Source organism: Hemitrygon akajei, chromosome 3, assembly GCF_048418815.1.
Source record: "Hemitrygon akajei chromosome 3, sHemAka1.3, whole genome shotgun sequence".
NCBI lineage: Eukaryota > Metazoa > Chordata > Chondrichthyes > Myliobatiformes > Dasyatidae > Hemitrygon > Hemitrygon akajei.
In genome coordinates, this window is record NC_133126.1 from 90,354,108 (window position 1) to 90,498,286 (window position 144,179).

A 144,179-nucleotide genomic window follows, 5' to 3' on the forward strand; every position below is an offset into this window, starting at 1 on the left:
ACCGACTGACCCATATGTCTTTGGAAACCGGAGCTCATGGAGGAAACCCTAATGGTCACGGGGAGGACGTACAAACTCCTTGCAGGCAGCGGCAGATCTGAACGCGGGTCGTGGGCCTTACACTAACCGCCATGCTACCCTGCCGTATTTGTACCATGTTCCTGGTGCAGCATTGCACAAGGGGGAATACAAAGGAGTTTATGACCCAGATCCAAGAACAAATCAACACTGGGTGCAGTACTAAGCAGGTACTATGTAAATACCCTCTGGGACTTCCTCAATAGGTCACTCAGCTTGACCCTTTTGATCAGACTCCAGACTGTAGCCCTCTCCAAGGTGATTACTGGTCCACCTCTAATCCTCACTTGAAAGCCTGATTTGAATAGGAGTAACAATGGTGTTACCAGGGCTGCACTAAACAAACAACAGAACTCAGTTCCAATCCTATGATGATCGCTGTTGAAATCAAATTCATTTTAATAAATGAGGTGAACAAATACACTTCCTCCCTGCCCTCGCTCTCCCCACAGCACAGTCGCCGAGTTCCTCCAGCAGGTTGCCTGCTGGTCTGGATTCAGTGTCTCCTCTTGTTCGTGGCGGCGGCAGTGACCAGGAAAGCCGGGGCCCCATTAAATACTCATCTGGGGCCCTCAGAAAAAAAGTCAACCTGCCGCCCTGACCCGGTTGGGCAAACACGTTGACTCCGGACCCGCCGACAACGTGGTTGCCTCTGGTAAACCCAGCCAGACACCCAGTTGCCATGGGCGAAAAATGCAGGACTTGATTGTGATGATCACAGGCTGCAGAAGCGTATTAATTATATCCGAGCTTTCAGCGCATTAAAGGATATCTATTATTCAATATAGAATCAATTTTGAACTATTTTAATAAGATTCCAGTCTATTACTCACGCTAGCTGTCCATTATTCTATAAATAAATCGCCTGAATCCTTCGATGAGATTCCAGCCCTTAACTCACTCCTATTATTCTGTAAAACATTTGGAGCTTTGATTGGATCCGGTCTGTAACAAGGTCCTGGGTACGCTTTAGTCACGTTCTCTAGAGGCAATCGGCGTGCACCCGGAGCCCCTCCTTGACTGAGCTGGCTCTGTGAAGACCCTGGCTGCAGAGAGGGAGGATTCTGCACCCCGAGTCTGAGGGGCTTCAGGCTTTAGCGTGCAGGAGCTGGATTGACTTCTTCCTAGAGGGCGAGACTCCTCCTCGCTTCCTGGCCCGGGATCCATAGAGGAAGGCGATGGGAGGTCCCTCGTTCTCCTCCTCCTCCTCCTCCTCCTCCTGCCCAGTGTTAGGTCGCTGGCAACGCAGATGTGCCGGGTAGACGAGCTGCCGAAAGGAGTGATGAAGGTTTTTTTCCGCTCCGGGCTAGGACTCACGCCGCGGTCGGAGTGTAGAACGGCTTCGGAGACACATCCAGCCAACCGGCTACCCCCGTCCCCAGCTGAAGCCGGGCTGAAGTAGCTGGATGATTGTGGTATCGTGCCTGATCATCGCCTCCCTGCTCCGCCTCACCTGGGGTAAGCCTGCCAGAAGGGAGGGGAGGGGTGCGGTTGTGTAGGGGAGAAAGTTCGGAGCAAGAGGTGCGAAGTTTTCCAAACTCTTAACTTGGGACAGTGACTGGTCAGTGTTTTAATGTTTGTGGTTCGTACTTCCCTGTTCCCGTTCAGCGTACAGTAATTTCGTGCTTGTGCGTTTGCTGGGATCTTGTTGGCTGGAAGTTCTTCGGCAACCCCCCTCCCCTCCCCTCCCCTCCCCGCAGTCACTCCAGCTCAGGACAGAGGAAAGCCGGCAGGTCCGCGGGCAAGAATGAACGGTCCCGGGTATTGGCGTTAGACATCGGAGAGAGGGAGGTAAACGCCAGGGGCAGAGAGAGGTCACCCGGGTGGAATTTATAAAGCACCTTAGAAAGTCACTGAAGGGTTTTTTGTATGATTTTGTGCATAAGTCATCTTGCTAAAGTACAGTGACATCAGAGGGAGGTGACATCACACCCAGAATGTCATATTTCAATGGGATTACATTTAAAGTGACATCACAGTGCAGTGAATTCACGTAGTGATATGCCACCACACTGTTATGTCACGTGACATCACATTGTGCAATATCAGGCCACAGTGACAAGTGACTTCACACCACCACAGGTGTTGTGTAACAGTGATGTCACTACACAGCAACAACACCACAGTGACCTCGTGTCACTGCGCTGTGACATCACACCTACTGACAATGCATTATGACTGTGACCTCGTGTCCCGGAGCAATCACACAACGCACATTGCGTGAAATTGCACACTCAGCAATGAGATCACAACACAGTGATGTCATATTGCTAGCACATCACACTGCCCTCATCTCACATCACAGTGATGTCACAGTCACACTTGGGGACCCTTTGCTAGCTCTTTGTATCACACCGCATCCTAGTGAGATCACACTCCATGGGTCTTGGGAATGGGTGGCGGGGGATCTGACCAGGCAGACTGCCTGGCAATGTTTAGGGAGTATGTTCGTGCACAGGTAAATTTTGAGAAGGAACACATGCCGTCCACAGTGACCATAGAGACGTTCTGGGAACGATGGGCTCTGTGGGTGGTTAGTGCCATCATTGACAGAGATGGAAACATTTTAGTTTAATATCATTTGTCTATTCGTAGTGTAGTAATTATGTTAGTCACTGGTTTGTATATATTGTGGCACTGAATTTGCAGTATTTTGTTAAAAAAAAGTGACATCACATTGCACAAATGACATCATAATGTATCATGCAAGAATGACCACAGACCTCGTGGGAATAAGATGAAGTATTTTTTGTGATTTTAAAGAGGAAAAAAAATCCTTCTCACTTCAGCACAATTCTCGTCTCTGAGGCACTGCGTAGCTGCCTCAGGGTCTTGTGAAGATGTGTAAAGTCGACTTTTGGCCATAGAGCAGCACAGCATGAGAGTAAGCTCTTCAGCCAACGCTGTCTGTGCCATCGTGACACTGTCCACACGTGCGTGGATATATGGTAAATGTAGGAGACCTGTGCCTCCCCCTCCCCCCCCCATACTAGCAACATTCCCCAAATGAGCACATTCATCAGGTTTGCGAGGCCTGCCGCAGCAACAGAGCTTGTCCGAACTCCTCTGCTACTTCCATTGACTTGTGGAGCTGTTGTCCACATGTAGAATCCAGACCGTGTGCTTTCCTCGCTGCTGCCGTCAGGCAGGAGGGGCCGAACACCACCAGGCTGAGTAACACCTACTTTCCAACAGGCAGCTGTTCTTGAACTGACCTGCCTCAGCAATGCAGCATTCGAGCTGCCATGGACTTGTCTCCGAGTGTGTCTTTGTTTTGTTTGCACTAAGATCTTGTTTTTGCATGTTCAGTCAGTATGGTATATTTTTATGTATAGTTTATATATAATTCATGTTCTGTGTGTTCCTGTAGAGCTGCTGAAAGCGTGTTTCAATGTACCATTTCACCGTGCGCTTGACAACAAACTTGACTCTGACCCACTTCTCCCTCTGTCTAGAAACCAGTTCTCCACCCCCCCCCCCCCTCGCTTTGATGGATTTCTGCCCTGGTACACTTGCTATCCAACCCCATTCTGATCCCCAGTCCTAACCCCCCTCCCCCACGGCAACACCCTGGCTCTGATCCACTCCCCATCCTTTTCATACTCTGTCTTCATTTGCTCCATGTTTCCCTTCCTGCCTGTCCCCTGTCCAGCCCGCTGCCTCCGAGCTGCCCTCTCTAGACTACACTCTGTAGCGTGCAGCTGATTGCCAATGCAGTGTCCATGCACCTTTCTGGTGCTGAGAATGCTTGTTGCAGGTTGCACTCTGACAAGCTGCTGCGGGACTGTTATTTTCAGCCAGTGTCTTCTCGTAACGACACGTCAAGGTGTGCAGACTCTTATTTTAAGTTCAGATTCAGACTTATTTGTCAGATTTACACGTTAACGTATTGTGAAATGTGCCGTTTGTGTTAACAACCAACACACCCGAGGGTGTGCTGGGGGCAGCCAGAAAGTGTCGCCACATGTTCCAGTGTCAGCATAGCATGCTGTCAATGCTCGGCAAAACTACACAGAACACAACAAGCAACAACAGTCAAACAAATCCCTTTCCTCCCTCCCGCCCACTGCCATACACAGACAGACCTCCCACTCCTGCACACACCTCCAGTCTCCAGGCTTCACACCTCAGGCTCTGACTTCCGATCAGCCTGACAACCCAGATCTCCTGACGTCTTACAACATAGAAACAGGCCATTCAGCCCACTGGGTCCATCCTGACCATCAAACACCAATCCTACATGAACCCTATTTTGTTCATCTTACCGTCTTGCCCAAGCTTCTACCACTCACTGGAGCTAATTTACAGTGGCTGACTAATACGCCTCTTTGGATGTGGGAGGACAATGGAGCACCAAGAGGAAGCCTGTGTGGTTGAGGGAATGTGCAAAGTCCAGGTTTTAAATAAAATGCCAAACCTGATGTAGATCATTAGAGTTGTAGACAATTTAATTACTGCAAAATCACTTCCACCTTGAGCCAGCAACTGCGTGCTTGTGCATCATGTTACCTAATCTGGTCCAGAAAGTTTAATTTTAAGCAGGACCTTAATTTGGAAATCATACAGTGATTTGCCGTTACAGTCTCTCTCTGGATTAAGAAATTGACCTGTAGATACTTATTTCAGAATGCTGCTTCTGGATTTCATTTTGGCATTCGGCACTATTGACCCACAGACCTTGGTGAACAAACTCCTGCTGCTTAGTCTAAACACACCATTGTTGGACTTCCTAACAAATAGATCTCAGATTGTCAGGATGCACAACTGCATCTCCCTCCCCATCATCCTTAACACGGGTGCCTCCCAGGGCTGGGTGCTGATCCCATTGCTGTACACTCTACTCGCACGCCACTGCACGGCCGAACGCCCAGGCAGTCACACCGTCAGGTTCTCTGATGACATGACGGTGACGGGGCTGGTCACGGACAATGATGAGACAGCCTACAGAGAGGAGGTGGAAGAGCTTGAGGCAAACAACCTCTTCCTTAATGTCAACAAGATGGATGAGATGGTAATCAACTTCAGGAGAAATTGCATCACTCATATCCCCCTTTACGTTGGTGGCACTACTTGCAGTTTCAGCCCCCTGGGAGTGCACAACCTCTCACGGTCCCAGAACACATCCTCCACAGTTAAGAAAGCTCACCAATGCCCCTACTTTCCGAGGAGGCTGAAGAGAGCCGGACTTCGCTCTTCCGCACTCACGTCATTCTACAGCTGTACCACTGTTTGGTGCAGAAACTGTACTGCAGCGGACAGGAAGCTACAACAGGCAGTCAAAACTGCCTAATGAATCATTGACCCCAGTCTACCCACCATCAACGACACATGTACAGAAAGGTGCCTGAAAAGGGCCAGTAACATCATGAAGGATCCCACACACCCTGCTCATGGACTGTCTGTCCCACTCCCATTGAGGAGGAGGCTACGTAGCATTCACACCAGGAACACCAGACTCAAGAACAGTTACCTTTCTCAAGCAGTAAGTCTCCACCCACTAACTCCACCACTACTTTATTACTTTCTGACAGACACCTTATGTACAGCCTAACGTCACTTTATGGGCATACAATCAATCGATGTACATCAGCTGTCTTATGCATTTGTATTTATTGTGTTTTTTCTAATATTATTATTGTGTTTTTTTTTATCTCCTGTGGTTTTTTTTGTGCTGCATTGGATCCAGAGTAACAATTAGTTTCTTCTATTTTACACTTGTGTACTGGAAATGACGTTAAACGATCTTGAGTCTTTCTGAATGTTTCATTCCTTCATCCAAACAGGAAGAGCAAGCTATGGGATGGGTGTGTTGCAAACAATTATGTTGTTGGTAGCAGCAGGCAGTCCCCTGTTGTTCTATCTGGTGAATCATGGAACTAGGTGCTGGAGCAGGTTCAGCACTTCCTTAACCCAGGGGACAACTGGACTGGCAAGCATTGTTTCATTTCCAAACTAAGGTCGTGCTTGAAGTTAGAAGTGTCCTTTGTGCTGCGTTGCATAGGATAACATTCAGGTTTGATTGCCAAGTCTGCTTGGTGTTGTCCAGGAGGCTTCATTGCGTGGGTTTGCTTGCCAACCTGTTGTATCTCCACTCTCCCACACTAGTTGCCCAAGACATCAAACTCTTTGCAAAGTATCCTTATTCACCAGTTGGGAAGCAGACTGATTTCCCTTAGTTCACTGGGGTACTCTCCACTTCCTGGTCTACAAGTTCCAATGTCATGGTGCTTATTTCTTTGACACCATGGGTTGAATTGCAGTGTGAAATCAATTGTGACTTCCACTGGTAGCTCTTATATCAGCTTTCACCCCCCCCCCCCCGAAAGGATTTCACAGCTGCAGAATCAGTGTGAACATTTTAAATCAAATTGGGTTTATGAGGTGTACAGGTACTATGAAGGACAGGTAGAATGAACAACTTGCTCGCAGCAGCATCACAGACCCTTACGGGCAGACAACAGCAGAATATAAATTATATATCAATGATGCACAAATTATACAAGGTGGCAAAGAGGGGAAAAAAAGATTGTGGAATGCAAGATATTAGTGCAAAAGTAAAACCAGACTGTGAGACAAACACTTTTTAGTGCAAGAGGAGGTCCGTAGTTTTCCATTGCTGGGTGGATTAGGGTTGTTCAGGGCAGTTCAGGAACTTGGCGACTGGAGGAAAGCAGCTGTTCTCGAGCCTGGTTGTGTGGGACCTCAGATTTCTGTACCTCCTACCCAATGGTATCAGCAAAAATAGGGCATGACCTGGATGGTGGGGCTCCTTCAATAATCTCTCATCCGCATCCTCAACCTGAACTGTTATCTCTTTCTCTCTCCATTGATGCTGCTTGACTTGCTGGGTATCTCAGCGCTTTCCATTTTCACTCCAGATAGCCAGAATTTGTCGCATTTTGCTTCTCAAAGGCGAACTTGCATTATCCTGTGTGCATTATGCCCACATGCTTGAAGCAAGTAGGGCTGATGCCAGCCCACATTTGACAACTCTTCCATCTGGTTGATTCACCTAAGTGCCTTTAACAGGCAGCGTGGGCCAGACGCAGGAAATCAGGTCTGAGCGCTGGGATCACACCAGCATCTGCACTGCATAGAGTGATCATCAATTAGTTGCAGCTTTCCATCGACATTCAAGTCATTTATGAAAATTAGAAACTGAATTGATTCCAAAACCAATCCCTGGTGCACCCCACTCAGTACTTTCCCCTCCCACTCTGATGCAGTTCCGCAAATAAATAGCAATCATTGCCTCCTCTTTGTAGAATGAGGCAACGGAGAAGGAGGCCCATCATTCTTATGCCCACTATATTGAAGATGTCAATTACTTTGCAAATTACCTTCAATCACTTGATTACAACCCTTCTTGGAAATAGTTTCTCTTTACTTGATATGAAATCCTTTCAGGATTTTGAATAGATCTCTTCATATCTCCCCTTTACCTTCTCTATTCTAAAGGGAACAATCCTAGATTATTCTACAATAACACACACAAAATGTTGGAGGATCTCAGCAGGCCAGGCAGCATCTATGAAAATGGATAAACAGTCGAAGTTTCAGGCTGAGACCCTTCTTTACGGCTGAAAAGGAAGGGGGAGAAGGGGGATTGCTAGAAGGTGATAGGTGAAGCAATGTGAGTGGGAAAGGTAGAGGGCTGGAGAAGAAGGAATCTGATAGGAAAGAAGAGTGGATCATGGGAGAAAGGGAAGGAGGAAGGAACCTAGGGGCAGGTGAGAAGACGTAAGGGGCCAGAGTGGGGAATACAAGAAGAGGGGAGGGGGAGGGATTTTTTTTAACGGGAAGGAGAAATCAATACTCATGCCATCAGGTTGGAGGCTATCCAGATGGAATATAACTTGTTGCTCCTCCACCCTCAGGGTGGCCTCATTGTGCACAAAAGAAGGCCATCTCACCTCTCTTCCATTACTGGTGGTACTATGAGGTGGCCAGAAATGGATCGAATATCCAGGTGTAATTGCTTTTGAACTGACTGTTTGCTTTTCGCTGGCCTTGAAGAATCTGGATTACGTACATAAATCCATGAATCTCTGTAAATGCACGCTATCGTAAACCAGATCATTTGTCATTTTTTTCTCTCTTCTTATTCCACTGTTGTACAGTTTTTGTGTCAGATTTCATCCATCATGTGTATTACTAATGTATGCTCTTTATTAGCTGCCTCCGGTCTCCTTCCTGTCAGCTTTGACCAGTCTGGCCATTCTCCTTTGACCTCTCTCATTAGCAAGGTATTTTTGTCCACAGAACTGCTGCTCACTGGAATTGTTTTTGTTGTTTAGATCATTCTCAATAAACTCTAGAGACTGTTGTGCATGAAAATCCCGGGAGATCAGCCGTATCTGAGATACTCAAATCACCTCATCTTTCGCCAACAATCATTCCATGGTCAAAGTCACTTAGATCACATTTCTTCCCCTCTCTGATGTTTTGTCTGAACAACAACTGAACTTCTTGACCATGTCTATATGCTTTTATGCAATGTGTGTTGCTGTCACATGATTGGCTGATTAGATATTTGCATTAACAAGCAGGTGTACGGGTGTACCTAATAAAGTGGCCACTGAACATATGGTGACAGAAGTATATTCTGAAGTTACGATTGTGTACCTTTTCCAAGTTTCATTACATGCGTTAACCTCAAAGTTGCAAACTATATCCCCAAATCCAGATTATGAATATATATCAAAAGATGCAATGATCTCAAAATTAGTCCCTAGGAAATGCCACTATTAATTGTCCTCTTGTTAGAAAAACATTCATACACTGCTGTTCTCTGCTTTCCAAATTTCTATCCAGATGGTCACCACACACCTTTACTTTAGTTCAGTTTTGCTAAGGAGTCTGCGATAATTAGTTTTCCCAAACATCTTTTGAAAATTCATATACATAACATCAACCACATCATTATCATCCATCCCCTTCTGCTATTAACAATTTCATGACCTTTCCTTGACTAGCCTACATATCTCCAGTAGGTTTCCTCGCCTCATCACTGATGACAGATCATTTTCATATTAGAGGAATGATCACAATTGAACACTCGGGGACCAAAGGCAGAATCTGCTTCATTGAGTTGTTTATGTGCTCTTTGATAGGCACAGAATGGGAGGATATGGGCCAAGTGCAGACTGAAGAGATCAGTTTAATTAGCCGTCATAAACTTAATTAGTTTAGCACAACATTATATTCCCCATACTGTAATTTGTTTTAATGTGCTATATTCTATGCTGTAAATATTTAGCAGATCAGACCTCGTGAGCTTCTCCACAGATGCCGTTTGACCTGCTGACTATTTCCCATTTTTAATTCAGATTTTCAGTAGCTTTTTGCTATTGTGACTATTCTGGATTTGCTAATCTCCGTGATATATATTGTTGAGCTTATCCCTCTTCCCATTTTGAACAGTATTTTAGTTTCAGAAAATACTCTGAAGTTGATGGGCATGAAATCTGCTTTGTTCATCCTAATTTCTGAAAGAGTCAGCCTCTGTGTGGCTGATTGTTGTCTAGCAGAATCAACATCACTTGATAGGTATTGTTTTGGAACTATGAGTTATTTCTATGGAGGTGGAGTTCTTAACTGTTCGAAATGTGTTGATATGCTCTAATCTTAATGGGATATACTTTGTGAGCCCATTCTGATTCCTCCTTTTCACTTTCAGGGCTGGACTTTGTGGTTGGCCCTGCCAACCTCACCACCTCAGTGGGTCTGAATGCCCAGATGCGATGTCAGTTGAAGGGTGTCTCCAGATGGCCCAACATCCATTGGCTAAAAGATGGCGAGCAGCTGTACAACGCTGATTTCACCAGCGTGCCCCTCGACGAGGATGAGGTGCTGAGTGTCATCAGGTAATCCTGTGCACTAGGAATCCCGTAGCTGTTTGAATCTCGCTGCAGGGATGTGGGTCTAAATCTCAGGCTGATGATCAAAAAAAGTGCCCTGACCAGAGGCATTGACTTTGAGATAAGATGTTTAAACTCGGGTGGTTTCTGCTGTCTAGCATGAACATGAAAGGTCCCATGGTATTATTGTGAAAAGAGGTCACGTAATTCTCACTAGTTCTCTGGTTATCATTCCATGAACAACTCAGAAGCTGTTGTTAATTGCATTGCTGTTGGTCGGATTTTGTTGTTTGGAGTGTTTCCTCTCTAGAAACACTGACGATGCTCTTCTGAAAATGCTGAGGTTGTGAAACATTATGTAAATCTTATTACGTTGTCTTACAAGCACAGTGAGGGATATTATAGCGGGAAGACATCGTACACAGCTGAGCTGAGTGCTCCTGAGTTTATTGTGAGAGGGTATGGATGAAACGACTGAAGCTGTACTGCAGTGTCAGATGATTGAAATTATGTGCGAACTTTCGACTTTAATCCATAGTGAATTCTCAAACAGTTAGGCTGTTGAGATGTGTGCTAAACAGAGGTGTCATGCTGATTCCAGGGGAAATAATGCTTCCTGAGTTGTTTCCAGCACCTGATGGAGGATAATTTGTTTCCGCCTTTTTCCCTTACTTGACTGAAGGCAGTAAATGATGGCGCTACTCAGTAGAGGTAATACTCAATCTTATTGTTGTGTCAAAGCTCAGTTAGTAGCCGTACCTAAATCTCAACATTCTGGATTGAGACCCACCTTGGGGGTTAAAGTATGAGCCCTGTAAGCCTCACAGAATTGGAATATATAGTCTGGTTCCTCAGAACAGCAGTCAGCATTAAGGACTCCGCCACATAGCTGAGAGGAAGAGGTTTGAAAATCATTGAAGTTCTCCATCTCAGAGAGTTCCAGAGTTTATTGAAGGCTAGAAGTGATGGACTTTGGCTCCCTAAGAGATCAGGGCATTTGCAGTGGGCTGGAAAGTGATTGAGTTCCCAAGCCCCAGTCCCTCTCTCCAAGAGAAGTTCTCGGTGGAAGAGGCTGCGGGACAATGTGGTGAAAATGATAGTAAAACCTCTGATAGTAAAAATAACGGGAAGAGAGAGCATGGTAACAGACAGATACCATCAACTCCTCTTTGTTGAAGGACAAAGCCAATACAGGAAACAGATGACACAGGCAAACAGCTCATCAAAATGGATGTGACAGGAGGAGAGACACAGACATACACCGACAAGGAAAGAAACGAGCTTCTGGAGATTGGATTCAGTATAGAGTCCAACGTGCCCCAGCTCCAGGAGCTAGAGGGTAAAAACAGTTAGACTAAGGGGTCCAGGGTCAAGTGAAGTCATGGGAGCAGGTGGTGGATAGTCATATGGGCAGTTAGTGCATATCACAAGTCCTGGTTATGTGACCACTGATACCAGGCAATCTCTGAAGGGTATTGATAATTGTTGCAGGGGATGGGAACCAGGGTGCCAGAGCAGATAGTGGAGAGGTTGTAGAGACAGATGTTGTTAAGACCTTAGACAAAGTCAGGAATTAACAGTTGAGCATGATACGACGAGCGTCCTGTGCTGCAAATATTTCAAAGCAAAAAGTATCGTAAGAAAGATGGGTGAGCTCAGGCCATGGATCAACATATGGAATTATGACATTGTAGCTCCATTAGTGAGACTTCGTTGCAAGAGGAGCAGGTCTAGCAGTTCGATATTCTGGGATTCCACTGTTTTAGATGCAATAGAGTGGGAGATATTAAAGGGTGGTGTTACTAGTCAGGGAAAATCTCACAGCATTGCTCAGTCAGGATGGGCTGGAGAACTTGTCTGAGGAATACAAAATCTATGCCACGTTAACAAGGCTATGTTACAGACCACCCAACAGTCTGATGGAGTTAGAGGAACAAATTTGTAGAGGGATCACAAACTGTTTCAAGAAGCATGAGGTTGTTATAATAGGTGATTTTAACTTTCTACATATTGACTTGGATCTGTCTTCACTAGGGAAGACACAAACAATCTCCCAGATGTAATAGTGGTCAAAGGAACTAGGGTAAAGGATGGACTGAAGGAAATCTATATTAGGCAAGAAACGGTGTTGGATAGACTGTTGAGTCTGAAGGCTGAAAAGTCCCTGGGACCTGATGGTCTGCATCCCAGGGTACTTAAAGAGGTGGCTCTAGAAATCGTGGACGCATTGGTAATCATTTTCCAATGGTCTATAGATTCAGGAACAGTTCCTGCTGATTGGAGGGTGGCTAATGTTGTCCCACTTTTCAAGAAAGGAGGGAGAGAGAAACAAAGAATTATAGACCGGTTAGCCTGACATCAGTGGTGGGAAAGATGCTGGAGTCAATTATAGAAGAGGAAATTACAACACATTTGGATAGCAGTAGAAGGATCAGTCCGAGTCAGCATGGATTTATGAAGGGAAAATCATGCTTGACTAATCTTCTGGAGTTTTTTGAGGATGTAACTATGAAAATGGACAAGGGAGAGCCAGTGGATGTAGTGTACCTGGACTTCCAGAAAGCTTTTGATAAAGTCCCACATAGGAGATTAGTGGGCAAAATTAGGGCACATGGTATTGGGGGCAGAGTACTGACATGGATTGAAAATTGGCTGGCTGACAGGAAACAAAGAGTAGTGATTAACGGGTCACTTTCGGAATGGCAGGCTGTGACCAGTGGGGTACCGCAAGGTTCGGTGCTGGGACCGCAGCTGTTTACAATATACATTAATGATTTAGATGAAGGGATTAAAAGTAACATTAGCAAATTTGCCGATGACACAAAGCTGGGTGGCAGTGTGTAATGTCAGGAGGATGTTATGAGAATGCAGGGTGACTTGGACAGGTTGGGTGAGTGGGCAAATGTATGGCAGATGCAGTTTAATGTGGATAAATGTGAGGTTATCCACTTTGGTGGCAAGAACAGGAAGGCAGATTACTATCTAAATGGAGTCAAGTTAGGAAAAGGGGAAGTACAACGAGATCTAGGTGTTCTTGTACATCAGTCAACGAAAGCAAGCATGCAGGTACAGCAGGCAGTGAAGAAAGATAATGGCATTCTGGCTTTTATAACAAGAGGAATTGAGTATAGGAGTAAAGAGGTCCTTCTGCAGCTGTACAGGGCCCTGGTGAGACCCCACCTGGAGTATTGTGTGCAGTTTTGGTCTCCAAATTTGAGGAAGGACATTCTTGTGTAACACTTACCCAACAGGCTGGTATATGTCTAGGGGAAAAAGAAATCCAGCCACACACCAACCCACCTCCCGTTCACGCAGGTGCTGTGAGAATCGAGTTTATGCCTCGCGCCCCGCCGGTAGTATCAAACTCACAACAAATACCGGTATGACATACACTTTAAAGAGTTTACTAAAATTAAAAGAGTATTAGGCAGTACAATATATATATATATATATATATATACAAGAAAAAACAAAAGGCGCCAACTTATCAAAATTCAGTCAGTTTAGTTCACTTCGGTGGAGCTCATCCAGCGAACCATTCGACTCCTAGGTGGTCGTCCTCCCGAAACTCCCACTTCGGACTCCCCGGTGGTCTCCCGAGCGCACGTCCTCCTTCCTCGGCGTCTCCCTCCGGACTCCTCAAGCCCGCGCAACCCCTCCCCCAAGGTCCCAGCCTCACAAAACACAATAACATTCCCCATTGATTAACAAGTGAATACAATTACCATATCAGCCATTCTAAAGTGAAACAACGGCGAGAGAAACTTTTAACAGACAAAGAAGCATTCCTACTCGTAACAAACCAAAGAAGCCCTTTTTAGTAACATACACAGGACATTGTACATTCTCTCCCCACCAGCAAATGTCATGCCCTCATGGCATTACTAGAGTTCCCCAAAGCTTCTTGCAACACCCAAAACCCAACCCAGGTGCAGAAAGCAGTGACATAACTACCCAGAGCAGTAGAAATCACACTCGGTTCTCCTGGTACCACATATGTCAACCTCTCTGGGGGGCGCCTAATCCTCTGAGATCTCCATACCCCTTCTGCCCCCCTGGGCTCCCTCTCCACCTGCGAACCCACTGTCTCGGACACCCCAGGTCTTCCTGACAGACCCTCACCCCCTTCCTCACGGGGGTCCTCCCTCACCTGAGATCTCTCCGGCTCACGCTCAGGCTCCACCCTCTCTCCCACCACTATTGGCTGCCTCTCCATCTGACCCTCAAGACCTTCCCTCCTCTCACCCACTTCAGTATGGGAAGGGCCAGGAGCCTCCTCTCCGGGTACTGGAACACCAGCGAATGGGAACAGGGGCCACTCATCTGAGTCGTCCTCTTCCGAATCAGTAGCCATTTCCGGGCGAGGGACCCGTCCCCGCTCTTCAGCAGCGGTCTCTTCCCTCTCTCTGCACCCGCGCAGAGTCCTTGTACTGGGCGTAACCTCCCACTCTGGCTCCGTATCCACCTGCACTGCTTGACCCAGCGGCAGCAGGTGATTCCGATGGAGTACCTTGATAGGCCCTTTCCCATCCTCAGGTTTCACCCGGTAAACTGGCAGGTTCGGCATCTGGCTCTCTATTACATAGGGGCTGGCCGCCCATCGGTCTGCCAACTTGTGCTTACCAGGGAGTCCCAAATTCCGTAAAAGGACCCGGTCGCCCGGCAATAATTGAACAAACTTCACCTTTCGATCATACCGCATCTTATTCCTCTGGTTTTGTTTGGTAGCCGCCGCCTCGGCCAACTCGTACGCCCGCTGTAACTCCCTCTTCATGTCAGACACATACTTTAGATGGGACTTCCCGGGTAATTCACCCACTTCACCCCCAAAACACAAGTCAATGGGCAACCTCGCTTCCCGCCCGAACATTAGATAATAGGGCGAATATCCTGTAGCATCATTGCGAGTACAATTGTAACAGTGAACCAATTGTCCAATATGACGACTCCACCTGCTTTTCTGCCCAATCTCCAGCGTCCCGAGCATATCCAACAGGGTCCGGTTGAACCTCTCTGGCTGCGGATCTCCCTGTGGGTGATACGGGGTAGTCCTGGATTTCTCAACCCCAAGCATAGTCAGTAATTCATGGATAAGGCGGCTCTCAAAGTCCCGCCCCTGATCGCTATGGATTCGCCTGGGAAGGCCGTAATGAACAAAATACTTCTCCCATAACACCTTCGCCACTGTCGTCGCCTTCTGATCCTTAGTGGGAAATGCCTGAGCATAGCGAGTGTAATGATCGGTGATGACTAAGACATTCGCGGTGTTGCTGGTGTCAGGTTCAATCGACAGAAAATCCATACATACCAGGTCCAGAGGTCACGCATTCTGCAAGTGCGACAGTGGAGCCGCCAACGCGGGCAGGGTCTTCCTCCGGATGCAACGACTGCAGCCCCTACAGTATTCTTCGACTTCCCCCCTCATCCGGGGCCAGTAGAACCAGTCTTTGAGTAATCCATAGGTCTTTTCCACCCCCAAGTGTCCAGAATCATCATGTAGGGCCTGGAGTACAGCCTGCCGATACTCCTCCGGCAGAACCAGTTGCCAACAGTGGGGTTGGTCCGGAGGCGCCGTTACCCGGTACAAGATTTTATTCTTTAACTTCAACCGAGACCACTCCTTCAACAACAGGGGCACGAATGGGTGTTTCGCCTTCTCAGCCAACGCCCCATCCCCCCTCTCGACTGCTCTCCACACTGTGCCAATGCCCGGGTCATTTTGCTGAGCAGCTGCCACTTCCCCCGGACTCAGTTCCGGCAACTGTTTAGTCCGTAGTGCGGTCAGGTCACAGTAAGCTAGGGGTATGGCGTCGTCAAAACCCCCCAAATGGTCCACGGCTCGTTCCAGCCTCCCTCTTCCCTCGGCCTTCACGGTGATAGCAAACTGGCACATCGCCTTCACTCCAGGGGCAGGGACACTCTCCCACTCCTCATCCCTCTCCTGTTCCCCCGGCTCCCGACGAGACAAAGCATCCGCATCGACATTCTTGCTTCCGGGCCGGTACCTCAGGCTGAAATCATATACCGACAAGGCCGCCAGCCACCGATGTCCTGTGGCATCCAGCTTTGCCGAAGTCAAAATATAAGTGAGCGGATTGTTATCCGTTCGCACCTCAAACTTGGCTCCGTACAGGTAATCGCCCAACTTGTCCACCACCGCCCACTTCAGCGCCAGGAACTCCAACTTGTGAGTGGGATAGTTTCTCTCCGATGGCGACAAGCTTCGGCTGACAAAGGCTATCGGTCTCAATGCTTTGCCATGCTCCTGGTACAGAACAGCCCCGAGACCCTCTCGACTGGCATCCGTGTGCAGCACATATGGCTTCTGGGGATCGGCAAAAGCCAACACCGGGGCCTGGGTCAGTGCCCTTTTCAAAGATTGGAACGCCTCTTCACATTGATCATCCCATCTCGAGCCAAAAGGTTCCGCCGGGTTCCAGTATCCTCCAGCGTCCTGCCTCTGGTCCCCCGTCCGTTTCTTTCCCACAGGGGGATAGCCACACAACAGCTGAGTCAACGGATGACACACTTTGGCGTATCCTTTCACAAATCGCCGGTAATACCCACAGAACCCCAAAAATGAGCGCAGAGCACCCACTTTCTGGGGTCTCGGCCAGGTGGTCACGGCCTCTATCTTGGTTGGATCAGTAGCCACTCCCTCTCGCGAAATGATATGACCAACGTAGTTAACCGACGACTTGCAGAACTGGCATTTGTCCAGGGAAAGCTTCAACCCTTCTTCATTAAGCCGGCCCAACACCTTCAACAGCCTCTCCTCATGTTCCTCCAGAGTCGATCCAAACACTATCAAATCATCCAGGTACACCAGCACCTCTAACAGATTCATATCCCCCACAGTTCTCTCCATGAGCCTCTGGAAGGTGGCTGGGGCTCCCGATATGCCTTGGGGCATTCGTTCGAACTGAAAGAACCCCAGCGGGCAGATAAAAGCGGTCTTCTCTTTATCGGCCGCACTCATTGGGATCTGGTAATACCCACTTCTTAAATCCAGCACACTGAACCACTTCGCACCGCTCAGGCAGGCCAGCGCATCCTCCACTCTTGGGACGGTATATTGATCAGGGACAGTTCGCCGATTCAACGTCCTGTAGTCAACACACATGCGCACTCGCCCATTCTTCTTCCGTGCCACCACTATTGGGGACGCATAAGGACTTCGGGACTCAGCTATGATTCCGGCCTCCTGCAACTTGCGCAGGTGCTGCCGCATGTCCTCAACATCTGCCGGAGCCAGCCGCCGGGATCTCTCTCTGAATGGGGTGTCCTCCGTCACCCGGATGGTGTGGCGAGTGCTTTTGGAGCAGCCAACATCAAACTCGCCCTGAGAAAAAACAGCTTCCATCTTCAGCATCTTCTCCACTAGTCTGTGTTTCCACTCCGGCGACACAGGGGAATCCCCGAAGTTAAAGTCTTCAGCGGTCAGCTTCCTTCGATGCTCCGATCCCTCCACGTTAGGGGTCCTCACCGGTGCGCTAGACATTACCGTCACCGGGAACAGATGTGCCAGCGGCATTCCCCTCTTAAAGGTGATTTCTCTTGCCGTGGTGTTCCTGACACTTATAGCTATACGCCTCGCATGTACCACCCCTGGTCTCTGCACTTCGGGCTTCACCAGCGCCCCCGCCGGAAATCGTGTCTCCCCTTCAAGATCGTCCGGGGCGTCTACTAACAGGGCTTCGCCCGTCGGCACTCCTGGGAATCTGGGGGTCCCCATCACTAGTGCTACCTCCCCGGGTCGGATCACCTTGGGTCTCGCCTGCGTACACCACACCGTCCCGCGTTTACACTCCGGGTCCAGTCCTAGTGAGGCAACCCCTTCTTCGAACACTGCTCGAAACACTGGATGCACCGAGAGGGTCTCCAGAAAGTCTTCCCCCGCTTTCTCCTTACAAGCTCCCAGGAGCCGTCGCACAACGGGGGAATTAGTCCCCACCAGGAGGGCAGCACCACCAGTTTCCACCGGGTCAGGACACACCAACACCAACGTCTCAATAGCTTCGGACACTCCCACATCGCCCTCCGAGAACTCCAATCTCACCGATAGGTACCCATCGTACGGGTAGTCACCCTCGCTCACACCCCAAATCTGCAGGGCGTCAAATGGGGTTATGGGCAAATGCTTTAGATATTGGTTGTAGAAAGACCGGTACAATAAGGTCACCTGCGATCCCGTATCCAGAACGGCTTTTGCGTAAACTCCCTCTATCCGTAGACCCACACTGGCACGGGGTCCTACCAGCCCATCTGGAATAGAGGGGTGGGCACCCGGTGGTCCCCTGGCTGATCTCTGGGAACGTGTTCCTCCAGAGGCTCCAGTCCGTTCCCTCACTGAGCCTCTCCTAAGTTTCCCGACAATCCAATCCGGGACGAGCACCCCACAAATGTAACACTTACCCAACAGGCTGGTATATGTCTAGGGGAAAAAGAAATCCAGCCACACACCAACCCACCTCCCGTTCACGCAGGTGCTGTGAGAATCGAGTTTATGCCTCGCGCCCCGCCGGTAGTATCAAACTCACAACAAATACCGGTATGACATACACTTTAAAGAGTTTACTAAAATTAAAAGAGTATTAGGCAGTACAATATATATATATATATATATATACAAGAAAAAACAAAAGGCGCCAACTTATCAAAATTCAGTCAGTTTAGTTCACTTCGGTGGAGCTCATCCAGCGAACCATTCGACTCCTAGGTGGTCGTCCTCCCGAAACTCCCACTTCGGACTCCCCGGTGGTCTCCCGAGCGCACGTCCTCCTTCCTCGGCGTCTCCCTCCGGACTCCTCAAGCCCGCGCAACCCCTCCCCCAAGGTCCCAGCCTCACAAAACACAATAACATTCCCCATTGATTAACAAGTGAATACAATTACCATATCAGCCATTCTAAAGTGAAACAACGGCGAGAGAAACTTTTAACAGACAAAGAAGCATTCCTACTCGTAACAAACCAAAGAAGCCCTTTTTAGTAACATACACAGGACATTGTACACTTGCTATTGAGGGAGTGCAGTGTAGGTTCACAAGGTTAATTCCCGGAATGGTGGGACTGTCATATGTTGAAAGATTGGAGCGACTGGGCTTGTATACACTGGAATTTAGAAGGATAAGAGGGAATCTGATTGAAACATATAAGATTATTAAGAGATTGGACACACTGGAGGCAGGAAGCATGTTCCCGCTGATGGGTGAGTCCAGAACTAGAGGCCACAGTTTAAGAATAAGGGGTAGGCCATTTAGAACAGAGATGCGGAAAAACTTTTTCACCCAGAGAGTGGTAGATATGTGGAATGCTCTGCCCCAGAAGGCAGTGGAGGCCAAGTCTCTGGATGCATTCAAGAGAGAGTTAGATAGAGCTCTTATAGATAACGGGGTCAAGGGATATAGGGAGAGAGTAGGAACGGGGTACTGATTGTGTATGATCAGCCATGATCACAGTGAATGGCGGTGCTGGCTAGAAGGGCCGAATGGCCCACTCCTGCACCTACTGTCTATTGTCTATTATCCCATACTGTAAAAGGACTAGGTTGGATGAGCTTGTCCAATGTGTTCAGGAAAGTTTCCTTAATCGGTACGTAGAAGTCCCAATGACAGATTGTGCGATACTGAATCTGCTATTAACGAACAAGACAGGGCAGGTGACAGAAGTTTCTGTAGGGGAACACTTTGCATCTAGCGATCATAATGCCATTAGTTTCAAGGTAAATATAGAAGATGGTAGGTTTGGTCCATGGGCTGAAATTCTACATGAGAGAAAGGTAATTTTGATGCTATCAGAAAGGATCTGGCAAGTGTCGATTGAGACAGGCTGTTCTCTGGCAAAGATGTACTTGGTAAGTCGAAAGCCTTCAAAAGTAAAATTTTGAGATGTACAAAGCTTGTATGTACCTTTCAGAATAAAAGGTAAAGATAACAGATTTAGGGTACCTTAATTTTCAAGAGATATTGGGGTCCTGGTTAAGGAAAAAGAGGAGGTAGCAGGGATATGTAAGCAGGAACAAATGAGGTGCTTGAGGAGTGTAAGAAGTGCAAGAGAACACCAAACAAAGAAATCAGGAGGGCGAAAAGAAGGCATGAAGTTACTCCGGAAGCAAGGTGAAGGAGAATCCTCAGGGATTCTACAGATACGTTAAGAGCAAGAGGATTACAAGAGACAAAATTGGTCCTCTGGAAGACCAGAATGGTAGTCCTTGCATGGAGCCAAAAAAGATGAGGGAGATCTTGAATGAATGTATTAAGACAGGAGACAGACACATAGTCAATTGAAGTGAGGCAAAACTGAAGCGAGGTCATGGACCCTATACAGACTATAGAGGAGGAAGAGTAGGTGATTTGTCTTGAGGCAAATCAGGGTGAGCAAACCCCCAGGGCCTGACGATGTGTTCCCTCGACCCCTGTGGGAGGCAAATGCAGAAAATGCAGAGATATTTAAATCATCCTTAGCCATGTGTGCAGTGCCAAAGGTTTTGACGATGGCTGATATTGTTCCGCTGTTTAAGAAAGGCTCTAAAAATAAAGCAGGAAATTATAGGCTGATGCCCTTGACATCAGCAGTGGGAAAGTCATTGGAAGGTGTTCTAAGGGACTGGGTACATGAGCATTTGGGTAGACAGGGACTGATTAGGGATGGACAGCATGGCTTCATGTTCAACCAGTCTATTCCCATTTCTTGAGGAAGTTACCAGCAATGACACAAAGGTTGGGGGTGTTGTGGATAGTGTGGAAGGCTGTCAGGGGCTACAACAAAACATCGATAGGGTGCAAAACTGAGTTGAGAAGTGGCAGATGGAGTTCAACCCAGATAAGTGTGAAATGGTTCATTTTGGTCGGTGAAATATGATGGCAGAATATAGTATTAATGGTAAGACTCTTGGCAGTGTGGAGGATCAGAGGGATCTTGGGGTCCGAGTCCATAGGACACTCAAAGCTGCTACGCAGGTTGACTCTGTGGTTAAGAAGGCATACGGTGCATTGGCCTTCATCAATCGTGGGATTGAGTTTAGGAGCCGAGAGGTAATGTTGCAGCTATATAGGACCCTGGTCAGTCCCCACTTGGAGTACTGTGCTCAGTTCTGGTCGCCTCACTACAGGAAGGATGTGGAAACCATAGAAAGGGTGCAGAGGAGATTTACAAGGATGTTGCCTGGATTGGGGAGCATGCCTTATGAGAATAGGTTGAATGAACTTGGCCTTTTTTCCTTGGAGCAATGGAGGATGAGAGGTAACCTGACAGAGTGTATAAGATGATGAGAGGCATTGATCGTGTGGATAGTCAGAGGCTTTTTCCCAGGGCTGAAATGGCTAACACGAGTGGGCACAGTTTTAAGGTGCTTGGAAGTAGGTATAGAGGAGACGTCAGGGGTAAGTTTTTTATGCAGAGAGTGGTGAGTGCATGCAATGCCGGCAATGGTGGTGGAGACAGATACAATAGGGTCTTTTAAGAGACTCCTGGATAGGTACATGGAACTTAGAAAAGAGAGGGCTATGTGTAACCCTAGGTAATTTCTAAGGTAAGGACATGTTTGGCACAGCTTTGTGGGCTGAAGGGCCTGTATTGTGCTGTAGGTTTTCCATGTTTCTATGGAAGTTGATGAAGGCTAGGCAGTGGAATTTGTCTGTATGGATTTTAGCGAGGCATTTGACAAGGTCTCGCATGGGAGGTAGGTCAAGAAGGTTCAGTCACCCGACATTCAACGTGATGTAATAATTTGGTTAAGACATTTGCGAGAGAAGCCAGAGAGTGGTAGTAGAGAGCTGCCTCTTTGAATGTAGGCCTGTGACTAGTGGAGTGCCGCAGGGATAGGTGCTGTGTCCGTTGTGTTTGTCATCTATATCAATGATTCGGATGATAATGTGGTTAACTGGATCAGCAAATTTGCAGGTGACACCACGATTGGGGGTATAGTGGACCATGAGGAAGACTATCAGAGCTTGCAGTGGGATCTGGACCAGCTGGAAAAATGGGCTGATAAATGGCAGATGGAATTTAATGTAGACAATGTGAGGTGCTGCTCTTCAGTAGGGCCAACCAGGGTGGATTTTACACAGTACACTGAGGAGTGTGGTAGAACAAAGGGATCTGGGAAAACATGTCCATAATACTTTGAAAGTGGTGTCACAGGTCATATAGAAAGCTTTTGGCCAATTAGCCGTCATAAATCAACGTTTTGAGAAGAGGAGATGGGATGTTATGTTGATGTTGTATAAGATATTGGTGAAACCAAATTGTGTGCAGTTTTGGTTACCTACCCACAGGAATGATGTAAGTAAAGTTGAAAAAGTCCAGAAAAAATTTACAAGGATGTTGCTGGGACTGGAGGACCTAAGTTATAAGGAAAGATTGAATATGTTAGGAGCTTATTCCTTAGAACATAGAAGATTGAGAGGAGATTAGATAGAGATATTCAAAATTATGAGGGGTATAGAAAAGGTAAATGCAAGCAGGCTTTTTCCACTGGGGTTGGGTGAGACTACAACTGGAGGTTGTGAGGCAAGGGTCAAAGGTGAAAATTTTAAAGGGACTATGAGGGGATCTTCTTCACTCAGATGACAGTGAGAGTGTGGAACGAGCTGCCAGCACAAGTGGTGCATGCAAGCTCGATTTCAATGTTTAAGAGAAATTTGGAAAGGTCCATGGATGGTAGGGGTATGGAAGGCTATGGACCCAGTGCACACTGGTGGGAGTAGGCTGTTTTAAATGGTTCAGCACAAATTAGATGGACTGATGGGCCTGTTTCTGTGCTGTGCTTTTCAATGACTGTAGTGGCTGGGGTTCCCCCCTCTCGTAAAGACACTGGACTGAAGGAGACAATGGTAACCATGTCTGTAGAATTTGCCAAGGACAGTCATGGTCAGAAGACCACAATTCGCACGTCGTATAACACAGCACACAATGATGATGACTCTAGTATGCATCTTGTTTAATGAATAAAGTCTATATTTGAAATATAAAAATAATATGAAGCCTCAGAAGGGGTTTTGCATAAACGGTCTTCCTTGATGCAGCTGTCCTGAAATCCCATGCGATTCCTGGTCCTTAAGCAGACCATAAGTGAACCTGCTTGCACCCTCCCAACAACCTCCCTTTTTGGTCCTTGCCCTGTTTCAAGGGAGTTCACCTTGCAAGCTGTTTGTTTACTAACATTGTAAAACATTACTTTCAGTATCATTTTTCTTATCCTTGGACTTTATTGCCCTTTTTCCTAAGAAGCATCTCCGCCATCATGTAAAGTGAAGGTGTAGATGCTTCTCGCAGCATGTCAGCAATCTCGGTTAAGCAGAAAGATCTCACAATTTGCCTGTGGCACTTTGCAACAAAAACAGAAAATGCTGGACGCACTCAGCAGGTCAAGCGATATCGGTGGAAAGAAGCGTAGAGTGACAAGCTCGAAATGTTAACTCTGTTTCCTGTATTTTATTTCAGATTTCACTTTTGTTTTTGATTTTCACTTTGATGCTAATCATGTTGCCCTCAGTGCCCTGGCCGAGATTCATTTAGAAAGATCTCTGTAAAATGTTAACCCTTATTCTGTCCTCATCGGAACTACAGCCCCAATATGCTGTTTTCACATCATCTTACACCAGATTAAACTTTGACCTCTGCGGTTCCATGCGGCCCAGGGCTAGATCACAAAATCCATTTGAGTGCCGCCACATTGGGATAACTGAAAATTTCAAGTGTTAGGTGCTTGCACTCTCTCTTTGAACTAAATGAATGGCTTTACTTTAATACCAGTGCAAAAGTCACTTGGTTACCTCAAGTTCTCTATGTTTTACTAGAGCCCCTGTGTTTCTGCTTCTGTTGCAGGTTGAGGGGAGTACAACAGACGGACGTGGGGTGGTACTGGTGCACGGCCAATGTGAAAGGAGCTAACATTAATTCAAAGAAGGCCTTTCTAACAGTAGAAGGTAGGAAGGCCAGTCGTCAGGTTACCCTGAGCAAGGGAGGCTTGGTGTTCAGGCTTTACTGAAGTGAACAAAGTGAGAAGACAGGATAACGTCAATGGTTTAATGGCCTAGATGCTGAGCTGTTGAATAAAGTTCAGGATAATAGGAATTAAACCCAGTGTCTCCATGTTCCTGGTACAAGGAATCCTTAACAGGGAAGATTGATACTACTTTGGATAACAATTATGGTAGGGTCTTTTTCAGAGATGTTGGGCTATTGGGTAGCAGCTGTGCCCGTATTAAGGGCTATTGTATTGAGCAAAATTGGAGATTATAGGTTTATATTGAGAACTTTTCATGGGATTTAGGATAATAGTGGAAAAATGGGACTGGCTTGGGAGGGAATCTTGTTCGTCTTGGACCGGTTGGGCCGAAGGGCATGTTTCTATGCTTTACGACTCTGTCACTCAAACAGAAGATGCAGGGTTTGTATATTTGGGATTTAGGGATATCATACATTTCATAAATTATGAAGGAATTCTAATTGTGTGGGTTTAGGGTGAGTTTTAGTTTGTGGGTTGCAGGGTCAGTGTTGATCAGTGATAAAAGTTTGGTAGAACTAATCTGCTAACAGCATCTGATTGGTAACTCTACTCTGGGTAACAAGCTATCTCAATGTAGGGGCAAATAATGGGGACTTATGCAGGTGGGAGAAGAGGATATGGTTGGGATTTGAATATTTGACATGGTTTTGTAACAATATGTATGTTTTCTTGACTAGGCTTGCCATATTTCACAATCCAGCCGCAGGATATATACGTATTTAAAGATGCACCCTTTAATTTAACGTGTGCTGCGAATGGTCGGCCAGAGCCAATGGGGATTTTATGGAAGAACAGTGGGGTCTTAGTTGAAGAAAGATGGAACGAATCCTTTTCAATACTCACTGTTAAAGGTAAAGCCTATGTAAAATCGAGTTGGATTATTTCATAACACTTAGTCATCTTGACACTTAACAACACATTGCTCTGCGACGTAGTGCCCTTCCCTTGGGCAAAAAATTCCACAGATTCACCACTCTCTGGTGAAATTAATTCCTCATCTCTGTTCTCTTGTGTTGGCACGTGGCCTAGTGAGTAAGGCATCGGTCTAGTAATCTGAAGGTCACTGGTTCGAGCCTCAGCTGAGGCAGCGTGTTGTGTCCTTGAGCAAGGCACTTAACAACACATTGCTCTGCGACGTCACCGGTGCCAAGCTGCTTGGGTCCTAGTGCCCTTCCCTTGGACAACATCGGTGGCGTGGAGAGGGGAAGGCCTGCAGCTTGGGCAACTGCCGGTCTCCCATACAACCCTGCCCAGGCCTGCGCCCTGGAAACTCCAGGCGCAGATCCACGGTCTCTCGAGACCGACGGATGCCACCACCAGTCATCTTGATATCATCAATGGGTGTTAAAAGGTCAAGCAAACCATCTGCTGATATTGGGCAATGAGCTCAAACACAAATCGTTTTATAGCATCAAACCTTGGACCCTGATTACACCGGAGAGAATGCTGACAAGATTCACCACCTTGGTGCCTGAGGTTGAGTGTTGAGGTGAGATGTGTTTGCTCTTCTTGGAGGGGAGGAAGTTGAAGGGGTGATTGGTACGTAAATTTATGAAGTGTTTACACAGAGTAGATAATAGTATATACTGTACAATTATGAAGGGTTTATATAGAGTGGACAATGATATATACAATTATGAAGGGTTTATATAGAGTGGATAATAGTATATACAATTATGAAGGGTTTACACAGGGTGGGCGATGGGAAATTTATCCTCATAATGCAGTTGACTAAAACCAGAGGGAATAGTTCGATAGTTCAATAGTTCGATTTAATGTCAGAGAAATATATACACTATACACCCTGAAATTCTTGTTCTTTGCAGATATCCACAAAAACCGAAGAACGAGTGACAGTTAAAATGTTAGAACCCCAAAGCCCCCCCACCACCACTACCATCCCCACCCACAAGCAGCAGCAAAACAACAAATAGTTTGAGTCTTTTTGATAGCAAGACAACGGCATGGTGTTACTATCTCAGGATTCATAATCTGGAATCATAAACTTCTGGGGATCTTGCGTTCAAGTTCCACCATAGCAGATAGCAATAAATTTGAATTCAAATTCTGGAATTAAAAATTCTAACAATGATTATGAAGGCCATTGTTGATTGTTGTAAAGACCATTTGGTTCACCGTTACTCTGAGAAGGGACCTACCTTGGCTGGCCTACAATGGTATGTAAGATTATGAAGGGTTTACACAGGGTGGCCTACAAGTGACTCTGGATCCAAGAAATGTGGTTGACTCATAACTGCTCCCTGAGGTGGCCTAGCAAGCCATTCAGTTGTAATAAACCACTACAAGCTGGTAAATGGGAATGTCATGGTCAGCATGGACATGATAGGCTGAAGGGCCTGTTTCTATGCTGTATGACTCTACAGCCAATAAGTGACGGCTCTTATGGGAAAGCCATGTTCTATTGCTCCTGTTACTCAGCCATCTGAATTAGTTTCATTATAGTGCTGTGGATAGCTGTGAAATCCAAATGTGGAGCTGCTTGGCCAGGTCGGCTGTCATGTTCCTGAAATGGGATCCATTCCTAAGAGGCTGGCGGTCTCCAATCTTTTACTTCCTGAAATCACATCAGTGCCTCATCTTGTTATCCCGGACAAGCATAGTGTTAGGACTCTGGTCTATTCTGGGGCTGGCCAGCAGGGGCAGACATTGTTCCCGAAGGGTTTTCCCCAGAACTGATTGGAGTCTTGTCACTGATCATTGACTGCACATATTCCCAATTAACATCTGTGTATTTAAACACTGCTTCCTATACCTTAATTTGCTCACTCCTGAAGTGTGATCTCATAAGTAGCAAGTGTCTCAGGTATTTTTGTTTTAGTTCTTTTGGTGAGTTTTTGATGTCTGTCTACTGCCTGTCATCTCTGGATCTTATTTGTGTGTCAAGATCTTGGATTACTGAATTTTTGTTTGGATTACAGCATTTTTGAGTTGGGCTGGTTGTCTGTTTCTTGCCCATCTTGGGTAAAACTTGCTTTTGAATCTGCACATCAACTGCTGTCTGCATTGCGGTTTCCGCAGTTGGGTTCACCCTCAATTCTCAGTGCTAGAGGTAAAGTGCTGGACTTTCAACCCAGTGAGCAGGGTTTGATTCCTGATCAGGCCATTTCCCTTGCGTATAGAGTGTAAAGAAGGTGGAAGGCACACACACTGTCATTGGCTGAGGCAATGAGAATTAGAGTAAAGAAATTATGTTGCTGCTTAGGGCTCACAGGTAATATCATGTACAATTCTGGTCACCCATTACAGGGGGATGTGGAGGCTTTGGAGGTTTGTCAGGATGCGGCCTAGATTAGAGTGTATGAGCTACAGGACAGACAGACCTGGGTTGTTTTTTCTGGAGTGTTGGAGGCTAAGTGGAGACCTTTAGCAGTATAATTGTTATGAGATGCTTAGTTTGGCTAGACAGTCAAAATCTTTTTTCCCAGCAAAGAAATGCTAAATACTAGAGGGCAAGAATTTAGCGTGAGGAAGGGTAAGTTTAAGGAAGATGTGCATGCAAGGTTCTTTACACAGTGGTGGGTGTCCGGAACTGACTGTCAGGGTGGAAGCAGCTATGATAGAACCATTGAACATTACAGCACAGAAACAGGCCTTTTGGCCCTTCTTGGCTGTGCCGAACCATTTTTCTGCCTAGTCCCACTGACCTGCACCTGACCCATATCCCTCCATACACCTCTCATCCATGTACCTGTCCAAGTTTTTCTTAAATGTTAAAAGTGAGTCCGCATTTACCACTTCATCTGGCAGCTCATTCCACACTCCCATCACTCTGTGTGAAGAGGCTCCCCCCCCAATGTTCCCTTTAAACTTTTCCCCTTCACCCTTAACCCATGACCTCTGTTTTTTTTTCACCTCTATTAAATCTCCCCTCATTCTCCTACGCTCCAGGGAATAAAGTCCTAACCTATTCAACCTTTCTCTGTAACTCAGTTTCTCAAGTCCCGGCAACATCCTTCTCTGCACTCTTTCAACCTTATTAATATCCTTCCTGTAATTAGGTGACCAAAACTGCTCACAGTACTCCAAATTCGGTCTCACCAATGTCTTATACAACCTCACCATTACATTCCAACTCTTATACTCAATACTTTGATTTATAAAGGCCAATGTACGAAAAGCTTTCTTTACAACCCTATCTACTTGTGACGCCACTTTTAGGGAATTATGTATCTACTTTTAGATAAATACATGGATATGTGAGGAATGGTGGGATATGGACGTGCAGATAGAAGAGATTTCATTTAATTTGGCAACCGGTACAGCACAGGCATTCGGGCCAAAGGGCCTGTCCCAGTCCTATATTAATCAATGGTTTGTTGTACTCCATTTGACTTGCAGCTGCCTTGCTGGTTATGTTGTCACTGAGTAATGCCCAGTGTTATTGCCAGTGCCCAGTCAGAGTGGCGACAGGCCGTGGCAGCACCAGCTTGCCTGGAGAAGCACTGCTGTGTCTGAGGGCACCAGCTTCATTTGAACTGCCAATTCCACCCAGGTGACACATTTTACATTCTGTTGCTGTTTCCGATGGCAACAGGGAGTCTTGTTCTTGTAACTGCTTCAGTCAGAACACATCAGCGTAACATCCTCACTCAGCTCTCTATAGAAGACGTCCACACTAGTGGGATGGGGTATGCCTCACTGCTGGCACATAAGTGGGTTTCTGAATTAATTTGTCCATCAGCTTTTCATTGGGAGAGCAATGACTATCGATTTCCTTGTTTTCTCCCCCCCACCCCCTGCCACCTCTCTGGTGCAGAGGCAGATGGATGAGTGTGCTTTGAGCTTCTCTGCAATCTGACAGCACATCCACCACCCTGCCCCCCCAGGTTTGTTGGGGATTTTGGTAGCGACCTGCTCTCCATCCATCAGTCACGTCAGCCCACGTGCCAGGACACCTGTTCCTCCACTTGTCAACAGCATACAGCATGAACGGACAGGCACTACACACCACCGTGGTGCATCCCCGCCGAGTCGTACAGCACAGAAACGGGCCCTTTGGCCCAACTTGTCCATACCAGCCAGAGTGCCCTCCTAAGCTAGTTCCATTTGTCTGTGTTTGGCCCAGATCCCTCCAAACATTTCCTATTCGTATACCTATCCAAATGTCTTTTAAATGTCTGTAATGTTCCTGTCTTATCTGCTTCCCCAGCAGCTCATTCCACATACTGTATGCACCATACTCAGTATGAAGAAGTTGCTCCTCATGTCCATTGTAAATCTTTCCTCTTTCACCTTTAACCTATGCCTTCCAGTTTGCTTTGCCTTCCCTGAGGGGAAAAAAGGCAGGGTACATTATCTCTGTCCCATATGATTTTGTACACCCCAGTGTTTAATTAAAGCATTTCACCCATTGAAATAGAGAGTTGGACACAGGCTGACATCTCATCTAAGGCAGTGGACAATTTAAACTTAGAATGATGGATACCCCGGAATGATCTGCAATATAAAGGTAACTGAGAAGTAGGTATGGTTTCATAGAAGAGATTTCTAACTATTTTTGTTCTGCTTTACCTCAGAACCACCTGTTTTATCTGTCCAACCCCCATTCTCCACTTTTATTTGTAAACTTTGAATAAAATCCTTCTAGCTCAAAAGGGGTGGTGAAAGGGAAAGATGGTGGGGAGATTGATTGGAGACAGCTCCCCTGCTAGGGACCCCAGGCTTCACAAATTTCTCGATTCTATGAGTTACATACTCACACCAAGTTGGCGTGCGCCTGTTCAATCATAGAATAATACAGGCCTTTCAGTCCATCTTGTCTGAGGTGCCCTCTTAAGCTTGTTCCATTTGGCTGTGCTTGGCCTGTATTCCTCTAAACCTTGTATATACTTATTTATAAACATCCAAATGTCTTTTAAATGTCATCAGTGCATCTGCCTCATCTACTTCCTCTGTAATCTAATTGAGGGGTTCAGATGATAAGAACAGAATAATGATTTTCCATGAATAGATTACAGGCTGAAATCTAATTGAGGGATTTGCAAGAGTCACAAGGAAAATGTGTCGGAGCAAGAGGAAACCACCGTTCCCAGCCTTCCCGGTAATGCTCCCCAACTCTTCCTGCACTCATGCTGAGCTCATCAATTTCACCAACTTTGTCCAACTTCCACCCTGACCTTAAGTTCACTTGATCCATCTCTGAACCCCCCTCCTGTTTCTAAATCTCTCTGTCTTCATCTCTGAAGACAAACTGTCTACTGACATCTTTCATTAACCTACTGATTCCCATGGCTATATGGACTATACCTCTTCCTGCCCTGTCTCCTGTTGAAATGCCATTTACCTCTTCTCAGTTCCTTCACCTCTGCTGCATCTGTTCCAGGATGAGGCTTTCCTTTCCATGACATCAGAGATGTCCTCCTTCTTCAAAGAAAGGGATTTCCTTTCCTTCCCTATTGATGCTGCCCTCACCTGCATCTCCTCCATTTCCATAGACATGGACATCTGCACTCACCCCATCTTTCCATTGCTTTAAAAAGGATGGAGCTTCTCTTCTCACCTACCACCCCAGGAACCTCCATGTCCAATACATCATTCTCCACAATGTCCACCATCTTCAACAGTACCCTACCGCAAAACATATCTTTACTGTGATTCCCTTGTCCGTTTGACCCTCTCCACTAATCTCCCTCCTGACACACATCCCTCCAAACGACAGAAATGCTACACTAGCCTGTTCATCTCCTCTCTTGCCTCTGTTCAAGGCCCCAGGCAGTCCTTTCAGGTGAGGCAACACATCGCATTCAAATCTGTTGGGGTAGTCTCTTGTATCCAGTGGTCCTAATGTGGCCTCCTCTACATTGGTGAGACCTGACACGAATTGGGGAACTGCTTTGTCGAGCATTTCTGCTCCATCTACCAAAAGCAGAATTTCCATATTTCCAATTTAATATGGTCATCCATTTTAATTCCTACCGCCATTCCTGTTTCAACATGTCGTTCCATGGCTTGCTGTTCTGCCACAATGAAACCACTCTTAAGGTGGAGGAGCAACACCTTATATTCTGTCTGGGTAGCCTCCGACTTGATTGCATGAAGATTGATTACTCCTTCCAGTAAATAAAATTTTCCTCCCCCTCCCCTCTTGTTCTATTCCCCATTCTGGCCTCTTACCTCTTCTCCTCACCTGCCCCAGTGCCTCTCCTTCACTTTCTACCATGGCCCATTCTCCTCTCCTATCAGATTCCTTCTCCTCCAGCACTTTACCTTTCCCGCTCACCTATCATCTTCTCGCTTATTGTCCTCCTCCTCATTTCCACCTTTTTATTCTGGCTTCTTCCCCCTTCCTTTCCAGTCCTGATGAAGGGTCTCAGCCTGAAAAGTCGGCTGTTTATTCATTTCCATAGTTGCTGCCTGACCTGCTAAGTTCCTTGAGGAATAACAAGGTAGTGTTTCTGGACTGTTCAGGAATCTAATGGTGGAGAGGAAGAAGCTATTCCTAGAATGTTGAATGTAGGTGTTCAGCTTCCTCCGTCTCATCCTCGATGCTGCTAATGAGACGGTAGCATATCATAGATGTTGAGGGTCTGAGTGATGGATGCCGCTGCCTTTTGGAGATGTCCTCGATGCTGGGGAGAGTTGTTCCCGTGATGAAGCAGGTTGAGTCTACAGCTCTCTTGCAGCCTCTTGTTATTCTGTACGTTCATCATAATCGTTATGTGCTGTTTCATATAACATGGGTGATCATAATCTTTCCACGGCCACGATTGTTCATGGCAAATTTTCCTACAGATGTGGTTTGCCATTGCCTTCTTCTTGGCAGTGTCTTTGCAAGACGGGTGACCCAGACATTATCAAATTTTCTAGTCTTTGATGACATTTCAAATCTCAAATTCCCAACCTCGGGTGCTGTTCTGTGTGGAGTTTGCACATTGTCTATGTGCTCCAGTTTCCTCCCATGTGCCAAAGACATTGATTTGTAAGTTAATTGGTTCATGTAAATTGCCCTGATTTGCGTGTTTGTATATTGGGGACCCAGTCAGGCCCTATATTCACATTTGCCCTGGGGTGGAAGGGACCCTTGATTATGCTGGCTTCTTTCCTAGGGCAGCAGGAAGTGAAGAGTCCATGTAGGCTGGTTTTCATGCTGGGCTAAGCTGTGTCCACAATTCTACTGTTTCTTGCAGTCTTTGTCACGATGTGCACTGGCAATATTGGAGCCCAAGTACAGAGGAAAGACAGACTGTATGTAGAGATGGCAATGAGAGTTTATTCACAATAATTCCAAAATAAACATCAATGGTTCGGTCGAGCGACACAGTGAGAAGTAACATTCTCAAAGCTAGGACCCTGTGATTAGCACTTATTGGGTATCCACTTAAATAATACAAATAACATGGAATCTCCAAGTCTATCAAAATAAAGTTAACAAGCTTAAACAGAAGACCGCATTACAAAGAAAAGCACAAGAAACTCTAAATGATTAACCAATTCAGGATGTCTAAAAAGTTTGGAGCCCAACACTGTCTGGCACCCAGCACAGGCCCAAAGAACTCATTGCAGTGTTGGGCAGAGCAATTGTGATACCAAGCTGTGAGGCATCCAGATAGGGTGCTTTTTGTATGGCATCTATAAAAACTAATGAGAATCAACAGAGACATGTTAAATTTCCTTGGCCTTCTGAGGAAGTAGAAGTGCAGATGTGCTCCATTGGCCTTGGCTTGTACGTGGTTAGACCAGGACAAACTACTGGTGCTACTTACTGGAGACGAAAGGTAACTCTCGGAGATGGGAATGACAGGCAAGGAAGGTCTGGTTGTCTGCTCCTAATTTTGATGTCCTGCTCTCAGATTTCATAAACCTCTCTGCTTCTTTCAGCTGTGTGAATGGGATGGGGAGCTGGCTACTTTGAGATGGTGGAGGGTAACACATTGTCTCTCTGTTATCAGGAATTAAAAGCCAGACAACCTTCACATGTGAAGCACATAACGCAAGGGGAGTTGCCGTCTCCAGGACAGCGAGCGCCTATGTCAAAGGTAAGTTTAGAGTCACACTTAATCCACTGCAGTTCAGCCCCACTACTCAACCCATAATCCTGTTCTTCACTTGACCACTCTAATGTTCTCCTCGTCTGACTTCCATAAACCAGCCTTCCCTCCATGGACTGTCTACACTTCTCACAGCCAACATAAACAACTGTCACAATGTGCAGTGATGGACAACTGAACCTGCGTCCGGAGGAACGACTAGACTCCCATGTTGAGTTTATTCATAGGAATTCCAACACTACATCAGTGGCTCGACTGAGCAGCATAGCCAGCCAAATCCTTCTCAAAACACACAAGGGTGATTTCCAACATTCTCTTTAATTTTACATTTAAGCTCTTCCTCTACTAGATTACCTTTCAATATTCGATCTCCTATTAGGGAACAAGACAGAGAAGGTGACAGATGATGGTGTAATGAACACTTTGCACCTAGTGATCATAATGCTATTAACTTCAAGATTATTGTGGAGATGGATAGGTCTGGTACTTGGGTTGAGATTCGAAATTGGAGAAAGGCCAATTTTGATGGTATCAGAAAGGGTCTGGCAAGTGTGGACTGGGACAGGCTGTTTTCTGGCAAAAGTGTTCTTGGTAAGTGGGAAGCCTTCTTTCTTTTTCTTCTTTTTCAATATTTGTATTAATTTTCACATAGAAGAATACAGAGTACATGAGGATATATATTATGAATCAAAAAAAAAGAATAGTACCGAATACATTATATTTAAATCACACTTGCAATCGCAGTACCCTATATTCATAATCAAACACGTACATTAATTAAATCATAATAATTTTATTGTAAAAAAGGAATCTAAACCCACTACAAAGCTGTAAGGTAAAGAAAGAAAGACAGAAAAAAATCCTTATCACATATTGATTTATGTTATTAGCCAACATCTGTACTTTAACACCAAATCAAAAGTTTTGAAAGTAGTTCAAGAATGGTCTCCACAATGTTTGAAAGTCTTGGTTAGAATCAGAAATTGAACAATGGATCTTCTCTAAATTTAAGCATGACATAACATCATGTACCCATTGAGCGTGAGTAGGTGGAGTAACATCCTTCCATTTAAGCATCGCCGCCCTCCTAGCTACAAGAGAAATAAAAGCCAATATATGCAAGTCAGATGTCTCCAAAGTTACCCCTTTTTCTCCAACAATACCAAACAAGGCAGTCAAAGGGTTAGGCTTAAAACTTACTTTAAAAAGTACAGAAAACGTTTGGAATACTTCCTTCCAGTATTTTTCAAGACTCAGGGATGTCCAAAACATATGGATTAGTGAAGCCCCTCCATTGTTACATCTATTGCAATAGGGAGATATACAGTATCCGGATAAAAATGAGATAGCTTGTCTTTGGACATGTGGGCCCTGTGAACCACTTTAAGTTGTAGGAGGGAGTGGCGAGCACATAGTGATGATGTGTTAACCAATTTAAAAATTTCATTCCAAGTCTCCTCAGAAATTGAAATCTGTAAATCTTGTTTCCAGGCATTTTTAATTTTGTCTAAAGGAGCCTCTCTTATTCCCAACAACATACCATAAATATTGGATATTGAGCCATTATGAAAAGGTTTCAAATTAGAAATTACATCTAATAAGTTCTTATCAGGACTCACAGGAGATGTATATAACTGAGATCCCAGAAAGTCTCTAATTTGTAGATATCAAAAAAGTGGGTGTTTGGTAAGCTATATTTAGCTGACAGTTGCTCAAATGAAAAGAGACTTCCTCCAACAAACAGATCCTGGAAGCATTTTATACCCAATCTATCCCATTCTTTAAAAACTACATTGGTCATAGAAGGTTTAAAAAAACAATTAGAAAAGAATGGGACTAGAAAGAGAAAATCTCGATAAACCAAAAGTATTTTCTAAATCCGCAAAGTATGTTTAACTACCAAATTGTTCGTTAGTTAATTTAAAGATAAAGGAAGTGAGGATCCAAGAAGAGAAATAATAGAAATTTTTTTTAACAGAGTTTCTAAAGAGACCCATACTGGACAGTCCTCACGGTTAATGTAATATGACCAAAATGTAAGATTTCCTATATTGACTGCCCAGTAATAAAACCTAAAATTTGGTAAAGCTAAACCTCCATTCTTTTTAACAGTGGGAGGCCTTCAAACGTGAAATTTGAGAGTACAGAGTTTGTATGCTCCGGTCAGAATAAAGGGCAAGCATAACAGGTTTAGAGCACCTTGGTTTTTGAGGAGTATTGAGGCCCTGGAGTAGCATTGCAGCAAGGTGCAAGTGAGGTTCTTGAGGAGTATAGGAAATGCAAGGGAACACTTAAGAAGGAAATTAGGAGGGTTAAAACAAGGCATGAGGTTGCTCTAATAAACAAGTTAACAGAGAATCCCAAGGGATTCTACAGGTACATTAAGAGCAAAAGGATAGCAAGGGACAAAATTAATCTTGAAGATCAGAGTGATCATCTGTGCATGAAGCTGAAAGAAATAGAAGAGACAACACACACAAAATGCTGGTGGAACACAGCAGGCCAGGCAGCATCTAGAGGGAGAAGCACTATGGGAAATGGGAGAGATCTTGAATGGATTTTTTGTATCTGTTTACTCGGGAGATGGACACAGAAATAAAGTGAGGCAAAATAGCAGGGAGGTCTTGGACCATACAGGTATTACAGAGGAAGAAGTGTTTACTGTCTTGAGGAAAATTAGGGTGGATAAATCCCCAGGGTCTGACAATGCGTTCCAATGTGGGAGGCAAGTGTAGAAATTGCAGAGGCCCTAGCAGAGTCCTTAGCCACAGGGAATGTGCTGGAGGATTGGAGGATAGATAATGTTGTTCCATTGTTTAAGAAAGGATCTAAGAATAAGCCATGAAATTATAGACCAGTGAGTCTGACATCAGTAGTGTGTAAGTTATTGGAAGGTATTCTAAGGGACCGATATACAAGTGTTTTAATAGAATGGGACTGATTAGGGATAATTAAAATAGTTTTGTCCGTGGTACGTTGTGTCTAACCGATCTTCGTGTTTTTCAAGTAAGTTACCAGGAAAAGTTGATGAAGGCAAAGTTCAAAATAAATTTATTATCTGAGTAAATATATGTCACCATATCCAACCCTGGGACACATTTTCTTGCAGGCATTCACAGTAAGTACAAAGAGAAAAGGAAAAAAATAAATAAGCAATATATATCAAGAACATGAGATGAAGACTCCTTGAAAGTGATTCCGTAGATTGTGGTAGCAGTTTAGTGATAGGGTGAGTGACATTATCCCCTCTGCTTCAAGAGCCTGGTGGTTGAGGGGTAATAACTGTCCCTGGACCTGGTGAGGTGGGTCCTGAGGCTCCTGTACCTTCTTCCTGATGTTAGTAGTGAGAAGAGCATGGCCTAGATGGTGTGGGTCCTTGATGATGGATGCTGCTTTCCTGTGACAGCACTCAATGTAGATGTGCTCAGTGGTGTGGTGGGCTTTACCCATGATGGACTAGGCTGTATCCATGACCTTCTGTAGGATTTTTTATTTAAGGGCATTGGTGTTTCCATACTAGGCATTGATGCATCCAGTCAACATACTCTCCATTGCACAGCTATAGAAGTTCGTCAAAGATTGAGATGACATGCTGAATCTTAGCAAATTTCTCAGAAAGTAGAGGCACAGCCATGGTTTCTTTGTAGTGTATCTTGTGTGTTGGACCTAGGCAATTGGTGTTGCCTACATGGACTTTAGAAGTTACCCATGGGAGGTTGGTCGAGAAGATTCAGACATTCAAGATGAGGTAGTAAATTGGATTAGACATTGGCTTTGTGGGGGAAGCCAGAGAGTGGTAGAAGATGGCTGCCTTTCTGACTGGAGGCTTGTGATTAGTGGTGCACAGCAGGGATTAATACTGGGTCCATTGTTTGTCTTCTATGATCCAGATCAACGATCTGGATGAAAATGTAGTAAATTGGATCAGCAAATTTTCAGATGACACCGAGACTGGGGGGCGTAGTTGACAGTGTGGAAGACTATCAAAGCTTGCAGTGGGATCTGGACCAGCTGGGAAAATGGGCTAAAAAAAATGACAAATGGCATTTAATGCATTTAAGTGTGTGGTGTTGCACATTGGGAGGACAAACCAGGAACGTATTTACATGGTGAGTGGTATGGCACTGAGGAGAGCAGTGAAATGGAGGGATCTGGAGATGCAGATCCATAATTCCTTGAAAGTGGTGTCACAGGTTTAGAAAAGCTTGTCACTTTGGCCTTCATAAATCAAACTATTGAGTACAGGATTTGTGATGTTATATTGAAGTTGTATAATATGGGGTATTGTCTACATTATTGGTCGCCTACCTATAGGAAGGCTGTCAAGAAGATTGTACGAGTACAGAGAAAACTTACAAGGATGTTGCAGGACCTGAGAACCTGAGGAAGGTTGAATAGGTTAGGACTTTATTCTCTAGAGTGTAGAAGGATGAAGGGGGATTTGATAGAGGTTTACAAGATTATGGGGGTATGGATAGGGTAAACAGGGTTTTTATACTGAGGTTGGGTGAGGCTAGAACCAGAGGTCACGTGTAAAGGGTGAAAGGTGAAATGTTTAAAAGGATCCAGAGGTGGAATGTCTTCACTCAAAGGCTGGTGAGAGTGTGGAGCGAGCTGTCAGTGGAACTGCTGGATGCTGGTTTGATTTCAACATTGAAGAGGAATTTGTAAACATTTTAGAGAAACCTGGATGGAAGGTGTATTGAGGGTTATGGGTCGATGGGACTAAGCAAATGAATAGTTTGACATGGACTAGATGGGCTGAAGGGCCTGTTTCTGTGCTGTTGTGTTATATGATTCTAAACCCCCTTCATTTCCCTTTATTCTCCTCCATTTTCCTCTTTCTCGTCTCTGTATAAATTACCTCCATTCTTCATCTTCCTGATCTTGTTCCAGACCCTGGTTCCACACCCTTCTCCGACAGGACTTGTCAAAGTATCTCAGGGTCAGCTTTCAAGTCCTGTCACTTCATTTGGGTTCCAATAGGGTTTTAATTTTATACCTATGAATATCTACTTTCTTCTTCCATGTAATCTCATTCCTCTTATTCCTTCTTCTGTTCCTTACTTTATCCTCCTTCCTTTTTCCTTTCTCCTCACTTTCTTAATTCATTCTTTGTTCATGTACTTCCATCCATACTTCTTCCCCCTTCCTATTCTCAGCTCTTCCTTTACTTTGTCATTCAATCACTCCTTTTGCTCCTCTTTCCTCTATTCCTCCCTCCTTTTCTCCTCCTCATCTACCTTCCACTCATCACTCCCCACTTCTCCATTTTAGTGCTGTTTTGCACTTTATGGTAATTGGTGTTGGACCCCAGAATCAGATTTATAACATGAAATTTCACAGCAGCAGTACAATGCAGACACAAGAAAACTATATACAGTCGGCCCTCCTTATCCGTGAGGAATTGGTTCCGGGACCCCTTGCGGATACCAAAATTCGCGGATGCTCAAGTCCCTTATTCAACCTGTCTCAATGTGGTGAACCTTAGGACCCAGCGGAACCCCAGACCTTATTTAACCTGTCTCAGTGTGGTGGACATTAGGACCCGGTGCCAGAGCTCTGAATGCGCAGTGTTTCTGTTCATGAAAATAATCACGATCATGATTGAAAATAAAGTGGAAATAATAAACCAATCGGAAAGAGGTGAAACGCCATCGGTCATTGGAAAAGCGTTAGGCTACGTTGGTCAACAATCGGAACAATTTTAAAGGATAAGGTGAGAAAGGCTCTGCCCGGATGAAAGCTAAAATTATTACTAAACAACGCAGTGGTTTAATTATTGGGTTTTGGGGTTTTGGGTTTTTGATCTTCCAAATCAACCCGGCACGGAGGAGAGCGCACTGGGGGGCGGTCTGTTACCGGATCGAACTCGGGAACTTCCGTTCCCAAGCCGGTGCTGAAACATACATTCTTAAGTGTTTTATATACATAAAAAGGTAAAATATATACTATATACTAAGACAAATGTTTGACTAAATGACGCTAAATAATACCCGATATACCTGTTCCGACTTACTTAGTAAGAGAACTTCCGATTTTTTCGATCTCGATGCACGATAACCCACGCACATCCTCCCGTATACTTTAAATCATCGCTAGACTACTTATAATACCTAATACAATGTAAATGCTATGTAAAGCAGTTGTTATACTGCATTGCTTAGGGAATAATGACAAGACAAAAAAGTCTGTACATGCTCGAACAACAAGTGCTGGAAGAGCACTTCTGGGTTTTCGCGATTCGCGGTTGGTTGAATTCGCGCATGTGGAATCCGCGGATAAGGAGGGCCGACTGCATCACAGAACTTAATACACGGCTCATAAGAATAAAATTGAGGGAGTGTCCATTCAGAAATGTGATGGTGAAGGGGACCTGTGTTGATAGTGAGGAGGAGGAGCATCTATTTAATGGAGGACAATTGATAATTGGTTTATTATTGTCACAAGTACTGAGATACAGTGGAAAACTTAGTTTCACCATTCCATCCACACAGATCATTCCATACATGAGTGTATCAAGATAGTACAAATGGAAAAGCATCAACACAATGCAGAAGGAAGTGTTACAGTTACAGAGAAAGTGCAGTGCAGGGGGACAATAAGGTGCAGGGCCCCTGACAAGGTAAGGTGAGAGACTGGGTGTTTGACTTTACTATGCAAGAGGATTGTTGAGATCCTATAACTGTGGAATGAGCCTGGCTGTGTGAATTTTCAAGCTTTTATATATTCAGCCTTGTGACAGAGGGAAGAACAGAGAATCACCGGAGTGGGGTCAGGTCCCGGGTTACGTTGGCTGCTTTGCTGAAGTAGCAGGAAGTGTAGGCCGAGGCTGCTGTTTGTAATGGGCTGAGCTGTGTTCACTGCTCTTTCCAGTTTCTTTTGGGGAAAGTTGAGATCACATGATGTTGACTGTTTTGGTCCCAGGACAGTTATGTTTACAGGATCTGACAGCACACACAATGGACACTCTTGTGTTCTTGTTTTCAGCTGTGGCCTGGATGTAAAATTTTGTTTAAAGCCTTTGTCCGAGAAACATTTTGAACATTGCAAACAAAAGCTATATTTGTGGTGAGATTCTGCAGGGGGCGGGAGCGGGTGTGCAATGGATTCACTGCCAGTGAGCCAACTGATGACCCACTTGTTCTTCAGTTTCTCCAGACAAGCCCAGCAAGCTGAGGATCGATAACCAGACCTCCAACAGTGTCAGCATCTCCTGGGCTGTCACTTCTGATGGCTTCTCATCACTACACAACTGTACGGCTCAGGTAAGCAGAGTGATCAGTTCAGGCAGGCAGAGTCGTGTCGCCGTGCAAAGCTGCATCATCCCTTGCTGGTCTTTGCAGGGGCATGCATGAAAATGGAGCAAGATTCAGGAGGAAGAAAGCAGAAGCAAAATTGAAGTTGAAAAATTAATGAGTATTTCAAAGTTGGCTTTAAAATCTTCAGCATGAAAAACTTGCTTGCAGAGGCATCCCAGGCACTTAGCATCAGATAAGCAGAATTCACAAGAAAAGCATAAATTGAACCTGGTGGTGTGGCGCTTCTGAACTTTCAGCTCAATGATAGCTCTGAGAAGATGGCGTGGCCTGTATAGTGAGGATCTTTGATGATAGATGATCCCTTCTGAGGGCTTTCCTCGTGTAGGTGGGGAGGGAGGTCCCAGTGGTGTATTGAGGGGGGGATCTTATTGAAACGTATAAAATTCTAAAGGGATTGGACAGGCTGGATGCAGGAAGATTGTTTCCGAAGTTGGGGAAGTCCAGAACGAGGGGTCACAGTTTAAGGATAAAGGGGAAGCCTTTTAGGACCGAGATGAGGAAAAACTTCTTCACACAGAGAGTGGAATTCTCTGCCACAGGAAACAGTTGAGGCCGGTTCATTGGCTATATTTAAGAGGAAGTTAGATATGGCCCTTGTGGCTAAAGGGATCAGGGGGTATGGAGAGAAAGCAGGTACAGGGTTCTGAGTTGGATGATCAGCCGTGATCATACTGAATGGCGGTGCAGGCTCGAAGGGCCGAATGGCCTACTCCTGCACCTATTTTCTATGTTTCTAACACGTTTTTGCCAATGCAATATCAGCTGGTGGTCATAGTAGGAGATTTCAATTATCCCAATAACTGGGATAGTCAAGGTAAAAGAGAGGGAAGGTACTGAATTCTATTTCAGGAGAACTCTTACTTGCCAGTTCAAAAAGGTGGGATGGGAATGAACGGGTAAGGGGAGCAAGTCTGGTTAGTTAGTGTTGGGGAATCTTGTTTTGGTGTTTATAACTCAGTTATATTTAGCATAATTACAGAAAGAGCCAGGTGAAATGTTTAAGGGGAACTATTTCACTCAGTGCATGGTACGAGTGTGGACCGAGCTGCTGACGGCAGCGGTAGGTACGGATTTGATTGCAATATTTAAGAGAAGTCTGACAATTACATGGATGGGGGTGTGTAAAATTATCAGTTCACTAGGCTGTGAAGTGATTTAGCAGAAGTGAACAGGAAACAGTTGCTTGCAGGTTTCGGGACAATAAAGGGGAATTGAGAAAGAGATTCAGAAGGTTCAGGATAATCATGTTCCTGCAAAGAATAAGAGTTAAACTGCAAAATGTAGGATAAAATGGATCTTGTGTCAGATAACAAGTTTAACACCTAAAGTATAGGAAGCTTAAGGATCTTATTTGGAGGAACATTGGAAAATAGAGGCTGTGAAATAATTTAGTCCTGATGAAGGATCATGACCTAAACCGTTGACTATCCATTTCCTTCCTTAGATGCTGCCTGACCTGCTGTGTCCCTCCAGCAGGTTTTGTGGGGCAATGAAATAACACTGGCACTTCAAATCAAAGAAACTCCAAAGAGGCTTTCTTGATTGTTTAATTCAAGATTTAAGAGAGTTTAATGTCATTTCCAGGATATGCGTGTAAAGGAGAACAAAATAATTGCTATTCTGCTTCTGATCCATCACAAACAAGACCACAATAAGATAAAGAATACAATAATAAAAACCACAATAAATTTAAATACATAATAGAACTTGTTTACATAGATTGGCGGTACGTCCATAAAGCGGGGTGAAGCGGGGCGAGTGACAGGAAGTGATAAAGTAGTGGAGTGGTGTGTTTGTGGGTGGAGGTGTTGATCAGCCTTACTGCTTGAATTTTGAATTGAACAATATTGATGAGCCAGTGAAGAGTGAGGTTTGTTAGGGATCAATAAGATTCAATTTATATGGAGAGAGGATGTAATAAGGTGACTTTGCACCTGCTGATGTGTTTAGCATGAAGGAGTGTGAAATATTGGATGGGTTACACAGAGCGAAAAAGCGAGTATTGAGTTAGCCCTGTTGAATGTGAGCACATTGGCAAGCATGGATGAACTGTATCCCAGCCTGACAAATGAAGCCAGGAGGAAATGTGGAGACTCTAACCATTATTTTTGAATCCTCTATGGGTATAGGAGTGGTTCAAAGTTCAAAGCACATTTATTATCGAAGTGTGTATACTATATACAGCTTTGAGATCCGTCTGCTTACAGGCAGTAACCCAATAGAGCCTCTTTTTTAAATAAAAAAACTGTCAAGTACCCAAGGCGCAGAGAGAAAAAAAACCTATTGTGCAAACAATACAAGTAAGCAATTAACATTCAGGACTGAAGTTCACAAAAGTGAGTCCACGGCCACGAAGCCAGTCACCACTGCCGTTGATCCACAGCCTGTGTAGAGACAAGTAAACCTCATGGAGCATCGAATTGAACCGGCCCTGATACCCTGACCTTTTCAATCTGCCCTCGTCCAAACCTCATGCCATTCCTTGATCTCTGACCCAGGCCCTGCTGCTTTGTTATGTCCTCAGGCCTGGGCCCTACTGCCTCGATTTGGCCTGTACCTGAAGGCATTGGGGGCCTGCCAATGTTGTACCTTTCTTTAAAAGAGAGGACAGGATATATCAAATAATTGAAACCTAATTTGTTCAGTGGTGGCAAATTATGGAATCAATTTAGTGTTTTGATTTTATTAAGTCCATTGATAATTCTCCCTGGCAGAAAGACAGTAGGCATGGGATTTAGGGCAGCTTGGTTGTGTGGATGCAGAATTGACTTGCCTACAGTAGAAGGCAGAGGGTGGTAGTAGATGGAGTGTATTCTGCTTGTAGGTTGGTGACCAGTGATGTTCTACAGGGATCTGTTCTGGGACCGCCTGCTCCTGTTTTCTTTTATAAATTACTTAGATGAGGGAGTGAAAGGGTAAGTTAGTAAGTTTGAAGATGAGACCAAGGTTGGTGGAGTTGTGGGTACTGTGGAGGGTTGTTGTAGGTTGCTGTAGGACATTGTTGGAATGCAGAGCTAAGCTGAGAGCTGGCAAATTCAGTTAACCCAGAAAAGTGAGACAGTTTATTTTGGCAGGTCCAATTTGAAGGCACAATGCAGGGTTAATGGCAGTGTGGAGGAATGTCCATGTCCATAGATCCCACAACTTTGTCGTGAAGGTTGATGGGGTGGTTAAGAAGACTTGTGTGTTGGCCTTCAGTAGTCAGGGAATTGGGTTCAGGAGCTGTGAGGTGATGTTGCAGCTCTTTAAAACTCTGGTTAGAGCATACCTGAAGCAGTTCTGGTCAGCTCATTTTAGGAAGGATGCAGATGCTTTAGAGCGGGCACAGAGGAGATTTACCAGGACACTGCCTGGATTAGAGAGCGTGTCTTATGAAGACAGGTTGAGTGAGCTAGGGGTTTTGAGTGAAGGAGGGTGAGAGGTGACTTGACAGAGGTATACAAAGTGATACAAGGCATAGATTGAGTGGACTGCCAGAGCCTTCTTCCCAAGGCAGAAATGGCTAATACAAGGGCGCTTAATTTTAAGGTGATTGGAGGGAAGTACAGGGGAGATGTCAGAGATAAGATCTTTACACAGTATGGTGGATGCATGGAACCCCCAGTCAGGGGTAGTGATAGAGGCAGATCTAGGAGGGAAGAGTTGCATTGATTTTAGAATAGGTTAAAAGGTTAGCACAAGATCGTGGGCTGAAGGGCCTGTGCTGTGCCGTAATGTTCTGTATTCTTGTTCGAATAAGGAACAGCATAGGTTAATTGGATCAAGATGGTGATGATTATAAAAGTGAGCCAGTAGCTGTATGTGCACAGATGCTGCATTTCTGCTCAATAAGGAAATTGATAAGAAATTCTTCTTTTATTAGCAGTGATTGCAAGAACTAGGACTGCTTACAGCTCTAGTTAGACCACGGCTTCAACGCTGCAAGATGTGATGGTGCTGGCAAGCGTGCGGAGAGGATTTATGAGCATGTTCTCAGGACCTGAAGGCTATAGTAATGGGAAGAGCTTGGGCAGGCTGTGATTATTTCTTTAAAATGCATGAGGCTGAAGGGAGACTTTATTGAAGAGTGTAACACTGAGGGGCCCAGATAGGTTGGGAAATCTATTTCCCATAGCACATGGATCAAGTCCCAGAGGATTTAAAGCAGTTGGTGGAATGCTTTGAAGGGGAACTGAGAAAAAGACTATTTACCCATGGGGATGGGGGGAGGGTGGGGTTCTGAATTTCAGTGACTGAAGGGGCAAGAGTCCCTTGAATTAGCCATTTCTGCCGTGGGAAAAAGGCTCTGGTGGTCCACTCAAACTATGCCTGAAGGATTGAGAACCTCATTATATTTTAACACAACCTGGGTTGTGAATAGGTGCCATATTTACAGAAGCTAATTCAATTAGTTTTGTTAACAAGGTGGAAGATGCATAGAATCAGCCGATATGGTAACCATGCCACCTCAGTGTTGTAAGGAATGATGTCAGAAGCACTGATGAGAACAATTACTAAAAGTGGGGAGAGTGGAAACTACTTCTGCTGTTTGTAGGAACGAACATGTGTATATACGTTAGACTTCTGAATTTAACAATATAATGGAGCTCCTTCTTATCTGGGGATGTCCATAAATCATAAGTTTATAACTTAAGAACAGCCTTGAAATTCGGAATGGCCCACAAACTCATTAAGTTGACCTTGTTATTCCCTTTTTTTTGTTGCATTATTTACTTTTGTAATTTTATGCCTTTGCACGGTACTGCTACCATAAAACAACAAATTTCATGTCCTGTTAGTTAGCAATAATAACATTCTGACTATGAACCCAGTGCTGGAAGGATAGTCTGTTTTTGATCATGGGTGAATGGCCTTTTTCTCGAGCATGACTTTTCTTTGATCCTGCATTCAGTCTGAGAGTTGACAGTGAATGGGGGAGGGGGATCAGGAGGGTCAGCAACAAAATTCAGGCCTAGCATTGCTGGCAGATCTAGCTAAGGAAGAAAATATTTGTGTGTAGGTTTTCACAACCTCATTCCCAAGTCCCTACTCAAGTCATTAAATTCCTTTGGAATATAATTACAATGGAAATATGGCCGATTGCACAAAGAGCAATGCATTGATGGTCAGATTTTTAGTGAAGTTATTTGAAGAATAATTACTGGCCAAGTTAATGCGGTGAACACCTTTGCAAACAAAATGTGAAATGGGATTGTGAAATGTCCTGAGGAAGGGTCTCGGCCCGAAACGTTGACATTGCTTCTGCCTATAGATGCTGCCTGGCCTGCTGCGTTCCACCAGCATTTTGTGTGTGTTGTTGGACTGTTTGCATCCAATGCAAGGGAAGTTTATGCCTCCGTTTAACAAACTCAGGAGGTTTCCAAAGGAGACGATGGCTGAAGAGATTCCAAAGCAGCAACCAACGAAGTCTGAAGACAGCCAGCTTGTAACAACAGAACAGCAGGACTCTCAAAGTGCTTTCAGATCAAAGGATCTCATCCTTTTACCATTAACTGAGGCGTCATGGACCCCAGGCTGGGAACCCCTGCTTTAGATGAAACTCTCAAGAGGAAGAGGTTTCTCAAGTTACACAAAACATGTAGTCTGGGAAAATACCTTTGTGTATCGTAAGGGTTATGCCAAAGGTATTCTGCGTATTTTGGAGGAGTGTACTCCTGTGGGTAGGCAGAGGTGGGTTCCTGGTGGTAGTGAGAAAACAGTGGGGGAGAGTGACCCCAGAGACTAGCACGTCATGGCAAAGGTTTTGGAGACAGAACGCAGTTAATGGCAGAATGGAGAGAGAAAACAGAAGGAAGAAGCTGATCTTCATCTTTCCATAAACCACAACCATGGTTCATTCCTGCAGTGGGCACTCTGCGATGCTGACAGCAGGGCCACAGCTGTGGACGCGTCTCCCCCGGCCAGATGTGGGCACTCCTGCTGTGGCTCCAAGGAAAGCGAACATGAAGAGGTTTAGTTTGGATGAAGGTTCCACTCCACCTTGCTGTGACGCTCACTGAAATGCCAGCAGAGGTTTTATTGCTTATCAGCCTTGATTAATTTTGTACTCCTCATTTACCCGCACAAGCACATGCATCAGTCTTCGTTGCTTAGCAACTGCCGTAGTCATGATTTTACAGACAGGACTGTTCTGATGTGTGTAACACTCAAAGGGAGGTCTGTGAGTTAACATGAAGTCAGCCTTTGTACTTTAACCCTGGTTTATGGCCAGGTATTTCACAATCAGCGGACACGACCAAGGCATTTGATGATACCTAATGAGCGCTTTCTAATGTGACCCTACTGGTGCACCCTGCTCCCGACGCGCCCAAGCTACTGAAGCTTCGGACTACGCGGTGGATGCTGTGCACGAACAGTTGGTCGGAGGCATGTGGCAGCCACTCGCTTTCTTCAGCCGGCAGCTCTGTGCCCCCAAAGGGGCGTACAGCACCTTTGACCATGAGCTGCGAGGTCTCTGTCTGGCTGTCTGCCATTCTCATTTCCTTCTAGAGGGTCGCCATTTCACAGCGTTCATTGACCACAAACCCTTCGTGCAGGCAGTGGCCAAAATATCAGCCCCTTGCTTGGTAGGGCAGTAACACCACCTGGCCCACATACCTGCAAACTGGAGACAGACTGTTTTTGACTCCATACACGGCCTCTTGCATCCAGGCCGGAAGGCTTCACAGAAACTGGCTGCACTGGTTTGTGTCGCATGACATCAGAACGGACGTGTCTGATTGTGTGGAGTGCCAGTGTCACGTTCAGGCACCGTTGGCACCTTCTGAGATCCCTAAGGAACCGTTTAACCATGTAAATGTGGACCTTGTTGGTCCTCTTTCTCCAACCCCCCCAAACCCCCATCCCCTGTGGTTTCACAAACTTTACCATGGGAGGCTTCCACCAGGTGGTCAGAGGTTCTTCCCCTAGCATCGACAGCCACAGACGTGGCTCGGACATTCATCAGCACCTGGGTGGCTCGGTTTGGCACCCCATCCAATATTTCCTCTGATCACTGTCCACAATCCACATCAGACCTCTGGGTTGTAAAGTCCCAGGTCCAATGTCCTATGCGAGCAATTTCACTGCTCCTTAAAAGGCTCTTCTGAGGGCTTCCCTGACCGATGAGTGTTGGCATGATCATCTCCTGCGGGTCCTTTTGGACCAAAAGAGGATGCAGTCATCCGTGGCTGAGTTGGTATATGGGCAGCCGTTACAAGTGCCCGGTGGTTTCTGATTCCTGATTCTACGACTGCCTGGTCGGCCTCACAACAGCATTCCACCCTCTCAGTAAATTCAATTCCTTTTCACGTACTCCTACATCCCATCACAGTGTGCAGCACTCTTGGGTTCCTGTTGGCCTACATTCCACCTCGTTTGTTTTCATCCGCCATGATGCACACCAACATCCCCTTAAGCCCCCATGGCCATGGCTGTGAGCGTGTCAACGCACGTCTGAATGAGCCAGGGGCACCGGTGGTTGCTCCACCTATGGAACACAGGACCCGAGGGGCACCAGGGGCACCGGGGGCACCGGTGGTTGCTCCACCTATGGAACACAGGACCCGAGGGGCACCAGGGGCACCGGGGGCACCGGTGGTTGCTCCACCTATGGAACACAGGACCCGAGGGGCACCAGGGGCACCAGGGGCACCGGTGGTTGCTCCACCTATGGAACACAGGACCCGAGGGGCACCAGGGGCACCAGGGGCACCGGTGGTTGCTCCACCTATGGAACACAGGACCCGAGGGGCACCAGGGGCACCAGGGGCACCGGTGGTTGCTCCACCTATGGAACACAGGACCCGAGGGGCACCAGGGGCACCGGTGGATGCTCCACCTATGGAACACAGGACCCGAGGGGCACCAGGGGCACCGGTGGATGCTCCACCTATGGAACACAGGACCCGAGGGGCACCAGGGGCACCGGTCGTTGCTCCACCTATGGAACACAGGACCCGAGGGGCACCAGGGGCACCGGTGGATGCTCCACCTATGGAACACAGGACCCGAGGGGCACCAGGGGCACCGGTGGTTGCTCCACCTATGGAACACAGGACCCGAGGGGCACCAGGGGCACCGGTTGTTGCTCCACCTATGGAACACAGGACCCGAGGGGCACCAGGGGCACCGGTTGTTGCTCCACCTATGGAACACAGGACCCGAGGGGCACCAGGGGCACCGGTTGTTGCTCCACCTATGGAACACAGGACCCGAGGGGCACCAGGGGCACCGGTTGTTGCTCCACCTATGGAACACAGGACCCGAGGGGCACCAGGGGCACCGGTTGTTGCTCCACCTATGGAACACAGGACCCGAGGGGCACCAGGGGCACCGGTTGTTGCTCCACCTATGGAACACAGGACCCGAGGGGCACCAGGGGCACCGGTTGTTGCTCCACCTATGGAACACAGGACCCGAGGGGCACCAGGGGCACCGGTTGTTGCTCCACCTATGGAACACAGGACCCGAGGGGCACCAGGGGCACCGGTTGTTGCTCCACCTATGGAACACAGGACCCGAGGGGCACCAGGGGCACCGGTGGTTGCTCCACCTATGGAACACAGGACCCGAGGGGCACCAGGGGCACCGGTGGTTGCTCCACCTATGGAACACAGGACCCGAGGGGCACCAGGGGCACCGGTGGTTGCTCCACCTATGGAACACAGGACCCGAGGGGCACCAGGGGCACCGGTGGTTGCTCCACCTATGGAACACAGGACCCGAGGGGCACCAGGGGCACCAGGGGCACCGGTTGTTTCTCCACCTATGGAACACAGGACCCGAGGGGCACCAGGGGCACCGGTGGTTGCTCCACCTATGGAACACAGGACCCGAGGGGCACCAGGGGCACCAGGGGCACCGGTTGTTTCTCCACCTATGGAACACAGGACCCGAGGGGCACCAGGGGCACCGGTTGTTGCTCCACCTATGGAACACAGGACCCGAGGGGCACCAGGGGCACCGGTTGTTGCTCCACCTATGGAACACAGGACCCGAGGGGCACCAGGGGCACCGGTGGTTGCTCCACCTATGGAACACAGGACCCGAGGGGCACCAGGGGCACCGGTTGTTGCTCCACCTATGGAACACAGGACCCGAGGGGCACCAGGGGCACCGGTGGTTGCTCCACCTATGGAACACAGGACCCGAGGGGCACCAGGGGCACCGGTGGTTGCTCCACCTATGGAACACAGGACCCGAGGGGCACCAGGGGCACCGGTGGTTGCTCCACCTATGGAACACAGGACCCGAGGGGCACCAGGGGCACCGGTGGTTGCTCCACCTATGGAACACAGGACCCGAGGGGCACCAGGGGCACCGGTGGTTGCTCCACCTATGGAACACAGGACCCGAGGGGCACCAGGGGCACCAGGGGCACCGGTTGTTTCTCCACCTATGGAACACAGGACCCGAGGGGCACCAGGGGCACCGGTTGTTGCTCCACCTATGGAACACAGGACCCGAGGGGCACCAGGGGCACCGGTGGTTGCTCCACCTATGGAACACAGGACCCGAGCGATGTAGGGTAACATCACTGGGAGAAATGTACATAATTCACAGCCACCGGCAATGAGTTGGGGTTTCACTTTAAGAGGCTGGTCTGACGTGATGATGTTGTCACGTAAGGATTTTTAGTGTGTTCTTGTGTCTAGGTTTGGAGTTCAATAAAATGAGTTATGGGCTTCGTTAAACATAAAACTCACTTTTATTTGCAAAAACCTACAACGACTCTTTACAGAAGATGCTGGAATTGAACTCTGTACTCCAACACCCTGAGCTGTAGCGTTGTCATGCTGACCACCGTGGCTCTGTCCCTGCAGCACCACAGATGTGAGGTGCACGAGGTGGGGCATTCAGACCATAATGGATTACAGGTCCGCCCTGTGATGCTTCTCTCCCTGATAGGGCGAATATCTTCTGCGCTCAGTTTGATGCACGGAACGACGTGCTGGCGAGAAAGGCCTCCTTCCCCCAAGGAGCAGTCACTCTGTCTGACGTGAGGAGGACTCTGTCCAGGGTCAGTCTAAGTAAAGCTATGGGGCCTGATAATATACCTGGTTGGGTGCTGAGGAACTGTGCAGCCCATCTTCAACATCTCTCTAAAATAATCCACTGTTCCCACAGACCTCACCCACCATCATCCTGGTGCCCAAGAGGGCGACAATAACCTGTCTTACTGACTGCTGTCCAGTGGCACTGATCTCAATGATAAAATACTCTGAATGTCTGGTTATGGATCACATTAAATCGCATCTTCCTGCTACAATGGACCCTTTCCAGTTTGCTTATTGCTCAGACAGGTCTACCGATGATGCCAAAGCCTCTACGCTCCACTCTGTCCTGTTCCGCCTGGAAGGTAGTGCCTCATTCACCAGGATGCTGTTCAGCAATTCTGCATGGTGATTAATACCATCATTCCTCAGAAGCTGGTGGGTAATCTGTTCTCGCTGGCCCTCAACCTCTCTCTGTATCTGGGTCACAGAAAGACCACGGTCAGTCCGAGTTGGCAGCGATATCTGCAGCTCCATCGTGCTAGGCACTGGCGAGCCCCGCCGGGGGCTGCGTGCTCAGCCAGCTGCTGATGCCTGACCGCACTGCTAGATCCAGTTCAAACCAAGTCATCAAGGTCACTGACGACACGGCAGCGGTGATGAGGCAGCATCCAGAGTGGAGGTAGAGCGGCTGCTAGGAGGGTGCAAGCACAACAACTTGAGTCTCAGCCTGAACAAGACCAAAGAGATGATTGTGGACTTTAGGAAGGTGCAGGACGACCACTCCTCACTGCACATAAACGGCTCCTCCGAGGAGAGAGTTAGGAGCACCAAGTTCCTGGGAGTGCGCATTACCTGAACCTTAAACACCATCTCTTCTGTTAAAAACGCACAGCAGTGTCTCCATTCCTGAGGAGATTGAGGCAAGTGAGGCTCTTTCTACCACCCCCCCCCCCCATTTTAACCAATTTTCACAGGATCACCACTGAGAGTTTCCTGACCATCTGAAACAGGAATTGCAAAGCTGCTGACCGCAAGTCCCTGCAAAGAGCGCTGAGAGGATCACCAGCGACTCTTTCTCACCCATTAGAGATATTTATCAGGGGTACTGCATACGCAGCGATCCCTCCCATCCATCCAGCAGCCTCCCTGACCCCCCCCCACCCCCCCATCAAGCAGGAGGTACCATCCCATTAGGACAGGAACTGCTTCTTCCCCAGGCAGTGAGGCTACTGAACTCCCTGCCACCTCCCTGCTCTCATCACTTATGAAGCGGCAGTAATGTTATACCGTTAATTTTTACTATTTGTATTATGTATTTGTTTATTTGTTAATTTGTTTGCATTAATATACTTTCTGTGTGAGTTATATGTCTTGTGTTGTGCACCCTGGTCTGAAGGAATGTTCTCTCGATTGGTGGTATACGAGTGTATGGATGAATGTCAAAAAACTGAAATTGAACTTAAACCAGTACATTTTCACTTTCCCTGTGCTTGCCAGGTGTTGGTGTGCTAATTTTGTTACTTATTCAATTCCCAGTGCCTCTCATTCTCCAATAAGTTCATTGACAGACAGAGGGACTTTACAGAACAGCTGGGAGGGGAACCTTGTCTACACTCGATATATGTAATGAGGTGTGGGTGGATAACCAAGCAACATCTGACATCTGTTGGAAGTAATCACCCTGTTCCCCAACCTCTTTTGATCAAATTCTCTTGAAAGTTTAACAGTGGACGAGTTGATGACAAACTTTGGGGAGGTGATAAGGGGCATAAAGATTGAGGCAGGCATCTAACTGGAAGAGACGTCAAGTGAGCCCAGTACCGGTGATAAACCGAGGGATTTCTCATTTGCATAAATCCAGACCTCCTGAAGAGTCTGGAAACTTACCTTAGTGTCTCCTTATGTCATGTTGTACTAGCCCCATAGTGCACGAAGGGTTAAGGAACAGGACAGAAAGACCTCTCCCTCTCACTCTTGCTCACTTATTCCCAATCTCATTCTACACAAAGTGCAACCACAAAGTCTCCAACGTATAATTGTCCGTAACTTCCGCCACCTCCAACGGGATCCCACTACCAAGCACATCTTTCCCTCCCCCCCTCTTTCTGCTTTCCGCAGGGATCACTTCCTACATGACTCCCTTGTCCATTCGTCCCCCCCATCCCTTCCCGCCGATCTGGCACTTATCCTTGTAAGCAGAACAAGTGCTACACCTGCCCTTACATTTCCTCCCTCAACACCATTCAGGGCCCCAGACAGTCCTTCCAGGTGAGGCGACACTTCACCTGTGAGTCGGCTGGTGTGGTATACTGCATCTGGTGCTCCCGGTGTGGCCTTTTATATATTGGTAAGACCCAACACAGACTGGGAGACCGTTTCGCTGAACACTACGCTCGGTCCGCCAGAAAAAGCAGGATCTCCCAGTGGCCACACATTTTAATTCCACGTCCCATTCCCATTCCAATATGTCTATCCATGGCCTCCTCTACTGTCAAGATGAATCCAAACTCAGGTTGGAGGAACAACACCTTATATACCGACTGGGTAGCCTCCAACCTGATGGCATGAACATTGACTTCTCTAACTTCCGTTAATGCCCCTCCTCCCCTTCTTACCCCATCCCTGACATATTTAGTTGTTTATTTTTTTTTTCTCTCTCTCTGCCCATCACTCTGCCTGTTCTCCATCTCCCTCTGGTGCTCCCCTCCCCCTTTCTTTCAACCTCCCCTCCCGTCCAAAGATCCTTTCCCTTCTCCAGCTCTGTATCACTTTCGCCAAACACCTTTCCAGATCTTAGCTTCACCCCACCCCCTCCGGTCTTCTATCATTTCGCATTTTCCCCTCCCCCTCCTACTTTCAATCACCCCCACCTTGTACACCCAGACCGACCTCCCAACTTCAAACTCAACACCGCGAGTGCGGACTCACCCCCACCTTGTACACCCAGACCGACCTCCCAACTTCAAACTCAACACCGTGAGTGCGGACTCACCCCCACCTTGTACACCCAGACCAACCTCCCAACTTCAAACGCAGTGCCCTGAGTGAAGAAGGCCAGCGTGCCAAGAACCTTCTTCTCCACCTGTCTACTGATGACTCCACTTTCCAGGGAACCACATATCAGTTAGATATCAGGCTACGTGGAGTCTCCTGGATACATGTTAAAGGGATATTCCATGGTTTTGGAATGTAAGGCAGGAGTGAAAGGAATTTTGCTCTCAATACCTTTCTGTGCGGGTGTGAACTTAAATGTATAATATTGCTTGTCAGCGCAGGTTGATTGTGAATAATTCGGTTTTTTTGTCTCTCTCTATCTCTGTCTCTCTCTCTCTGTTCCTCCAGGTTTTTGATCCCAACAAGGTCAATGCTAGTTCAAACACTAACATATCCTTTGAGGTGACTTTTCCTGTGCCGCCATACAGCCGCACAATCGGAGAACTGAGTCCATTTGCGACCTGTGGCATTCGGATCAGCTGTAGCAACGAGGTTGGGCCTTCGGAGTTCAGCGAGTGGATGCAGTTTCGGACGTCTGAAGGAGGTGATGTGATCTCCTGTAGCAGGAGAAAATTAGAGTTTATCAGGGCACTCATTCTCTCCACTCTGTGCCTGTTAAAAGTTGCTTCATTCCCCTGGTAATCAGAGGCCTGAGTTTGAATTGTTGAGAAGTGTATGATCATGCACTTTGGTAGAAGAAATGAAAGGGCAGACTGTTTTCAAAATGGAGAGAAATACAAAAAACTCAGGTGCGAAGGGACCTGGAGCTTTTTGTGCAGGATTCCCTGTAGGTTAATTTGCAGGTTGAGTCCGTGGAGAGGAAGGCATTCATTTCAAGAGGACTAGAATATAAAAGGAAGGATGTAATGTTGAAACTTTATAAAGCACTGGTAAAGGCCTCACTTGGAATATTGTGAGCAGTTTTGGGCCCCTTAGAAAGGATGTGCTGAAACTGAAGAGGGTTCAAAGGAGATTCATGAAAATGATTCCAGGATTGAATGGCTTGTCACATGAGAAGTGTTTGATGGTTCTGGGCCTGTGTTCACTGGAATTCAGGAGAATGAAAGGTAACCTAATTGAAACCTATTAAATGGTGAAAGGCCTTGATAAAGTGGATGTGAAAAGGATGTTTCCTGTGGTGGGTGAGTCCAAGACCAGAGTGCACAGATCAGTTTAGAGGGGTTTCCTTTTAGAAAGGAGATGAAGGGGAATTTCTTTAGCCAGAGAGTGGTGAATCTGGAATTTGTTGCCACAGGCAGCTGTAGAGACCAAGTCTTTATGTATATTTAAAGCAGGTGTTGATAGATCCTGGAGCATGGAGAAAATAGGAGATTGGGGCTGAGAGGAAAATTGGACCAGCCGTGATGAAATAGTGCAGTAGACTTGATGGGCCAGATGGCCTAATCCTGTTCCTATATCATATGATCTTATGGTACTGCAAGTGGAGACCTTAAATTTCAGGAATGAAACTATCTGGGATGAAAAGCTGCTCAGAGATTGTCTCCCAAATCTGGGAATGGGATCCAGGCAGTCAGTAATCTAGGAACAGCCAGTGATGGAGCATGTTTCTCAGGTATGTTCCCAGTGAGGTCAAAGATACTGTATAGAACATCATCTTTCTGTGTAGTTTCAGCACAATAGGAGGTTAACTATGGGAAAGGCAAATAGTGTGAAGCAGGCTCTTCGTCCCATTGCAACAACCATAAGACATAGGAGTAGAATTAGGCCATTTGGCCCATCTAGTCTGCTCCGCCATTCAATCATGGCTGATCCCTTTTTATTCCCCTCCTCAACTCCAGTTCCTGGCCTTCTCCCCATAACCTTTGATGCCATGTCCAATCAAGAACCTATTAATTTCTGCCTTAAATACACCCAATGACCTGGTAACAAATTCCACAAATTGACCACCCCCTGGCTAAAGAAATTTCTCTGCATCTCTGTTTTGAAAGGGCGCCCCTCTATCCTGAGGCTGTGCCCTCTTGTCCTAGACTCTCCCACCTTGGGATACATCCTTTCCACATCTACTCTTGTCTCGGCCTTTCAGTATTAAAAAGATTTCAATGAGATCCTCTATCATCCTTCTGAATTCCAGCGAGTACAGACCAAGAGCCTCGTATGATAACCCTTTCATTCCTGGAATCATCCCTGTGAACCTCCTCTGGACCCTCTCCAATGCCAGCACATCTTTTCTAAGATGAGGGGCCCAAAACTGTTCACAGTACTCAAGGCGAGGCCTCACCAGTGCCTTATAACCAGCAAGTATCCAAAACTCTGATCCCATTCTTTTGTTCCTTAACTTCCCGTAGATTCTACCTCTTCTCCTATACTCCAGAGACAATTACCCTCCTAACCCACATGCCTTTGGTGTGTCAGAGGTCACTGAAGCACCCAGGGAAAACCCACACAGTCACAGGCAGAACGTGCAAACTCCAGACAGACAACACCAGGCTGAGCCTGGGTCATTGGAACGGTGAGGCAGTTGTGCCAGTGTGCTGGGCCAGACGATGATGGTCATTACAAGATGACTGTGATGCAAGAACCTGTACGGTTCACTGGTGCCTCCTAGGGAATTCTCTACCCGAGGAGTCACAAGCGGCTGCAGGTGCTGGAACCCGGAGCGACAAGCAGTCTGCTGGAGGAATCAGACCCTCGAGCAACATCCGTGCGAGATGCAGGCAGTTGACCGGAAAGAATGACATCTCCTTTCCTCCCACAGGTGCTGCTCGACCCACTGGGCTCCTCCAGCAGGCTGCTTGTTGTTCCATACTGTGTCCCATGTGACTCCAGGTCATCTGATCATTGTCATGTGTAGTCAGATACAGTAACAGATCATTCCGTAGTACAAGTGGAAAAAAGTGACCACAGAATGCATTTGATTCCCGAAATCACCCAGGGGAACGACAACTTAACACAAATTGCTCAAACTTGTGAGATTGTCTCCCAAATCTGGGTACGGGATCCAGGCAGTCAGTAATCTAGGAACAGCCAGCGATGGAGCATGTTTCTCAGCTATGTTCCCAGTGAGGTCGAAGATACATTGTCTTTCTGCGTAGTTTCAGCACCACAGAAAGTTAACTATGGGAAAGGCAAATAGTGTGAAGAAATAATTGACACCAACTAATATTTTGTAATTTCACTCTGCAGGAGTGAGATTGCTGAGAAGGCAGGAGAATAGGGTTGAGAGGGGTAATAAATTAGCCATGATTGAATGGCAGAGAGAGCAAACCTGATGGGCCTATTTGTCTAATTCTGCTCCCATGTCTTATGGCCTTGTGGTCTTATAGTATCTGGTATCATTCGTGTGGCTTGTTATGGCTGCTGCGCTGTGGAGCTGAATTCACTGACATTACATTAGCTGCACCTTGTAGGAATGCTCTGACTGCTACTGGGATTTTCTGTGCTTGCATCTTTGTGACACGTGATGTGTTTTCTCACAGCCCCGAGCGCCTCACCAGGGAATGTGACATACTTCTACAATGGCTCATCGTTTGTGATTCAGTGGGATGAGATAGCAGCAGGCGATGTACATGGCGATCTTCTTGGATACGTGGTGGAATGGAGCGGGAAGGAGGGAAAAAAGGTGGCTGCTTACAGAGACACTCTTTCATCGTAATATATGAAATGTACTGTGCCTGTATACTAATTCCTGTTGTTAGTTGAATAGCGTCCTATCACAGGGTGACAAACTTAGAAACCTGTAGCTTTCAGTAATCCTGTTAGAGATACTATTGAGAAACCATCTGCAGATCATAGGACCACCCACCACACCCCCACCCCACATACAGCCTCCTGTCTTTGAATCAGTGCTAAGCCCATCAGCAGTTATCTCCAGGAGCCGAATTCGAGTGTACCTGTCAGCTTTTTTATCCTCAACTTACCTGCATCTATGTATCTGTCTCTCTCTGTCTCTCCTGTTAACAGTTGGCCATCGTTACCGTCCTTTTCAAAGTCAGTTTTGCCTTTACGTTAGTTCTCCATCTTTGGTTTTTGGAGGGTTCTTAACTAACATTCCTTTCTGAAAGCATACTGGGAAATCGCTCCCAAATAGCCCCACATCACACAGCTTTTCTGCTTATTCTGCCCCTTTGAATTCTCCATACTATTTCCTTTGTCCAGTCATTGTCCACACCCAATCCTTCCTGAGATTCACATGCCCAGGTACCAACCAGCTCCAAGCTTGTGCTGAACTTCCCTGATCAATACATCCAACTCTTCAGTTCTCCAACTTGCTAATTATTCCCGTAAATCTACTCATTAAATTCTCAATGCTTTAAGGAGATTCACATGAAATCCACTTTATTGGAAACAACACACTCCTTGATTTACCGAGTAATCTAGTGAAAGTCTTGCAGTTAGACCTATTGCTTCCTGTCCCTAGTTTATTGGTTTCTTATTGCAGTATGTAGCAAGATACTGGGTGGCAGGGTGGAGGTACGTCTCTACTACTATAGGAGATGTAAGGCACTCCTTCCCTCCGCTAGCCTCAGGTGTAGCATCTGCTTAGCACCCCACCCCCCCCCCCCACCAACCTGATCAGGGTCACTGAAGCCGTGGGAGCAGGTGGTGGATGGCCATACGAGCAGCCAGTACACATCACAAGTCCTGTTTATGTGACCACTGATGCCAGGCAGACAGCCTCTGGACAGTCTTGATAATGGCTGGCGTCTCCCGTCTTTGTTAAAGTCACTGCCCAGAAGAAGACAAAGGCAAAACACTATTGTAGAGAAATTTGCCAAGGACAGTCATGGTCAAGACCATAAGCACTCACATCAGATGACACGGCACATAATGAATGAATGAATTATGCTAATATATAGTAAAAAAAATCTAGTTTTTTTAAAGAGAAAGGTTGAACAAGTTAGGTCTTTATTCTTTAGAACATTGAAGGTTGAGGGGGGACTTGATAGAGGTATTTAAAATTATGAGGAGGATAGATAGAGTTGGCGTGGAAAGACTTTTTCCATTGAGAGTAGGGGAGATTCAAACAAGAGGACATGAATTGAGAGCTAAGGGGCAAAAGTTTAGGGGTAACACGAGGGGGAACTTCTTTACTCAGAGCATGGTAGCTGTGTGGAACGAGCTTCCAGTAGAAGTGGTAGAGGCAGGTTCGGTATTGTTATTTAAAAAAAAAACTGGATAGGTACATGGACAGGAAAGGAGTGGAGGGTTATGGGCTGAGAGCGGGTTGGTGGGACTAGGTGAGAGTAAGCATTCGGCACGGACTGTAAGGGCCAAGATGGCCTGTTTCTGTGCTGTAATTGTTATATGGTTATATGTGTGCCATTCAGGCAGATCATTAGTACATCCAGGTAGGTGAAAGGAAACAGAGTAGGCAAGGATCTGGCAGATGGAATTTAATATTGGTAAATATGAGGTCATCCACTTTGGAAAGCAAATAGAAGGTCAGATTATTATTTAAATGGTGAATAATTACAACATTCTGTTGTGCTTTGTGACTGGGAAGTGCCTGTGCGTGAAATGCAAAATGTTGGTTTGCAGTTGCAACAGGTTGTCACGAAGGCAAATAGAATGCTGGCCTTCATCGCTAAAGGGATTGAATTGATGTGCATGGAGCTTATGTACAGGGTACTGGCGAGGCCGCATCTAGGCTATCGTGTGTAGTTCTAGTCTGCTTGCTCGAGAAAACGTGTACTCACAGAGGTGGTTCACCTGGTTGATTCTGGAGATGGTGGGTTTAGTGTATGAGGAGAGATCGAGTCGCCTGGGATTTCATTGGAATTCAGAAGAGTAAGAGGGGATCTTGTGAAAGGAGGAGGTAATATACATGCTGTGAAATGTTTTTTTTATACTGGTAGGTGAGATCAGAACTAGGGATCCTTCTCTGAAGAGTAGATTAGGATGGAGATGAGGAGGAACTGCTTTTCCCAGAGAGTAATGTATCTGGAATTTTCTGCCCAACGAAGCAGTATAGGCTATCTCACTAAATATATTTAAGACAGACAGATTTTTTCATAGCTGGGAATTAAGTGTTCTGGGGAATAGTCAAGTAGATGGAGCTGGGTTCGCTGCCAGATCAGCCATTATCTTACTGAAAGGTGGAGCAGGCTCGACGGGCCCAGATGGCCGACTCCTGCTCCTATTTCTTACATTCTAATGAGTGCACAATACAGTGCAGCAGCTACAAAACAGTGCAGAGCAGCGCCAGAAGGAAGATCAAAGAATCCTAAAAGAAAAGACAGAACACTGGAAGCACTCAGGCCCAGCAGCATCTGTCAAGGCAACAGGTCTATGTCAACATTTCACGTTGAGAACCTGCATCAGGACTCAACCTGTTGAGTTCCACCAGTGATCTGTCTTCGGTTTCAGCTCCCAGAATCTGCGGTCTCGTTAGTCTTCAAAAAACCTTCGGCTTTTTGATGTTAAAGTGAGGTACCTGACAGATATGGAGAAATAAAGCACAGCATAAATGTCGCAAGATAAGATAAAACATCATGGATAATGGGCTAAATTAAGAAGCTGGCAACATGATCTGCAAATGACAGCAGAGGCTGTTTTTTCCTATTGATAAAGGGTCATGGTCAGTCAGCATGTTGCATATCATGCACAGTCCCGCTCTCTATACATGAAGGATATAGGGGCATGCACAGTGAAGATTCACCAGAAAGATTCCTGCGGTGAGGGAGTTTACCAGTACAAGGAGAGCTTATGTAAACTAGGGTTGTAAGTACTTGGGTTTAGAAGAAAGAGATGTGGATTTCATTGGTTACTATGCACTAGGAATTATCCAAGTTTCAGGGTTCAGGCTGCCGTTCCCGGACCCAGGGTTCAGACTGCCGTTCCAGGACCCAGGGTTCAGACTGCCGTTCCTAGACCCAGGGTTCAGGCTGCCGTTCCCGGACCCAGGGATCAGACTGCCGTTCCTAGACCCAGGGTTCAGGCTGCCGTTCCCGGACCCAGGGTTCAGGCTGCCGTTCCCGGACCCAGGGTTCAGGCTGCCGTTCCCGGACCCAGGGTACAGGCTGCCGTTCCCGGACCCTGGGTTCAGGCTGCCGTTCCCGGACCCAGGGTTCAGACTGCCGTTCCAGGACCCAGGGTACAGGCTGCCGTTCCCGGACCCAGGGTTCAGGCTGCCGTTCCCGGACCCAGGGTTCAGACTGCCGTTCCCGGACCCAGGGATCAGGCTGCCGTTCCCGGACCCAGGGTTCAGACTGCCGTTCCCGGACCCAGGGTTCAGGCTGCCGTTCCAGGACCCAGGGTTCAGGCTGCCGTTCCTAGACCCAGGGTACAGGCTGCCGTTCCCGGACCCAGGGTTCAGTCTGCCGTTCCTAGACCCAGGGTTCAGGCTGCCGTTCCTGGACCTTGGGTTCAGGCTGCCGTTCCTAGACCCAGGGTTCAGGCTGCCGTTCCCGGACCCAGGGTTCAGGCTGCCGTTCCAGGACCCAGGGTTCAGGCTGACTCTTACGACACTGGGCACTGGGTTCCACGTGGAGTCGATGTGTCTTCAGGTTGGAGTGTCTAGAACTGAGGTTATGGTCTTGGAGTAAGGGAAAGAGCTATTCAGGATAGAGGTCAAAGGAAATTTCTTCAGTCGGAGGTTATGAATCTTTTGCATTTGCTGCCTTAGAGAGTGGTGGGGTGGAGATACGTCTCTACCAAAGGAGGTGTAAGGTGCTACTTCCCTCGTAGCCTGCAGGTCAACTTGGGGAAGGTGTAACATCTGCTTAGCCCCTGATGAGGGACACATGAAGCCATGGGAGCAGGTCGTGGATGGTCGTACGAGCAGCTGTTGCGTATCACAAGTCCTGGCTATGCGACCACTAACACCAGGGAGACAATCTCTGAAGAGTATTAATAATGGCTGGTGTCGCCTGTCTTGTAAAGACGCTGCCCAGAAGAACACAATGGCAAACCACTTTGTAGAACAATTTGCCAATAATAATCATGGTTGTGAGACCATGATTGTCCACGTCATACAACACAGCACATAATGATGATAATGATGATGATTATGATGGTGATAATGATGATGATGCCAATGATGATGACACTGAAGATGGTGATGGTGACGATAATGATGATGATGAAGGTGATGACAACAATGATGATGATGAAGATGACTCTAGAGGACTGTGAATATTCAGTTGCTGAGTATATTGAAAGATGGGGATTGAAAATTTTTTAGATACTACAAGAATCAAGATTTAAGGATTTGTGCAGGGAGGTGGTGCTGAAGTAAATAGTCCACATGAGCTTATTAAAAGTTGGATGAGGTGTGAGGAGCCAGATGACTTTCTCCTGCTTTTGTTTCTTTTGTCAAAGCTGTGTCTCCTACAGACCAATCAACGACTTATACAGAGAGGAGTCCCAGTCCGTGAACCATTTCAAAGTGTAGGCACGTAGTGTGAGGAAAGGTCATGCCTTAGATCTGCTCGGTGTGAGCAGATGAAAGCTTCTCTTCTATGCTGCTGAAGAAAGACAGTGTTTCTGTGTGGGGACTGTCTACCTAACATCGCCTGTAATGCGCCTTCCATCGCTACTCACTACACGTAGGGGGTAGGAGGGCATTTTGTCGTTATTTGGACGTGGGATTTCCCTGTGGAAGGAGTGGGGCTACATCGATGGGATGAATTACAGGAACTGCAACCTGTAATAAACATGATCTGGGAGAGATTTGAGAGGCTGGGACATTCATGCGCCATTCTGCATATATTCCAAGTATATTGTGAATGCTGCATGATTTTAAAAGATGTTAATCAATGCCCTGTGAGTAGTTGCTGGACATACAGCATTCGAACCAGTGGGAAATAAGAGCCAGAGAAGGCCATTCAGCCCATCGAGCCTGCTCTGTCATTTAACATGATCATGGCTGGAAATCCAGAGTCAATAGCCTGTTCCAACTTTCTTACCACACCCTTTGCTCGTTCAAGGCCTCAGAAAAATATCTAAATCCTCCCTGATTACAGAGTCATCGAGCAATTCAGCATGGGAACAGGCCCTTTGGCCGGATGAGTACCTGGTGACTCACTTCTAAACTATTACCATTTGCCTGTGATTGGTCATATCCCTTTAACTCTTTCCTACCCACATACCTGTCCAACAGTTTTTCAAATGCTGTTAGTGTATCTGTCTCAACCACTTCCTCTGGCAGCTTGTTCCATGTGCACACCACCCTCTGGGGAAAAGAGTTAACCCTCAGGTTCCTAATAAATTTTTCCCCTCTCACCTAAAAACCTAAGCCCTCCACCTTTTGATTCCCCAAACCTGGGAAACAGATTGCACATATCATTCTTTCTATACCCTTCATGATTTTAAATGCCTCTATGATATCACCCCTCATTCTAGACACCCCAATCAATAAAGTCCTGATTTGCAGAACCACCCTCCATAGCTCAGTTCCTTAAGTCCTATCAACATACTCTGAAATCTCTTCTGCACTCTTTCCAGCTCAGTTGCATTTTTCCTATAGCAGGATGATCAAAACTTGAATTGCTTTCTGTGGTAAAGAACTTCAGAGATTCAATGTTGTCTGGGAGAAGAAATTTGTTTCAATCTCAGATCTAAATGATAACCCTGCAATCCCTGGTCTTGAACGTCCCAACCATTGGAAGCCTCTAGGCTGTCCGGTCCTGTTGGGATTTAGAGGGTTCCTATGAGATACCTTCTCACTCTTATAAATTTTAGTGCATTCATTCATTCTTTATGTGCTCCATTGTATGATGTAGGCGATCGTGCTCCTATCCACGACCATGATTGTTCTTGGCAATTTTTTCTACGGAAATAAGACCATAAGATATAGGAGCAGATTCAGCCCATTTGGCCCATCAAGCCTGCTCTGCCACTTCATAATGGCTGATCCATTCTTCCTCTCAGCCCCAATCTCTTGTTCACCCACCCCCATCTCCCTTCACTGTCTTGACCAACCTCTGCCTTAAATATGCGTGAAGACTTGGCCTCCACAGCCACTTGTGGCAACGAATTCCACAGATCCATCACTTTCTGGCCAAAGAAAATCCTCCTCAATTCCACTCTAAAATAACCCTCCCCCCTCTATTCTGAGGCTGTGTTCTCTGGTCTTAGACTCTCCCACCATAGAAACATCCTCCCCACATCCACTCTATCAAGGCCTTTCATCATTTGCCAGGTTTCAATTAGGTCACTTCTCATTCTTAATTCTAGTGAATACAGGCCCAGAGCCATCAAACACTCTTCATATGATAAGCCATTCAGTCCTAGAATAATTTTCGTGAACCTCCTTTGAACTCTCTCCAGTTTCTAAAATAAGGGACCCAAAACTACTCACAATACTCCATATGAGGCCTCCCCAGTGCTTTATAAAGTCTCAACATTACATCCTTGCTTTTATATTCCAGTCTTTTTGAACTGAATGCTAACATCGCATTTGCTTTCCTCACCACAGACTCAACCTGCAAATTAACCTTTAGGGAATCCTGCACAAGGACTCCCAAGACCCTTTAGACCTCAGAGTTTTTTTGTATTTTCTCTCCATTTAGACCCTTTCATTTCTTCTACCAAAGTGCATGACCAAACACTTCCCGACACTGTATTCCATCAGCCATTTCTTTGCCCATTCTCTAATCTGTTTATGTCCTTCTGTAGCCTCTGTATTCCCTCAACACTACCTGCCCCTCCACCTACCTTCGTATCATCTGCAAACTTTGCAATAAAGCCATCAGTTCCATCACCCAAAGCATTTACATATAATGTAAAAAGAATCAGTCCCAACACAGACCCCTGTGGAATACTGCTCATCACTGGCAGCCAACCAGAAAGGGCTCCCTTTATTCCAACTCTTTTTGCCATTGCCTTCTTCTGGCCAGTGACTTTACAAGCTCAGGTGACCCCAGCCATTATCAATACTCTTCGGAGATTGTCTGCCTGGCAACTTTGGTTGCATAACCAGGACTTGTGATGTGCCCCAGTTACTCATATCACCAGCTATCACCTGTGTCCTTGAATTCAAGTGACCCTGATCAGTGGGGGCTAAACAGGTGCTGAACCTTGCATAAGGGTGACCTGCAGGCTAGTGGAGGGAAGGAGCACCTTACACCTCCTTTGATAGAGACGTGTCTCCATCCTGACAAAGAGCCACCCACTTTTACACTAATTCCCTTCCAACCCATTTATTTACCCCATATTCTTAGCAGCTTTCACCAGATCTACCACTCCCCTACACATTACGGTCCATTTACAGTTCAGCGGCCAGTTAACCTAATAAACCCACAATTACTAGGATGTGGGACGAAACTGGAGACGCACGCTGTCACAGGACGAACATGCAAACTCCACACAGACATCACCCGAGGTCAGGATTGAACCTGGAGGCGTGTGGCAGTGGCTGTACTGACCACGCCACTGTCCCACCGAGGTCTTCGGGGTATTATGAAGATCTGACTTATGTGTTTGGAAGGCGGCCAGAATGGATTTGTCAGCTGCTGCAGGGTTGTAGGCATTCTTCTGCTGTGAGCAAATGGAGCATTTCAATTGTGGCAGAGTGGCAGAGGCCCTTCGGCCCAGCTCATCCATGCTGACCAGGATGGCTATCCAAGCGAGATCCGTTTACCTGCACTCGGCCCATATCCCTGCTTTTCCTTTCCATGTATTTGCCAAAACGTCTTTCAGATATTCTCGTTGCATCTACCGCAGCTTGTTCCATTTACTCACCACCCCCTGTGTGAAAACTTTACCCCCGATCCCCATTAAATCTCTCCCCTCTCACCTTAAATCTTTGTCATCTGGTTTTAGACTCCACTACCCTGAAAAAAAGACTGGCTATCTGAGTTATCTCTGTCCCTCATGATTTTATAAACCTCAATAAAGTCATCCCTCAACTTCATATATTCCAGGAAAAATAGCCCGACGCCATCTGGCATCTCCTTTTACCTCAGGCCTTGCATTTTCATGAATCTTCTATGTGCCCTTTACAGCTCTACCTAAGCATTACAAAACCAAGCCTTGGATCGTGTGACTGAACAGGAAACTGTCCCTTCTCTTCAATTTTAAATGAATGTGCAATCTGCACCATTTCCAAGTCAGTCCTGCAGGTCTCCCAGCAACCTCCCTTTCCATCCCATCCTTGTTTACTGTCCAATAAGTCTTTTTGCTTATTTCCTGTGTAATTACCATCCATTCTGATCTGGTTTGTATTTATGTAACTTGGCATCCAACAATAATTGGGATTAAAAGATCAAAATTCACAGCTAGTGTTGCTAACCAAAACTGCAGCAGTTTTGAAGATGGTGATATAATCTCCTCCTGGTTTAGACTGTAAACCCATTTGGTGGCTAACTTCCTTCTGATGTGTGTTCAACAGAAATACCATTTACCTCTATCGCTCACTAACAGTTCTCTAATGCCAAGCCTGGATTAAACAGTTTGCCCATGGCAAGAGAACACAGAAAAGTGGTTGTATTGTTTGCAGCATCAATCAAGAATAAGAGACCCTTTGAGAACTCAAATGTGTTTGCAAGATTTTGTGAATCATACCAATAATAGTTTCCAGGGAGACTGTAAAATGCAATGAGCTGGCCAGTCATGTGAGGCACTGTGGTGAAGAGATGAGGTCTGTATGTGATAATTAAAAGCTGTGTCAGGGCACTCTGCTCCATGTGGAGGCTTTTCAGACTAGCATTTTCAAGGAGCCTTGTGAATCCACTGCTGTGGTTAGAAATGGTGTGTTTGCACCTTTCGCGTTGGTATCATGAGGATTTGTGCATTTCTTTGCAGGTGATCCCAGTGAACGCGGGAACCCAAGTTATCCTACGCCGCTTCGATCCATCTGAGAAGCATTCATTTCGGGTGTGTGCACAGACTGCAGGTGGCAGGGGCCCGTGGAGTGAACCAGCGCTCTTCCTAGGCCAGGAGCAAGGTAAAGAAAACTCCCCTCTCTTCTGTTTGGATAAGGTTGCTGGACTTTAATATCTTGGCATGTGCACAGGGAAGTTAGGACTGGTCACTAAAATGTTTATGTTGAATATCTCAACCCTCCTCTACATTTATTGTGCAGCAAAGAAGGGTCTTACACATCTGTACGGGTTTGTTGAAGGAATATTCTGATTGGCCCCATCCCCTGCCAACTTGGTGGCATCTGCACAGCTGGAATTGTACACTGTGGACCCAAGTCCAAGCCATTGATGTAAATGAATACCCTGGTATTCCCTGAGGAACTCCCATCATAAACAATGGTGTTCATTCCAAAAATATGCCTTCGTTGCTAGTACTTCCTGTAACTTAGTACATTATCAGCACAAGCTGCCATTTCCCCTTGCACTGCCTGACCTTTATTCTTGATGTTAAGCCTACCTTCTGGCACCTTTTTAATGTCGTTTGGACCTCATTAACTATATTTTCCACTTCAACATTACTTTAGCCAAAGCACTATTGTTAATTAGACGGACCTTATCAAATCCATGCTTAATTTATCTGCATTGTCCAGGTGACTTCATCCAAATTACACGTACCAGTCTATAATCGCTAGGTATATCTTTAAACCCTCTTTTTAGAATGACAGTGTAACTTTCGCAACTTTCCAGTTCTTAAACACCGCCCCAGATTGGGACATGGTGGGACCTAGAAAAAGGGTTAAGGCACTGATGGAGGTGAATGTGGGGAATATATAGAATTTGGTACCACAGAGGGCTTGGAGGCCAAGATTAAAAAGGAAGCAGCTAAATCTCTAGTCAGAAAAGACATCAAGAGCTGGAGAGAGCAAATCTACGACGTTGGGATGGAGGGTGACTTCCCAATGGCTTGATGCTCCGATTGGATCTCCGACAGCCAGTCCCTTCTCCCCATCCACCCTCCTAGGCCCAGCTTCAGTTCCAAATGGGAAATGACACTACAGTTATATTGGAGGTGATTGAAGTTTGTGACTGTAATGGGGCCGTTGTGTAGCCACCTGGCAGACCACTGGTAATGGTGCATGACAATTTGTGAGCCATTGTGTTAATGCTGAAGGTTTGCTGACGTCATTATTCTTATCACTACAAACCAGACCATTGGCAACATACAGCACAGGAACTGCCTCTTCAGTCCACAATATTGTACCAAACTAATTAACTGTCAAGCTAAGCCATTTCCTTCTGCCTACACGATACCCATATCCCTCCATTCTCTGCACATTCATGTGCCTAACAGACTCTTAGTGCCATGTTTGCAATTACATCCACTTTCACCCCAGCTGTAAAAATCCTGCCCTGCACATCTCCTTTGAATTTACCCTTACCTGAAATGCGTGCCCTCTGGAATTAGGCACCTCAGCCCTGGGGAGAAAAAGATACTGACTGTCTCCTCTGTCTGTGCCTGTCGTAACCTTATGAACTTCTGTCAGGTTTTCCTTCAGCACTCAGGAGAAAACATCTCTAGTTTATCCAACCTCTCCTTATGGCCCCTGCCCTCTAATCCAGGCAGCATCCTGGTAAATGTCTTCTGACCCGTCTCCGAACCCCCACATCCTTCCTATAATGGGGGGGACCAGAACTGAATGCAGTACTCCAGCAGTGGACTAACTAGTGTTTTATAATGCTGCGGCTTAACCTCCTGACTCTTGACTGCAATTCCTCGGCTAATAAAGGCAAGCATGCCTTCTGCCTTCTTTAGCAACCTGTGCAGTAGACACTTCTAGGGCGCTATGGGCTTAGATCCAAAAGTTGCATCGACAGCTTCCCGTCAGTCACCACTGGCCCTCCAGCGAGCATCTCCCACTTGTTACCTCCATTGCAATGTGTGCTGCAAGGTGCTGAGCTTGGCACCTCAGGGCTAACCCTGCTCTTCATGACTTGTACCTTTCAGAGTCCAGGAATCGAAGGACACGTATCTCATGGGCACCTTTGATCATTGGCATCCTGTGCGCAGTCATAACTTTAATCAGTGTGCTGCTTGTTGTCTACCACATCCGGAAAAAGGAGCTGCAGTTTGGGTGAGTGGATCTTCATCCTTCTGATGATGGAATTAGCTCTGGCTCTGGGCCTGTATTCACTGGAATTCAGAAGAATGAGGGGTGACCTCATTGAAACCTATGGAATGGTGAAAGGCTTTGATAGAGTGGATGTGGAGAGGATGTTTCCTGTGATGGGAGAGTCTAAGACCAGAGGACACAGCCTCTGAATATAGGGGTTTCCTTTTAGAATGGAAATGAGGAGGAATTTCTTTAGCCGGACTGGTGAATCTGTGGAATTCTTTGCCACAGGCCGCTGTGGAGATGAAGTCTTAATGTATATTTAAGGCAGGGGTTCATAGATTCTTGATTGGTCATGGCATGAAGGGATATGGGTGAAGGCAGGAAATGGATTAGCCATGATGAAATAGCAGAGCAGACTCGATAGGCCAAATGGCCCAATTCTCCTCCTGTATGTTATGGTCATATGGTCTAACTTCCCTGCAAACCTCTCTTTGCCCATCTATCTTCTTTGAAAATATTCTTTAAAACACACCTTGTTGACTCAGCTCTGAATCAGCTGTTTTGTAGTATTAGATTCATAGAGGCATACAGTGCAGGAACCTGGGACCCCTGCTATTTGTGATTTTTATAGATGACCTGGATGTAGAGGTGGAAGGATCGGTGAGTAAGTTTGCGGATGACACGAAGATTGGAGGAGTTGTGGATGGAGCTGTAGGTTGTCGAAGGTTACAAGAGGATATAGACAGGCTGCAGAGTTGGGCAGAAAAATGGCAGATGGAGTTCAATCCGGACAAGTGTGAGGTGATGCATTTTGGAAGGACAAACCAGAAGACTGAGTACAGGATTAATGGTCAGTTACTTAAGAGTGTGGATGAACAAAGGGACCTTAGGGTTCAAATCCATACGTCCCTCAAGGTCGCTGCACAGGTTGATAGGGTAGTTAAGAAGGCCTATGGGATGCTAGGCTTCATTAATAGGGGGATTGAGTTCAAGAGTAGAGAGGTCATGTTGTAGCTCTACAAATCTCTGGTGAGACCACACTTAGAGTATTGTGTTCAATTCTGGTCACCTCATTATAGGAAGGATGTGGAAGCTATGGAGATGGTGCAGAGGAGATTTACCAGGATGTTGCCTAGATTGGAGAACAAGTTGTATGAAGCAAGGTTAGCAGAGCTGGGACTTTTCTCTTTGGAGCGTAGAAGAATGAGAGGGGACTTGATAGAGGTCTACAAGATTATGAGAGGCATAGATAGGGTGGATAGTCAGTATCTGTTTCCCAGGGCACCAATAGCAAACACCAGCAGGCATATGTACAAAATTAAGGGAGGGAAGTTTAGGGGAGACGTCAGGGGTAAGTTTTTTACACAGAGGGTTGTGAGTGCCTGGAATGACTTGCCAGGGATGGTGGTGGAGGCTAAAACATTAGGGGTATTTAAGAGCCTCTTGGACAGGCACATGGATGAAAGAAAAATGGAGGGTTATGGGGTAGTGTGGGTTTTGTACTTTTTTTAAGGATTATATGGGTTGGCACAACATGGAGGGCTGAAGGGCCTGTACTGTGCTGTAGTGTTCTATGGTTCTATGGAACTGACCCTTAGACTCAACTGGGCCACAGTGACCAATATTCCCAGCTAAGCTGCTCCCATTTGTCTAAGTTTGGCCCATATCCCTTTCCTATCCAGGTATCTGTCCAAGTACTTTTTAAATATTTTCTCCTCCTACCTCCTTTGGCAGTTTGTTGCATACACCCACCACCCTCTGAATGAGAAACCTACCCTTGCAATCATTCTGATGTCACTGAGCGATTCAGGAACAGCTTCTTCCCCTCGGCCATTAGATTTCTAAACGGTCCATGGACCGATGAACACTACCCTGACAGTCCTTCTGTTTCACTATTTATTTATTTTTGTAACTTATAGTATCTTTATGTCTTTGTATGACTCTGTATTTGCAACACAATGATTTTCAAATCATTTTAACCAGTGATAATAAATCCAGTACTGATTCTCTTTCTTAACCTCAATCTCTTCAATGACCTTAAGTTCACTAGCCCTGATCATCTTAATTTCACTATGGATGCCCAGTCCCTATACTCCTCTATCCCCACCAGGATGGCCTCAAAGCTCTCCGTTTGTTCTGGACTCCACACCCAGCCAGTTCCCCTCCAGCAGCACCACCACCATTCTCCCCCATCTGGTGGAACTGGTCCTCGCCCTCAACAATTTCTCCCCCAGCTTCAGCTTCTCCCACTTCCTTCAAACCAAAGCTGTAGCCATGGGCACTCACACAGGTCCCAGCTATGCCTGCCTTTTCATTGGCTATGTGGAACAGTCTATGTGTCAAGCCTACACCAGCGTTGCTCCACAGCTCTTCCTTGGCTACATCCATGACTGCATTGGTGTTACTTCCTGCACCCATGCTGAGCTCATCAATTTCATCAACTTTGCCTCCAACTTCCACCCTGCCCTCAAATTTACTTGGTCCATTTCCGACACCTCCCTCCCCTTTCTTGATCTCTGTGTCTCCATCTCTGGAGACCGTCTATCTACTGATATATTTTATAAACCCACTGACTCTCTCATCTATCTTGACTATACCTCTTCCCACACTGTCGCTTGTAAAAATGCAATTCCCTTTTCTCAGTTGCTCCATCTCCACTGTATCTGCTCTCAGGATGAGGCTTTTCGTTCCAGAACAACTGAGATGTCCTCCTTTTCCAAAGAAAGGGGCTTCCCTTCCTTCACCATCAACGCTGCCCTCACCCGTATCTCTTCCATTCCGTGCACATCTGCCCTCACCCTATCCTCCTGCCACCCTACCAGGGACAGGGTTCCTTGGCCTCACCTACCACCCCATCAGTGTCCGCGACCAGCGCAGCTGGTACTATCTCCAACAGGATCCCACCACCAAGCACATCTCCCCTCCCCCACTTTCTGCTTTCCACAGGGATCGCTGCCTACACAACTCCCTTGTCCATTTGTCCCTCCCCACTGATCTCCCTCTTGGCACTTATCCTTGCAAACTACACCTGCCCTTATACCTCCTCCCTCACTACCATTCAAAGCCCCAAACAGTCCTTCCAGGTGAGGTGATACTGCACCTGTGAGTCTGTTGGGGCCATCTACTGTGCCCCGTGCTCCTGGTGTGGCCTCCTGTCTATCGGTGAGACCCGGTGTAGATTGGGAGAACACTTCGCTGAGCACCTACGCTCCATCCACCAGGAAAAGTGGGATTCCTGGTGGCCACCCATTTCAATTCTACATCCCATTCCTATTCCAACATGTCAGTCCATGGTGTCCTCTACTGTCACGATGAGGCTACACTCAGGTTGGAGGAACAACACCTTATATTCCACCTGGGTGGCCTCCAACCTGATGGCATGAACATTGACTTCTCAAACTTGTGGTAATTGCCCTCTCCTTCCTTCACCATGCCCCGTTCCTGTTTCCCTCTTACACCTTATCTCCTTACCTGCCCATCACCTCCCTCTGGTGGTCCTCCCCCTTCCCTTCCTTCCATGGTCTTCTGTCCTCTCCTACCAGATTCCCCCTTCTCCAGCTGTGTTTCTCTTTAACTAATCGACTTCCCAGCTCTTTACTTCACCCCTCCACCTCCCGGTTTCACCTCTCACCTGCTGCTTGTGCTTCTTCCTCCCCTCCCCCTACCTTTTTGATCTGACTTCTTCCCACGACCTTCCCTGTCCCGATGAAGGGTCTCGGCCCAATATGTCGACTGCCTGAGTTACTGAGCAACTCCAGCACGTGGTGTGTGTGGCTCTGAACAGCTCGATCTCAGTAATCTCAGCAGTAAAGTAACCCCAGACATGTAACCTCAGCTCTGGGACGTTACAGTGAATGGTTGTTATTGATGTGACTTTACGATTCTGAGAAGCTGCATTGTATACTGACGCCAATTCTAACTAAGTCATTTCCCTGCACAGAGCTGCCTTTGCTCCTGTCCCTGCATCCAATGGAGTGGGCCAGGTGGTACAGTACCGGGCAGGACGGAGCTACAACCGCAGGGGAGCGATGCGCATCGAGGCCACATGTGCGTGAGTCTGGCGGCTGTTCCACTCCTTTCTGATGTGATTATGTTGCAGTGGACAAACTAACTCAGAAGTATCATGCCCGTTAGATACTCAGAGTCATTATCACCAAATTACAGCATGGGAGCCAAAGTAGGCCATTTGGCCCATCCAGTCAGGGTGTCACAGTAGTGCAATCAGTTTAGAGCCCCAGCGATCAGCAATCAGGAATCCAGTTCCCGCCACTGCCTGTAAAGGTTGTACATTCTGCTTGTGACCGCGTGGGTTTCCTCTGGGTGCTCCAGTTTCCTGCCACATTCCAAAGGCGTACAGTCAGGGTTGGGGTTAGTGAGTTCTGGGCGTGCTATACTGGGGCAAGAAGCGTGGTGACCCTTGCGGGCTGCCACCCAGCTCAATCTTCACTGATTTGATTTGACACAAACAATGCAATTCACTGTGTGTTTCAATATACATGTGACAAATAAAACTCATTTTTTAAAAGAGATCTCATTCTGATCTGGCATTCTGACCATTTACCTATCTTGCCTCCATATCCTGAAGCTCGTTATGTAATGTAAATCAATGCATTTTGCTGTTTTGATCTTGGGACCTTAAATTACTGCCTAGCATTTAAAACCCTCGGAGAAGAGGCTCATGTTTCAATAGATCTGGAAAAGGTGCTTTCTGAGTGCTTGTCAATGCTTTAAGATTATTCACCATGCCTCTGGATTCTTCGAATGAAATTCCTTCTTAACTTCTGCCCCATTGAATAATTTAATATGTTAAGGTCTCCAGCTGGGGGTTCTGCATGAACCTGTTCAATCAGAACATAGAACACAGACAGTACAGAACAGGACCAGGCTCTTTGGCTCATTGTGCTGTGCCAAACTAATTGAGCTTGTGAGCCCTAACCCCTTCTGCCTGCACATGATCCACCTCCCTCCATTCTCTGCAAAGAGCCTCTTAAATGCCTCTATCGTATCTGCCACCATCTCTACTTCCGGTAGAGCATTCCAGAAACCCACCCGTCTCTGTGTTTTTAAAAAAAAACTTACTTTGCCTGTGAACTTTCTTCTTCTCACTTTAAATGAATTCTTTCTAATATTAGATATCAGTAGAAAACAAATGCTGTTTGTCTGCATTATGTCTCTCATGATTTTATAAAATTCTAGGTTTCCCCTCGGCCTCTGTTGCCCCTGAGAAAACAACCCAAGTTTGTCCAATCTCTCCTTATACCACATACCCTCTATTCCAGACAGCATCCTGGTAAACCTCTTCTGCATCCTCTTCAAATCCTCCACATCCTTCCTAGAATGGGGTGACTGGAAATGAATGTAATACTTCAGATGTGGCCTAACCAGAGTTTTATAAAGCTTCAACTTAACTTTCTGACTCAGTGAGAGTTGAATGCCTACAAGATAGCTTTTTAGAGCAGCTTGTGCTTGAGCCTGCTCAGGGAAAGGCTATTTTAGATTGGATTTAGATTGTAATAACCCAGATTTTATTAGGGAGCTTCATGTAAAGGAACCTTTAGGATTCAGTGATCATAATGTGATTGAGTTCTTACTGCAATTTAAACGGAAGAAGCATAACTCAATGGAATAAAGGGAATTACAGAGGCATGAGAGAGGAATTTGCCCAGGTGGATTGGAGGAGGATACTGGCGGGGATGAGAGCAGAGCAGAGATGGCTGAAGTTGCTGGGAATAGTTCACAAAGCGCAGGATAAATGACCCACAGAGGAAGAAGTTCTCAAATGTCAGGGGTAGGCAACAGTGGCTGACGAGGGAAGTTAAGGACTGCATAAAAGGCAAGGAAAGGGCATATAAGGTAGCAAAAGTGAGTGGAGAGTTGGATGATTGTGAGGCTTTTAAAATTCAACAAAAGGCAACTAAAAAAGCTATAAGAAGGGAAAAGATGAAAAATGGGGGAAGACTAGCCATTAATATAAAGCAGGACACCAAAAGATTTTTCAGTTATATAAAGAGTAAAAGGGAGGTGAGAGTTGATATTGGACCACTGGAAAATGATGCTGGTAAGGTAGTAATGGGGGACAGAGAAATGGCAGATGAACTTAATGGGTACTTTGTATCAGTCTTCACTGTGGAAGACACTAGCAGTGTGTCAGAGGTCCGTGAGTGTCAGGGAGCAGGAGTGCTATTACAGAGGAAAATGTCTGAGGGAAACTCAAAGGTCTTAAGGTGGACAAGTCACCTGGGCCAGATGGACTATATCCCAGAGTCCTGAAGGAGGTTGCTGAAGAGATAACAGATGCATTGGTCATGATCTTTCAAGAATTACTTGATTCTGGCATGGTCCCGGAGGAATGGAAGATTGTAAATGTCACTCCACTCTTTAAGAAGGAAGGCAAAATAAAGGAAATTATATGCCATTTAGCCTAACTGTAGTGGTGGGGAAAGTGTTGGAGTCTATTGGTAAGGATGAGGTTATGAGGTACTTGGAGACTAATGACAAAATAAAGTCAAAGTCAGCATGGCTTCTGTAAAAGGAAATATTGCCTGACAAATCTGTTGGAGTTCTTCAAGGAAGTGACAAGCAGGGTTGACAAAGGAGAGGCAGTGGATGATGTCTTGGATTTTCAGAAGATGTTTGATAAGGTGCCACACCTGAGGCTGATTAACAAGATAAAATCCTATGGAGTTACAGGAAAGATACTGGCATGGATAGAGGAATGGCTGACAGGCAGGAGGCAGAAAGTGGGAATAAAGGGGGCCTTTTCTGGTTGGCTGCCAGTGACTAGTGGTGTTCCTCAGGGGTCAGTGTTGGGACTGCTGCTTTTCACGTTGTTTGTCAATAATTTGGATGATGGAATTGATGGCTTTGTGGCAAAGTTTGTGGATGATATGAAGATAGGTGGAGGGGTAGGTAGTGCTGAGGAAGCAAAGCGATTGCAGCAGGTCTTAGACAAATGGGAAGAATGGGCAAAAAAGTGGCAGATGGAATACAGTGTTGGGAAATGTATGATAATGCACTTTGGTAAAAGGAACAATAGTGCGGACTATTATCTAAATGGGGATAAGGCTCACAAATTAAAGGTGCAGAGAGATGTAGGAGTCCTCGTGCAAGACCACCAGAAGATTAATTTACAGGTTGAGTCTTTGGTAAAGAAGGCAAATGCAATGTTGGCATTATTTTAAGGGAAATAGAATATAAAAGCAAGGATGTAATGCTGACCCATTGAGACACTAGTCAGGCCACACTTGGAGTATTGTCAACAATTTTCGGCCCCGATTGTTAGAAAGGATGTGTTGTCATTGGAGATAGTCCAGAGGAGGTTGACGAGGATGGTTCAGGGAATGAAGGGGTTAACATATGAGGAGTGTTTGGCAGCTTTGGGCCTCTACTCAACTGGAATTTAGAAGAATGCTGGGGGTTGGGGGGGATGTTTTGAAAGGACTAGATAAGGTGGATGTGGAGAGGATGTGTCCTGTGGTGGGGGTATCTGGAACTGGAGGTCACAGCCTCAAAACTGAGGGGCAACCCTTTAGAACAGAGATAAGGAGGAATTCTTTTTAGCCAGATAGTGGTGAATCTGTGGAATGCTCTGCCGCAGACTGCGGTGGAGGCCAAGTCCGTGGGTATATTTAAGACGGAAGTTGATAGTTTCCTGATTGGTCACATCTAAGGGTTTGGCGAGAAGGCAGGTATATGGGGTTGAGTGGGATCCCGGATCAGCCATGATGGAATGGTGGAGCAGACTCGATGGGCTGAATGGCCTATTTCTGCTCCTGTGTCTTATAGTCTTGTGGCCTTATGGAGACTGCAAGGCATAGAAACAGAATTAGGCCATTCAGCCCATCAAGTCTGCTCTGCCATTTGATCGTGTCTGATTTATTTTCCCTCTCAACCCCATTCTTCTACCTTCTGCCTGTAACCTTTGATGGCGTTACTAATCAAGAGCCTATCAACCTCTGCTTTATTTCTTCTACCAAAGCGGAAGACCATACACTTCCAGACACTGTACTTCTTCTGCCACTTCTTCGCCCATTCTCCTCATCTATCCAAGCACTTCTACAGACTCTCTGTTTCCTCAATAGTACCTACCCCTCCACCTATCGCTGTAACATCCACAAACTTGGCCACAAAACCATCATTCTGTCATCCAGATCACTAACATATAACATGAAAAGTAGGGGACTCAACGCCGACCCCTGAGGGACACGGCTAGTCACTAGCAGCCAACCAGAAAATGCCCCCTTTATTCCCACTCTTGGCCTTCTGCCGGTCAGCCAATCTCCTGTCCATGATAGTTTTATTTCTGAAATACCGTGGGCTCATACTTTGTGCAGTACCCTAACCCACCTTATTGACTTGTGGAGCCTTAAACACTTCACTTCCATAGTCTTAAATCACAGTCCTGAGAGTCTTGACACAGTGAACGTGGGTAGAATGTTTTCATGAGCGAGTGAATCTAGAAGCAGTGGTCACTGTTTGGAATCTTTGAATATGTTCCTGAAAAGCAGGGAGAGTGAAGGACCAGGCAATAATGTGGGATTGAGGTTACAATCAGATTAGCAAGCCCTTTTTAAATAGTGGAGCAGGTTCAAGGGGGAGCTTATTTAAAAAAGGATGTGCTGACATTGGAGAGGGTTCAGAGAAGATTCACTAGAATGATTCCAGGAATGAGAGGGTTAATATATGAGGAACGTTTGACCTCTCTTGGACTGTACTCCTTGGAGCTTGGAGCTTAGAAGAATGAAGCATTTTGAATGTTGAAAGGCATGGACAGAGTGGATGTGGCAAAGTTGTTTCCCATGGTGGGGGAGTCTAGTACGAGAGGGCGTGACTTAAGGATTGAAAGGCACCCATTCAGAACAGAGATGCAAAAAAATTTTTTTAGCCAGTGGGTGGTGAATCTATGGAATTTGTTGCCATGGGAGGCAGTGGAGGCTAAGTCATTGGGTGTATTTAAGGCAGAGATTGATAGGTATCTGAGTAGCCAGGGCATCAAAGGTTACGGTGAGAAGGCGGGAGAGTGGGATTAGAGGGGAGATTGGATCAGCTCATGATGAAATGGCAGAGCAGATTCGATGGGCCGAATGGCCGACTTCTGCTCCTTTGCCTTATGGTCTTATGCCAAGTATTTCATGTTACTGAGCGCCCTTGAGATTAATTCCAATATGGAAAATAAAACATAAAACCGAATAACACAGGAAGATGCCCTTCGGCCACCGATGTCTGTGCTGACCCTAATACCAGTTTCAGCTGCTCCCATCTCCCTGCATGTGGTCCATGTCCCTCTTCTCCCTGCTTGTCCATGTTCCTGTCCAAACGTTGCCATAATTTCCACTTCCACCACCACCCCGGCAGCACATTCCAGGCACCCTTCACTCTCTGTGTAAAATATTTACTTCATAAATAACCATTCTGATTGCACCTTGGACCTATAGGTTAGGACTTAATGACACCTAAACCTCCTTGCTCCACAGTTCTTCGTTCCTCACCACTAAAGAATTTTTGATTCACGTTGCTTGGATTTGTCACAGATGAACTCGAGAACCAAAATTAATTTTTTTTCGGAGGCATCAAACTAGCATTTATTTCTCGAGGAAGTGTGCATGTAAATCAGGCCCTAAAGATTATTTTGGTGCCTGGGTGAAAAGAACACGCACAGTGGAGTGGGTGTGTTAAAACACACATATACATGCTTTCTGACTGCAATTTTTATCCATCCTTTGTACCTCTTCCATTTTCTCAGATGTAAATCCAGCCCCTATCTCAAACCTGGTGACGTGATCCACCTCCGCTGCCTGTTCCACACTTTTGCTTCCCTCTGTGTGAAATACAAAAAGCAGAACCCATCTGTTCGCCTTGTTAATCATATTGTTAAAGAGCACAAGCTGGAATAGCCAATAGCTATTGTGTTAAAGCGGTGCGCTGCAGAATTTTAATCTGTCTGAGAGACATTGATCCTGGTGTTGTTGGAGCCAATATGATTGGTCAAGCTGCAGTAAGATCACACAACATTCAAGGCCATAATAACCTATTGACACATAGTGACCAGTTTCATTGAGGTTATTGTAACTTCGATTTATTGAAGAGTCTAACTATAGAATGAAGTGAATTGGATTTTTAAAACTTGTTACTGAGTTAATCAGCTTGTGAAAACTACTCACAGTTCACAAGACAAAAATAATACTTCCTTTCGCACTTTCTCATTCATCCTGGTTAGGTACAATGTTAGGTTGCCTTCTGCAGCCCTGCACCCAGTAATTCTCTCTTGTCTGAATGCAGTTGACACTTTGGAAATTAGTGATGCTTTGAAGCAGAAGCTGGAAGACATCTTCATCCACGAGAAGCACCTTGAACTGGGTCGGACGCTGGGAAGAGGTCAGTCAATCAGCAGGCCTGATAGTCATTTACCCTTCTGAGTGTATGTGGTTGTTCTGGCTTTACTGCTCTCTATTGGTTGGTGAGGGAGGGCCTCTGGCTGATGCTTCCTGTAATTTCTCCTTGACTGACACAGAATAAACAACAGGACAATGTGAAATGGTGTGGACGACTGCTAGTTGGTAAGCCAGATCTGAGACCCACTGTAAAATCATTCAATATGTCACTAGGAATTGCTAGGATGGTGGTACTGAAGTCAGTCTTGACTATACATCCAGTGCCCACAGAAACTAGTTGGTTTAACAAGTAACTGGAAGAAAGTACTAATCACATGAGTTGTCCCTCACTCGCAGTGAAGTATAACGTGAAACCAAAACAGAATATTCTAAACCTGCTCAGCCTGTCAGGAAGCATCTGTGGAAGGAGAAACAGGAGTTATTAAATCAGACTGAACACCCTTCTTTTGAAACGATAAACCAGTTTATCTCTCCACAAAACCCTTCTTTTGAAACAATAAACCAGCTTATCTCTCCACAAAACCCTTCTTTTGAAACGATAAACCAATTTATCTCTCCACAAAACCCTCCTTTTGAAATGATATAAACTGGTTTCCCTCTCCATTGGTGATCCTTGACTGCTGAGTGCTTCCATGTCTTTTTGTTTTTCTTTCAGACTTCCGTCATCTGTTTTTATTTAATCTAAATTGAATATTGTTCAGCTGCCTCCTTTGGTCTTTGCGTGATGCACTGTGCTCGTTAAATCTTTGCTTTACCTTAGTGCAGTTGGCAATGGGAATGAGCGATGCTTTGCTGGTCTTTCTGAGTCAGACAGCTGCGTATGCAGGTCCTACTGCAGAGATTCGTGCAGATAATCTAGCACTGGTGGGATGGCTGTGCAAACAAACAGCACTGGCTAAATTGACTCCTCTTTTGCCGGAGTAATCCTGCCTCACTGCAGCACACCCAGGCAGCTCTCTGCTGTAGGAGATGCTTTTTTTTTAATGACATCCTGTTTGGGCTCTCCTGTAAATAAAATATATACCTCTCATTCATAGTGGCACAGCGATTTCCTCAGCCCTTGCCAATATATAACCCAAGAACCTGAATATAATCTTACTGCTGCTGATGGTCGAAACTGGCTACAAATAATGTGGCCACATTTCACTGGGTGCAGAACGCATTGACTTGGCCTGGAGACACAGGAGGCACTCTAACCCCGGTGAAACTCCGCTGTCCCCTCTCCAGCACTGTGGCAAACTGGAGTGCACACAGTCGCCCAGCTGTGGCCTAACCAAGGTTTGGTACAATTGCAGCATAACTTCCCTGCTCCTTGGGCCTGCAGGTTGTCCATTACAGGTCACTGTACCAACTTCAGTGTGCCTAGACCCCCTGAAGAATCAGCTAAGGCTCCCATCAGTGGGGATATCGATGACACCAATCTCTGCTTTGCCAACAATTGGTTCCATTTTAATTTCCAGGAGAGTTTGGCTCGGTGAAGGAGGCGTATTTGAAGATGGAGGATGGGTCCACTCAAAAGTTGGCCGTGAAAATGCTGAAAAGTGAGTGGGGTGATGGGATCGGGCTTAAGTGGGGGGGGGGGGGGCGTGACCTCTGGGATTCTCCTCACAATGCGATTGCTCGAACTGTATGGATGTAAGTGAGCTCCAACTGAGAGACCTCACCTCACATCACTTTACCTCAAAGGTGAGATAGGAGGAGTCTGCTTTCTCTGTCTCACATCCCGTTTGCCCTGCCAGTAGGATTCTCACCTCCAATTCTCTCTCCCAGGAAACTAAACTCCATTTCTCACTTCCCGTTCCCCCTTTCAACAGGATTCTTGCCTTGGATTCTCTCTCCCAGCAGGATTCTCACCTCTGATTCTATCTCCCAGCAGGATTCTCACCTTGGATTCTCTCTCCCAGCAGGATTCTCACCTCTGATTCTATCTCCCAGCAGGATTCTCACCTTGGATTCTCTCTCCCAGCAGGATTCTCACCTCTGATTCTATCTCCCAGCAGGATTCTCGCCTTGTATTCTCTCTCCCAGCAGGATTCTCACCTCTGATTCTATCTCCCAGCAGGATTCTCACCTTGGATTCTCTCTCCCAGCATGATTCTCACCTCTGATTCTATCTCCCAGCAGGATTCTCACCTCTGATTCTATCTCCCAGAAAGATTCTCCCCTCTCATTCTCACATCCAATTCCCCCTCCCAACAGGATTGTCACCTCTCATTCCCTCCAGCAGGATTCTCACATCCCATTCCCTCTGGCAGAGTTCTCACATCCCATTCCCCACCAGCAGGATTCTCACATCCCATTCCCTCCAGCAGGATTCTCACATCCCATTCCCCACCAGCAGGATTCTCACATCCCATTCCCTCTGGCAGAGTTCTCACATCCCATTCCCCACCAGCAGGATTCTCACATCCCATTCCCCACCAGCAGGATTCTCACATCCCATTCCCCTCCAGCAGGATTCTCACATCCCATTCCCTCTGGCAGAGTTCTCACATCCCATTCCCCTCCAGCAGGATTCTCACATCCCATTCCCTCTGGCAGAGTTCTCACATCCCATTCCCCACCAGCAGGATTCTCACATCCCATTCCCTCTGGCAGAGTTCTCACATCCCATTCCCCTCCAGCAGGATTCTCACATCCCATTCTCTCTCACTGGCCTGTCGAACACTGGCTTACTCTGCTGCTCATTTTGAAGGTTCAACATTTACTGCCCATAGCTGTGGCAGAGAGCAGAAATTTTCTGTCAAATTTCCCCACCATTTCCTCCCTTGCCTCTCAAAGCAGCCCGAAATGTGTCTCCAGCTACACTAACGTTCTTTGTCGTGAAGGCAGCTGGGAAGTATTCGTTTGAGATCTCATCTAAAGCTTCTGGCTCCATGCACTGATTGTCACTTTGATCCCTAATGGGTCTACTCTTTTCCTGGCTACTTTCTTGTCCTTAATGTACTTATAAAACACTTTGGGATTTCCTTTAATCTTTCCCACCGATGCAAATTCACACTGCCTTTGCTATTTCCTTTTAAACCCCCCCCCCCCTTCACTTTGCATCCTCCTGTACAGCCCCTCCTGTTCTCAGATCCCTAGTATTGTCCTATGCAAACTTCTCTTACCTTTAACTAGACATGAATATTCCTTCACATTGTTGGCCTTTCCTTTTGTCTTTAAGGTCTTGAACTTTCAGTATTTTGTTTTTGAATGCTTCTCACCGATAGCTTATAGACTTGCCTAAAAGTAACTGCCCCAATTCACCTGTGCTAGCTGCTGTATCATCCCATTAAATTTGGTTTTTCCCCAATTTTGTTCTGGGCCATCCTTGTCTTTCTCCATAATGGCCTTGAAACTTTGAGTTATGGTCACTATCTCCAAAATGTCTCCCACTGATATTCTCACTGATAATGTCCAGTACTCCTGCATATCAGCTCAGGAAACTCTATTGCCCACTTCAAGTCTTTCATACTCAGATAATCCCTGTTGATATGGGGAAGCTGAAATCCCCTGCTATAATTACCCTATTACTTTTACGTCATTCTGTGATTTGCCTACATATCTTTCTTTTTACTGTCAGGATGCCTGTGGTATTTCCCCAGCAAAGTGATTGCCTACCAAGCTCCACCAATATGTAATCCTTAGATATCTTGCAGTAATGGAGTCTTTAATGTTGCAATGCCACCTCCTCATTTACATCCCCTCCCCTCCCCTCTGCGAAGCCTGAAAGCTCCATCCCCTGTAATATTGAGTTAATAGTCATGACCAAATTTCAAACATCAGTCAATGATAGAAACAACATTATAGTCCCACGTGCTAATCTATGCTAATCTCAGATCCTCGGCCTTATTTGTCAGACTCCTTGTTGTAAAATAGGTGCAGTCCAGCCTTGCGTTCCTGTGGTATTCTTATCATCTAGGTACCCACTGGATTGAGTTAGTTTTACATCTAATTTTGCCTGTGTTCTAACTCTGTGTCCCTTTTCCTTTCAAATTAGCTTAAACCTTCCCCAAACCCCAGCAAAACCCTCCTCCTGAACAAACAAGTTGGATCCTTTGTGGTTCGCGTGAAGGACCTGTTGTGATTACAGCCTTTGAGATTATTCTTTTTTAATCTGCGATCTAGTTATCAGTGTCATCCTTTCAGAGGGCCTGTCCTGGGCCCAGCACCTAAGTGCAATTACGAAGAAAACAAGGCAGTGCCTCGACTTCCTTAGGACTTTGCAAATATTCAGCATGACATCTAAAACTTCTATATATGCCAAAATTTTATAAATGTGTGGTTGAGAATGTTGTGTTTTGTAACTCCAAAGCATTAAAACTAATTAAAAGGAAAGCAAGAGAGCTGGAAATGCAAATCCAACTTCAGTTTTTACTTTAATCGAAGCATTAATGTATGACGTGGTAGCATGATGACGTGCAATTCATTTATTTTTACACAGAAACGATAATGAATTATTTGAACGAACAAGAATACTTAATCAAACTATATGTTTGCAAGATTACTCAAATATTTGGAAGTATTAAACACACAACACTCCTCCCTGCTTTGCTATAAACTCCAACTCAATACAGAATGCATCTCAACAGCACACTATGTAATACAATTACTATACAGACATCCACAGCATAGTGAATTTTAAATTGTCCCATTCAGACCTAAAGATTTAATTGCTGTGGAGGATTTCTTATTCTTTCCTGACAAGGAAAGGTCACTCTGCTTGGCAGGAGAGTCTTGGGACTGTGAAACAATCTCAGGCACTGGTGCCTTCTCCATGGTGGTTGTAGGAGTTGACTCAGACTGCAGGAAGTGGTTCTGAGAGCTCTGGACACCTTTCTTCTCCTTCCTTTTTCTTCTAGTTGATCATCTTGATCTTGAGAAGGTGCATTTAGTTCACTGGAACATTCTCTTACTCATCCTTCTATTGCTCCCTTTACGATCTGATCTCTCCTCTTGGTTTTCTCATGCACAACATCATCTGACGAATCCTCTGATTTCATATCCCCATTGACTCCTTTCTTTTTGGCCCTCCATTCATCCAGCTGGACTTTGGTCTTTGCATCTACTTTTACAAGCAGCTTTTTGTCTCCCTCTTGAACTTCATGCAATAACCTTAAAGCACACAGAGTAGATTCTGGTTCTTTATACTCACAAAGGCCGAATGCTTGCAACTTTCCTGAAGCTCCTTGAACTGTTCCGACTGAAAACCAAGCCACATTTTGCAAGTAACTGCCTAATTAACACATCAAAAGCTTTCTCAGATATGTTGCCTGCAAAACTTTTGTAGTTGGACCACTGCTTTTGTTGCTTTCCCGCTTTCTCTGAGTAGCATAATCCTTCCTTGCCAACCAGAGGCACAGAGGTTGGCACCAACACCTGTTTGTCCTCTGTTGGGTGGGTGGTTTATGCATACAACATGGAGACAATTGTGGCATCTCTCAGCACCTTTCTTCATTCGCTTTCAGATGGCTTCATTGCAGGGGATGTGGCATGCAATTGGTGAATGGATCTCCTAGTCACTTGTTTGTTGTCTTAGCCAATCACCAGCCACAATGCTGGTCCTTCTGTTTTTGCCACATACGAGCCCAAAGTGGCTTGTTGATTGTTGTGTTTCACTGTTATGAATGTCATTCCCTCAGGAGTTAGGTTTTCTCCAGTTTAAATCCTTAGTTGGATATCCGCAGGCTTCAGTTCAGTATCTTTGAAATGACTGAAGCAGCCAAGCCAGTGTCCAATTCCATTTTAATCAATTCGCCATTCCCTACTGATACAAGCCATATTGCTTGTCTATTGTCAGTTTCCACATTGTAAATCTTGAAGCTACCCAACCCTGTGTCACTCTCATCACTATTAGAGTTTTCATCAACAGCATGCAGATAACTGCAACCTGATTTTCTAGATTTTTCTCTTCCCTGTGCAGACCATTTATTTTTGTCTGCCTGACATGCTCTTTGTATGTATCCTAGTTTGTTTCATTTTCAGCAAGTTTAACCTTTAAGCCTGCATTGGTCTGGTGTATATGAGCCTCAGCTACAACAGTAACACAATTTGTTTAGTCAGGTAAGCCTCCATCTAGATGTATGAATTTTGTTCACGCTCACTTTCCTTTCTGACTGCAACTCAATTGCATCTCTGTCCGCTGTTTTTGAATGCTTTCTTGTAAGATTCCACAAACTAAATGATCCCTCAGGGCATCATTAAGCCCATCACTGAGCTGACAATGCTCAGACAACAATTCATCCATCTATACTGAAATGGACTCCCTTTCTTTTTGATTCACTTATGAAACCTAAAGCATTCTGCAATCAGTAATAGTTTTGATTCTAAATGTTCCTGCATTACTTGCACAATATCAGCAAAGCTCATTTTGGCTGGTTTGGTTGGTTGGAGCTGTCAAATTCCTAAGCAAATTATATGCATTTAAACCCAATGCACTCAGCAAAATTGGTACTTGGTTCTCATTGGCTATTTCATTTGCTTTAAAACACTCCACAATCCGTTCAGTATTAAAATCCAGTTATCTGTTGTGGAATCAAACACATCAATCTCTCGCTGCACTTCAACAGGTTGAGAGCCGTCTTGGATTCGCTTTTAAAATACCTTGTTACCGCTGTTGTGTTCTGTAACTCCAAAACATTAAGCTAATCAAATAGAAAACAAGAGTGCTGGGAAAGCAAATCTAACTTTAGTTTTTACTTTAATGGAGGTGTGGTAGCGTTGTGACATATGCAATACACTTACTTTTACACATAATCATAGAATATAGAGCATAGAAACCGACAGCACATTCCAGGCTCTTTGGCCCACATTGTTGTGCCGACCATATAACCTACTCTAGAAACTGTCTAGAATTCCCCTACTGCCAAGCCCTCTATTTTTCTAAGCTCCATGTACCTATCAAAGAGTCTCTTAAAAGACCCTATCGTATCCGCCTCCACCACCGTCACCAGCAGTGCATTCCACGCACCCACCACTCTCCATGTGAAAAACTTATCCCAGACATCCCTCTGTACCTGCTTCCAGTCACCTTAAAACTGTGCCCTCTCGTGTTAGCCATTTCAGCCCTGGGTAAAAGCCTCTGACTATCCACATGATCAATGCCTCTCATCTTATTAAACACCTCTATCGGGTCACCTCTCATCTTCCATCGCTCCAAGGAGAAAAGGCCGAGTTCACTCAACCTATTTTTATAAGGCACACTCTCCAATCCAGGCAACATCTTTGTAAATCTCCTCTGCACCCTGTCAATAGTATCCACATCCTTCCTCTAGTGAGGTGACCAGAACTGAGCACAGTACTCCAGGTGGGGTCTGACCAAGGTCCTATATAGCTGCAACATTACCTCACGGCACTTGAACTCAATCCTACGGTTGATGAAGGCCAATATACCATACGCCTTCTTAACACTGTCAACCTGCGCAGCAGCTTTGAGTGTCCTATGGACACGAACCCCAAGATCTCTCTGATCCTCCACACTGCCAAGAGTCTTACTAATAATACTATATTCTGCCACTTCTCAGCCCAGTTTTGCATCCTATCGATGTCCCGCTATAACCTTTGACCCACCAGACTCTCCACAACACCCTCGATCTTTGTGTTATCAGCAAACTTACTAACTCACCCTTCTACTTCCTCATCCAGGTCATCTATAAAAATCACAAAGGGCTGGGGTCCTAGGACAGATCTCTGTGGAACACCACTAGTCCATAATGAATCATTTAAACAAACAAGAATGCTTAATCAAACAATATGTTTACAATATTACTCAAATATTAAACAGACAACAGAGAGTATATTGACTGGTTGCATCACAGCCTGGTATGGAAGCACCTATGCCATTGACTGGAAAACACTACAAGAAGTAGTGGGTGTGGCCCAGTCCATCATGAGTAAAGCCCCACCTCCCTCTCCCCCACATCTACATGTAGCTTTGTTGCAGGAAAGCAGAGACCCCCAACACCCAGGCCATGCTCTTTGTCGCTGCTGCCATCAGGAAGAAGGTACAGGAGCCTCAGGACTCACACCACCAGGTTCAGGAACAGTTACTGCCCGTCAACCATCAGGCTCTTGAACCAAAGTGGATGACTTCACTTGCTCCATCACTGAACTGTTCTCACAAACTATGGACTCACTTTCGAGGACTCTTCATTTCTTGTTCTTTATATTCATTGTTTATTTATTATTATCATTGTTTCTTTTCTTTCTTCTTGTATTCGCACAATTTGCTGTCTTTTGCACACTGGTTGATTGATTTTATTGATTCTCATTGATTTTATTATGATTATTGGATTTATTGTCATCAGGAAGAAGGTACAGGAGCCCACAAGAAAATGAGTATCAGGGTTTAAAATGATGACATATATGTACTTTGATAATAAATTTCTTTTGAACTTTAGCTCCCTAAATTCAAATGACAGCACCTCGTCCCTCATTTCACTGAATACGAGCCACCCCTCCGGGTGTTTGCGTCACCCCACTGAGAATGTCCTGACCTCCAGTGAGGCAACCCACCACCCGCGACTCATATTGACGGCTAGTGAAGCATCTGTTCAGTCAGCCCACTACCGAGTTGCTTATCACTATTGACTTGTGCTCCCTTTTGCTACACCCCTGAGACACTCACTGTATCATGATCTTGACTTTGGCTCCACACCTCAGAAGAACGTTGACCCGCACCATGTTCAAATCAAGTCAAGTTTATTGTCATGTGCACATGTACACTGAAGTACAAAGACAATGGAAAAACTCGCTTTAAGCAACATGCAGATACAGACAGCAGGACAAAGTTGTACATAAATTACGCAGGACAGTGACACAAAAATTGTAAAATAAAACATTAGTGCAAAAAATGCACAATCAAGAGACAAGTCTAGGGTAGTGCAAAAGCTGCTCCATAGTGCTCTGAAGTTTCCAAAATGGGAAATCAGCTCTAGACTGAGATGTCCTCTAAGACCTCCCTGACTACTTCCCTCCCCCTCTCTCTTACCCTCCCTGGTGGTCACTAATTCCTCCACTGACTGCATTTCCTTCAGCTGTGTGATTCAGATCGTGCAGGTTGGTTTGAAAAATGAGTGGTTGAAAGGAAGTAGCTGTCCTTGGTGTGGAAAATCAGTTTTCTGTTCCTCCTGCCTAATGGTAGATCTCAGAAGATGGCATAGTCTGGATGGTTGGGATTGTTGACGATGGATATTGATGAAAAGATGACATGGTCTGGATGGTTGGGATTTTTGATGATAGATATTGATGAGAAGATGGCATAGTCTGGATGGTTGGGATTGTTGACGATGGATATTGATGAGAAGATGGCATGGTCTGGATGGTTGGGATTTTTGATGATGGATATTGATGAGAAGATGACATGGTCTGGATGGTTGGGATTTTTGACAATGGATATTGATGAGAAGATGGCATGGTCTGGATGGTTGGGATTTTTGACGATGGATATTGATGAGAAGATGGCATGGTCTGGATGGTTGGGATTTTTGACGATGGATATTGATGAGAAGATGGCATGGTCTGGATGGTTGGGATTTTTGATGATGGATATTGATGAGAAGATGGCATGGTCTGGATGGTTGGGATTTTTGATAATGAATATTTCCTCAAGGCAACATCTTATATAGGTTCTACTGACGTTGGGGAGTACTGTAATCGTGCCATGATGTATCAGACTGAGTCCACTATCCTCTGTGGCTTCCTTTGTTCCTGCATGTTCCGATTGCCATACAAAGCTATGATGCAACCAGCCAGAGTATTTCCAGCAGCAAATCTGTAGAAGTTTCTAGAGCGTTTGTTAGACATGCCAAGCCTCCTGAATTTCCCAAGAAAATAAAGACGCTTATGTACCATCCTTGTGATTGCATCTATGTGCTATGCAAAGTACAAGTCATCTGCTATGTGAACCAAAGGAACTAAAAGCCCTGGCCCTATCCACTGCCAATTCCTCAGTGTAGACTGGTGCATATCCACTCTCCTTCTCTCAATTAAGTCAACAATCACCTCTTTAGTTTTACTGACAACAAGGATATGGAAGGATGGTAAACCAAGGTGGCAGAGGACTTTGAATGGGAGCCAACCATAACCTAGTTGAAGGGTGGAGCAGACTGGAAAAGATGGATGATTCATATCTGTTCCTTTCTCCCTCTCCCATGCAGCTGAAATCTGTGCACCCGGAGACAATGAGGAATTCTTGCGAGAGGCAGCCTGCATGAAGGAATTCGACCACCCAAACATCATTAAGATTATTGGTGAGTGAGCCAGGGGTGAGGGTGTAGTGGGAAAATGGTAAAGGTGGGCAGATGGGAAACAGTGCCATCTGGTACCCTCGGTGCTGAACCCACTTAAAGGGGCACACTGTACCACCGAGTCTGGGTGGACAGGGCTATGTCACATGACATTCCGCACCCAATCATGTTGCTCTCACTTCCCCCTCAGTGATTGTCTGAGGGGATTACCTCCTGATGTCCACACTGGGTTGAAGTGAGTCATTCAAACAATGCCTATCAAAAGAGCTTCTCCATTCTACAAAACCAAGTGATCAAACAAAGTCTTTTCTCCTGGGTGTGCTCACAGCAGGGGGCCTATCCCTGGAGCACTCCAAGTCAATCTGGGAGAGTTACCATGGGCGGAGGAATCCAAGGGCTTTATACCACCTTGGGCTGGATTTCAGCGCTCAGCAGTCCCCTAGTGAGCAGATACCCCAGGTGACATGAAAAATGGATTTTGGACAACATTCGGTGGCCACTTTATTAGGTACGCCTGTACATCTGCTCATTAATGCAAATGTCTAATCAGCCAATAAAGTGGCAGCAGCACAATGCATAAAAACACATAGACATAGTCTAGTGTTTTAGTTATTGTTCAGACCAAACATCATAATGGGGAGGAAATGTGATCGAAGTGACTTTAACTATGGAATGATTGTTGGTGCCAGCCAGGGTGGTTTGCGTATCTCAGAATCTGCTGATCTCCTGGGATTTTCATGCACAGCAGTCTCTAAAGTTTACAGAGAATGGTGCAAAAAACAAAACAAAAGTCCTGTGAGTGGGAATTCTGTGGGCAAGAACACCTCGTTAATGAGAGGTCAGAAGAGAGTGGCCCAGTTGGTTCAAGCTGACAGGAAGGTGACGGTAACTCAAATAACCATGTGTTACAACAGTGGTGTGCAGAAGAGCACCTCTGAACGTACACATGTCGAACCTTGAAGTGAGCGGGCTACAGCATCAGAAGACCACAAGCAAACTGTTATGTTTTGTAACTCCAGAAATGAATTGGAACACGCGAGGCTGAGAAATCATGTCCACTTCACTTTAGTGAGGCACTCACTTATGACACAGTGGAGTAGTGACGTATGCCATTCACGTACTTCATACATATAACCCATAATGCCAAGAAAGAATGCTTAATGAAATAATATATTTACACTATCACTGCAATATTAAATACACTACACATACACTCAGTGGGCACCTTATTGGGTAGAGGAGTTAGATTGTGTTATTTCTTTTGGATATTTAGATTAAAAATCTGTCCTAGCTTGTGTATTTTAGGTGATTACAGCTCTACTCTGCCTGCATGTAGTTTGTTCAAACTAGGTGGAGATATGGAGTTGTACAGCGTGGGTAAAGGCCATTCGGCCCACTGAGCCTATGCTGAACATTAAGCACCCGACTGTACGAATCCCAGTTTATTCTCCACACATTCTCATCGACTCTCCCACATTCTCCCGCTCACCTTCTCACAAGGGAAAATTAACTGAGGGTGATTAACCTGCCAACCCACATAACTATGGTGTGTGGGTGGAAATCCGAGTACCAGAATCTCCCACTCGCCTTCTCACAAGGGAAAATTAACGAGGGGTAATTCATCTCCCAACCCGCGTATCTTTGGTGTGTGGGTGGAAACCGAAGCCAGCAGGGTCACCGGGAGAACATGCGGATTCCACACAGGCAGCACACTGCGAGGGTAGGCCCAGGTTCAGGTGCTGCCTGCACCACACTGCGAGGGTAGGACGCCATGGGCAGGCCCTGCAAGTGGTAGCCCCTGGCAATTGTGGCTCGTGGTGGGGGGGGGGGGGGGAGAACATCTGAGTTAGAAATAGTGAGTGCAGGCCTCGTCCTGCAGCAGAAAATTCTACACCAGTGCTTCCAGCCCCAATCAGAGAAGAGCAGTGATATCTTCTTCCTGTTGTCCCTTACCAAAGTCTGTCTTTCAAAAGCCCCGTACTGGCTGCGATCTGAAAGAGGATTTGAGGGTTTTTTTTTTTTACGGAGAGAGTGTTTGACAGCTGGAAAGCGCTGCCAGAGGAGGTGGTGGAATTGGAGACAAACATTTGGAGCAAGGCTTAAAAGAATATGGTCCTAATGGAGGCAAACGGATACTGCAGATGGACAAAATGCTGGCCTGGGTGTGTCTGGCTACAGGGGCTTTTTCAATGCTGTATGACTTTCAGGCTATAAGACTGTAGGAAGCACGTGGAGGTAATTTGGTGCCGAGCATTCCCACCCATAGGGATAGAGCATTGTACACTCGTTAAAAATAGCTTCAGAAATCAAAGGCATAAAGACTCAAAGACTTTAAAGTAGACAACTGTCAATCAAATAGAGGGACACGTGCACCATTGATTTAAAAGTTAAGATTTTAAAAATAGAAGTGCTTAAGTGTGGCACAGTGGTGCATTCAGTAGAGAACCCGTCTCACATCTCCAGAGGCCCAGTTCAATCCTGACCTCTGTGTGGAGTTTGCACGTTCTTCCTGTGACCCCCCCCCCCCCCCCCACCCATGTCCTGGTTTCCTCTCACATTTCAAAAATGTTGCTAGGCCGGCCGGCCACTGTCAGCGGTTTCTGGCGTGCGGGGGGTTGGTAGAAGCTGGGGAGGAGTTGATGGGAGTCTGGAGAGAGTGAAGTGTAATGAGAGTTGATGGGAGTCTGGAGAGAGTGAAGTGTAATGGGAGTTGATGGGAGTCTGGAGAGAGTGAAGTGTAATGGGAGTTGATGGGAGTCTGGAGAGAGTGAAGTGTAATGGGAGTTGATGGGAGTCTGTAGAGAGTGAAGTGTAATGGGAGTTAATGGGAGTCTGGAGAGAGTGAAGTGTAATGGGAGTTGATGGGAGTCTGGAGAGAGTGAAGTGTAATGGGAGTTGATGGGAGTCTGGAGAGAGTGAAGTGTAATGGGAGTTGATGGGAGTCTGTAGAGAGTGAAGTGTAATGGGAGTTGATGGGAGTCTGGAGAGAGTGAAGTGTAATGGGAGTTGATGGGAGTCTGGAGAGAGTGAAGTGTAATGAGAGTTGATGGGAGTCTGGAGAGAGTGAAGTGTAATGGGAGTTGATGGGAGTCTGGAGAGAGTGAAGTGTAATGGGAGTTGATGGGAGTCTGGAGAGAGTGAAGTGTAATGGGAGTTGATGGGAGTCTGGAGAGAGTGAAGTGTAATGGGAGTTGATGGGAGTCTGGAGAGAGTGAAGTGTAATGGGAGTTGATGGGAGTCTGTAGAGAGTGAAGTGTAATGGGAGTTGATGGGAGTCTGGAGAGAGTGAAGTGTAATTGATGTGAATGGGTGGTTGAAGGGAAATGGGGAGTCGGTGTAGTAAAGGGCCCGTTCCCATGTGAAATGTCTCTGTCACTCTGTGACTGTGATTTTACCACAAAAAAAGAAAACTTAAAACAACGAGGATAAATCAAACGTGTCAGCTGCCTGTGAGGCCCTGCACTTGCCCTTTGTTGCTCTCCTTGCGTGTGTTCACCCCAGCACTTCTCCACACGGGAGCCGCTGGGGAATTGTTGGCAGGTGCTGTGCTTGTGCAGAATTCCTGATTCTCCTGATGTAAGCATTTCTCAGGAAAGGTCAAGGCCACTCTTTCATATGGTCCCATCTGGGTGTTTGTAAAACCAAGGAGTGCCCTACTCAATCCAGACACATTGGGAGGTGTGTAGTCAACACCTTTGTGGCCTGCCTGAAGTCAAGTTATCATTCCTTATTTTTCCTCCTTCTGCATCTCTGTGCTTCCTAGGAGTGAGTCTCCAGAGTCGACCTCACCGGAGACTTCCTGTTCCCATGGTCCTGCTGCCATTCATGAAGCACGGAGACCTTCACACCTACCTTGTCCTGTCCAGGCTGGGAGACCAACCCGTTGTAAGTCAGCTTTGTTCGTTTAAAGGCCGGCCCTCTTCTCTCTTGTCCTGGGGTATAGCTTAGTGTTAAAGGTGATTTGACCTGCTTGTTAAATAGCCCCGTGTACTGTAGGTTGTGATGCTGCACACTTTAGGGAGAGATTCTGGCCCATGACCTGTTGGGGAATCTCATCTGGAATTCCAGAGTGCTCCCCTCCCCGGTGAAGAAACATGGCGGAACGGTTGCAGGCTGAAGTGTGAGTCCTGCCCTGAAGTGTAGCTGGTCTGGTCTGTCACGCTAGACGACAATCTGTGTCTACAAAACCAAGAATCAACACTCTAGTTGAGAAAAGAAAACGAGCTGAGGAGTTGTAGTCATTTTCCCTGTTTGATTAAAAGTAATTACATTCCACACAAACAACCTGCTCACTTGCTGTTGTAACCCACATTCTGTGGGTGAGTCCTTTCTATAGACTGAGTTCATCCTGCCGTGACCACGCTGCATATGATGTCACCCAGCTATCACTCATAAAACAAACCTGCTGAACATTGTTCTCCTGAAATTTGTGTGGGCAATATTGGTTGAAATGTTAAATGGGCTCATATTGAAACTAGCAGTCTACAGAAGAGAAAGCTGGCTGAAACAGATGGTTAGATGCCTGATTCTGTTGCTTTCAAAGATTACTTTTCACTCCATGAGCCTTCCAACTGCACAATTAGACTGAGTAACATACGGAAGTCAGTATGTGGCACCGAGTGCTGTTACAATCCAGCTGCAAATGATAAATCCAGATTAAATGAAACTCTGGTTCCTGATATTCTGACCATCACATTACTCAGGAACATCCTAATAAGTTCTCCCTCTCTCTCCTCCCTCTCTCTCCTCCCTCTCTCTCCTCCCTCTCTCTCCTCCCTCTCCCTCCCCTCTTCCCCTCTCCTCTTCCCCTCTCCTCTTCCCCTCCCCTCTTCCCCTCCCCTCTTCCCCTCCCCTCTTCCCCTCCCCTTCCCCCTCCCTTTCCCTCTCCTCTCTTCCCCTCACCTTTCACCCTCCCCCTCCCCACGATCTTCTCTCAACTCCTCTCTCTCTCCTTCTCTCTTCCCCATCTCTCCCCCACCCCCCTCTCCCCTACCCACCCCTCCCCCTGCCCCCTCTCTCTACCCCCCTCCTCCCCTTTCTCCCTCTCTCTCCCCCCCTCTCTTTGGAACATTTTTCCCACCTCTCTCTATTAGGCAATTTCTCTACCTTTCCCCTTGCATCCCGATCCTCTGCCATCCCAACTGGAGCGTGTTTCATTCTTTCTTTCTCCTGCCTATGTCCTGGTGTGCTGGTTTTTATATCCTAGGCATTAGGCCCCTGTTCACCACAGTCCCTCTGCAGCCGTCCACATGTTGAACCATTCCTTGTTCGTTTTCAACCGTTCCCCATTTGTCGGCAACTAACCCGCACAAATTCAAAGTTCTCTTGCTGGTATTTAACTTACAGTCCTCTTCCTTTAACAGTACCATTTCAAGCCATCTTTCTGCACCCCGCCCCCTTGGACAGCTTCCTCCACAGACTTTGCAGGTTCCATTCTCTGCAATTGACTCGTCAGCGTCCTCTTTTCCTTTTGAGGCTCGCAGTCTGAGTACAGGGTTACCGTCTGGCGTGTCGACAATTCCCTTCCTCCCACAGATGCTGCTCCACCCGCTGAGCTCTTCCAGCAGACTGTTGCTCCAGCTTCCGGCATCTGCAGCCTCGCGTGTCTCCTCTTTTCCATTAGACAATAGACAGTAGGTGCAGGAGTAGGCCATTTGGCCCTTCTAGCCAGCACCGCCATTCACTGTGATCATGGCTGATCATACACAATCAGTACCCTGTTCTTGCCCTCTCCCCATATCCCTTGACCCCGCTATCTATAAGAGCTCTATCTAACTCTCTCTTGAATGCATCCAGAGACTTGGCCTCCACTGCCTTCTGGGGCAGAGCATTCCACATATCCACCACTCTCTGGGTGAAAAAGTTTTTCCGCATCTCTGTTCTAAATGGCCTACCCCTTATTCTTAAACTGTGGCCTCTAGTTCTGGACTCACCCATCAGCAGTAACATGCTTCCTGTCTCCAGTGTGTCCAATCCTTTAATAATCTTATATGTTTCAATCAGATCCCCTCTCATCCTTCTAAATTCCAGTGTATACAAGCCCAGTCGCTCCAATCTTTCAACATATGACAGTCCCGCCATTCCGGGAATTAACCTTGTGAACCTACGCTGCACTCCCTCATTAGCAAGAATGTCCTTCCTCAAATTTGGAGACCAAAACTGCACACAATACTCCAGGTGGGGTCTCACCAGGGCCCTGTACAGCTGCAGAAGGACCTCTTTACTCCTATACTCAATTCCTCTTGTTATAAAGGCCAGCATGCCATTAGCTTTCTTCACTACCTGCTGTACCTGCATGCTTGCTTTCATTGCCTGATGTACAAGAACACCTAGATCTCGTTGTACTTCCCCTTTTCCTAACTTGACTCCATTTAGATAGTAATCTGCCTTCCTGTTCTTGCCACCAAAGTGGATAACCTCACAGTTATCCACATTAAACTGCATCTGCCATACATTTGCCCACTCACCCAACCTGTCCAAGTCACCCTGCATTCTCATAACATCCTCCTGACATTTCACACTGCCACCCAGCTTTGTGTCATCGGCAAATTTGCTAATGTTACTTTTAATCCCTTCATCTAAATCATGAATGTATATTGTAAACAGCTGCGGTCCCAGCACTGAACCTTGCGGTACCCCACTGGTCACAGCCTGCCATTCCGAAAGGGACCCGTTAATCGCTACACTTTGTTTCCTGTCAGCCAGCCAATTTTCAATCCATGTCAGTACTCTGCCCCCAATACCATGTGCCCTAATTTTGCCCACTAATCTCCTATGTGGAACTTTATCAAAAGCTTTCTGGAAGTCCAGGTACACTACATCCACTGGCTGTCCCTTGTCCATTTTCATAGTTACATCCTCAAAAAACTCCAGAAGATTAGTCAAGCATGATTTTCCCTTCATAAATCCATGCTGACTCAGACTGATCCTTCTACTGCTATCCAAATGTGTTGTAATTTCCTCTTTTAGCACTCCAATTAAAACAAAACACAAAAAAAGATCAGTAAAACTGCAGGTGCTAGAATTAAAATGTTTTGTCTTTGCTTATCCTTGTTACCCAGTGAGTGTTCAGACTTCTTTTTCTCCAATTACCTCTATTGGAAGTTCAGCACTATTTCTTCTCTGTCATGGCCACGTTGGACAACATAACTTCGTCCTCTCTCCCTCAGTCTTGTGCAGGTTTTTATTAATTCTGTTGTTTATTTTGCACACTTGTAGGCAATAGAGAAATCTGTTAATTTAAGTTTGTCCTCGTCCTGTACTGCCTTTCTGCTGTAAAAAAGTTAATGTTCATGACCCTGTGTATGCACAATGAGTTTGAACTTGGAGGCCCATCCCTTACCCCAAAGTATGTCATTGTCCTTTCCCTACCTCCCTCTTGTCCCATATTCACTAGATGAGGTCAGTGTCTCTATTTGCCAGTTGACCATGTCTCCTTTGTCCTCTTCCAGGAGATTCCTTTTCAAAAGCTGTTGAATTTTATGATTGACATTGCCAAGGGAATGGAATACCTGAGCAGCAAGAACTTCATCCACAGGGATCTGGCTGCTCGCAACTGCATGTGAGTGGGATGGGGTGGACTCGCTGATGGTTTCGAGGCCAAGATTGAGTACGGAGACACTATTTTCCCAATTCACTGCAATAATTTCAGTCTGGCTGCTATAGAGAGAAGTAGCCTGAAGTGTATCTTGTGGGAGGAGGGGAGTTTAATGGAGATAACGTGCCTGGACAGTGGGAGACGCAGCAGTGAAGCGCCTGTAGGTGGAAGTGTGGAGGGTGGGGGGAAAGCTCTCTGATGCATTCATACTGTGTAGAGGTGAGATATAGGTAAGTATTTAACTGCCTATTGTATATTATTGCTTAGTAATTTACTGGTTGGTGAAAATTATTTGATTAGCACTGTGGTTTTTGTGGCTAATGATATTGTTTTGATATTAGCTTAATAGTTACAATCTCCAAAGTCAAAATGATCTTAGTTACTCAATGTATCAAAGTAAATTTATTATCAAAGCGCATTATTGTAGTCACATATAACCTTGAGATTCATTTTCTTGTGGGCATATTCAGTAAATCCAGCAACCATAATAGAATCAACGAAAGACCGCACCGACAGGACGGAGAAACAAGAAGTGTGCAAAAGACAACAAAATGCAAATACAAAAGGGAAAAATAATAATAGATAAATAAGCAATAAATATTGAGAACATGAGATGAAGAGTCCTTGAAAGTGAATCCATAGGTTGTAGGAACACTTCAGTGATAGGGCAAGTGAAGTTGAGTGAAGTTATCCCCCCTGTTCAGGAGCCTGATGGCTGGGGGGTAATAACTGCTCCTGAACCTGGTGATGTGAGTCCTGAGGCTTCTGTACCTTCTTCCTGATAGCAGAGCATGTCCTGGGTGGTGGAGATCCCTGATAATGGATTCTCCTTTCCTGCGACAGCACTTTCCCATATTATGACAGTTCGGGTAGCAGAAATTCAGGCTCCAGAGTTGCATATCACTGCCAAAAAAAGCTGAGATATGGAATGAAAATTTGCTCTTGTTGGATTTATGTGAAAGAATAAGCACAAAACAGTTCACATTACCGAAAATCATGCTTTCTAGGAATGCATTCCTTCTTTCATATGTTGGTACACTGCAGGAATTTTCCACAAACAATAGGACATCTTGCCAAACCACATGCAATATCTGAACTGTATTTGTGGGAGTTTGGCTCAACTTCATAGTGTCATACAACACGAAACAGGCTTTTGGCCCAACCACTTCATTCTGATCAAGATGTCCAACCCAAGCTAATCCCATTTGCCAGTATCTGCCCCACCGTCTCCTAAAAGTTGTTATTCTACCTGCTTCAGCCACTTCCTCTGGCAGCTCATTCCTCATTCATCTGTGTGGCAAAGCTGCCCGCATGATTTTATACAGGATAAGATTGCCTCTCAGTCTCCTACACTCTAAGGAATACAGTCCCTGCCTGTCCAACCTCCACCTAGAACACAGTCCCTCAAGTCCTGGCAACATTCTTGTAAATCTTCTCTGCACTCTTTCCGGTTAAATAACATCTTTCCTACAAAAAGATGGCCAAAGCTGAACATCATACTGCAAGTGCAGCTTCAGGTGTGTCCTGTACACTGCTCCACGACGACTCCTCTAATGGGATTCTCCTGTGTGGAGTGTGAGCTGCAGCAGAAACGGCACACACCAGTCATGAACGGAAGGGATAAGAGTATCTGACCAGTTGTTTCAGACCTTTGCCACACGCTTCACAGAGCGCTTGTGTTCAGGGACTACGATGCTTTTACTGTCTCTGGGGATAATATTGAAACCTCTTGGTAAGGTGACAGAATAGCTCCTTCAAGTGTTAATGGAGACAGACAGTGTCCTTTGGAAATTGCATTCCTCCAGGAGGATCACAACCTTGTCATCGGGTTTGGAGGCTTGCGTGCCTCAGTGATCCAGAGAACTATGTTGGCTGGAGTCAGGGCTTTGTGCTTTGACTCTTGGTAGGGTCACCCATGAAAAAAACAGGTCAAAGGGTAGAGGCCAGACTAAGAGTGGTCACCGGATCTCCAGGTTTTGGGATTTAGCTCAGTGCTAACAACCCTGACTGGTAAAACAAAATTGTTGTGGAAACAGCAACGAGGAATCCTTCTACATCTCAGTGTGACCGTATTCCTGAGTCTCCACCTGGGACTTGCATGACTGACAGTCGTGAAAACCAAGACGAAGCTACTGAGATGATGAAGGAAGTCCTGAACACCGCCAGAGATGGAGGATCATCATTGCTGCCCTAAATGCCAGCAGCATGACAGGCAGTGAGTGAGTAAGAAGAGAGCCCCTGTGGTGTATCTCTCACCTGCTGCCAAAGGGAGAGATCCGTCATCTCAACTTGAAGGAATTTTGGAGGAGTAGGAAGGGGAAATGCCGTGAGAAAGGGGGTAAATGAGAGAACAAGGCCGTGTATGTTGAGATGGGGATGAGATGAGGTTAGTGATAGGGCATTGGGACCAGGGGCAAGCAGGTAATTGTGATGTTTTCCTTCTGAACCAGACTGGTGAGAAGGATAAACTGGTAACTGCAACATGGCTGAATGGAAAAATAGTGAATGCATTTTTTCCCGTCCTGATGAAAGGTCTTGGCCCAAAACGTGGACTGTTTACTCTTTTCCATAGATGCTGCCTGGCCTGTTGTGTTCCTCCAGCATCTTCTGTGTGTTGAATGCAAAACAGAGTTAAGCTTAGAATTCTGTTATTAACATGAACTAGATATCCTGGAATGAATAAGAGGTAAATCATATTAGAATTAGTAATTATGAGTGAACCTAATTTAGTTAACAGCCTGACGATGTTTGAATATCTATGTAACATAAGTCAAAATGGGATTTGGGTTCAATGTTGTGTGTTAAAGGGGGAGACTCAAAACGGTGTTCAAGGTAATGCTCATCTCAACAGGATGCAGCGGAATTGTCCACAGATGCCGATAAGGCCACAGGTTTAGAAAGTAACTCAATACAATATAGAATCCATTTATTTCTCTGAAGAGCTCTCTGCCCCAATAGGACCACGGGTACTCTCAGGTTAAAGGGGAGAGTAAATGATGTGCTTGCTTAGCACAGGTCCTGCAGAACAGGGTGAGATAAATAGAACAGCAGATGCCAGAACGTGTACTAAGAACAACTAAAAGAGAAAAGAAGTTTGCCAGTTATCAAAGTCAACACAAAATACTAAGTCTCATAGTTGGAGAAAGAGAGTGATCAGATCAAAAGATCTAGGGGCAAATTTAGACCATTAGAATCCCATTCTCCTGCCTTCTCCTTACACCCCTTACCAGTCAAGAACTTATCTGCTCTAAATAAACCCATTGATTTGGCTTCTACGCCCCTTGAATTCCACAGATTCATCTCCCTTGGCTGAAGAAATCCCTCCTCATCCTCAGTTCTGTAGGGATGACCCTTTATTTTGAGGCTGTGCCCTCTGACTCTAGACTTTCCTACTAATGGCATTATCCTTCTCCATGTTCACTCTGACTAGGCCATTCAGCATCTGGTAGGGTTCAGTGAGATTCCCCCTTCATCCTTCTGAACTCCATTGAGTACAGGCCCTGCGCCATCAAACGTTACGCCCTTGTTGAGCTGTGGTCATTCTTGTGATCCTCTTCTGGACCTGCTCCATGGCCAGCACAATTATCCTTAGAGATGGGGCCAAAGCTGCTTACAATATTGCAAATGAGGTCTGACCAATGCCTGATTAGCAGTCAGCAAGATGTCCTTGCTTTTATAATCTATTCTCATTGCAAAAAAAGGACCCCTTGAAAATAAAACATAGGAAACAGCAGGCGCATTAAATGATTTACAATATCTTCTTCAGAAGTCAGCTGCTTTTTGACAGTGTTCCAAAGTGTCAGCCTAAGCATTTGCATTCGAGTCTTCAGACGGGGACTTAATGCCCAAAGTTACTGTTCTGCAAGCAGGGCTGAATTATATCTGATGACTAAATGGTAACTCTGTCTATGTGCGTTGTGAAACTAGAGCATAATAAAGCCAGCCAGGTAGTTACTGAGTATTTATTAATGTTTTCTTTAGGTTGGACGAAGACATGCGTGTATGTGTGGCCGACTTTGGCTTATCTCGGAAGCTGTACAGTGGAGATTACTATAGACAAGGGAGCATGAGCAAGCTGCCTGTCAAATGGATTGCACTGGAGAGTTTGGCAGATAATGTTTACACAGTTTACAGTGACGTGGTAATGTACAGAGTCTGTGTGTATATATATTGACCACACCTGTCACATTGCTCAAGTATAGTCTGACACCTCATCCTCAGCTGTGTCCTTTAAGGGCATAAACAGGAGGAGGCTTTGACCATATGCCCTCCTCTGCAGGCCTACATGATTGTGGCTGATCTGACCTCAGCCTCAGCTTTCTTTTTGGATCAAAAAATCTCTGTTTTCGCCTGTGAACACTTAGTGACCTGTTGCCTGATTTTGAAATGTTTCAAGGCTGTTTCTCAAATTGTGAAACCAAGTAAGAAAAGGGGATCTGTAAGGCCACTCTCGTCCCTCTTGCAGTAGGGCGAGGGAATAGGCACGGTTAAGCTGCTGAGCCAAATGGGCAGAGAAAACTTTCATTTGTGCCTCTTACTCATGCCCCAAAGGAACTGCCAGCCTGTGAGATGCAGATAGCAGCCAACATCCCACAAACAGTAGCGTGACACAAACAGATTACAGTGTAGAAATTTATCCTCTTCTTATGCTAAAAGTGCAATGCAGAGGTGGGCACATTGCAATCCTCCTCCAATGGTTACAATGACTAGCTAAGTATCTCATCTAACAAGCTGTCCTTTAAAAAAAATCACATATCCAGAAGTAAACTACTCTCAGTAAAAATGAAGAGAAAATGGCTGAAAACTGCATTTAGTTCTCAAGGCCTCTTAGACTAATTCAAAATCGAGTTTATTGTCATCTGCACAAGTAATTTTCTACACTGGTGCGATGAAAAACTTATTTGCAGCAGCGTCACAGGCACAGAGAAGAGAAAGTCTGCAGAAACTGGTAATCCGAGCAACACACACAAATTGCTGGAGGAACTCAGCAGGCCAGGCAGCATCTAGGAAAAGAGTACAGTCGACGTTTCAGGCCGAAGTCCAGCGGAAGGGTCTCAGCCTGAAATGTTGACTGTACTCTTTTCCTAGATGCAGCCTGGCCTGCTGAGTTCCGCCAGCATTTTGTGTGCGTCACAGGCACAGAGCGTCAGATAAGCAGCGTTCACAAAGAAAAAAATAAACACAAGGTATACAGAATTATATAGGAAAGAGCACAATTAGAACAAAAAAAGAGTAAGTCTATTGTAGTGCAAAGTGATGAGTGGTCAAAGTGTCCTATACTGAGGTAATGGTTAGGGCTGCGCAGGTTGATTCAAGAATGGAGAGGTTAAAGAGAAGCAGCTTTTCTTGAACTTGGTAGTGTGGGACTTCAGACAGCTGGACGTCCTGTCCAATGGAAGCTGTGAGAAAATGTCATGGCATGGGTGATGGGGATCCTTCATGATGGCTGTTGCCTTCTTGAAATGATGTCTCATGTAGATAGTACACGTGGTGGGGAGCGATGTGCCTCAACGTATTGGACTGAGTTCAGTACTCTCTGCAGCTTCCTACGTTCCTGTGAATTTCAATTGCCGAATCAGACCATGACACAACCAGTCAGGATGCTTTCAACAGTACACCTGTAGAAGTTGGTTGGCATGTTCAGTGACATTCCGAACCTCCTTAACTCTCTAAGAGAGTAAGGACACTGGCGTGCCTTCCTTGGGATTGCATCTAAGGTGCTTGGCACAGGACAGCACATGCATTTGAGGTATGAAAAATTATGAGGGGTAAATGCAAGCAAGCTTGGATGAGACTAGAACTAGGGGTTATAGGTTAAGGGTGAAAGTTGAAATATTTAAGGGGAATCTGAGGGGGAACTTCCTCAGTAGGAAGGTGGTGAGAGTGTGGAACGAGCTGTGAAGTGGTGGATGTGGGTTTAATTGTAGCATTTAAATGAAGTTTGGATAAGTACATGGGTTGGAGGGGTATGGGGGGCTGAGCTCCAGGTACAGCTGTAGGTTGATAGGACAAAGCAGAATGACAGTTCATCGTGGAGCAGGTGGGCAGGAGGGCCTGTTTCTGTGCTGTAGTGCTCTCTGATTCTATGACTGTGTTAATAACCGGGAATTTAAAGCTGCTGAACCTCTCCATCACTGGTCCACCCACGATGACTGGCATATGTTTGGCCTCCTTCCCTTTCTTGAAATCGACAAACTATCCTTACTGACGAACTTACGAGAGGTTGTTATTGCGGTACCACTCAGCCAGGTGTCCATTCTCACTCCGGTACCGATTCCCCGCTGAGCCAGTGCATTTTCACCAGATCTCTGAATATGTTCAGGTGGCTCTATCGTTGTGGAAAAGCCTCATCACCATATTCAGCAATTAAGTATGGATGATGAGTGGTCTGATTGGTGAAGGCCTCATGCTGGGAATTGTTTATCTTGCTGTCAGTGATCTTGCGGTTAAGAGATCAGGGGCTGAAACACTCCTGTCTTCACAACCTTGTAATAATGTTAACTATTCACTGGATAAGTGAGAAGAAGTGCTGAAGAAGCGGGCTTGCCAGCTCCAAAGAGCATCCCAGGTGTTATAACTTGACAAAGGTGTAAGTCACCAAGCTCCCTGCTTTAAATGCCTTAAATGCTTTAAATGCAGTTGGAGACAGTTAAAACCAGAACACATAACACCCTTCTCACTGCATCACGATTTAAAATAAAAATAGAAAGTGTTGGATAAACTTGGGAGGTCAGGTGACATCTGTAGAGAGAAAAGCAGTGAACATTTCAGGTCTGGGAGCACCTGTTAGAACAGATGAAAGATTTGCAGTTATGTTTTAATTTCAGGTCCTGACTTTAAACTGATATGAATGCCCTTCCTGCTGTTGAGCCTTCTCCGGATCTCAGTCCTGCTCGCTCGCACTGGCCCCTGCATCCCATTCGCTCCTCGTGCCACTACATTCACCTGAGCCTCTGGGCTGCCAGTCTCCCTGGACGGCTGGACGGGCCTGAGTGATTATTTATTCAGATGATCTGTGGGACCACCCCTTCTCTGACCCAGTGAGATTTCTGACACATCACTGGCCTGCCCTCTCTGCCTTCCCATTGGTAAAATAAAACAGTCAACATTTCAGCTTGAGAACCTTCCTTGGTCCAGATGAAGGGTCTCAACCTGAAATATCGACTGTCCACTTCCCTCTACCTGACCTGCTGAGTTCCTACAGCATTTTGTGTGTTGCTCCAGATTCCAGCATCTGCAGTCTCTCGCGTCTTCTCAGGGGAATGTTTGAAGCTGGTGTGGTTTGAGCATGTGCCTTCTGTAGTTAACTGTCTGTTCTTTATTTTTATTGCAGTGGTCATTCGGGGTGACCATGTGGGAAATAGCATCAAGAGGTCAAACTCCCTACCCAGGGGTTGAGAATGCTGAGCTCTATGACTACCTCATATCTGGGCAGAGATTGAAGCAACCCCCAAACTGCACCGATAAGTTGTAAGTACACTTCTTGGCAGAAACCTATATGCACTGCCAGCTCACATCATTTGCTGACCTACCCAAGCTCCCGATCAAACAACTCCTTTATTTAATATGGTGATGGCGGCTTGCTCCTTCCTCAACCTTGTAACCGCCTGAGAGCTCCCCCAATACACCATGAGACCATAAGATACAGTAGCTGAATTAGGCCATTTGGCCCATCGAATCAACTTTATTTTGCTGAAACACATTTTTATCCAACCCCATTCTCCTACCTTTAGCTTTCTTCAAAATCAAGAACTATCAATATCTGCCTCAAATACACCCAATAGCTTGGCCTCCTCAGCCCTCTGTAATAAATTCCACAGATTCACCTCTCTCTGGCTAGAGAAATTCCTCCTCATTTCAGTTTTAAAGGGATTTCCCTTTATTCCGAGGCTGTGCCCTCAGATCCTCATTCTCTCCATGATCACTCTATACAAGTCTTTCAGCTTTTGGTAGGTCTCACTATTCTCCCTTTAATTTCATTACACTTCCATTGACGACCAGGACCCTAAGCTTCAAATTTTCCTCCTAAACCTCTTGGCCTCATTTTCTTTCCAAATGCTCCTTTAACCTTACCTTCTTAGCTCTCACCTACCTGGTCACATGGCATAACATGATGTCATGATGTAATTGTACTGAGAAACCCCTTGGGATATTTCACTATTTTAAAAGCTTTGTGAATGTGGAGATGTAAGCAGTTGTTGGGTTAGAGATGTCAGCAGTGCTATGAAGAAAGTTTGGGGTTGGATTTACTTATCATTATTACTACTACTACTACTATTATCCAATAATAGAATCAACAAGAATTTATTCTGTAAAGTGGGGCAGTATAATTGATGGACCTCCCATAAATAGGCCAAGTCTTTCCATGTGACACCAAACTATGACAGAATGTTAGAACGGGTCATTTTTGCAGGAAACCAGTTAATGTTGTGAAGTCAACCTGAGCACATTAAAAATAGGAAACAATGACGATAGCTCTAAAAGGAGAAAATATGAGGATATGAAGGATTGATTTCTTTGTTGTATTGTTCCATGACTATAATCAAATGGCTTCCTACTATGGCCCGATTTTAAATAAAAACAGGAATTTCAGTGGGCCAGACAGCATCTGTGGAAAGAGAAATGGTTAATGCTTTGGGTCTGCAACATTTAGGGAACCGGGAAAGAGGAAAACAAGCTTGCTTTCAAGTGCGGAGAAGATGGGGGAGGGATGGTGATAGTTAATTGATTTAATATTGTCACATACAGCAATGTACAGTGCAAAGCAGACAGATCATTCCCAACACAAGTACATCAAGGTAGTGTGTTCGTTCGTTATCTGCCTTATTGTACAATATGGGTGGTCAGGGTCTTTCCACGACCATGATTGTTCTTGGCAAGTTTTTCTTCAGAAGTGGTTTGCCATTGACTTCTTCTGGGCAGTGTCTTTACCAGACAGGTAACCCCAACCATTGTCAATACTCTTCAGAGCTTGTCTGCCAGGCGTCAGTGGCCGCATAACCAGGACTTGTGATATGCACCAGCTGCTCCCATGGCTTCATGTGACCCCGATCGGGGTGGGGTGTGGGGGGAGGTGGCTAAGTAGGTGCTACACCTTGCCCAAGGGTGACCTGCAGGTTAGTGGAGGAAAGGAGAGCCTTACACCTCCTTTGGTAGAGCAAAGGAGGTAGAGCTCACAAGATAGAGCTCCTTGTGGAGGTAGTTGTTTCCTATGGTGAGAATACAGAGCAAGTGAAACTTAGAATTAATGCCAAATATTTCAAAGATGATCTTTGGAGTAATTGCTCATAGAAAAGTTTGCAAAAATCCAGAATACTCTCCTCAATGTTTAAGGTTGGGATTCTACAAAAACTTTCAAAATTAAGCTTTTTTATTGGCTAAAGGATATTGAACCATTAAAGGAGGTGCAGGTTAGACTTGATCTGATGGAATGACAAAGGAGCACGGAAAGACACTGACTGGTACATAGTTTGCTGAAAAACTGGTAGACAAGGTGGTGAAGGAGGCATCTGGCACACTGGTGTTCAACAGTCAAGGTACCAACTATAGGAACTGGAACATATGTTGCAGTTGTACAAAGCATTTGTGAGAACACACAGTGTATAGTTAATAGTTTTAGTCACACTGTTGTAGGAAAGACATCGTTAGACTGGAGAGAGTGCAGAGAAGATTTACGAGGATCCTGCTAGGACTCCAAGGCCAGAGTTACAAGGAGTGATTGGGCAGGCTGGACACAGCAGGGAACGGGATTAAAATCTGAAGGGCTTGGGTTTAAGGTAAGAGGGGAAGGAATTGAAAGGAACCTGAGGGGCAACTTCATTCAGAGGGTAGAGGGTACAAGGAATGAACTGTCAGAGAAAGTGGTTGAGGCTGGTACCATAACAACAGGTAAAAGATATTTAGATAAATAAATAGGTAGGAGTGTTACGAACCCCGTAACTGGGTATCTTACCAGCAAAGATAGGAGTATCTGTTGAAGTCTGATGATACTATTTTTAACAGTATTTATAAGTAAAAATACACAAAAATAATATCAATGCAAATATACAGATAACATACGACATTAATACTAAACCTAAAAGTGCGGGTATAATAATAATCAATAAGAAATGAGCTCTATCGTTGTCTAGGGGATAATGAATTGTCCGATGGAAATATAAAGTTCAGTTCAGTTCATGCAGGCTGCGGTAGTTGTTGATCACTGTGTTGCAATTGTTGGAGAGAGAGAGTGAGAGTAACTTGCCAACTTTCCTTTTATGATCTTGATCCGTCAATGCGTTGTTGTTGTGGCCATTCACGTATGACCCCTCCGTCCTTTAGCTAGACTGTTCCGTGGAGGACTCATCACCCAGGCAAGGGCGGACACACACACAACCCCCCACCGGTCTCGTAGCGTCTCTCCTGGTGCGTCTGAGGAGTGTTTCCCCAGACCCTACTTTTATCCTCACTCACGGGGACTCAGGTGTCAATCAGGTTGGGATGATGCAATCCCTCAACCAGACCACTCTGGTTGCCCCCTGAGGGGTTTCAATGAATAGAACAGTACTCAATACACAATTCCTTCTCCAAGAGACAATAGCAGTAATCAGTGGTTCTGTTCCGCTTTTGTTAGGAGGAGACATTCCACTTTGTGTATCCCTGCGTTGAATCTCTCTCATTACTGACATGAGCTGTTTATCTCTCTCATTTCCTGGGTATCAGACCCGAAATAGTAGCGATTTTGCGATTCTCAAAAAGGGGGGGGGGGTGGGGCGACTTTGCACCCTTCTGCCCATCAGAGTTGCTCCTCATTCGTAACAGGAGGGATTAAGAGGAAAATAGGACTCATTTGGAGGGCACCATGGGCCACAGGGCCTGTTTCCATGCTGAATGGGTATTCTCAAGTAACCTTGGAGATGTTTCATGGGGTCGGGAAAGGAGGCATCTCCAACTAATGAGGACCTTTTGCCTTTCTGTTGAGACAGGTATGACCTGATGTGCAGCTGCTGGCATGCTGAACCCAAGCACAGGCCTACGTTTGAGTCTTTGAAAGGGGCACTGGAAAACATCTTCCAGGGCCTTTCTCCAGTCGCAGAGCCGCACCAGCATTTCTACATGAACCTACAGAGTGGGGCAGGCGCTTCCGAGTGCAATCCTGATCGCAGTACGGCCTGCTGGCAAGTGGACCAACCAAGTCTGGACAATATGGAAGCCCCAGCTATTTCAGACACTGCCGACTACCGTTATGTGACAGCTCCAATGAGTTTGGTGGAAGACACAGAGGACAACACAGCAAGTGAGGCAGAGGACTATTTACAGGACGGACAAGTGGAAGGGGAAGTCATTATCCGTCTTTGACAGCTGGAAATCTGGGCCTAATTAATGAGCAGTGGGATAATAAAATAAACTGAGACCAAACCCATCAGCTGTGCCTTGATACGACACACGGACTGAACTCCTGGAGCAATGATTCAAATCTAAAATGACTTTCATGATTCCATTGTCAATTGAAATGATCAGTTTATTGAACATGGAATATTACTTACTGCATAGTTTTCATTGCACAGTTTTTTTTAATTTGAATTAAAAGTGTTTTTTTAAAAAAATGTCTGTTCTCTTTGGGTGGTTGATTGAAGCTGTAATGATTTTAGCTGTTGAGTTAAACCCTCATATAATTGGGTATCTAAATGATGGCCTTGTATCTATTCTCTCTCTCTCTGCTGCCCACTATGCCATTGGTGTTTAGGGCAGCAATGAATGTCTTCCATCTTTGGCAGTGTTCAGGGCTTCTTTCATGTCAGCAGCTCAGTTTTCACAACTGTCAGTCATGCAGAGACTCAGGAATATCCTCACACTCAGATGTTGAAGGATTCTTCATTGCTGTTTCTGCAATAGTTTTGTTTGACCAATCAGGGTTGTTAGTCCTGAGTTGGAATGGTGGTCTCTACCCTTTGACCTGTTTGGCATGGGTGACTCTACCAAGAGCCAAAACACAAAGCTCTGACTCCAGCCAACATTGAGGCAGGCAAGCCTCCAAACCCTACGACAGGGTTGTGGTCCTCTTGGAGGGGCTTTGTATCTGCCTCACTCATTACACCAGTATGGCAGCCAAGGGATCCAGAGTGGGGGACCAAACTGTGAGCCAGGTGTATGGCCAGAGTCATGTTTTAGTTGGATAAAGCTTCAGCTCGACTACACTTGCAGTATTGTGTGCAGTTCAGGTCACCCTGTTATAGGAAGGATGTGGAGGCTTTGGAGAGGCTACAGAACAGGTTCACTTGGATATTGCATGGATTAAAAGGTATGAGCTATACCAAAGAGGTCAGGCAGACTTGCTTGGATTATTTTCTCTGGAGTATCAGGAGAACCGATATAAGTTTATTAAACAATGAGAGGCGGAGACAGGGTAGAAAGAGTCTTTTCTTCCCCCCGGAGAAGAAATATCAAATACCAGCGAGCAGAACTTTAAGGGCAGGGCTTTTCAACCTGGGGTCTGCGGACCCCTTTCTTTTTTTCTTTTTTTAAATTAGTTTTAATACATTTTCTACATCGCTACAGATAAAAAAAACCCAGATCGAAATGAAGAACATTAATACAGTGCAAAAATAAACATACAATAATAATATAATACAAAAGAAGATAATTGAGAAAGCACCCAAATTGAAGATATGTAAAATTAGTATCCTCCCCAAGCCCTGCAACAAAAAAGAACTCCAGACCAACCACAACACAATCTAGAGAGTATACATCAGGACATTCAAACCCCCAAAACTGTAAATACACTTAGCAACAGAAGATATTAATGACTACTACCAACAAAAAAGGAGCTGAAAGCAAGGGACCGAAAAAAACCTTAGTTAAGAGGAAGGTTATGAAAATACTCAATAAAGGTCCCCAGACCTTATGGAACTTCGTATCCGAATTAAGAACTGAATAATGAATTTTTTCAAGGTCTAAGCAGGACATAATATCATTAAGCCATTGAGCATGCATGGGCGGGGCAACATCCCTCCATCTAAGGAGGATTAAACATCTAGCCAGGAGAGAAGCAAAAGATAATATTCGACACTTAGTCGAACTCAGACGTAAATCTGTCTCACCCAAAAAACCAAACAAAGCAATTAAAGGGTTAGGTTCTAGGTGGTGATTCAGAATACAAGATAAAGTTATGAAGACATCTTTCCAAAATTTCTCCAAGCTAGGACAAAACCAGTACATATGAATGAGAGAGGCCTCGCCCCTTTTGCATTTATCACAGAGAGGACTAATGTTAGGGTAAAATCAAGATAGTTTAGATTTAGACATATGGGCTCTATGAACAATCTTAAACTGTAAAAGGCAATGGCGAGCACAAAGAGAGGTTGAATTAACCGCTTTGAGAATCGAATCCCAAGTCTCATCAGCTAAGGAGATATTTAAATCATGCTCCCAAGCCAATCTAATTTTATCCACAGGGGCCCGCCGTAAGGATGCTAATTTATCACGAATAAATGATATTAAACCTTTACCTAGTGGATTAATAGAGAGAAATAAATCCATAACATTTTTCTCAGGCATTTCAGGGAAGTTAGGAATTAAAGGATTAATAAAGTGACTAATTTGGAGATATCTAAAGAAATGAGCATTGGGCAGATTGAACTTGGCAGAGAGCTGTTTAAAAGATGCGAAGCGATTATCAATAAAAAGATCTTCAAAATGTCTAATGCCCTTCCTGTACCAATCATGGAATGCTGAATCATACGTTGTAGGTAAAAAAAGGTGATTATGTAAGATAGGGCTAGAAAAGGAAAAACCATGGAAACCATAAAACTTCCTAAACTGAGCCCATATACACAAAGTGTGTCTAACAAGAGGATTAACAATTAATCTGGACAAACTACTAGGGAGTACAGAGCCAAGAAGTGCAGAGATAGATAAATCTTTAGTGGAACTCAACTCCATTGCCACCCAATTAGGGCACTTGAGTTGGCCATGGAAAAAAGACCAAAAGGTAGCACAACGTATATTGGCTGCCCAATAATATAAATGAAAGTTAGGTAAAGCCATGCCACCCTCTTTTTTAGATTTTTGGAGATAAACTTTATTAATTCTAGAGCGCTTATTCTTCCACAGATATGACAAAATAATAGTCTAAGGAATCAAAAAAAGATTTAGGAATGAAAATTGAGATTGATTGAAATAAATATAAAAATTTAGGGAGAACATACATTTTAACAACATTGATACGACCTACCAAAGACATAGATAGAGGTGACCATTGTAACAGACTCTGCTTTATAGTATATGAAAGATTGGCAAAATTTTCACGAAAGAGATCTTTAAACTTCCTTGTGACTGTAATCCCAAGGTAAGTAAATTGATTATGAACTACTTTAAAAGGGAGATCACGAAATGTTAATTCTTGTGCTTCTTTATTAATTGGGAAAAGTTCGCTCTTATGTAAATTAAGTTTATAGACAGAGAACTGGCTAAACTGATCAAGAAGTGAAAACATTGGAGGTAAGGATGTAGACGGATTTGAATGAAAAAGTAATAAGTCATCAGCATAAAGAGAAACTCTATGCTCAACACCCCCTCTCCAAATCCCGGTCAATTCAGGACAATTTCGAAATGCTATCGCCAAGGGTTCTATAGCCAAATCAAAGAGAAAGGGACTTAAAGGGCATCCCTGGCGGGTGCCACGTTTGAGGTTAAATAACTGGGATTTCTGAAAATTGGTCAAAACAGAGGCAGTAGGACACAAATACAGCAATTTGATCCAAGAGATAAAACTTTAAAAATTAACATCATCAAAATTGGGAGCATACAGGTTTGCTAGTACAACTTTAGTATTGTATAATTTACCAGAAACAATAATAAAACGGCCATTTGTATCAGATATCTTATTATGGAGTTCAAAAGGAATATTTGAATTAATAAGGATGGAGACCCCCCTAGCTTTGGCAGCAAAGGATGAATGAAAATGCTGACCCGCCCACTTTGACAGAAGCCGAGAATTATCAAAACTACGAATATGAGTTTCTTGAAGGAAAGCAATGTCAGCTTTGAGTTGTTTAATATGCGAGAAGACCTTCCTTCTTTTAACAGGATGATTCAATCCCTTTACATTCCAGCTCACAAATTTAAATGAATTAACCATTATCAATTGTTAGTGCATAGAAGGTAGCAGGCATATAAAAAATCAAGCAGTACAATAACAGTCTGGGAGCAAAAATGTAAACATAGATCCGTAGAATCAAAACAGAGACATGTCCTGAATAACAAAGGAAAACAAAAGAAACAGTGAGTAGTGTTGGAACTGGAGAACCCACCCCCCCCTCGCAACCCAAAATTAGACTGCTACCTAAAAAAGCAGCTAGCTCTACCAAAAAAATTAACCCAAGTATGACTTCCAGTTCTGTGTCGTTAACAAAAGTTCCATATAAATAATATAGCAAATAATAACTAATTTATGCACTAGAAAACAGAATTATAAATAGGAACAACTTCAACAGAAGTATAAAACTTAATACAAAGAAAATCAGAAGAAAACTAAAACTAACCTACCTGCGAAAAATTATAAAAGATTAAAAGAAAAGAAAAAAAAGGAGGGAGAAAAGGGGGAAATTATAAAATTCAAAGAGAGTCCTTATCAACCATTTACAGGAAAAAAAGCAAAACTTAAACTATGAATCAACCAACAGGGAGACCTTCAATAAAAACTCCAAACCTCCAAAACAAGTTAAAGACAATTGTAGTTCTCTATAGATAAGGTTATACAAAAATAAAATAGATTACACAGGTAAAATCTAAAAGTTCGCAGGGAAACATTAAACTTAAATTATCTATTTAGAAAAAACGCACCAAGTCCAGGGAGAGATTGACTACAGCCCTTAGAGTTTCAATAGATAATAACTGAATTATTCAAGTAAAGTCTGAGTTCGGAAAAGATAGTTTTACTTCGAGAAGTACTTATCAACCATTTTAGAAGGTCAGGCCAGTTCCGAAGAAGACGAGGTGGCTGGAAGACTTCCAACAAACGCCTCAGCCTCCTACACTGATTTAAACCACTTATAATCTCCAGTAGTAAGCGTAATTCGAAGATCGGCTGGGTTTCGGAGAGAGGGTCTGAATCCACGATCAAAAAGCACTTTCATTACACCTTTAAACTCAGCACGCATCTTCAGAACCTGGGGGGCAAATTCCTCCACAAAACGAATGACCGTATTTTGAAAGGCAAAAGTACCTCTGCGGTGTGCCTCCATCATCAAACGGTTTTTCACCTGGTATTGATGAAAGCATAAAATAATTGGCTGTGGGTGGGAACCCAGAATTGCTCGAGGAACATAGATCCTGTGTGCCCTTTCAAGCTCAGGTGGAGTCGGAAAAAATTCTTTCCCGAAAATCTCACAGAGAAACTTGGAAAAAAATTCAACGGGAGAGACGTTTTCGGTGGCCTCTGGCAAACCAAGAATTCGTAGATTGCAACGTCTGCTCCGATTTTCAAGATCCACCATTTTGGAAAAAAGTTTACTATTCTTCTCCTCTAGGTTGGAGCAGAGAGTTTCAAGATATTGAACACGGCGTTTTAAATCTTCAGAAGTTACGTCAATGCGAGATAAATGTTCATCATGATCATCCACTCTAGCATTAATCTGATCCAGTTTGGCATTCAGCTGGTTGAAAGAAGTTCTAAATTCAGTTCTAAAATCCATTAAAGTATCTTGTCGATGTTGTTCCAGAACAGCGAGAATGTCAGCCGACAAAGCCGTAGAAGTTTCCTTTTTCCCGGTTTTAGTACTTTTGGTAGCCATTATAAGATAGATGTGTTCACAGGCAGGTAGAAGAGAACTAATAAAATACCTAACTAAGGTTTAAAAAGGGAGACACATAGTGCAAAGGTAAGAAGAATAACAGAGCAAAAGTTTGGAGCAACTAAACAATCGCCATCTTACTGGAAGTCCCCCGGACCCCTTTCTTAATGGTTTTGGGAAACCCTGCTTTAAGGTGAGAGAGATGAAGTTTAAAGAGGATGTTTAGGGCAAGTTTATTTTAACACAGAGAGTGTCAGTTGCCTGGGATGAGTTGTGGTGGAGGCAGATATGATAGTGGTGTTGAGGAGGCTTTTGGAATATACAGAGAATGAAGTGATATGGATGATCTACAGACAGGTGTTATTTGGAATCATACTCCACACAGGCATTGTGGGCTGAGGGGACTGTTCCCACTCTGTGCTGTTCTATGTTTCGGAGAATTTATTATACTATCGTGTAATGTACCATAAATGAAATGTTTTGGTTAGGGTTATTGTATAACAACTACTAATCCACAATATCTGCAGATCCAGAATTATACTCGAGGGGTTGAGACATACGGCAGCTGATCAGAAAGAGCGTGAGGGAAGGATTGCAGGAGGGAGACGAGCAGCTACAGATTGCTTTGATGTGGTGGACTGGTCCATGTTCGAGGACATCACAGTTGTCACAGACTTTATAAAGTCAGTCATAGACAAGTATGCCCCCACAAAATCATTTTGAATCTTTCCCCAACCAAAACCCCTGGATGAACCAAGAGATTCACAATCTGCTGGGGGCTAGATCACTGGAATTCACGTCTGGTGACCAACTAAAATACAAGCGGTCCAGGTACCACCTTCGGAAAGCCGTGTCCAAACTGTAATCACAGAAGGATGCTCGACAGCTGTGGCAGGACTCGACTGGCATCGCCTCCTACAAAGTAAACCCAAGTGATACTGTATATGTGACTACAAGGTTTCTCTCCCAGATGAGCTCAACGCCTTCAATGCTCACTTTGACCGATAAAACATGGAGGCACTTTCACGACTTCCCAAAGCCCCAATGACCCTGTGATTCTGTAGAGTAATGGATGACAGATGACACATCTTGTTCAGAATAGAAACTGTTCTACATAATTCACAAACACAACCATTGAGTTGTGGTGTTCACTTTAAGAGACAATGTCTGACGTAATGACATCAGTGTAAGGCGGCTGCTTTCGGTTTGTTCGTAATGGAAGTAAAGGGGCTGTGGCTTTTGTTAAGCACAAAAACATGACTCTCGTGTGTTTTATTCACAAAATCCTACATTGGTGACCCTGACGCTCTCAGACAATTCCAGAGTTTCGCAACGTTATGTCGACCAACTTTGAGGAGGGGAGCAGCACATTACCACATGGTTTGCACAGGCGGAAGCCCTGTCTGCACTGCGAGAAATTAACACGGCCAATGCCAAATTTTACCACGTCGTAGCATCGCTAAATAGTTCCACTCCAGCCAGAGTGGTGAGTCTACTAGACAGCCTGCCTGCACGTGATAGGGTCTGAAAACTCACCTATTGCAGACTTTTGGACCGTCTGAGTCTGTACGTGCCAAACAGTTGCTCTCCTTGCCCGGCCCAGGTGACGCTAGGCCTTTACTAATGACCACATGCTATCTCTCCTGGGCAATCACTATCTTTGTTTTATTTTTAAAGAACTCTATGCAACAAAGGCCTGATCATGTTCACAAAGCCCTCGCTAATGACCTGTGAAGGATATAGAGAGCTTGCTAAAATGGCTGATAGTCTACACTCAGCCAGGCAGAAATGCATCGTTCCTCTTCCTTTCCCTGTGTCAGTAGTCCCTGGCAGTGGAGCCTCCTGCAGACTCATGCCAGTGGCTCTGAAACAGAGCCAGGTCTATGTTAGTCGACCTTAAGAACTGCTAGCTCTGGACACAAATGATTTTGGGTCATTATCCTTTACCCCCCAGTAAGTTCCTCACAATGACTCTGTCTAGAGCGTGCACCACCACATGTGAATTCACTTGCCTTCTGGGCGAATTGCAAAACCTCACCAAACCCACATTTTCCACTTCAGTCACAAAGCAAGGGGATCGAGAACCACACTTCCACAATGGATCACATTTCAGAATTCATGATTGACACAGCACGTTGAAGGGAAGATTGATGCAGTGGCTGATTGCCTCTCGTGGCCGTGCACATCGGGGTTGACTATGCGGCATGGCAGCTGACCAAGCTACCAACTCAGAGGTCCAAGTTGACAGGAAAGCAGTCACTGGCCTGACATCAAGTTCAGGGATGCAGAAGTTTTTCTCCTGTGCAATATCCTAACTGTTCGCCCCTGCCACAGTGCCTGCAAACTGGAGGTAAACTGTTTTTAACCCCATTCATGGCCTCTTGTGGGAAGGCCTCACAGAAACTGGTTGCTTTAAAGTTTGTGTGACAAGGCTTTAGGAAAGATGTACAAGGTTGGAGTGCAGTCTGCTGTGCGTCAGTGGCCAAAAATTAACCATCATGTCAGGCACCTCTCGAGGTCCATGAGGTGTAGTTTGACCACGTCAACGTGGACCTGGTTGGTCCAATCTCTGCCTCCCAGGATTTCACAAATTTCCTTACCATGGTGGACTGTACACCCGGTGGCCAGAAGTTGTCCCTTTAGCGTTGACAGTAGCCGTAGACGTAGCTCGGACATTCATCAAAACCTGGGTCTCTCGGTTCGGCACCCTATCTAATATTTCTTCTGACCGTGATCCCCAGTTTACATTAGACCCAGAATTTTGGTGTTAAATTGCATCACACCACTGCACTTCACCCACAATCCAACGGCCTGTGTGAGCAGTTTCACCATTCCTTAAGAGGACTTCCCTGATGGATGAGTGTTGGCACAGTTGTGGGTCCTGTTCAGGTTCAGAACAGCTCCAAAAGAGGACCCATAGTCCTCCGCAGCTGAGTTCAGGCAGCCACTTCATTCCTAATGTCACGGCTGCCTAATCGGTGTTTCAGCAACATTCTGCCCTCCTCAGTAAACCAAATTCTCTTACACCCGTTCCTACCTCCCATCATGATGTTCAGCACTTCTGGGTTCCAGTTGACCTACATTCCATGTCGATTGCTTTTGTCTGCCATGATGCACGTTCACACTCCCTTAAGCCCCCTTACGATGGTCCATTCCACGATCTGGAATGGGGCAAAAAGACTTTTATTGCCGATAGAAAGGGTAAACCTGAATGTATTTCTATAGATTTTCTTAAACCGGCCCACCAAGATTTGGACAGTCCCACCACCATACACCTGCATCATGACATGACCATGCGTGTATCAGCACATCCCTGAATGAGCCACAGGCAGCTGGTATTACTCCAACCAAGATATGTAGGACCTGAGCTGGGTGGCTCGTACAAGCCCCAGACAGACTCACAGTGCTGGTTTTGGTGAATACTGGCGGTGGGGGGAGGGGTGTGGCTTGTGTTGGGTAATGTAATGGGTGACAGAGGACACATACTGTTCATAATCAAAACTGTTCTACATGATTCACAGACAGCATCATTGAGCTGTGTTCACTTTAGGAGACCGTGTCTGAGTAAAGACATTAGTGTAAGGTGACTGATTTTGGTTTTGTCCGTAATGGAAATAAAGGCTTGTTGCTCTAGCATGTTTTCTTCACAAAATCGGACAATATCAGTCTCTGAGGCTGATGTGAAAGCATCCTTCAGGAGGGTGAACATATGGAAAGCGTCTGGCCCAACAGGGCACCTGGCTGAGTACTTAAGACCTGTGTTGATCAACTGGTTGGGAGTGTTCATAGAAACATAGAAAACCTACAGCACCATACAGGCCCTTCACCCCACAAAGCTGTGCCAAACATGTCCTTACCTTAGAAATTACCTAGGGTTACCCATAGCCCTCTATTTTTCTGAGCTCCATGTACCTATCCTCTTAAAAGACCCTATCGTATCCACCTCCACCACCGTCGCCAGCAGCCCATTCCACGCACTCACCACTCTGAGTAAAAAAACTTACCCCTGACATCTCCTCTGTACCTACTTCCAAGCACCTTAAACCTATGCCCTCTCGTGCTAGCCATTTCAGCCCTGGAGAAAAGCCTCCGACTATCCACACGATCATCATCTTATACAGCTCTATCAGGTCACCTCTCATCCTCTGTCGCTCCAATGAAAAAAGGCTGAGTTCACTCAACCTATTCTCATAAGGCATGCTCCCCAATCCAGGCAACATCCTCGTAAATCTCCTCTGCACCCTTTCTATGGTTTCCACGTCCTTCCTGCAGTGAGGTGACCAGAATTGAGCACAGTGCTCCAAGTGGGGTCTGACCAGGGTCCCATATAGCTGCAACATTACCTCCTGACTCTTAAACTCAATCCCACGGTTGATGAAGGCTAATGCACCGTATGCCTTCTTAACCACAGAGTTAACCTTCGCAGCAGCTTTGAGTGTCCTATGGACTTGGACCCCAAGATCCCTCTGATCCTCCACACTGCCAAGAGTCTTACCATTAGTACTATATTTTGCCATTGTATTTGACCTACCAAAATGAACCACCTCACACTGTCTGGGTTGAACTCCATCTGCCACTTCTGAGCCCAGTTTTGCATCCGAACAATCTCCCGTTGTATCCTCTGACAGCCTTCCACACTATCCACAACAACTCCAACACTTGTGTCATCAGAAAATTTACTAACCCATCCCTCCACTTCCTCATCCATGTCATTTATAAAACTCACGAAGAGTAGGGGTCCCAGAACAGATCCCTGAGGCACACCACTGGTCACTGACCTCCACGCAGAATATGACCCATCTACAACCACTCTTTCCCTTCTGTGGGCAAGCCAGTTCTGGATCCACAAAGCAATGTCCCCTTGGATCCCATGCCTCCTTACTTTTTCAATAAGCCTTGCACAGGGTATCTTGTCAAATGCCTTGCTGAAATCCATATACACTACATCTACTGCTCTTCCTTCATCAATGTGTTTAGTCACATCCTCAAAAAATTCAGTCAGACTCGTAAGGCATGACCTGCCTTTGACAAAGCCATGCTGACTATTCCTAATCATATTCTACCTCTCCAAATGTTCATAAATCCTGCCTCTCAGGATCTTCTCCATCAACTTACCAACCACTGAAGTGAGACACACTGGTCTATAATTTCCTGGGCTATCCCTACTTCCTTTCTTGAATAGGGGAACAACATCCGCAACCCTCCAATCCTCCGGAACCTCTCTCATCCACATTGATGATGTAAAGATCATAGCCAGAGGCTCAGCAATCTCCTTCCTCGCCTTCCACAGTAGCCTGGGGTGTATCTCGTCCAGTCCTGGTGACTTATCCAACTTGATGCTTTCCAAAAGCTCCAGCACATCCCCTTTCTTAATATCTACATGCTCAAGCTTTTCAGTCCGCTGTAAGTCATTCCCACAATCGCCAAGATCCTTTTCCGTAGTGAATACTGAAGCAAAGTATTCATTAAGTACCTCTGCTATCTCCTCTGGTTCCATATACACTTCTCCACTGTCACACTTCATTGGTCCTATTCTCTCACGTCTTATCCTCTTGCTCTTCACGTAGAATGCCTTGGGGTTTTCCTTAATCCTGTCAGCCAAGGCCTTCTCATGGCCCCTTCTGACTCTCCTAATTTCATTCCTAAGCTCCTTCCTGTTAGTCGTATAATCTTCTAGATCTCTATCATTACGTAGTTTTTTTGAAACTTTTGTAAGCTCTTCTTTTCTTCTTGACTAGATTTTACAACAGCCTTGGGACACCACGGTTCCTGTACCCTACCATCCTTTCCCTGTCTCATTGGAATGTACCTATGCAGAACTCTACGCAAATATCCCCTAAACATTTGCCACATTTCTTCCATCCTGAGAACATCTGTTCCCAATTTATGCTTCCGTTCCAGTCTGATAACCTCATATTTCCCCTTACTCCAATTAAACGCTGCTGTTCACTGAGATCTTTATCCTCTCGCTTCAGCAGTCCGAGCCACCCACCTGTTTTAAGCAGGTTTCAGTCATGCCGGTGGCCAAGAAGAATGTGACTACTGTCTTAGCACTTCCATGCACTGTGATTCAGGAACAGCTCCTCCCCCTCTGCCATCGGATTTCTAAATGGACTCTAACACCATGAACATTACCTCACTACTTTTTATTTTCATTTTAATATATATACTTACTATATCCATGGTTGTTTCTATTTTTTTAAGTATTGCATTGTTCTACTGCCACAGAGTCAACAAATTTCACAACGTACACCGGTGATATTGAACTAGATTCTGTTTGCGATTCTGAGAGGTTGGAGATGAAGCATAGCAACTCCTGCCTGAGAAGCGACTTGGATCCACTCCAATTTGCCTGCTGTTACAACTGATTAACAACAGATGCATGTCATTGGCTCTTCGCTCAGCCTTAGAACATCCGGACAGTGAAGATGCAGATGTCAAGAAGCTCATTATGACTACAACTCTGCATTCAGCGCTATCATCCCCACAAAACTAATTAAGAAGCTCCAAGACCTTGGCCTCAACACCCCCTTGTGCAACTGTGTCCTCAATTTTCTTAATTGCAAACCCCAGTCTGTTCAGATTGGCAACAGCATCTCCTCCTCAATCACTATTAGCCTAGGCTCTGTGCTTACCCCCTTGTCGACTCGCTTTATACCTATGACTATGAGCGCTGATGATATATTTAATTCACTGTCATTGGCCAAATCAAAGGAGGTGATGAATCAGCAGATATGAGGCAGATTGAAAATCTGGCTGAGCACAACAATAACCTCTCATTCAAAGTCGGCAAAACCAAAGAGCTGATTATTGACTACTGGAGGTCCATGAGTGGATCAGAGGTAGAGAGGGTCAGCAACTTTTAATTTGTCAGTGTTCCCATTGAGGATCTGTCCGGGGACCAGCATGTGAGTGCCTTTACAAGGAAGGCACGGCAGTGCCTCTACTTTCTTAGAAGTTTGCAAAGCTCGGCATGTCATCTAAAACTGTGATAAACTTCCATGGATGCACGGTGGAGAGTACACTGACTGGTTGCAACATGGCTTGGTCTGGAAACACCAACGCCCTTGAATGGGAAAGCCTACGGGAGTAGTGGATACAGCCCAGTACATCACGGGTAAAGCCGTCCCATCACTGAGCACATCTACACGGAGAGCTCTCTCAGGAAAGGTGCTTTAATCCATCATCCAGGCCATGCTTCCTTCTCACTGCTCCATTTTTCATACATCCCTGTGCATATCTAAGAGTCTGTTAGGTATAAGAGGTTTATACAATTAAGCCTCTACCACTAACCCCCGCAGTGTGTTCCAGACACCCACCAACTCAGTGTATAAAGAATCTACACAGACATGCCCCAAAACTTTCCTTCACTCACATTAAAATGATGTCATCTGGTGTTGGCCATTGCTGCTCTGGGGAAAAAGGTGCTAGCTATCCACCCTATCCATGCCTCTTTTAGTCTTTGCCACCTTTATCAAGTTGCCCTTCATCTTCCTTCATTCTGAAGAGAAAAATCCTACCTCAATCAACTATTCCTCACAATTTAGGCAGCACACTGGTAAAATGATGTGTCAGTAATATTGTCGTCAGATATACAGGAACACTCTTGCCCAAGGTGTCATCAAATCCTTTACATCCTGCTAATGGAAATAGGGAGAATGTACTTTCTTATCTTGAAGGCAGCATTTTCTGCTGTGTTGCTGTTCCTCAGCTCCACTCATGAGCCTAGATTGTGTTCTCCAGTTCCTGGCCTCGGAAGCACAACCTTCTGACTGTCATCCCTATGGGAGTCATCCATCGAGCCTCAGTTGACATCCCTGCATTAATACTCTGCCTCCTGTGTTTTGGTGTATTTTTGTTAATCTCTCATCCTGCTGCTATAATGTAGATGATTAATGTGAATCACTGAAGACTAAGACAGTTACACTATCTTAAGTAAAGTGATTAATTTATCATCACCCTTCCAGCCTGCAGTAATGAAACAGAATTGTACAAGTCTGTCATTACTCTTCCCTAAGATGCAAATGAAGAGAATACCAATATCACAGCTTCATTCAGCATTACACAACTTTATCATTTAAAAAACGGTGAAAATACTTCGGCAGAAACAGAAGCCATCAATGTACGCCAGACATACATTGGGGGGCTGTAGACCAAAGCCCAATTCAAAAGTTCACTTTGATATCAGAGAATGTATACAGTGTACAACCTGAAATTTTTACTCTTCACAGACACCCACAAAACAAGGAACTCCGTAGAATGAATGATAGAAACATCAGGACCCCAAAGTTCCCCTTCCCCCTTCACACAAGCTGCTGCAGAAGCATTGACCCTACCTCTCACACACCCAAAGCTTGTGTCAGCAGAAGTACTAACGGCCCCCCTCACTCCCACCATGCGAACAGCAGCAGTAGCCCCCCCCCCACCACCAAAGGTACTTGATCTAGAGTCCATCGAAACATCAGGCCAGCTGGAACTACACATGGAAGGGTGCAACCCCCACCACCTGGAACCATGCAGCCCCAACACCTGGAAGGTGGACAATGGTCAAAATCATGTTTATTGTCATTTTTTATATATAGGAGCAGAATTAGGCCATTTGGCCCATCGAATCTGCTCTGCCATTTCATCATGGCTGATCCATTTTCCCTCTCAGCCCCAATCTCCTGCCTTCGCCCCGTATCCCTTCATACCCTGACTAATCAAGGATCTATCAACCTCTGCCTTAAATATACCCAGTGACTGAGCCTCTATAGCCAGCTGTGGAAATGAGTTCCACAAATTCACCACCCTCTGGCTAAAGAAATTCCTCATCATCTTCATTTTAAATGGACATCCCTCTATTCTGAGGTTGTGTCCTCTGGTCCTAGACTCTCCCACCATAGGAAACATCCTCCCCACATCCACTCTATCATGGCCTTTCAACATTCGATAGGTTTCAATGAGATTTCCCCCCTCCAACATTCTTCTGAATTCCAGTGAGTACAGGCCCAGAGCCATCAAACGCTCTTCATTTGATAATCCTTTCATTCCCAGAATCATTCTCATGAACCTCCTCTGAACCCTCTCCAATCTATTCCATTCTATTCTAAGGGGCCCAAAACTGCTCACAATACTCCAAGTGAGGCTTCACCAGTGCTTTACAAAGCCTCAGTGTTACATCCTCGCAACACACACAAAACGCTGGAGGAACTCAGCAGGCCAGGCAGGATCTGTGGAAAAAGTACAGTCATTGTCTTGAGCCGAGACTGTGTTCCTCGGATTTCCAGCATCTGCAGATTTTCTCTCGTCTGTGATAGCATTACATCCTTGCTTTTATAGTTTAGTCCTCTCAAAATGAATGCTAACATCGCATTTGTCTTTCTCACCACTGGCTCAACCTTTAGGGAATCCAGCACAAGGACTCCCAAGTTCCTCTGCACCTCAGATTTTTGAATTTTCTCCCCATTTATTCAGTTGTTCAGCTGCTTGCTAGACTTGAGTTTTTTTTCTTTCTCTTGCACTTCAAATGGCAGTCTTTTAATTTTATTTTAATTATTTTTTTTCTTTAATTGTGTTCTTTCAAGTTTCTTGCTTTGTGGCTTCCTGTGAGAAAGGAAATCTCAAGGTTGCATAATTTATACATTCTTTGATAATGGCGTGTTGGGGAGGAAGCATTAAGAAGAGGGACGCCTCACGTCTTAATAAGCTGGTAAGGAAGGCGGGCTCTGTCGTGGGCAAAGTACTGGAGAGTTTAACATCGGTAGCTGAGCGAAGGGCGCTGAGTAGGCTACGGTCAATTATGGATAACTCTGAACATCCTCTACATAGCACCATCCAGAGACAGAGAAGCAGTTTCAGCGACAGGTTACTATCGATGCAATGCTCCTCAGACAGGATGAAGAGGTCAATACTCCCCAATGCCATTAGGCTTTACAATTCTACCGCCAGGACTTAAGAACTTTTTAAAAGCTATTATTAATGCTTTTTGAGATAGTGATTTAGATGCATATCATTTTTTTTACTAAGTATTGTATGTAATTAGTTTTGCTACAACAAGTGTATGGGACATTGGAAAAAAGTTGAATTTCCCCATGGGGATGAATAAAGTATCTATCTATCTATCTAATCTTGAATCTTAAATTTATCAAAAGATCTATTCTTTTATTCTTTCTCCCGTAGAGCATGACCATACACTTCCCGACATTGTATTCCATCTGCCATTTCTTTACCTGTTCCCCTAATCTGTCTTAAGTCCTCTACAGCCCCTGCTTCCTCAACATCTGACTGTACAACCAAACGAAACAACATTCCTCCAGACCATGGTGCAGCTATGTATCACAAGTAACACATAAAGAAAAATGATAGCATAAATAAGTTAAAAACATGTAATTCAACATGCATATAGTAAAGCACAGCACAGGTAAGCACTACAGTAAACAGCTCACTGTCCTAGCGATGAGACCACGCTGGTGGCAGGGTGTTCAGGGGTCTCACAGCTTGAGGGAAGAAGTCTGACAGTCCTAGTCCTGACGCTCCTGTACCTCCTTCCTGATGGTAGTGGGTCAAAGGGATTGTGTGCATAACTACACTGCCTTTTAAGCTCTCTTCACAGCATTGAGATTTGGATGTAATCTAGAGTGCTTTGTTCAGTCTTGAATCCTGGAGTAAGCTCTGTACGTGTGGGCGTAACTTCACCACAAGGCCTGCAGGAGTCTGACACCAACTTCTCAAGACCACTCTGGGGATAGATAACCACCACATCCCATGGATATCAGGAGTTTATGCGTTCTCCATCTGACTGCATGCATTTCATCCGGGTTTCCTCCCACAGTCCAAAGACGTACTGCTTGATAAGTTAATCAGTCATTGTAAATTTTCCCATGTTTAGGCAAGGATTAAATGGGGGGAGGGGTGGAATTGCTGGATGGCATGACTCAAAGGGCTTATTCTGTGCTGTAGATAGAGAGATAGTTAGAAAGAGTCAGCATGGATGGGGTGGGTTCGACCACACTGTGACTCTACAAGTGGTGGTGAAGCTCAGTGAAGAATTTAGATTATTGGTTGCACAAATCTAGTTTTTTTTAAAGTAACTTGTGACCCTCTCAAAGGCCCTGGCTCTGTCACCCATACCTTGTGCATTATAATCTTCTCCGTATTACCTTCCCACACATCAGTGCTCAGCATTTGGCATTAGAAGCTTTCCTCCTCCCATTTCCCCCTTCTCCCCCACCATTAAACAACTATGAGTCACCAGACATGCATATTTCAAATCCTACCTTTGATCCCTGAAATTGGTATAAACTTCATGATATTTCTAACCCTAGCAGAACATTGCTAATGATTAACCATTTTTGAGCCAGCTTATCGGCATTCTCAGCACAAAGCTGGTTCAATCCTGGTGCTATAAAAATGCAACTGTTTCTCATTTTATAAATAACACAACTATCACTAACTTCTATCTGCAAAACACATAACTACCAGTCACCGTGGCTGGAATTCCAACAATGGTGTGCTTCCAATTACCAATGACTACTTATTAAATGGACTGAATGGACCTTGTTAACTCTTGAAATATAATTATAGAAAATGCCAGTAACGCTTTCAAAATCTTGCTCTGCCAATGTTGCCCGTTGGAAACGCACCTTGTAGTGGCAGTCATTGTGAGCTCGCTGTTAGAATTAGTTCGAAGTTCAAAGTAACCAGAGTTAAGGAGATGAGAAAAGCTGGAAGCACCCAAGCTGAAGCAGCAGGCCGGAATGTACATGGGCCCAAGCAAGGGTAACAGTGAAACGGAGTGGGGGGGTTTGTCATTGTGAAGGTATTCCTCAGTTTATGAATGTTCAGTCCTACAAATGGGGCATGTGTTTTCAGTTTAGGAATACACTTTTTAAATACAGTGAAGAATGTCCTACCCTACCCCCACCATCCATATGAATGCTCTATGCCAAAATACCCACATGCACTTCAACAAGCCTTCCCAACTTATGAACTGCTGGAAAACGAAATGTTTTCCAAGAACACATCCTTTTCCTAAGTGAGGAATGACTATAAAGCTTTAGGACTTTGAGACACCCCAAGGCACTTTACAATCAGTGATGCAACTTTGAAGTATTGGCACAATCCTCACAATGGAAAATAACAGGCAGTTTGCCTATTCTCATCACATCTGAAGACACTAGAAAAATACTCATAAAGCATTTTACCCAGACTTTTTGCTCCATGAAATTACGTATGATGAAACCTCCAGGAATGCATCATTTTTGTAAATTGAGGAATGATGGTAAGTAGCAGTAATTTGGACTTTAAGTATAGGGTCCATGATTATGAAGTTTGCAGATGATACTAAAATTGACCCTGCAAAATAATGAGGGAGTTACTTCTGGGGCTGCAGGAATATATCAAAGGACTGGTTAGGAGGGGAAAGTTGGAATCCTGCATTTGGAGAAGGAAATGAAGACAAGGGAATACTCAATAAGTGAAGTGGAGAGAGGGTACACAGTATTAACAAAACACGGTGGAACTCAGCTGGACTGCGGGCCTGAAGGGAGGAGGAGGAAGAGGAGGAGCTACTGTGTTGATCTAGAAGGCACTGGCACTGGCGTGAGATACAAGAGAAGAGTAGAAAGCACTAGTTAGGTTACATTAGAGGACTATACATGATTCTGATCAAAGTCAAGTAATCCTGTGATTTATAGCATAAGAGCCACTTATGCTAAACCAGGTGAACTGGTCCACTCTCAGATTGGACGAGGAACACCTCGTATTCCACTTGGGTAATCTTGAACCTGAAGGCATGGATGTTGATTTGTCTAACCTCCAGTAATTTTTCTCCTCTTCGCTTTTTCTATTTTCCATGCTGGTTCCCTTCTTACCCCTTTCCTTCTCCTCACTGGCCTATCACCTCCCTCTGGTGCTCCTTCTCCTTCACTCGCTCTCTTTGTCAACTCTCCTCTCCCTTAAGATTCCCTCTTCTTCAGATCTTTAGCTTTCCCACATATCACCTCACAATTTCTCACTTCATCCCCTTCCCCTACCCACCTACCTTCCCTCTCACCTGGTTTTACCTATCACCTTCTAACTTGCACTCCTTCCCCTCCCTCCCAGCTTCTTATTCTGGTTCCTTCCTCCTTCCTTTTCTGTCCTGACTATGGTTCTTGGCCCAAAAGGTTGACTGTAGATTCTTTTTCATAGATGCTGTTGTCGTCAGGTCACATCTGGAATTTCCAGTTGGCGGATGATTTCCCTCCACGCCTCTCTGACACATTGGGAAGTCATGTTCGTGGCAGGTTACAGCAGTGGTTTGCCTTTACCTTCTGCCAGGCGAGTTTAAAGGGATCACCACCTCTTGCAGTGGATGACCAGGACATCTAAGTGTCTTGTCGTGCTCTTAGAGCTCCACAAATGCCTGCTAGCCTGCCTTCTTGACTGTTGGACCATTAGTCGGTCTCCTCCGCTCAGTCTGCCAGGGCCAGACTTCACACGCTGGGATAGACAAATCCTCTACCTCACCGAGGGTCGAAGACCCATCGGCCACCCTCACCTGGATTGGCCCGTCTGCTGAGATGGTTTACCGTGTTGTGGCCGCTGCGCGTGTTACAGCTACTTGGAGCCACAGCTGAGAGCTGAGCGCCAGGTGGGGACCAAAGGTGGGCGAGCTGCCCTGGAAAATGCACGGCAGGCCCCCCACCAGAGGTGCTACCCCTCCCTAGACACCCCATAGATGCTGTAGACACAGGTTAAAACCATCCAGCCAATTTGTACCTATATAACTCAAACTACAAACCACTGCTGTCAGATCTGTACCACAAGTTCATACTTAACTCTCCCACAGACCTGTTTCAACCCATCTGAATGTGTGCTGCTGCTGCTGCTGCTGCAGTCTACCCACCCAAGACCTAATTCAGGGATCCTCCATTGGGCCAACATCACACACTGAGTGGACGTAGTAAAGAGATGTTGTAGGGACTCAAGTACCAACACAAATGTTTTGTAGCAGATCAGCTACACTTATCATTCATCAAGTATTAAATATTAAAATGACATAAGGTAAAAATTAAGTTTATGAACAGCATAGGCGAGAGTCAATGCTACTTGTGTGCCTTTGGTCTGTCATTATAGAAAAAGGCACAAGCTTGCTCCTTTGGATCTTAAGAGGATCTTTTCATTTACTCTTTTTTCACATCTCTACAATCCTCAAGTGTGTTGGTATGGCTTGGTGCTGCTTATCAGATGCAAGCACTGACTCAAAGTTTCTAATGGAAAAGATTGTTCAACAGAGTCAGCATTCTCTGATGGTTTGGAACAAAACAATTTTAGGTAAATAAGAATCACAAGAAACTACAGCGTGCCAAACTCGAAGTGACAGAATTGCCTGAACAGCAAACCAGAAATGCGAAGCTGAATCCCACAAGAGCAGCTAGGGAATTTAAATTAGGGTAACAAAATAAATCTCTAATCAGAAAGCTTGTATCAATGATAGCAACCATTAAACCATTGCATTATTGTAAAGACCCATCTAATTCTTTAGCTAAGTGAATCTGCTATCACCCTTGGCCTATTTGTGACTCTAGAATCTGAACTCTTAAGACTAACTCTCAACTACCTCCACATGGGGCTGGATAACATATTTTGGAATTACCAGTGATATCCAATACAATGGAATTTAAAATGGTGTATCTTTAAAGCTCTGTGATTTCTCACTTTACTCTCCCATTCAACAGCACACCAGTATTTCAGTGCTGGACTGCTAGCTCAGCTTGTTGGTTTTTAATCTTTCTTTTTTTTTCTTCTTTTCTCTGGGAGTAGAGGCCATTCTGAGCCTGACCTGCTGGTCGTGTCTTCCTGCTCCATTTAACCCCACAACCCACCATACATTTTATCAACTATGAAGCTAGGTCTCAACTTGAAACATCAACCATCTCTCTACCCACACTGAAGCTGTTTCACCTGCTGAGTTCTATCAGTGCTTTACGTTTTTGCTAGATTCCAGCACCTACATTCTCTTGTACTTGCATTTTTTTGTATAATTGACTCAATGATCCAACTGATTGATTCACTCACAGAAAAGACAAGCTTGTTACAGCTTGTCCCCATGGTCACCCTGGTTTTACATATCAGAGGCATCCCCACTTCCACACCCTCCTTAACAAGCTTCTTCACTCTACTTCCCAGTTCTGAAGAAGGGTCTTTGACTGGAAACATTAAATCTATTTCTCTACCAACAGGTGTGTCCTGAACTGCTGGATATTTCCAGCACCTTAATATTCCGGAATTCTGTTGTTTTAGACGTGACAGAGTGAGATTGATTAAAGGAGGAGGGGTGGTGTAACTAGTCAGGAAAAATGTCACAGCGGTGCCTCGTCAGGCCAGACTGGAGAACTTGTCTAATGAGGTTTTATGGGTGGAACTGAGGAATAAGGAAGATATGACCACATTAACGGGTCTGTATTACAAATCACCGAACAATCTTTGGGATTTAAAGGAACAACTTTGTAGAGAGGTCGCAGGGAGTGCAATATTTGATCTGCTATTAGGGAATAAGACTAACCAGGTGATAGACAATAGACAATAGGTGCAGAAGTAGACCATTCGGCCCTTCGAGCCTGCACTGCCATTTTGAGATCATGGCTGATTATCTACTATCAATACCAGGTTCCTGCCTTGTCCCCATATCCCTTGATTCCCCTATCCATAAGATACCTATCTAGCTCCTTCTTGAAACCATCCAGAGAATTGGCCTCCACTACTTTCCGAGGCAGTGCATTCCAGACCCTCACAACTCTCTGGGAGAAGAAGTTTTTCCTTAACTCTGTCATAAATGACCTACCCCTTATTCTCAAACCATGCCCTCTGGTACTGGACTCTCCCAGCATCTGGAACATATTTCCTGCCTCTGTCTTGTCCAATCCCTTAATAATCTTATATGTTTCAATCAGATCCCCTCTCAATCTCCTTAATTCCAGCGTGTACAAGCCCAGTCTCTCTAACCTCTCTGCGTAAGACAGTCCAGACATCCCAGGAATTAACCTCGTGAATCTACGTTGCACTTCCTCTACAGCCAGGATGTCCTTCCTTAACCCTGGAGACCAAAACTGTACACAATACTCCAGGTGTGGTCTCACCAGGGCCCTGTACAAATGCAAGAGGATTTCCTTGCTCTTGTACTCAATTCCCTTTGTAATAAAGGCCAACATTCCATTAGCCTTCTTCACTGCCTGCTGCACTTGATCATTCACCTTCAGTGACTGATGAATAAGGACTCCTAGATCTCTTTGTATTTCTCCCTTACCTAACTCTACACCGTTCAGATAATAATCTGCCTTCCTGTTCTTACTCCCAAAGTGGATAACCTCACACTTATTCACATTAAACATCATCTGCCAAGTATCTGCCCACTCACCCAGCCTATCCAAGTCACCCTGAATTCTCCTAACATCCTCATCACATGTCACACTGCCACCCAGCTTAATATCATCAGCAAATTTGCCTTCATCTAAATCGTTGACGTAAATCGTAAACAGCTGTGGTCCCAATACCGAGCCCTGTGGCACCCCACTAGTCACCACCTGCCATTCCAAGAAACACCCATTCACCGCTACCTTTTGCTTTCTATCTGCCAACCAGTTTTCTATCCATGTCAATGTCTTCCCCCCAATGCCATGAGCTTTGATTTTACCCACCAATCTCCTATGTGGGACCTTATCAAATGCCTTCTGAAAATCGAGGTACACTACATCCACTGGATCTCCCCTGTCTAACTTCCTGGTTACATCCTCGAAAAACTCCAACAGATTAGTCAAGCATGATTTACCCTTGGTAAATCCATGCTGGCTCGGCCCAATCCTATCACTGCTTTCTAGATATGCCACTATTTCATCCTTAATAATGGACTCTAGCATCTTCCCCACCACCGATGTCAGGCTGACAGGTCGATAGTTCTCTGTTTTCTCCCTCCCTCCTTTCTTAAAAAGTGGGATAACATTAGCCATTCTCCAATCCTCAGGAACTGATCCTGAATCTAAGGAACATTGAAAAATGATTATCAATGCATCCGCAATTTCCAGGGCCACCTCCTTTAGTACCCTAGGATGCAGACCATCTGGACCTGGGGATTTGTCAGCCTTCAGTCCCATCAGTCTACTCATCACCGTTTCCTTCCTAATGTCAATCTGTTTCATTTCCTCTGTTACCCTATGTCCTTGGCCCATCCAAACATCTGGGAGATTGCTTGTGTCTTCCTTAGTGAAGACAGATCTAAAGTACTTATTAAATTCTTCTGCCATTTCTCTGTTTCCCATAACAATTTCACCCAATTCATTCTTCAAGGGCCCAACATAGAAGTTTGTGTAGGGGAACATTTTGGATCCAGTGATCACAATGCCATTAGTTTCTAGATAATTATGGAAAAGGATAGGTCTGGTCCACGGGTTGAGATTCTAAATTGGAGAAAGGCCAAGTTTGATGGTATCAGAAAGGATCTGGCAAGTGTTGTGGATGGAGCTGTAGGTTGTCGAAGGTTACAAGAGGATATAGACAGGCTGCAGAATTGGGCAGAAAATGGCAGATGGAGTTCAATCCGGACAAGTGTGAGGTGATGCATTTTGGAAGGATAAACCAGAAGACTGAGTACAGGATTAATGGTCAGTTACTTAAGAGTACGGATGAACAAAGGGACCTTGGGTTTCAAATCCATACATCCGTCAAGGTCGATGCACAGGTTGATAGGGTAGTTAAGAAGGCCTATGGGATGCTAGGCTTCATTAATAGGGGGATTGAGTTCAAGAGTAGAGAGGTCATGTTGTAGCTCTACAAATCTCTGGTGAGACCACACAGAGTATTGTGTTCAGTTCTGGTCACCTCATTATAGGAAGGATGTGGAAGCTATGGAGATGGTGCAGAGGAGATTTACCAGGATGTTGCCTGGTTTGGAGAACAAGTTGTATGAAGCAAGGTTAACAGAGCTGGGACTTTTCTCTTTGGAGTGTAGAAGAATGAGAGGGGACTTGATAGAGGTCTACAAGATTATGAGAGGCATAGATAGGGTGGATAGTCAGTACCTGTTTCCCAGGGCACCAATAGCAAACACCTGAGGGCATAAGTACAAAATAAAGGGAGGGAAGTTTAGGGGAGACATCAGGGGTAAGTTTTTTGCACAGAGGGTTGTGAGTGCCTGGAATGACTTGCCAGGGATGGTGGTGGAGGCTAAAACATTAGGGGTATTTAAGAGCCTCTTGGACAGGCACATGGATGAAAGAAAAATGGAGGGTTATGGGGTAGTGTGGGTTTAGTACTTTTTTTTAAGGATTATATGGGTTGGCACAACATGGAGGGCTGAAGGGCCTGTACTGTGCTGTAGTGTTCTGTGGTTGTAAATTGAGACTGGCTACTTTTTGTCAAAGCTGAACTTGGTAAGTGGGAGGCCTACAAAAGATAAATTTTGAGAGTACAAAGCTTGTATGTGTCTGTCAGAGTAAAAGGCAAGGATAACAGGTGTAGAGACCCTTGGTTTTTGAGAGATTTGATACCCTGGTAAAGAAAAAAAGAGGTGCATAGCTGGTATAGGCAGGTAGGAACAAATGAGATGCTTATGGAGTACATGAAATACAAGAAAACACTGAAGAAAGAAATCAGGAGGGCAAAAAGAAGGCATGAGGTTGCTCTAGGAGACAAGGTAAAGAAGAATGCTAAGGGTTTCTACAGATAGGTTAAGAGGAAAAGGATTGCAAGAGATAGAGTAGGTCCTCTGGAAGATCAGAGTGGTAATCCATGCATGGTGGTTGGCATCTGTCTCTCAGAGGACAATGGGTGATGATGATCATCACAAGCCTGGGTGGATGGTATGGACATCCTGAGATACCCAGTCATCAAGAACTCCCTCTCAGCCACACTAGTGCAGTCCAAAGGAAAGCTTATGGAGTTTGGCACCAGCTTGGCTGCAGGATCTGCTAGAAGGATGTTCGATGACGCACAATGCCTTAGGGACTCCGCTCCTGATTTGCTGGCTGGGTTTACTCCCGTAGCCTTCGCCTCTCCCAGAGCTGCCTATAAGGCAGTGGGGCTATTTACCCATAGCTGGGGATCTGGTTCACGGGCATCAGGGCATGTCCACGCACCGGTGGGCCTATGTGCTACGTGTGCATGGGCCAGACCTCCTCCCGTCCTCAGGCCTGAGTCCGGAAGGAGTTTGGGTTCTGTGTGTCACCAGCAAGGAGGCACTATATGAGGCTTGCTGTTGGAGAGGCTATGTACTGGCAGGGAGAGACTTACACATTCAGCCCTCCTTTTCGCGAGTCTGCTGGCCAGCGGTGGAAGCTGAAAGTGAGAGCGACAAGCACTACCCACTGCACTACCACACTAGACACATCACAACAACCATTTTGACACTGATCCATGTGTAAAACTAAAATAAATGGGGGAGATCTTATGGATGGATTTTTTTGCATCTGTATTTACTTCGAATAGACTGAGGAGGACAGGAGTTTGTTGTCTCAAGGCAAATCGGGATAGATAAATCCCTGGGACCTGACATGGTGTTCCCTCAGACCCTGTGGGAGGCAAATGCAGAAATTGCAGGGGCCCTAGCAGAGATATTTAAATCATCCTTAACAACAGGTGAGGTACCAATGGATTGGAGGATGGCTAATGTTGTTCCGCCGTTTAAGAAAGACTCTAAAAATAAACCAGGAAATTATAGACTGGTAAGCCTGGCGTCAGGAGTGGGTAAGTTATTGGAAGTTATCCTAAGTGATTGGATACATGAGCATTTGGATAGGCACTGGTGAGGGATAATCAATGTGGCTTTGTTCATGGCAAGTTGTGTTTGCCCAATCTTATAGAGTTTTTCAAGGAAGTTACCAGCAATGTGGATACTGTCTACATGAACTTTAGCAAAGCCTTTGATAAGGTCTGCATGGAAAGTTGGTCAAGAAGGTTCAGTTGCTCAGCGTTCAAGATGATGTAGTAAATTGGATTAGACATTGGCTTTGCGGGAGAAGCCAGAGAGTGGTAGTAGATGGTTGCCTCTGACTGTATACCTGTGACTAGGGGAGTGCCCCGTGGAATGGTTTTGGGTCCATTGTTGTTTGTCATCAATATCAACGAACTGGTTAAAAATATGGTTAACTGGATCAGCAAATTTGCAAATGGCACCAAGTTTGGGGATGTAGTGGAATGCGAGGAAGACACTCACAGGTAGCAGCAGGATCAGGACCAGCTGGTAAATGGCAGATGGAATTTAATGCAGAGAAGTGTGAGGTGTTGCAGTTTGGGAGGACCAGCCAGGGTACACAGTGAGAGGTAGGACACCGAGAAACGCAATAGAACAAGGAGTTCTGAGAATACAGGCCCATAATTCATTGGAAGTTGTGTCACAGGTAGAGTCATAAAGAAAGCTTTTGGCCAATAGTCTTCATAGATCCAAGTATTGAGTACAGGAGATGGGATGTTATACTGAGCTGTGTAAGACATTGGTGAGGCCTCACTGGAGTATTGTGCGCAGATTTGGTCACCTACCTACAGGAAAGATATAAATAAGGTTAAAAGAGTAAAGAGAAAATTTACAAGGATGTTGCCGGGATTGGAGGACCTGAGTTACAAGGAAAGATTGAATAGGTTAGAACTTTATTCCCTAAAACTCAGAAGATTGCGGGGAGATGCAGGTTGATGGGAATAGGCAGATTAAATGGATTGGCACAGACTAGATGGGCTGAATGCCCTGTTTCTGTGCTGTAGTTTTCAATGCCTCTATGACTCTTGTATTTTTCTTTGAGATTTCTAGCACCTGCAGTTTTGTTTTTGATTTACCACTGCACTGGGAGTTTCAGCCTGCATGTTTGGTCAAGCTTCTGACTCAAGGAGGAATGCAGGAGCCCGGGCTTGGTAGAGATTGCCCTGGAAAATTTAGGAACTGAAGATCAGCATGCAGGCTTCGCTAAGGATATACTGTGCATGTCAGAAAGGGTTTAACCATTCGTTTGCTTTTTTTTTTTGCAATATTTTCACTTACTGGTTGAAAGTAAATTGAATGTGGGTGTAGAAAGTGATTTGACGGACATTCTGGGTTCATCCTTTGGAAAGGTGGTACACCGGGACCATGGAGCCGTAGTCGGGCAGGGGCAGTGTGAGGCACCAAAGAACCTCCAGGAACACGCCCAACCTGAGGACCACTGTTCAAATAAGATTTGTCATCAACACTTCCAACAGGTAGCTGAATATGTTGCCATGCCTCTGATTCAAAAGACCTCGTTGCCTCGGAAACTGGTATGAGATAAACAGCAAACACGTGGATGCTGGAAATTCAAGCAACACACACACAATGCTGGTGGAACGCAGCAGGCCAGGCAGCATCTATAGGGAGAAGTGCTGTCGACGTTTCGGGCCGAGACCCTTTGTCAGGCAGCATCTACAGGGAGAAGCGCTGTCGACGTTTCGGGCCGAGACCCTTCGTCAGGCAGCATCTATAGGGAGAAGTGCTGTCGACGTTTCGGGCTGAGACCCTTCGTCAGGCAGCATCTATAGGGAGAAGTGCTGTCGACGTTTTGGGCCGAGACCCTTCGTCAGGCAGCATCTATAGGGAGAAGTGCTGTCGACGTTTTGGGCCGAGACCCTTCGTCAGGCAGCATCTATAGGGAGAAGTGCTGTCGACGTTTCGGGCCGAGACCCTTCGTCCGGACAAACAGGGTCTTTGAGCACCGATCTCTTACTTTGGTGATGAGCCCAGAGACGCTGATGACATCTCCTTATAGCCATTCCCAAACAGTTGCCCAGGTTCCGGCTTTGTTACTCTCATGTATGTTTATCTGTGGACGCACCAAGGTTACACACTAGCAGCATGCTGGTAGTTGAATTTCACTGGAGTTGTACTGCATTATAATTAACAGCACATTTCACCATGATTACTAGCACAATGCCACTTTAATTGGTAGAGTGTTCCATTACAACTTTATAATTCCACTACAGTTTTAAATTCCAATTATAGCTCGGATTGTATTCCGCTCTAAATAACTGTTAGTCTAATATATCTAACAGTGCAAAACTACAATTTATATTAGCTGTGTTGAGTCTTCCATTCCAATAATTCAGTAGTGATTATACTTCAGATGTACTTCTGAATGCTTCATTAGGGGACCAAGAGTTTGCAAGAGCTTTCTTTGCCCTCCCCAAAGCCTTTCAACATGTTTTCACCACTGTTTTCCACAATACCTGTATTCTATTTAAATCCTTCCTATCACTGCACTTAAAGTGATACTCAATGAATCATAAATAATATCCACTACATGACTGAGGCGAACCATCCTTGCTCAGCTTCTTTAGTGACATTTTCTTCTTCACCACCCTCTCTCAGTATCTTTGTCCACAGCTCCCTTCCTGCAAGACATGTGCTGCCATCTCATAGTAATGCAACAGTTCTATAGATTGTGATGGAGAGTATATTGACTGGCTGCATGGCAGCCTGTTAGGGAAACACCAATGCCCTTGAACAGAAAGTCCTGCAAAAAGTAGTGCATTTGGCCCAGTCCATTTTGGGTAAAACCCTCCCCACCACTGAGCACATCTACATGGTGTTATCACAGGAAAGAAGTATCCATCATCAGGGACCCCCCCCCCCACCCCCACCTAGGCCATGCTCTCTCCTCACTGCTGCCATCAGAAAGAAAGTACAGCAGCCTCAGGTCTCACACCACCAGGTTCAGGAACAACTATTACCCCTCAACCATCAGGCTCTTGGACCAAAGGGGATAACTTCGCTCAACTTCACTAGACAGTTCCCACAACCAATAGACTCACAAGGACTCTTCATCTCCAGTTCTCAATGTTTATATCTTATTATTATTTCTTTATTTTTGTATTTTCAGTTTGTTGTTTTCTGCAGACTGGTTGAAACCCAAGTTGGTGCAGTCCTTCATCGATTCTGTTATGGTTATTGTTCCATTATGGATTTATTGAGCATGCCCACAAGAAAATGAATCTCAGGATTGTATACAGTGACATATATTCACTCTAATAACAAATTTACTTTGAACTTTAAGTATTTGCAGTTCAGCAGATGCTGTCAAGATGGAAGGTGGTTGTGACTTGCTTAGAAATAGCATATAATTCAACTTGCTAACATGATAAAAAGTATTTTATTTAAGGCAAGGACACCCACTGGGTACTACATAACATGGTGTCAGAACAATGCTTAGGCGTGCTATATAAAGTAGCACGGATTTGCTGTTGGACAACAGGATTCATGGCAAGATTCAGAAAGGTTTGGATTCATTTCCTACAGGGACCCTATCCTTTGACTGGATAGGGTATAACTCTAGTTATACTAAATAACTCTAGTTAGGTAGCTGATGGTAAATGCCCAGCCATTAAATGGAAATACCAGAAATGGTATATTACCTAATGAAAGAAAACCTGAGAATTCAAGGATGGAGCAGATAAAGCTGAAGCAAGCAACTTCCTAAATGGATGAATTTCCTCATTATTGTTTTAACACCATGGAAACAAAAATGCAGTTGCAGCTGTTTGGTCTGCCAAGTAAGATGCAAGATGCTGCTTGCTTTGTAGACCAAACAGCTGCAGGCTCTAAAAGCTTTTCAGAACTACTCCAGCTCTACAAGAATTGAAGCAGGGCAAATTTAAGCTTTTCAAGGAAAAAACATCGTGAGTGGGAAACATTTGACATATAATTGGCAGAACTCGGGTTGCTAGTGCAAATTGTAACTTTGCAAGAGAGACCAGAGGGCTCACTGATCTGTGACAAAGTTTGAGATGTAGGATTGAGGGAACATTTGTGAGAGCAACTTGGATCTGCTCTAACTTGCTTACAAGAGCAAGGGGTGCAGAGAAGATGCAAGTTTGGATTGGCAACAACATCTCTTCCACAACCTGCATCAGCACAGGTGATGCTGGATCCCAACCTTTGATTGACCCTCAGGCCTTGCTCTGGACCTCCGAATGGGCCATATCCACTACCTTTTAGGTGTCTAAGTTTTAGGTGTCATGTTGAATCTTTGCAAACTCCTAAAGTAGTAGAGGCATTGCTGTACATAATTGCATTTATGTGCTGGGCCCAGGACAACATGGTAACACCAAGAAATTTAAACCTGGAGGTCCGGATCGAGGCCGGGGGTGTCAATCAAAGGTTCGGATTGAGGCCCAGGGTTCAATCAGAAGTCTGCATTGAGGCCTGAATGCCGACTGGAGGTTGGATTCGATGCCTGAGAGTCGATCGGAGAGTTGTGCAGAGGCCCGAATGCCAATTGGAGATCGGGTTCGAGGCCTGAGGATCGATCGGAGGTCCATATCGAAGGCCAGCTGCAGGTCCAGATTGAAGCCCTTAGGCCAAGTGGAGAGTTGGGATTGAGACCCAAGGGTCAATTGGAGGTCTGGATCGAGGCCCAAAGGACAATCTGAGATCTGGATCGTGGTCCGAAGGCCATTGGAAGTCTGGATCAAGGCCCAAAGGTGGATCGGAGATTGGGATCGAAGCCCGAAGGTTGATCAGAGGTCCGGATTGAGGCTTGAGAGTTATTCGGAGGTCGAGATTGAAGCACGAAGGCCAATTGGAGAACTGGATTGCGGTCCATAGGTGGATCTGGGGGTCAGGATTATTGAAATCCAATGTTTTTTTATTACTTTTATAAGATACTAGCTGAATTAATGCAAGATTAAAATTGTAGTTTAATCATTTGTACATTTTTTTTTAAACAAACTCAAGTATTTTTCACAATAAGTGATAGTTTGTCCCCACTTCATTGGCAGAAAGTGGCAGAGCAGTTACATAATGGTTTATCAGCATTCTCGTTTTTCATTGGCTAAATGTTAGCACATTACCCACGTGATGTAATTGTGCGACTGTTGATTGGTTTATTCTTTTTGAAGGAATTTCTCTAACTCAATTATAAAGGTGATGCATTTTTCAGAGGCGCCATCTTTTTGCCTTCTCTATCTTTGCTTTTCATTGAATCCCTGCATTGCTTCTCAGCTTTCACTTTGTTTGCTTCATATTTGTATGTTTGTTTATACTTTAAACGATCATTAAAACTCCTCACCATTCTTGACCACTGGAAGAATCAGAATCAGAATTAATTTAATATCACCGGCATTATGCTGTGAAATTCGTTAACTTTATGGCAGCAGTACATTGCAATACATGGAAATAGAGAGAAAAGGAAAATGGTGAGTTACAGTAAGTATATATATTTATTAACTGGGGCATTACAGTAGCAAGGAGACGAGGGCATGTCCTAAGGATTAGAAAAATAACAGAGATCCAAAAATTTGGTGCTTGAACAGGGACGATTACTTGAAGAAAACCGAACAAAGTAAGGAAGTTTTAGGCTTACATCTGAGAGGTAAGACAACTTTCTCCTTTCCTTAATTGTCTGAGAATAAATATCTTTAGTACGTCATTTACCGGGAATTTAAGTGTGAGGGCAGGCTGTATTTTATCTGCAGCAGATCCTATTAAAATTTTCATGGTTGTTCAACCTAGGGGCTGGTATAAATTATTGGACAAACCCAGAGGCTGATATAAGTTGTTGGACAAGAGGCCGATACAAGTTCTAAAATATTGGACAAATAAGTTTGCTTTGTGGTTATAAACTAATATTATAGTTGTAATGTGGTTGTGAGATTTTTGATAATGGTGATGTCTAAAAGTGAAGAATAATCCTTAAGATCACATCTAGTACAATGGTTAAAGTTTTGAAGCAAAGTGGCTTTCCAGCTAGGAGGGAATAGTTAAGTGAAATCTTCAGCACTTACTTAAGTGACATATATAAGCTTGATACCGTTGGTAAGGAAATACGTAAGAAATGTGCTATCAATGGTAAGTCTAGTGAGGATTGGCTTATAGTGAATTTGAAATGATATATAATAAGATCAAAAAGACGTGTTTGGGAAGACAGCTTGGACGCCAGCGACTTTAACAGAGCTACACAAGTGTGAGTGTAATGAGCTGCAAGACCCGATAGATGCTTTAAAATGTGAACGTGCCAAATTAGGGAATTGAACCTGTGGACTGTGTCAGCAGGTCAGTGATTTAACTAACCAACTGGGAGAAAAGGAAACAACACAGAGCATGCTAAAAGAGCAGTATGAAAAAGACAGGAAGAGACCTAAGGAGCAAATCTCCACGTTAACTGAGTGGACGAAAGAACAGCATGCAAAGTGTCAAAGTGCACTGTTCGGAGCTGCAAAGTGAAATGAGGCAAATATGCGCTGCAATGGTGGACAGTGCAGTCAACTTGGTGGGCGATTCAGCCAGCCCAGTGGGCCATGTTGATGGTGATGTCAATCATGCTGGAAGGAAGCCAACACCATGGGAATTCCAAAGAACTGCAAAGGGATACTGACTCAACAGAGACCCCTAGTGGCTTAAGTGATGATGACAGTAATGAGGTAATTGGTCTGGCAGCCATGGCAAAACTTGCCCCGGTATAAACTAAGCGAGTGAAAACATGCAAGGCTGATGATGGAGGTTATGAAAGGAGACAGGAACTTTTATCATTAACCACTAGATCCAGAAAAACTGACAAATGGTCTAGGGAAGTTCCACATCCTAATGAAGGAAGCTTAAAGACTTGGGCTGAACTTCAATGAATTAAGAATATACTGTATACAAATGGCATTCAGATTTTAGCTACCATGCTAATACCTCAGCAATTAAACCAGTTGACACAGCGAATTGAGGATAGTATGGGAGAGGACAAACAGAATTTACCATCTGGTTGGGAAGCAATCAAGAAGTGGTCGGAACGATAATCCCCAACACAGACTGATGCAAACAAAAAGGCTTTAGATGATGTTTCTGAATATCAAGACCAGTATAAGATAGTTTGGATCAGCTACTCAGGAGATCAAGCAAAATCTGAAGATAATATAGAAGAACCCACAAATGGCTCTCTCAAGTCAACCTTCATGGATGGTTTGAAACCAGATGCTGCCACAATGGTGAAGCAAACAAAAGCAAATTGGAGTGAAACTACCATTTCCTCCAGTGACCTGGCACAAGCTACCAAACAAGTGGAGCAAGATATCAAAGTCTGAATAAGATCAGGACAGATGAGTCAACGGTCTACACCTGCTAACCAACAGAGCAAGAGGAATTGAAATTCACAGCAATCTCCGCCTGGGATGCAGCCTCAAGGTAATAAAATAATATACACATTCTGTGGTAGAAGCGGACTTTGGGCTAGATCTTGTTGGCATAAGAAGTCAACGTCACCACAAGCTCATCAGCAACCTCAACAGCAAGCTCCACACCCTACCTCACAAGGGAAGGAGAACATTGATCAGATGGTACAATTTGAAGCTACAATTGCAGATGTAGAAGACTTATTGTCAAAGTTGTAATGATGACTAGGCCTGGCCCTGCAGCCTTTGTCTGCAGTGGTAGAGCAAAACTCAGACAGCTTATATGCTAACTTACTAATTGGAGATGAGTGTGTTGAATTCTTACTGGATGCAGGAGCAGAACTAACTTCCATAAAGGAAGCTCTTGCCCAAAAATGCAATGTGCTGTTTACTAGCACCTGAACATCCGCACATGGTGCTGGAGGAAAGACGACTGAGCTAACCTAAAGCAGACCAGTTGAAGCACAATTTGGTCCTCACCTAGAAGAAATACAATTCTGGGTGGGAGACATCTTACAACTCTTCTCGAAATAGATAACCTATTGACTTTCAAGAAGGAGCTAGATAGGTATCTTATGGATAGGGGAATCAAGGGATATGGGGACAAGGCAGGAACCGGGTATTGATAGGAATTAATCAGCTATGATCTCAAAATGGCGGTGCAGGCTTGAAGCGCCAAATGGTCTACTTTTGCACCTATTGTCTATTGTCTTTAAACTCCACTCTTGAATTCATGGAAAGTAAAATTATCTGGAACCTTATGCAGTTGGAACAATCTAAATTAAACAGCTATCCTATATGGTCACAAGACAAAAACAATTGTAGCTTGTCAGAGATGGATCCTGTCAAGTTTACAGGGAAGATGCCACCTAGTACCAAGCAATATCCTCTAAGCAAAACTTCTATAGAAGACATCATACCTATTGTCAATCGGCTGGAGAAGCGAGGAATTCTTGTCAAGGCACACAGTCCATCAAACTGGCCTGTCAAGATGGTGAATGGCACTTGGAGACTGACAGTGATCACAAGATTGCCAATCAATGTATGGTGGCAAATCCATCAACTATCTTCAAAACCCTGGATCTATCACATAAGAGGTTTACAGTTATTGATATGGCCAATGGTTTCTGGTTGGTACCACTGGCCATTAATGTCAACCATGGTTGGCTTTTACAGTTGATGGTCAACAATTTTAGTAGACAAGGCTACCACAGTGACTTCACAATAGTCCCAGTGTCTACCAAATGGTGTTGAGATAACATCTATGAGACTTTCCGGGTACTGACTCAACTATCATACAACATGTGGATGATATCCTAATTGCCTCCGAGACTGCAGATCAGCATGAACGTGATGTACTCTGGCTGCTCGATTATCTAGTGCCCAAGGGGTACAATACAAATTTGGACAAGGCACAAATGCAACAAGAGGAATTGATCAACTTGGGACAGAAAATCTGCCAAGACAAATGAGAAATCATTGAAGATAGTACAAAGGCCGTTACATCAGCACCACCACCTACAACAGTCCAACCACTTCAATCATCTCTGGGTTTGTGTAACCACAACAGAGCATGGGTCGATTCATATGCTGAAATTGCTCAACCCCTCACTGGTCTGCTGAAAGGCAGCAAGCATTCCCACGATTCTGTGACTCTTAATGAAGAACAGATTGACGCTTTTTCAAGCCTTGAAGTTGATACTAAGTGCACCTGCATTAGGAATCCCTGATGTGGGAAGACCATTTACCCTGTATGTGGGAAGACCATTTACCCTGTATGTGGGAAGACCATTTACCCTGTATGTGGGAAGACTGTTTACCCTGTATGTGGGAAGACCATTTACCCTGTATGTGGGAAGACCATTTACCCTGTATGTGGGAAGCCCATTTACCCTGTATGTGGGAAGCCCATTTACCCTGTATGTGGGAAGACCATTTACCCTGTATGTGGGAAGACCATTTACCCTGTATGTGGGAAGACCATTTACCCTGTATGTGGGAAGACCATTTACCCTGTATGTGGCTTCATGGCAACAGTTTTAACTGAAGAACATGAAGTCCAACGGCATCCTTTTGGATATTACTCTGCCAAGTTGGACAATGTAGCATTAGGATGAGGTTCACGCCTACAAGCGTTGCAAGCAATTTATTTGGCAGTCAGGACTGTTTCTAACATCATGTTAGAACAGACTTTAACTGTCCGACGTCCACACTCAGTATACACTTTACTGACTACAAACAGGGTTTCTCAAGTGACAGCTTTTGGTGGTCCAAGTGGTTCACTGTTCTTGAAGCGCCTAATATCATCATCCAACGAGCAAGTCCTGCAAATCCAGCCACAATGTTGTCAGTGGACATGGAGGACTATGATGATCATGACTGCAAGAACCATAACATGCCAAGAAGATGCAAGTTACCATAAAGAAGAGCCTTTGTAGAACTCAGATCTGGTTCTGTATGTTAAAGACTCCTCAACCATTGTGGGAGGAATTCGAATGGCTGGTTGGGCTGTTGTCACAGAAAATGAAGTGATGTCCTCTGGGAGCATGGCTCCTGGCACCTCTGCACAAAGGGCAGAACTGAAAACTTTGATTGAAGCCTGTAAGCCAGTAGAAGGAAGATCAGCTAACATCTACACTTATTCTTGATATGGTTTAGGAGTTGTTCATGACTTTGGAAATTTATGGAGACAGAGGATTTCTTACAGCCGTGGGAACTCCAGTCATGAATGGTGAACTGGTACAAGAACTCATGGAAGCCATGCAACTACTATCAGAAGTTACAGTATTAAAATGTAAAGGTCACTCTAAAATAGCCACAATGGAAAACAGTGGAAATAATTCACAGACAAAACTGTAAAAAGGGCAGCAAAGTAAGGAATAAACAAAATTGAAGAAATGGAAGAAAACCCAATAACTGAAACCATGGAAACCAAATTAAACACTGTGTCACAGATGAATGTGTAAGATAGTCAAGAAACGCAAGATCAGTGCTCAAATGAAGAAAGTGGCACTGGATGGAAAATGATGGACTAATGAATGACGATGGAGTATGGAGATATGGCACAGACTGGTGGCCCCAGTTGAGCTGCTTCCTTACCTGGCACAGCAGATACACCCCTTAACACACATTCTCCCAGTGGTGGTGGAATCCAAAGATAAGGATGCAAATTCAACAAACAGTTCAGAGATGTATGACATGCCAGAAAACAAACCCTGGAACAACAGAGAAGCTAACTCAACTAAGTATTCCTGCCCCACATGGTCCAGTTTTACATCTACAAGTGGACTACATTACCAAAGTGCCTCAGATATTCAAATGTCTTAATAATAGTGCGTTAATTTTCAGAATGGGTGGAAGCCATCCCAGCAGGGAAGATACTGCCACAGATACAGTCATCACTCTGATTAAGGACTATACGCCAAGATGGGGATGGCCATGCCTCATTGACTCTGACCAGGGAACACATTTCACTGGAAATGTTTGTCAAGAATTATGTCAAGTGATGAACATGGAATGGTCTTTCATTGTCGACATTATCCAGTCATCAAGACAAGTTGAAAGAATGAATGGCATCATCAAACAACGGCTGACTGAATCACGAGGAAGGGGTACCATGGCCTCCAGCTCTTTCTTTGGTTTAATGCAACATCAGGGCAACCTCAAACAGGAAAACAAAACTGAGTCTATTTGAGGTGGTGGCGCAGCACCCCATGTCACTACTGAGAACTCTCAACCTCGGGGAGGCTGATAAATATGTTAAGTCAGATAGGTTAGTTGATTATTGTGTAAAACTAACACAAGCTGTTCAGTCTGCTTCCCAACAGGTTTCTGCTGCTTGGAGTGGTCCATAGGAAGGAGGCCAGAGGGTCAATCAGAGTTCTGGTTCGAGGGTCAACGGCCAATCGGTGGTCCGGGTTGAAGAATAAAGGCCAGCTGGAACTCGAGATCTG

At 45.2% G+C, this 144,179-nt stretch overlaps 1 protein-coding gene across 1 annotated transcript; it reads left to right on the top strand.

The window, feature by feature from the left end:
• Positions 1–1,079: 1,079 nt before the first annotated feature.
• Positions 1,080–107,925, top strand: tyro3 (TYRO3 protein tyrosine kinase). The gene is made up of 19 exons (XM_073040324.1): positions 1,080–1,536; positions 9,758–9,944; positions 23,767–23,867; positions 24,628–24,801; positions 32,860–32,946; positions 40,111–40,226; positions 53,600–53,795; positions 56,689–56,831; positions 65,957–66,098; positions 68,021–68,147; positions 72,070–72,176; positions 78,408–78,503; positions 79,981–80,061; positions 88,660–88,752; positions 92,513–92,634; positions 96,201–96,310; positions 100,328–100,487; positions 103,680–103,816; positions 107,311–107,925. The coding sequence occupies exons 1-19, from the start codon at positions 1,485–1,487 to the stop codon at positions 107,681–107,683; spliced, it is 2,604 nt and encodes an 867-aa protein (XP_072896425.1). The 5' UTR covers positions 1,080–1,484; the 3' UTR covers positions 107,684–107,925.
• The last annotated feature ends 36,254 nt before the right edge of the window (positions 107,926–144,179 follow it).

Bases quoted from the DNA above. Each gene is read 5' to 3' on its own strand.
- tyro3 (XM_073040324.1), top strand. From the start codon at position 1,485: ATGATTGTGGTATCGTGCCTGATCATCGCCTCCCTGCTCCGCCTCACC. The intron at 1,537-9,757 runs GTAAGCCTGCCA...TTTCACTTTCAG, and splicing joins CCTGCTCCGCCTCACCTGGG to GGCTGGACTTTGTGGTTGGC. The intron at 78,504-79,980 runs GTCAGTCAATCA...TTTAATTTCCAG, and splicing joins GGGTCGGACGCTGGGAAGAG to GAGAGTTTGGCTCGGTGAAG.